The 144,179-nt window shown below is 37.1% G+C and overlaps 5 protein-coding genes across 6 annotated transcripts in view; 3 read left to right on the forward strand and 2 right to left on the reverse strand.

The window, feature by feature from the left end:
* Positions 1–2,507, forward strand: part of LOC578429 (ileal sodium/bile acid cotransporter-like) — a 15,268-nt gene extending 12,761 nt beyond the window's left edge. The window contains exon 4 of the mRNA XM_778598.4: positions 1,142–2,507. Coding sequence (XP_783691.3) covers positions 1,142–1,630 — 489 coding nt within the window. The 3' untranslated portion in view covers positions 1,631–2,507. The remainder of the gene's footprint in view (positions 1–1,141) is intronic.
* Positions 2,508–20,252: 17,745 nt separating this feature from the next.
* Positions 20,253–38,769, forward strand: LOC752871 (heparan-alpha-glucosaminide N-acetyltransferase). Its single transcript, XM_030987276.1, has 17 exons — positions 20,253–20,682; positions 23,525–23,736; positions 24,354–24,496; positions 27,248–27,366; positions 28,295–28,352; positions 28,622–28,685; positions 29,133–29,227; positions 29,928–30,004; positions 30,922–30,952; positions 31,576–31,712; positions 32,633–32,757; positions 33,847–33,965; positions 34,459–34,678; positions 35,363–35,437; positions 35,891–35,961; positions 36,715–36,827; positions 37,441–38,769. The coding sequence occupies exons 1-17, from the start codon at positions 20,604–20,606 to the stop codon at positions 37,617–37,619; spliced, it is 1,917 nt and encodes a 638-aa protein (XP_030843136.1). The 5' UTR covers positions 20,253–20,603; the 3' UTR covers positions 37,620–38,769.
* A 3,902-nt stretch (positions 38,770–42,671) lies between these two features.
* LOC105440335 lies at positions 42,672–56,963 on the reverse strand. 2 transcript variants are annotated; one of them, XM_030987277.1, is made up of 7 exons: positions 56,678–56,963; positions 55,541–55,705; positions 53,909–54,073; positions 51,574–51,705; positions 50,072–50,448; positions 49,079–49,173; positions 42,672–46,626 (listed from the first exon to the last, which is right to left on the reverse strand). In XM_030987277.1, exons 1-6 carry the CDS (start codon positions 56,927–56,929, stop codon positions 49,083–49,085), a joined length of 1,182 nt encoding a protein of 393 aa, XP_030843137.1. In that variant the 5' UTR covers positions 56,930–56,963; the 3' UTR covers positions 42,672–46,626; positions 49,079–49,082. The 2 variants fall into 2 exon arrangements, with proteins under 2 accessions (XP_030843137.1, XP_030843138.1); XM_030987278.1 differs by lacking the exon at positions 53,909–54,073 and having other exon boundaries at positions 56,678–56,961.
* A 7,023-nt stretch (positions 56,964–63,986) lies between these two features.
* On the reverse strand, positions 63,987–73,082 carry LOC105440336. Its single transcript, XM_011670341.2, has 3 exons — positions 73,012–73,082; positions 66,023–66,327; positions 63,987–64,297 (listed from the first exon to the last, which is right to left on the reverse strand). Exons 1-3 carry the CDS (start codon positions 73,080–73,082, stop codon positions 63,987–63,989), a joined length of 687 nt encoding a protein of 228 aa, XP_011668643.1.
* A 26,707-nt stretch (positions 73,083–99,789) lies between these two features.
* On the forward strand, positions 99,790–100,635 carry LOC115924741 (protein ALP1-like). The gene has a single exon (XM_030987525.1). The coding sequence runs from the start codon at positions 99,790–99,792 to the stop codon at positions 100,633–100,635; it is 846 nt and encodes a 281-aa protein (XP_030843385.1).
* Positions 100,636–144,179: the final 43,544 nt, after the last annotated feature.

The following is a 144,179-nucleotide window of genomic DNA, read 5'->3' on the forward strand; positions in this document are numbered from 1 at the left end:
CCTCTAGGACGACTACCCCCTAGGAAAACTACCCCCGGACAACTACCCCCAAGGAAAACTACCCGAAGGACAACTACCCCCAGGACAACTACACCCAAGGACAACTACCCCCAGGACAACTACACCCAAGGAAAACTACCCCAAGGACAACTACCCCCAGGACAACTACCGCCAGACAACTACCCCCTACGACAACCATCCTCTAGGACAACTACCCCCGGTCAACTATCCTAGGGGGTAGTTGTCTGGGGTTAGTTGTCCGGGGTAGTTGTCCGGGGGTAGTTGTCCGGGGGTAGTTGACCCGGGAGGTAGTCTTCCTAGAGGGTGGTTGCCTTTGTCCTTTGTTGCTCGTATATGCAATTCATGTTACGTTAACAGAAAATCAGCGCCGTTTTTTTTTGTTTGTTGTTGTGGCAGTTTACCTCACCACATCTGAACAAACCTTAAAGGGATAGTTGAGTTCTGTTGCAGAGGGCGCTACACAAAATATTTTTTTTGTGAGATAATGAAAAACTGAGTGTCAAATTTGAAAGAACATCTAAATGACGAAATCATGTTTGTTTGATCAAAATCGGTTCAGAGATGGCTAAAATATAACGATTTCTAATACTTGTGTACCACCACAAATATTAGATATTTTGACAAATTTGAAGAAAAAAAAACCGTTGAAAAAACGAAATAAAGCCTTTTACGTCGTATTTTAGCCAATGCCGATGTTGGCTTTTTTGTTGGCATTTTCGTGTTGCTTATATTACCCACAATTAGCCGGCTCATGTATTGTTATTTTTAATTAAATAATTAATTAACGGTCACCGTATTTTTTGTTAAGTGGAGCTGAATTGGTATGATCGTATTGGCTAAATTTCACACATTTTGGGGTCTAAAATTACCTTCATAGCAATTTTAGGTTCTAAAGGGCACTAGAAATGTCTTAGATAAGAATAAGAGCAATAACTATTCACTTTGAAGGCATTTGCGGTCTGAGAACAGAACTCAATTATCTCTTTAAGGGGGTTTTGAGATGCTTGTTGAAGACATCTATAGATTGTAGGTTGATGTGGATATTTTGAGGTAGTTGATTCTACATTCCTACATTACTAGGTCTATATTGTTGTTGTTGTTATTGTTATCTCCTACATAGCCTTGCAGTTGGATTGGATTCATCGGAGTGGTATGCAGCATTATCTTCGTCAGCATCATGAACCCTCGTCTCTACAGCTCACATTGGACCATCTGGGTAGGGGCGCTCACCCTCTGCTGGTTCGGCTTCGCTCTTGGCTACCTTCTCGCTTTCATCTGCCGTCAGACGCACTCACAGTGCCGCACCATCAGCTTCGAGACAGGTATCCAGAACGTCGGTCTCGCATTCGCCATCATCGCCTTCTCGTTCGCCGGAAACCCAAATATGGTGCAGATGATGACGTTCCCGGCGCTGTTTGGACCTATGAGTGTAGTGTCCGGGTTCATATATACAGGAGCGTATAAACTGCATCAGAAGTTCCGCGGTTCAGACCAGGCTGAGAAGAAGCCGGATGGAGGACCGGAAGAAGGAGTGGGTGACGGAAAGAAGAGCAATGAAGGCACGATGAAGACGACGGAAGCCGAAGGGAAGAAACTAGCAACGGCTTAGAAAACAATAATGACATCAGTCACACCGCCAAACCGACTCTTAAAGGCAGGTTATCCTACTGACCCTTCTTCAGATTTACGTATATTTGCCATCTACTGCCCACAATGTCCGCATGTTTCGACAGCCATGTCCCACAATGCATTACCACCTGCATGATGCGCGGGTAGGGTACATGAACCGGAAATTGTTAAATGTACGCCTTCACCAAAAGATGGCGCGTTTTAAAATACGGTACAGCAGTGGAAGCGATGTCGGTGAATTACCCTACCTTTAAGTTAAAAGTATTCCGAAACTGAACGATTGTTGTCTATGGTGTATGTTTGTTTGTTTGTTTGCTTGGTATGTTGTTTGTCTGATGTAATTCTTGTCGGTGTGACTGGTTTATAAAGATGATTAACATAATTTATGTTTTGTTCGAAAGCAGCTGGAGAGGTGTAATAAGTCTATCCATTTAATTATAATGAAATTCATTTCCACATGTTTATTTCGGTCTCTTACCTGTAAATAATCAATACGGTTGAAACGAGAAATAAATAATAAAGTTAGAACTAGAACTAGAACTCCTTTGCACATTACGTAAATACTGCTTTACTATTTAACTACATGTATTTTGGCTACAACAGGTTTTATCACAAATAGCAGAATCATTTTGTGCCAATGTCCCACATTAAATACAGACATAGTCCCTCTCCCCAATATACACGTACATCGTCTGCCACCACCCCTCCCCCTAATTGGGGGCAGTGCAAATCTAACAAAATATATTTTACACCTGCCTTAATTTGCCTGTTATTGCCTTAGTCATATTGGTTATGAATTTTGTTATGAATTGTGTTATATACTGTATATTATACTTTGTGAGAATGTCAAACCACATTTGTATGTATTATTGCCAATGTAAATTGTTCATAATTCAGCCATCTGGCTGCGAAGTGCAATTATAATAAAACCTTTTCAATCAGTAAAGGGACATATTAGAGTTTCTATCTCTCAAGACGGCTATCTTGATGATTCTGAATTTCCCGGGTGAATTTCCCCGCCTCCTAGATCCATTGCAGAGCCAGACTCCTGCAACCTGACAGGGGCCCTAAGGCGTGGCCCGGGACCCTTTCCGCTCTGAATTGCTACAAATCGAGGTAGACCCCTGGATTTCACTCAGAAAGGCTGACGCGTTGGCATTCTCCTATTTTTTCTTGTTATCGTCAATTCGTATGTAATATTGAATTGTTGGCAAGATCCCCTTTTTAGCCCGTATCAGTATTAGTATGATCCAATACAAAGCTATTATTCTTTATTTAATTCAGTATAATGCTTTTCCTCAAAAATAGTTTTGCTATTTTTTTAGGGTTGAGACGCTAAGAAATATTTTCAAATGTACATTACACGAACCCTGAACCATTGCAAAATGATGGTGGTTTTCTCTCTCTCTCTTTATTTTAATCATGCATTATCAACTACATATAAAGCAGCAACCAAAAACTTAGGGTTATCTGAGATAGGTGAAAGTAAGAGTTAAAAAGAAAGTCATGCTAAAACGGCGCTTCACTTCCCCCCGCCCCCTGAAAAAAATTAAATAGATTAGTAGTCCTCCTCTCCAGCATCCCCCTCCCCCCCGCTTTAATATCACATTTTCACTTGGCAGCACAAGGGGGACGGGGGGGGGGGGTGGGAGGAGTGGGTTAAACCCCCTAACCCCCTAATTTTGTTACGCTTAGGAAATATCTGGATTTACAATAGAAAATCTCCTTTATACCACATATTATTTGAAATATATCGTGAACACCCACATCGCAAGAAGGAATCACAAAGGTAAGCAGACATTTTGTGGGCAAATTGTTTATACTAATACTGTTAAAAACTATCAAATCTTTTTGAAATTCCCGCCTTTCTGTAGTGGCGCCACGTCACTGCAACCATGGCGGCCTCCGCTCCGGAGCAAGGCAACGAAACGGAAGATGATTTTATGACTGTTAGTCCAGGGAAAAAACAAGCAACGAAAAGACGAAGAAAAGAAAGTAGAGAAGTGGAAACACTTAAAATGCACGACACTTCGAACTCGGATAATGAAAATCATACTTTTGCAAACCCAAAACCATCTGACTTAAAATGCTTTCTAGTCCCAATAGACAAAACCAAAAATCTAAATATCCTAGTAATAGCTAAAGCCATACATGCAGTGGTGGGTAATAATCCAGTGGAATTCGTCAAACATGTAAGGAATGGAATCATGGTAAAGTGTAAAAACACTAAGCAACTGAGAAGTGTGAAAGAAATTGAAAACATCGGAAATATCCCCGTGAAGGCGGAAGAGATGAGAAATTGGGTGAAAGGAGTGATATATGGTATCCCCATCGAAATGACAGAACGAGAAATTCAAAATGAACTGACTAAACAGAAAGTCGTAGGGGTAAAAAGAATGATGAGTAGAAGAAAGGACAAAAAGGAAAATGGTTCTCAAGAAAGAGAAGACAAAATAAAAGAACCAATTCCCACTAGGAATATCATTCTATCATTTGACCGCAGCAACCTCCCCTCTGAAATAACGTTTTGTTACCAATTATTTAAGGTCAAACAATTTATTCCACCTACTCTCAGATGTTTCAAATGCCAACGTTTCGGCCATGGAATAGCACAATGTCAAGCCAAGCCCAGATGTGTTGGCTGTGGGGAGACGCACTCCTTCGACGAATGTCCCCACAAAGAAACGCCAAAATGTATTAATTGAGGAGGCGAACACTCTGCGGCATATTTGGGATGCCAAGAAGCTCAAAAAGCAAAAGAAGTGCAGAGAATCAAAATAGAAAAAAAGTAAGCTATGCTCAAGCTGCCAAAGTTTGGAAGAATGATCAAGATCAAGCAATGGATACAAACCAAATCCGAAACGCACCTCTTTCACAAGAAAGACAAGCGGTAGACTTTCCGGTACAGATAAACAAACAAACACCCCAGATAAAAGAATCCGAGAAGAAAATGAAAACTTATCCCAAACAAATAAAACAAAACGAAGGCAGACAACAAAACAGAAATACGAAAGAAAATACTTCACACGAAGATTATTCTGGAACCACGCAGTATGTTCATGAAGGAGGAGAAGTTAGTAAAAATGAGAAAAACTTAATTGTCAATGCCAGTAATGAAGAAATAATATCATTCATTGTATATATTCTTGCAAACTTTAATCAAGAGAAAGATAATCCAATAAGCCTGATTGTAGGAGCAGCTCTCAAATTTTTCAATCTCACTAAATAATGTTAAATGAACAAAATGTTATTGGCCTGGTATTTTAGTCTGTTCGCCTCCGTGACCCTAAATATACTGCAATGGAATGCGCAGGGCATAAATGGTCACGGAGACGAACTGAGACTTCACATTAATAATAGACAAGAAATAATTCATTTAATTTGTGTGCAAGAAACTTGGCTATTAGAAAACGAACGTTTTGATATAAATAATTATGAAGGAGTTTATAGAAATAGAAAAACAGGCATACGAGGTGGATGTGCTATATACTTCCATAATTCGTTAGGACATAGCAAAGTTACAGAACATGAAGACATAGAATGCCAAAAGGTGAATATATATTTCAATCAATGTATATACACAGTGGTGAACTTTTATAACCCATGTAAAAAGATTACACCACAGATATTGGATAATATAACAAAAAATGCAAAAGAAGCTAAAAGAACAATTATATTAGGAGACTTTAACGCACATAATACTTTATGGGGTAGTGACAAGACCGACGGAAATGGAAAAATTATCGAAAAATACATGTTGAAACATGGTTTTACGATTTGTAATCTTGGGGAAGGTACAAGAATTGACCACAGAACGACAAAGCGTTCAGCATTAGATTTATGCTTTTCATCTCCAAATATTTCCCATAAGATTTCTTGGAGCGTAGAATCTACCACTTTAGGAAGTGATCATTTTCCTATATAATTTGATAGAAATAGGAAATCAAAATAATCTTCCAAAGATTGATCCGGAAGAAATAAATTGGTCACTTGCTAATATTAATTGGGAAACATTCCAACAAGCATGTGAAGAAGAGATGATAAATATAGACGAACATAATGTAGAAGAAGCTTACATTATATTTGTAGAAACTTTGAATAAAATAATGATACGTCTAGGAAAAGTGAAAGCAAAAAGAAGACAAAATCCTGTTCCCTGGTGGAACAAGGAATGTTCACAAAGTATAAAAGAAAGGAATCACCTAAGATATTTAGCAGAGAAAAGAAAAACTGGAGAGTATGTAGAAGATTACCTGGCAAAGAAAGCAGAAGCACAAAAGATCAAAAGACAAGCAAAACGAGACTATTGGATCACCTATTGTAAGGAAATGACTCGTTTCACATCAATGACAGATATTTGGAATATGATACGTAAAATAGAAAATAGTAAGACTAATAAGAAAAATGAAAATATTAAATCGTTAATATATGAAGAGAAAGAAATAATAAATCCTCAAGAGGTTGTAGATGTGATGGCTAATCATTTTGAAAATATTAGTGAGAGTACAATAATAAACAAGCAAGCCGAAAATATAGTAAAAGAACATTTGCAAGAAAATGTAAATGATCAGGAACTACGTAGAAATCAGTCTTTGAATCAAACATGTACTATGCAAGAATTCAACCAAGTCCTGAAAAATCAAAAAGATACAGCACCAGGAAAAGATAAAATTGGATATGAAATCTACAAGAAATTATCAGTACAGATTAGAAATAAAATGTTAAAAATTATGAATAAGATTTGGGAAAGTGGAAACATCCCCCAACAGTGTAAACACGGAATCTTGATACCGATACTAAAAGCAGGTAAAGATCCACAAAAACCATCATCGTATAGACCAATAACATTAACTCCCATCTTTATAAAGATATTGGAAAAGATGGTTTATAGAAGACTAGATTGATATTTAGAAAATAAAAGTATTTTTCCGAGCATACAGAGCGGATTCAGAAAAGGAAGAAGCTCTACAGATAATATTATACTACTTGAAAATATTATTCAGCAAAGCTTAGGGAATCATGAACATACATTAGTCTGCTTTTTAGATGTAACCAAGGCATATGATAAGTTGTGGTACAATGGTTTATTATATAAATTACTCAAACTAGGAGTGAAAGGAAATATGTATACATTTATTCAGAACTTACTACAGAAAAGAACCTTCCAAGTGAGGAATGGACAGACAATATCTAAAATATCTACCCTAGTCAATGGATTACCACAAGGAAGTGCCCTTAGCCCAATTTTATTCAACATTATGATGCATGATATACCACTGGAAAAGGAAGTGAATATATCATTATTTGCAGATGACTGTGCTATATGGAAATCAGGTAAAAATGAAAAGTTTGTGCAAAACAAAGTACAAACATACTTAAATCGGTTAAATGAATGGTTTAAATACTGGGGAATTTCAATATCTAATGAAAAAACAGTTTCGCTTCTATTTACAAACAGTAATAAAAAATGTGAACTGAAACTTGAAGGAGTACCCTTACCTTCTGTACAGGAGCACAAATTCCTAGGCTTAATGTTTGATACAAAATTAAGTTAGAGACCACATATTCAGGATATAGTAAAAAGATGTAAAATAAAATTGAATATATTGAAGAAAATAACTGGTATATCATGGGGAAATGACTCCCACTCTATGCTTATTGTATATAAAGCATTAATACGTTCACTGTTTGACTATGGATGTGAAGCATATGATTCGGCTTCAAACTTAGTGAAGAATACGTTGAACTCAGTACAATATCAGTCTTTAAAAATTATAACTGGTGGCCCTATTGGAACTTCATTACAATCCCTGCTTAAAGAAACAGGAGAAGAACCACTAGACATAAGGAGAAAAATGCTGACGAATAGATATTATTTTAAAGTGAAATCTACTCCCCAACACCCAGTCCAAAAATGTACAATCAAGTGTTGGCATTATGAAAATCTCAAAAAAAAGAAAGTTAAAAAGCCCTTTGGTTTTAGAATTCTAAATGAGAAAATAGTTCAAGAATCGGATGAGGTTGAAGAAAATAGACCAATACCATTTCCACCATGGCATTACATACCACCCACCATCTCCACTGAATTACATACTTTAATCAGCAAGAATGACAACCCACACTATCAAAAAGCCATATCTTTAGAAGTAATAAACACTAGATATAAAACACACCTACATATATACACAGACGGATCTAAAGACCCTAAGGGAGGCAATGCGGCAGCAGGCTTCTACGTTCCAGCGATGAAAATTCATGAACAGAAGAGATTACACAATGACACATAATCATACAGGGCAGAACAAGTAGCCATTATTATGGCATTAGTTTGGATTGAAACCTTGAATATTTATGTTGGTATTGTTATTCTTTCAAACTCTCTGAGTACTCTAAATGCAATAGAATCTCAGATAAAAGAAAATTTCGTAAGTAGAAATACTGATAAAAATTACTCATCTTCATTATAGAGGTATAAACATAACGCTAGAATGGATCCCATCTCACTGTGGACTAGTAGGGAATGAAGTAGTAGATAGTTTTGCGCGATCTCAAAATTATTACCAAAATGAATTGGCATCCCCAGGTTAGTTGAAAATGACACCTTAAACGTTTTTCTGGACTATTTGGTTCATGAGTTAAGCGTGTTTGTACAATTATTAGACCATGCGGCGGACTGGCGGCCATTTTGGATTTGACCTCTCAGGGTCATCAGAGGTCAAATCAAAATGTGAAATAAACTCACTGAAAGGGATTAAGGTGCGTAAATTCCTAAAGAAATTTGAGAACATAGGAGAGAACAAATGACAAATTAATGGGTAAACTTTTTGTAACCATTCAAAACTTGCTATTTTTTAGTCAATTTTGACCATGACCTTGACCTAAATGCAAAATCCCAAATTCAAGCGATCTCAAAAGTATTACCAAATGAATTGGCATCCCCAAGTTAGTTGGAAATGACACCTTAAATGTTTTTCTGGACTATTTGGTTCAAAAGTTAGGTATTTGTACATTAGACCATGCGGACTAGCGGCCATTTTGGATTTGACCTCTCAGGGTCATCAGAGGTCAAATCTGACTTAATAATAATAATAATGTAACTTATATCGCGCCAAATCCACTCTGTGGAGTGCTCAAGGCACGTGTAAACAGGAAAAAAGATCAAGACTTGAAAAGAAATGTTTTGAGATGAGTTTTGAAAGAATCAGAGGATAAACATTCCCTCCACATCTGAAAATAAATCTTATGGTGAAAGCAAACTATGCTGGAAGTTTCATGCTCTTTTATTACTGACGGTTGGCTCTTTTTTATACAAATATCCATTGAATTGGTACCTATGATACTCCTCAATTATTTGCTATTTTGTCATTATCATTTCAATCAGCATTTTCCCTCTTACAAATTTACTAACTACATAGCTGTTACTGGCCTGTGTATATAATATATACGCATACAACACTGATCTTTATGATGTCTTTAACGTGACATATCTTCTTCTCCCCTTGCAAACGAAAAAGAAAACAAGGTCAGTAAAAGGGATTAAGCGACAAATAATGATTGTGATTCAAATTGATGCGAATATTTGTTTGAATAAGCACTGCTATTCACCCGAACCTTCTTTGTAAAAACAACTTTTACAAATCTCAGCCATGCCTACTGAGTTGAGACGTTCCATTCAATTTAAAATACCCATTACATAATACACTTCTCCTAATCTCAAAGTGATCTTACAGCACAGTGGCAGAATTGCATGGCTGAGATTTGTAAAAGTCGATTTTACAAAGAAGATTCTGGTGAAAAGCATTGCTTATTCAAAAAACATCCTTGCATCCATTTGAATCACAATGATTATTTGTCGCATGGTCCTTTTATTAAATAACCTTGTTTTCGGTTTTGTTTGCAGAGGGAGAAGAAGCTATGTCACGTTAAGAAATCATAAAGATCAGTTGTATTATGCGTATATACATATGATACCAGGAAAAATGTTGATTATCAGAATGTCATTTTGGAATACCTCTATACAATTACCACATTGTCTTTAGCCCGTATCAGTATTAGTATGATCCAATATAAAGCTATTATTCTTTATTTAATTCAGTATAATGCTTTTCCTCAAAAATAGTTTTGCTATTTTTGTAGGGTTAAGACGCTTAAAAATGGTTTCAAATGTACATTACACGAACCCTGAACCATTGCAAAATGATGGTGGTTCTCTCTCTCTCTCTCTCTCTTTATTTTAATCATGCATTATCAACTACATATAAAGCAGCAACCAAAGGGGGCCGGGGGGGGGGAGGGGGTGGGAGGAGGGGGTTAAACCCCCTAACCCCCCGTAGATCTGCCCATGTCACCATATCATTCCACGACATTTTGGTCTTCCTCTTCTCCTCAAAAGGGACTTTTAGATTTGCGTGGACGTGGACGTGTTACGTCCTTTTAAGGCACTGACAGTCACATGTGACGTCCTTCTAAGCACTGGCAGATCACACGTTGCAGTCCACGTTCTCATCGTGCAAATCTAAAATTCCCTAATATTGATTTACTGGTCGAGGTTCATTATTTGCTGACAACGAAAAACTTCTCCAGGTCATGACCATGTTTCTGCCCTTGCGCGATCGCCTCCAGCTCCAGCAGACACGGCGCGGCAGCGTGCACACGCACCGCTACTAACGGCGCAGTAGGCCTATAACCACTGCTGACGGCGGCACTGCACTGCGAGCTGAATCGGTAATAATAGGCCTACTCATAAAACGAGAAATCTTGCATGCTAATCTTAGTTCCATTTCATTGGTTTAAGGTTTGAAAATTGAAACTCAATATTGTGTTAAAGTTATAACAGAAAAGATAATCTTTATTTCATAATTCCACCGGGGCGAATTTTAATTTTGCAATCGCCCCCGTGAGTAACCTGACGGGGCGATTATGTAGCTCACGGGGGCGAATCGCCCACCGCCCCCGTGTATTTTGAGCACTGCTAGCTGCCCAATGACCATGCTATATGCAAATGATCAGTTACAAGACAAATAATGGTTTGGTGCTATAATTAGTGAAATAAACTAACTGATTACGATGGAGACTATGCAGGGGAACCACTCCTAAAGAAATTTGAGAACATAAGGGGACAAAAAAATGGGAAAACTTTTTGTAAACATTCAAAACTTGCTATTTTTTAGTCAATTTTGACCTTGACCTTGACTTAATGCAAAAGCCCTGAGTTCTGGCGTACTAAAAAGTATTACCAATTGAATTGGCATCCCAAAGTTAGTGGGAAATGACACCTTAAACGTTTTGCTGGACTATTTGGTTCAAGAGTTAAGCGTGTTTGTACAATTATTAGACCATGCCGCGGACTGGCGCCATTTCTTATTTGACCTCTCAGGGTTATCAGATGTCAAATCGAAATGTGAAATAAACTAACTGAAAGGGATTAAGGTGGGGGACTATGCAGGGGAACCACTCCTAAAGAAATTTGAGAACATAAGGGGACAAAAAAATGGGAAAACATTTTGTAACTATTCAAAACTTGCTATGTTTTAATCAATTTTGACCTTGACCTTGACCAAAATGTAAAGCCCTGAGTTCTGGCGATCTCAAAATTATTACCAAAATGAATTGGCATCCCCAGGTTAGTTGAAAATGACACCTCAAACATTTTTCTGGACTATTTGGTTCAAAAGTTAGGTGTTTGTACATTAGACCATGAGGAATAGCGGCCATTTTGGATTTGACCACTCAGGGTCAGAGGTCAAATCTGACTTCCCTCCACATCTGAAAATAAATCTTATGGTCTAAACTAACTATGCTAGAAGTTTCATGCTTTTCTCAAAAAGTGCACAATTTTCATTATATTGGGAGCTTATCCGCTGTACTATTATAATTCTTCCTTTTTTTGTTCTCTCTTTTTTATTATTTACTATGCATTTTTTTTAATCTCTATTTGTCTATCATCTTCACTTTCTATCTTTCCTTTTTATCATTCTTTCCATTTGTCGCTCTTTCTTTTTTTTTCACTGTTATTCTTAATGTAGGGTAGGTGTAGGGAATTGGAGACCACCAAGCTTGAGCCCATCACTGTCTGTCCGTGTTGGCTCCATTATTGTTATAGCGTCATTAATTTGTGGCCTTTAACAACACTACTGCATATATCCGATTCATTTCGGAGAGTACAATGCGCTCTGTCTACGAGAAAATTTGCAAAATTGACCAAGGTAACCAATTTTTATCGTAAATTTTTGCTCTGATATAAAAACACAATTTTCACTGAATGTTGTGGTGTATGCAGATATTTAGGGGTGGCTCTTAAAAATTAGTTTTAAAATGAAGTTTATGACATGTGCCAACCATCACAGAAAACATATGGCCATTGTATGTTGTGAATGGGTGTTGCACAGCACATTATGAATGGTGTCTGATCAGAATGTGTGCAGGCAATGGGGGACACCAGGTCCAAGATTAATTAAAGCACCTTGAAAAGAACAGAAGTCTGTTTTGTTGTTATACAGACTTCGAGAAGGCATTCGATTCAATATGGCAGGAAGGACTTTGGAAAGCTATGAGATTCTTTGGCTTCTCCAAAAAGCACATCTGTCTCCTAAAAAGCACTATATAAAATCTCAGCTAGTGCAGTCAGGGTAAATGGCGAACTTACAAACTGGTTCCCAACAACTTTGGGTGTACGCCAGGGCTGTGTATTATCACCACAGCTATTCAACATCATCCTAGAAATGGTTATGTTACATGCCACCTATGACACCCCTATTGGAATAAACATCGAAGGCCATCTGATCAACAACCTCCGCTTCGCAGACGACATAGTTCTTCTTGCATGCAACGAAATAGATATCCAGTCCATTGTAGATTGTGTACACCAGTGGAGCTCAAACTTTGGTCTCAAAATCAATATTGCCAAGACAGAGGTCCAGGTCATTAGTAAACAGCAGCAAAACATTAACATCAGCATATGTGGAACCAAGCTACTACAGGTGGAAAAGTTTGTTTACCTGGGAGGTACCATCACTCAATCAGGAAAATGTACAGAGGACATAAAGACTAGAATTGGTAAAGCCCTGGGTGCTGTTTAAAGTCTTCACAGCATATTGACAGCCAAAGACATTAGAGATGTTACAAAACTTCAACTATATAAGGTACTCATCCTATCCATCCTTATGTATGGATCAGAAACATGGACCCTGAAAAAAGAAGACGAGAACAGGCTCCTTACCTTCGAAATGATCTGCCTCCGAAAAATCTTGGGGGTAACCAGACTAGACAGAATAAGGAATACAACAATTCGGAAGACTCTAGGACTGGATGAAACCATTCTGGACAAAATAGCCAAAAAACGGCTACGATTCTTTGGCCACGTTAACAGGATGAGACCATCACGATACCCAAAGATACTCCTAACTTCTAATATCCATGGTGATAGACCCCAGGGCAGACCAGCCAAGAAATGGATAGATTGTGTAAAGGCCGGTTGTGCTACTAGATGTCTGGGATCCCTCACAGAAGCGACCAGAAAGTCACAAGATAGGAAGATCTGGCTTGACGTCATGAAGCAGAAGCCATCACACATGTCACAGATGGTGTGGAAGGCTTAGGTCAAGGTAGGTCAAGGTATATAATGATCGACCAGCAGCACAAGGCTGAAAGGGTCAATTTAGAAAGGTTCAGTGATGTAAATTATATACATGTACAATAGCATTACGAAACAGAGTAAATAAATCTGTAACATAATGACAATACAGCAGAATGATATTGCGTTCGTTTGTGTACATTAAGTGAAAGGATGTACTAGCAGAAGGTATACAAGAGCAGAGGAAGGTATATGGTTCATGAAAGTGAGAGTGATAAAGCGAATGGAGTAGAGAGAGAGAGAGAGAATGGGAGAAAAGGGGAGGTACAAAGTGAGAAAGGAAGAGAGAGAAAGAGAGAGAGAGAGAGAGAGAGCAGGGAATGGAATTATCATAATTAAATAAACATATTATTCCTAATTACATGTAATACATTAATGAAAATTAAGAGAGTCTTATTTCGGCGAGACAACGATAATCATCACACAAGTACATGCTAGAAGAGAGAAAAGGGAAGATTAAACGAAAAAAAAGGAGAGAAGTTTGAAGAGAGAGAAAGAGGGAGAGAGAGAGATGGGGTCGTTTCTTGTGAATGTCGAGTATGCCGAGGACAGTCAATGACCCGATGCTGGTTGGTTAATTGTCCATGTACAAAAATATTTTGGGCCACATTGTTTTAAAATCGTTTCAAAATTACAGTAAGTTCATTGGCTGCCTATATCTCTTTCAAAAAGTGTTTGAACTAACCATAACAATCCCATTTTCATTCAAATTGTATTTACAATGTCTTGATTTGTAACTGTCCCTAATTACCTTCACATGTAGGTAATGAGAGACCTTTGGTGATGAAGTCATCAATCATTGTTATCTTATTAATCAGTTACATCATGACCACAATTTTGTTACCAAAAAAAGAGAAGAAGTTACTGAAGAGAATACAAAAACTTCTGTATGTGTAACATTTTTCGTGTTTATGTAAATTATGCAAATGTGCTAAAGGGTCTCCAATTCCCTACATCTACACTATTTCTTTTTTGTAATTCTTCTTCTCTATCTTGCCTTTTCTCCTTCTTTCTTCTTTTCTATTATTCTTTATGTAGAGAGTGAACATTTGTTTTTTCCAAGAGGAAAGGATGTTTTTGAGAAGAAGAATGAATAACGAGTATGGATTGCCATACATATAATTTTTTTAAAGAGGAAAATTTATTTTCTCGTTGAAATAAAAGCGGTTCTTAAGGGAGATATATTTTGTATTTCAAAAGAGGAAAAACAAATTGTAAGTGGAATGAATCTTTTGATTTAGAGTAAGATATAATTTTAAAGAGTGAATTGAATATTTTCAAAGAGTGAAATGAATATTTAAAAAGAGTGAAATTAATATATTTAATGAGTGAAATTAATATATTTGAGGAGTGAAATGAATATCGTTAAAGAGTGAAATGAATATTTTTTAAAGATAGTGTAAAGAATATTTTTAAAGAGGAAAAGAATATTTTTAAAGATTGAAAAGGAAATTTTTAAAGTGTGAAATGAATTTTTCTAAAGAGTGAAAATAATATTTTCAAAGAGTAAAATGAATATTTTTAAAGAGAGAAAAGAATATTTTTAAAGAGTGAAATGAATATTTTTAAAGAGTGAAATGAATATTTTTAAAGAGTGAAATGAATATTTTTAAAGAGTGAAATAAATATTTTCAAAGTGTAAAATGGATATTTTTAGAGAGTGAAATGATTTTCTTTCTTCAAAGAGAGAAATGGGGACTTTTATTTTCGAGAAGAAGAATGAATAACGAGTATGGATTGCCATCAATTTTTTTTCAAAGAGGAAAACAATTTTGTGGATGAACTAAAAGCGGTTTTTTAGGGGAGATGTATTTTTAAAAGATATTTTTAAAGAGTGAAATGAATATTTTTAGATAGTGAAATCAATATTTGTAATGAGTAAGAGGAGTTTATTTCAGAGATAGAAATATATATATATATATTTTTCTTAATTGTTGTTAAATAATTGTATTTGTTTCCCTAGATGCGTGGCAAAGGCAGGACCCAACAGCAGAATTTGTTTTCTGTCATGATGAGTTCCTCAGTCTGTAAGAATCAACCCGCTATTCAAAAATCGGTTTGAGTCATACCTAAAATAGGCCTATTTAACTTTGGTCAATGCTGTGATAATTGGCCATTAAGCCATATTTTATGGCGCCTTGCAGGTAACCCGACACATGCTCCGCCGACGATTGCTCATCGACATTTACTCCGCAAAACGCGACAATTGCTCCGCGACATTTGCTCCACGACATTTGCTCCGCCGACAATTGCTCCGCCGACATTTGCTCCGCCGACATATGCTCCGCCGACATTTGCTCCGCCGACATTTGCTCTGCCGACAATTACTCCGCCGACAATTGCTCCGCCGACATTTGCTCCGCCGACAATTGCTCCGCCGACAATTGCTCCGCAAAACGCGACAATTGCTCCGGTGACAAATGCTCCTCGAACGACAGTTGCTCCGCCGACATTTGCTCCGCCGACAATTGCTCCGCCGACAATTGCTCCGCAAAACGCGATAATTGCTCCGGTGACATTTGCTCCGCCGACAATTGCTCCGCCAACAGTTGCTCCGCCTGAAGCGACACTTGCTCCGGTGACAATGTTGATGATAATAATAATAACTAGATTTGTAATACTTGTTTTTAACAAGTATAGGTGGGCTGGTCTAACTAAAATTTGAGACAAAATAAAGGGCAAATTTAAGATAGCTTATTGTCTCAGCTACAACATACTCGAAGTTCAGCGTAAACGAAGCTAAAACGACGGAGATATTGCTCGCGAAAGACGGGAATGTAGAATCCAGCTTTGAAAAAAGTCATGTCCCATAGAGACTACAGGCAAAAAGTGAAAAATTGATATTCCTCCTTTAATCGCAAAAATACGTCATGATTCCTTTGTCGAAATGAAAAATCATGTCGATTGCATTTGTAGTGAATTATCTCAGCTAGAACATATCGAAAGTTGGAAGAAAATCAATCAATATTTACAGAGATACAATCAATTTTCCAAAAATATGCTGATGTCATAATATGCAAATTGGAATTTTGAGTTTGGAGGCCATTATGATGACGTCATGAGTTAATTGAGGGTCAAATGAGACAAGAAATCATATTTCCAATTCATACTCTACAAAATATGAAACAAAATTTGGGGTCACCTTTTTTTTTTTAAATCAGACAATAAATTATCTTGAATCTTGAATCCTAAAGAGCTACAATGGATTTTGTATAGGCATGTTTTTGCCCATATATGCTATGTATTACAAGAGCTCGCACGCACGGACGTGTATCTTAAACGGACGCTCACTCCGTTATTAATGGTCAGAAATATGTTAACAAGGTATCAAAATTCAAAATGATTGAGAAAATGTGCCAAATATGATGACAAAGAAAAATTGGCGATTCTTTGTTGCAAAATGCCAGGACGCGCGAAAACACGCGCGCATGCGCGTGTGCGAGCCCACCTAATAATAAAGGCAATTTTAACAAAATTATAAGATGGTCTGTATTAGATACAGCCCACCTGATAAATAAATAAAGGCAATTTTAACAAAATTATAAGGTGGTCTGTATTAGATACAGCCCACCTGATAAATAAATAAAAGCAATTCTAACGAAATGATAAGGTGGTCTGTACGATATACAGCCCACCTGATAAATAAATAAAGGTTATTCTAACGAAATTATAAGGTGGTCTGTACGATACACAGCCCACCTGATAATAAATAAATAAATAAACAAAGGCAATTCTAACGAAATTATAAGGTGGTCTGTACGGTATACAGCCCACCTGATAATTACAAAAATAACATTAGTAACACCACCAACCATAATAATCATTGTTGTCATTATTATTGTGATACTGCTTCTAATACTACTCTTATACATGTACTAGGAAGGAGGGGAAGAGGAAGAATCTTATTGTTTGTTTTTTGTATTATCGAGGTATACAAATCCACAGGGAGGTAAAAGAGGGAAAAGTAAGGCGACGAAGAGGGAGAAAGAGGGAGAGAGAACGAGAGGGGATAGCCTATGGCCCGGGTTCAAATTCAGTTCTCTTTAATTTATTTGACCCAGTACTGATGATCATAATTTTATCTACCATGTGATTGCCATGTGTACATTTGTACGCCACACCGAATAGCACTAGCTCACATTTTGTTATTGTTGTCAAGAACTTATTGGCATGCAGCCAGTAGATTTTCATCATGTGTTTGATCTTGTATTGAAAAAAGATCAAACACATCATCATAATCTACAGAGTGCAACTAAAAATTTCTTAACAACAATTGAAATTTCTTTCAGGAAGCTATAACACTAAAAGGTGTTTTTGATTCAAAGAGCATCGTAGAGACGATGAACAAATAAGAATAATAATACATTCACTTCTATTTTCCCCGCCAAATAATCCGAACAAAAGAATCAACCGAGGGTAATCAACTGTTAAACGAATTTATTATGAGTCCTTGAAAAATGAATTAATACTGCTTGTCAAATATTATTGAAGAACAGCAAAGGCGAACGATAAAGTCGCTACAATTCAGAAATCATTGCTTGCATTGCTTTTCTCTCAAAATTACCGTGAGATATCAAGCTACATAGAACTATGATCGACACAAAAGATATTGTCTTGAAAACAGTCAGAAACATTAGAACTTGAATGAATAAAACATAATGCAAATGAAAAGGACTAGAATGAATAGGACACAAGTTAATTTCTACCATTTAAATCATCCAGTACCAAATACCTGAGCAAAATTCGAACCAGATGCATTTAATGGTAAACTTAAAGACAATGATTCATGACAATTGTCAATTGTCATGAGTTTATCGTCTAGACGTATTGCAAAAGATAATCAGAATAATAATGATCAGAATGATACCTCTACTATAAGGCCTAATTCTACATGTACTATACTACACTACTGCCATTGTAGATTATGCTGATAATACAGATGATAATAATGATATGATAACAATTATAATAATACTATATACTTATACTAATTGTCATCAAAATCATCATGTTCATATTCATCATAATAATAACAATAATAATGATTATAATAATTACAATAATAACTTATCTTAACGATAATAATCATGATAAGGATAATAATCACAATAACAAACATAATAATTACAAAAATAACATTAGTAACACCACCAACCATAATAATCATTGTTGTCATTATTATTGTGATACTGCTTCTATTACTACTCCTACTACATGTACTAGGAAGAAGGAGGGGAAGAGGAAGAATCTTATTGTTTATTTTTTGTATTATCGAGGCATACAAATGCACAGGGAGGTAAGAGAGGGAAAAGTAAGGCGACGAAGAGGGAGAGAGAGGGAGAGAGAACGAGAGGGGGTAGCCTATGGCCCGGGTTCAATTTTAGTTCTCTTTAATTTATTCGACCCAGTACTGATGATCATAATTTTATCTACCATGTGATTGCCATGTGTACGCCACACCGAATAGCACTAGCCCAAAAGATTTTACACACTAATATATATATATAGTAAAGCTACATACACTTAACTGAAGGAAAGAAACCTATAGAAAACGGACTGGATATTATTGAAAATACTATTCTAAACAAGAATGTACTACATGTACTACATTACGTTACAATTTCACGAGAGAAATAGAACTCGAGAGGAGAAGAAAAGAAGAAGTGATGAAAATGAAAGAAGACTAATAGCATTAGAGGAAAGAAAAGAGCTAAGAAGACAAGAAAAGGGTGTAAAAAGGAAAAGGAAGAGCAAGCGAGAGAGAGAGAGAGAGAGATAGCCTTGAGCTTTTGATCGGCTAATGAGTAATAAATGAAACAGATTTTGAGCGGAGTAATTATCTTTCGCCGGAGAACTTGCATAAGGAGCTAAAACTTGATGTTTTTTAAATCAAACATTATGGGGAATAGCAAAAAACGGCTGAGCATTAATTGCACTAATTGCCAGAGGAGCATTCATGTCTTCCACGAGGCCGCACTTTTGGATCAGAGGGCAATTTAATTGTCGGTGGAGCATTGTCTTTTGCGGGGTACTTTTGGGGAGGAGCAACAATTATTGTCGTAGTAGCCTTTGTAATTTTATACGGGGCACTTTTTTTTAGCAGAGCAAATGTGGGCGGAGCAATTGTCGGTGTCACCGGAGCAAGTGTCGCTTCAGGCGGAACAAATGTCGGCGGAGCAATTGTCGGCAGAGCAAATGTCACCGGAGCAATTGTCGCGTTTTGCGGAGCAATTGTCGGCAGAGCAATTGTCGGCGGAGCAACTGTCGTTCGAGGAGCATTTGTTACCGGAGCAATTGTCGGCGGAGCAATTATTGTCGGCGGAGCAAATGTCGGCGGAGCAATTGTCGGCGGAGCAATTGTCGACGGAGCAAATGTTGGCGGAGCAACTGTCGGCGGAGCAACTGTCGCGGAGCAAATGTCGCGGAGCAATTGTCGCGTTTTGCGGAGTAAATGTCGGCGGAGCAATCGTCGGCGGAGCATGTGTCATGGAACCGCCTTGCAGGCCCTTAGCAGCAGAAAAGTTGTCTGGCACGGGCCATTAATTTGCTTCTTGGCATTCATGCATTGATAAAGTTATAATTGTTTTTCAAGTGGTACCTGGTTCTTCTTATTGAATGCATTTTTGAGCCCTCTTTAAATGGTCCAAGGGGCCACGTGCAGCAAAGGGGTCTCGGCATACATCAATGTTTGTCGGCAATTTTGAATAAACAGTCATGTATATATATATATATATATATATATATATATACTAGATTCCTCCTCCCCGAATGTTTCAATACTCAGATATTGGTACCTTGTTCGTTTGATCAAAGGACACTGGGCAACCGGCCGGCTGCCGGGCCATAAACCAAATATAAAGGGAACATCCAACTGGACAATGCCTTAAATTCCTCCCTTTACATGGCCAGTTGTATGAGGTGCAAAACCGACCTAAAAATGCGATAAATGAAAAAGCTGGCTAGCCGGGCTCTGAACGCAGCCAACCGTACTTCATGTTTTTTTCTTCGGCGCAGTCTGTTCAATTCAACTCTCATTGTTCTTGCAGAACGTTGACATAGTGTGTGTTAATATAAAGGTAGCGTGCAAGGACTGAATAAAAACAGCATTGGATCTAGCTGTTGCAGCCTCTCGTCATTTCGAGACGAAAGGCTTCGACAGATCGGACTGTCACTGCATTGACTGGAAGGATGTCTTCACAGTTTTGAGGGACAAGGAGTTTTATTAGACTGTACTCGCCCTCTCACCATTCTCAGTCTTTTCCCGTCCCCTAACTGTTCGTGCAAGCTATTACAGAATACAAGCAACAACAATTCTGTGATCATGATGTGGAAATTTTCGTCGGTCATCCTCGTCGCTATCAGTATCATCCTTGACATCGACGGGGTCATGGGCAACCTTGGTAAGTATTAAATATAGTGTTCGGAATGTATGAGCCTGTCTAACTTTTGTTACAATCTCTCTCTCTTTTTCGGTGGGCTTCTAATTTTATCTTCCGCTTCCAATACTCCATACTATGTGCACGTTTTTGAAAAATACATATGCCCAAGTAAAATTTGATGCTGAAAGCGATGGCACCGACTGATATTCTATTTACAAGAATGTTCCCAAGGTGCTCAAATTTAATGCTTGATTGTGAGGGGCCCACCATTATTTTAAGCATTCCAGAACAAATATTTTGGTTAAAATAAAAACAAAAAGAAGGAGAAAGAGAAAAAGAATGAGAAGAAGAAAAAATGAGGAGAAAGAGAAGAGGAGGAGAAGAAGGAGAAGAAGCGTCAATGAATAATGAAAATGGTCTGCATAAACCAAGCGGTTAGTAAGTATGTCATCTCGACAGAGTCCTCAGATCAGTTTAGACTAAACTCTTTGATGGGTTGGTAAAGTCTGGGATTGGTAACATATACTACGAGTTTCACGGCCAATAGAAAAGGTCCGGTCAAATTGTATAAGCTTATTAAAGATAGAGTTTTAGTTATGGTCATGCGATTGCGTTATGAAAGAAATTCTCTGGAAGTGATTGGAAAAAAGTTGACAGCATGCCATGAGGCTGCATGCACGCTACCGTTATAGTGCTTTGTACATGCCAGCTAACCATTGATTCATTTACTATAAATATTTAATTAGAAAAAACGACACTGGACGATGTGTAGAATGCCAAACGATAGAAACAATTGAGCACTTTTTATTATCATGTCCAAAATATGTTAGACAACGAAGGAGAATGTACAGAGCACTAAAGACCCAAAATCCAAATCTAGGTCACTTACTAGGAAAATGAGGAATATATAGGAAAGGTGGTAGTTTTTTTAAAAGGCAGTGGAAGGTAAAATAAACCTTACAGTACACACCAGTACATATCAGGTCCTGGTTAAAGTAAAAAGCACTGTACGCAGCAAGATGTATATGCGACATGGTAAACTTAAACTGATCTATACCATACCGTGGTATAAAGGTTTGGTCCAAACACGTCACCTACATCTTGACATATTTCGAATATGAGGCCATTTACAGATCAATGCCCTTTTTTGGAAGGACATTTTTGCAATGATATTCTTCCACACTATTCTAAAAAGAATGGAAAAGCTCACCCATTATGTGTCACTTCTCCCGGAGCTCAACCTTCTCTTTAAGTCTTGCACAAGAGAGCATCGGATTTTTAAAAAATTCGTACAATATCATTTCTGATATCATAGTGAATTAAGTAGCTTTAAAGGCACACTGTCCTACTTGTAGCTACTTGCTCCCTCTATATAGAAAACTTCCCAAATCGGTGCCTGTTGGTCCCCCATGATCCTCTTTTTCTTATGTTAAATGAGAGCTGAGTTAATGAGATAGCCACCTGTGACATTGACCTCGATGGCTCGCTGTGCGGTCTAATCCCTTCTTGCTGAAGTAGTAAAACCTCCCTTTAAGTCTTTACACCCAGGTAAACCCACGTAGAGTAAATCTCATCTGATTAAGCTCATCTGTGCGACATTGGAGAGCAATAGCATTATAATAATGATAATAATAATAATAATAATAATAATAATAATAATAATAGATTTGTATAGCGCAGCTTTTATACAAAATATATTCAGCTGCGCTGGTTAAGAGCTCCTTTTTTACTAAATTCTAAGTTCGGACACATCAAAAGTTTTTATTATAAACCCCTATAAATAATGGTATCGTCCGTTTTTAGGGGAGATTATAGCATTATAATGTATGGTGGAACTGGTCCAGGGATAATATAATCTTACATTGTATATCAAACCCAATGGCCCGAATTCAGAAAGGAGGTTTGTAGAAAACCCTAGGTTCATGTGCGTCATAATTGTGACGCGTTTCGAAGCGTTTCAGACCAAGGTTTGTCTGAACCTTGTGGTCTGAAACGCATCGAAATCCGTCATATGACGCACATAAACCTAGGTTTGTCTACAAACCTCCTTTGTGAATTCGGGCCTATATTCATGATAACACTAAACTAGTAGAATAATACAAGTATACTTTTACTCCTTAAAGAAAGGCTTGATATTGAGACACTACACTGCCAGCAACGACTCAAGTATACACTACAAAGTCAACAGTGGCGTATATCGAAATTCACAAGGGGAAGGGGGGGGGGGGTCGCTGAACCGCCCGTGTACATCACTTCATCCAATATTATGGTTCTCCAAATGTGTGTGTGTGTGTGGGGGGGGGGTGTACATCGTGACAATTCTTGTGCTGAATTGGCCGCCTTACCTTTTGAGGCAGTTAACGCACAGCCTAAGAGGCACATTGATTCCACGATTATTTAGAAATGTCTCCCTAATTAAGGCCAAATAAAAATAAAAAACATGTTCAGCGTCCTATTTTTTCGAAAAAATAGGAAGGAGGAGGCCCTTTTTTTTGTTCTTTCAAAATGGCCGCTCGGTACATTTTCCCTGACAGTCGGGATATTTTTCAAAATGGCCGCCGACATTTTTTTTTTTTTTTTTAAAATCAGAAATAGATCCATTTTAGCAGTGTTTTTCATGATTTTTCTATAAAAAAAAATAAAAAAAGGAAAAAAAAAAGGAAACAAAAAAAAATAGGAGGCGGCCCCCCCCCCCAAAGGAAGCGTGCGGGGAAGCTAAACATGTAAATATTTTTTAATGGCCTAATCAACTGTTTTCATCCGTCCAATTTCCCTCGAACGAATCCTACACTTAACTATTTCTCTTCCTGTCTCTCCCTCTCTCTCCCTCTCACACTCCCATACTCTCCCTCTCTTGCCATAGTTGAAAGTGACTGCGACTCCATAATCGATTTTGGAAACTCAGTGGACGTGGGTGATCCTTCACCGTATGTAGAAGATGGATTCAAGCATTCTTTTGACGCACTCGGTATTCATCCCAGCACCTACGGTGTCGCTCTCGTTCAGTTCAACCTCGGTGAAGTTGATATGAAAAAGAGATTCCGAGTTTGGATGCAAACTGATATCTGTATCGGGGTAAGATTCGAGTTCTATCCCCTCCCTCTTTACAGACATAATCGTTAATATTCTACTATCGTTTAAACCCGATGCTGCGTGTAATCTCCATCTTAAGTTGGGTTTGTATAACAAAGAAAATTAGACGGAGGTCTAAGGTTTTTCCCATTATGCAATAAGACTTAATTCCTCGCATCGGATTTAGTTAATCAGTAGAATACTGGTCACTGAATGGCGTTCGTTTTTGGGGTGGGGTGGGGGTGTTGGTGTTTCTAGGATACATGCCGTTAAACGCATAATTTTGATTTAATCCGATACGATTTTTCATGAAGGCATTTTGTATAGTATGAACAAACGAACGAACTAACGAACAAACAAACACAAATCAAATTCATTACTATAAAAGCCTAGCTGTTGTCACAGCTTTTTTTTTTGTCAATGTTTTTGAAAGATATCGCAAAAAACAAATTAATCAAATAACATCACTGCCACTCGTGGAAGGGCAGAATATTAACTTGATACTCTATCAAATATATTGGTACAAAATCAAACGCTTCGACGATACAATTTTAAAAACAGTTTAAAGAGAAGTATACCATTATAAATGTAATAACAACCATTGGTCTGGGTTTCTGTAGTGTAAATTGGTGGTAGTTGCCAATTTGACGAGGGAGACCCGTACGAAACGGAAGATTGCTACAATAGATACAACCTACCGGACCCGTATCAAAATTACTACAGATGACACCGCCTACCCCAGTACGGATGACACCTATTGCGAGTATGTATTCTTTGCCATTTTTTAATGAATATCTTATTCATTCAGTTTTTTAATTTTTTCAATTATTTCCCCCAGTTATATTGAAGTTGGTCGTCTCACACAATACCAGGGGCGGATCCAGGTGTTTTAAACAAAGGGGGGGGGGATTAAATGTACGGAATTGCGAGCGCGAACCACGCCTTTACGGGAGTGGAGTCGGCCCCTCTTAAAAATAAACGACCAACAGAATGTGCTACTAATCATATAGCTCCGTTTAGTCTCATTTTACAACGCCCCCTATCGTCAGAGTCAGCAGCCTAACATGTTAGCCTATGGAGTTTTACCCCCCCCCCCCCAAATCGTTAAAAATTCATTTTTTTTTGTTTAAACGAAAAGCACATCCAACCCAACGTACGTTATCACTAGCTCTTTCATTGGAACCCTCATGTCCTATTGACTTTTGAAAGTTCACCCACCGTAATTCGATCAAAATAGGTTGCAAGCTCGCCATTGCCTATAATACACATGTGAAACAAGTCGAACTTTGAACTCAGTTTGCCAAGTGATTTTAAGATTATAGGTCAAGCACACGAAGGATAAGAAGCATGAATTATCATAGATCACTTCTGCTTGGTTCATTATGTCCATTTCACCCAATCCCCTACCGTAATTTTTCCAATTAGTAAAAGCAAACATTTTGCCGAGGTAAGCAAAAACATAAATATTCATGAACGGTCAGACCAGGGAGGTGAGACTAGCCCTGGTCAGACAATACAGCCTTTTAGTACGTAACGTATAGTGAATGGGAATGGGTGATGATCCGTCCAGGAGGTAGAGGTCAGTGGTTTGTGCTGGCAATATTCCAGCGAGCGAAAATGAGACACCGGAGCACTATGCCTAGCAGGCTACGGTCTGACTATTAATCTTGTCTCTCTCTCTTTTTTTTCCTTCTCTTTTTGAGTCTCTTTCTCCCTCTAGCTCTCCATCCAGCTTTTTTTTTCGAAAGGAAAAAGGGGGTGGGAGGCGTGCGCCCCCACGCCCCCTGGATCCGCCCCTGAATACATTGGTGTAAGGTTTCACCTTGTCGCTTTAGGCCATTAGTAGGATCAGCTGCAGATTAAGGAATGAACAAATGGAGAAGGCCGTCAATCTTGAGGTCCCCATCCCCCCCCCCACAAAAAAAATCTGCTACAAGCCCAAAAGAAGAAAAAAATGTCATTACAATTAAGGAATGCCATTGCAAATCTAAGATTACTGTGAGGGAGGGGAAGGTGAAGGGGGGGGGAACACATTATTTTCATATTTGATAAGATATGCCGGGTTGAACATCGCCAGCAACATGCTTTCTCTGCCCTGAATCCACCAATGATTGGGGTTAGGGAGGGAGGGGGGGGGGGGTAAGGGAGTTAGAGCAAATCTACTGACAGGATAGACCCTCCCCTCCAAATTACTTAAACAAGTATGATAAATAGGTCATAAGGTTTCTGTATATATGCCATATTGCCAACAAATGTAGAAGAAAAGTGCGCATATTATCAAAGAGCCAATAATATTCAAAATCGCAGACAGCAAATACAGATTTTCTGGACAGGATTTTGAAAGGGTTGTACCCAACCCCTCCCCCGCATTAAGCGATGCGCGTATACCCTCATTATATCCCTTATCTATAGTATCACCAAACAGAACAAATTTTAGACAATATTCATATTTTATGGGTTTGCAAAAATAATCCAAAAGTTATTGACTCTCATATACCTGTATAATTATTTTCAGTCACCTCATTTGTAGGGTTACTGGGTTTTTCTTCTCGGCTAAAAATTATCAAGAGGGAGATTGAACCTGCATTGCCCCCTTAAAGTGACTTGGTAATATTGCCTCAGATTCTGAAACAAAATCCTGGATTTAGCTCATGCTGCAATCATAATTATAAACCTTTAGGTCAGTCAGGAATCCTATGACTTTTACAAGCCGATCGCCTGTCTGATTATCAAGATATTTATGATTGGAGCAAATTTTGCGTTTTCCTAACGGTTTTTATTACAGTACAGTCCATTGGGGAAATGAGTATGCTAAAACCGGTCTCTCAAAGATTTTTACTTTTTTGAGGCACTTCATGATCATTTTGATTAGCAATTTTTTTAGGGCTTCAATATTTTACCACATCACAGACACGGTTCTAGTAAACCTACCCCCTGGACATCCACCTCGGATAACCACCCCAGGCAACTACCCCCTGCACAACTACCCCCGGAAAACTACCCCCAGACAACTACCCCTACGACAACCATCCTCTAGGACAACTTACCCCGGATAACTATCCTAGGGGGTAGTTGTCCGGGGTTAGTTGTCCGGGGGTAGTTGTCCTAAGGGGTAGTTGTACGGGGGGTAGTTGTCCTAGGGGTTAGTTGTCCTAGGGAGTTGTTGTCTTGGGGTAGTTGTCCTGGGGTGTAGTCATCTAGATGGGTGGTTGCCCTATGGGGTAGTTGACTGGGGGTGTTTATCTGGGGGTGGATGTCCAGGGGGTAGGTGTCCGGATACGCACAGACACTGATATCACATAGGGCTATGCATCTCAGATTTAAAATTGTTAAACGATGCCTACAATATACGCCACTGGTCATTATTTCTGATTTTTTTTTTTTTTTTTTTAACTTCAGAAAATCTATGCTGCATGTTTGCAAACCCCTTTTTATTTTCATATACGTATACAACACCGATATAGGTTTTTATTCGTCTTACGTATCTGAACTACCCTTTGTTGTTCTTGTGCAGGCTTTGGTATCATTTCGGGCTCATCGGAGAATATAATTTGACCATAACAAGCACCCTACACAACAGGACTGAAGAGTGCAACTTGCAAATATGGAAGAAACCCTTTTATGAAAATACAGGTATAGTCGAACCACTAAGTCCCTCACACATTATGTATTATTTTGATTACCTGTGGTAATCAAGTCTGTGAAGACGATTAATCCATACCCAAATAATTAAAAGAAGACGTTAGCAACATTTGTTTCGTATTCTCTTTTTATTACAATATCCCTCTCTCATGACACGTTTCCTCATACAAAATGACCCCTCTTGTGCAACGGTCGTTAACTTTTCGCGGAAAAAAAGACAGAAAGTAAGATGTCGCCTTTTTGGCGCTGCACGTGGGACGTCACTCCGATTGCCAGTTCATAATTGTATTCGTATTCTCGAACGTTTAGTTTCGTTTCGCATAATTCAGTGAACGCATAATCCTTTACATTGGTTCTAGAACACCTACCCCCTGGACATCCATCCCTGGATAACCACCCCCAGTTAACTACCCCCTAGGACAACTACCACCCTAGGACAACTAGCCCCTAAGGCAACCACCCTCTAGGAGGACTACCCCCTAGGACAACTACCCCCTGGCAACTACCCCCCCCCAGTAAACTACCCCCTAGGACAACTACCACCCGGACAACTACCCCCACACAACTAGCCCCTACGACAAACATCCTCTAGGACAACTACCCCCGGACAAATATCCTGGGGATAGTTGTCCTAGGGGGTAGTTGTCTGGGGGTAGTTGTCCGGGGTAGTTGTCCCGGGGGTAGTCGTCCCAGAGGGTGGTCGCCCTAGGGGGTAGTTGTCCTAGGGGATAGTTGACTGGGGGTGGTTATCCGGGGGTGGATGTCCAGGGGGTAGGTGTCCGAATATGCTTTACATTATCAGAATGTTAACAGTTTGTTAAAGTCTATAGTTTTAGAATCAATGAAGTAAACTTTGCAAATTCATTCTATACTATTCATATGTTTCTATCTTGGTATATTTTTTTACACTACATTGCAGCTTCATTGGTCTTCTTTGGCACAATTTTCTTGGGATTTTTCATTGCTGCCGTCTGGTTGTAAGTATAGCAGTGATCAAAATAATATTGGAATTGTGTAGACTGACCTAGATTAACAGATATCACCTGTCTTTAGCTCCATAGTTGCACAATCGACAATTCATAGAGCAAATGCTAATGCCCCCTCCCCCTCTCTCTATCTTATGCCCGTCTGTCTTTCACTCCAATCCCATCCAAAAAGTGTTTGATAAGCTCTGTTTCTCACCATCTAATACACTCTATGACCATCTATTCCATCCTTTCATTCACTCTATTTGTTCCTCTTGCAGTCATTGTATAAAAGGGCGTGTCACGAAGAGCTGGACGATTAATCATAATGGAAGTACACTTCCAGTGAGTATGAATAATTTAATAAGCGCGTTGTACTCAAGACTATAAAGCACAATTGTCGGTAATTCAGAGTAATATATTCGTCTGTTTAGAGCCAGAAGAAATTAAGTCATATACTTTAACACAAATTGGACTCTCTTCTCCCTCTGAACAGACGTTTTGCACTGCACATCGTTGTTTGTACAATGGATTTCACTCTCTATTGGCGCGTCAAATCCGCATATGTCACTGACGCAGTCCTACGTCAGGCAAATGTCGAAATGCTGCGTCAGGCAAATGACTTCATGTCTTTAACTAGCATTACAATATCAACTCGAGATGATTTGATTGAGACAAAAGTTTAGTCAATTTTCTTCACCGTCTGATAGAAAACAACAGTAGGAATAAAAGTAAGCCATCAAACTTCTTTGGCCCTTTTTTCATTTCCTTTGACCGTCAACTACGGTCTAGATCGTCGAAGACCAAACACCTCTCACCGTCCAGGAAAGGAACGACAAACCGACTCCGACCTCAACTCGACTCAAGTCTGTGGATACGTTCAGAGGGTAAGAATTTTGTGAACAAGTCTTAATTCGGTAAATTGGGTTATTCAATCTTTCAACGTGAACAAGTCGTAAATCGCAATCCCTAGTAATAGTTGGTTGTTCTATTTTCTGGAATGAACGAGTCTAAAATAGTAATTTTTATTTGGTTATTCTATTTTCTGCAATAAACGAGTCTAAAATAGTAATATTTGGTTGTTATGTCTTTTTTAAAGTGTGAACTAGAATCCAATCACAATTTGGTTTTCTATCTTCTAGTGTGAATTAGGCTTTAAATTGTATCCAGTTCCTCGTTTAAAACGAACGAGTCTAAATTCGTAATAAATGTTTGTTTTAATCTTTAATCATGTCATGCTATTAAAAAGAGTTACTGTGGTATATTAGATAAGGCTCTTGGCTCTCGTTCGAGAGATTATGGGTTCGATCATTGTTCGGTGCTTACATCCTTCAATGGGGCAAGGTGTTTTGGCCACATTTCCTCTCCGAACTGGGCCCCGTTGCATTTAAGTTACCACTGATGTTAATGTTGCCATCGATGTTAACTACCATGGCAACCTATCAAATCAAGGTTTCCATGGAAGATACAATTGATAGCAAACTTTCATTTTCATTTTCTTTTTCACTTTCATTTTCATTTTCATTTCCATTTTCGTTATTATTATCATTATTATCGTTAATATTATTATTATTATTACATCTAAAGGGTTGCGATAATGCTACTAGCGGGTGGAGCCTATGGAGACGGTCACTATTGGTTCGTATCGCATGCCATTTGGTCCGGTATGTATCAATATTATGTTTCCCCTGTTGAACACAAGCTGCCATGATAATTGTGCTATAATCCTCTTTGTAGAGGTGTTGTGGTCTAGTGGATTAGTCTCATGGCTGTGAACAACAAGGTACGGAATTCGAATCCCTACCGCAGCCACACTCGACCCAGATGCAGCACATGGGTACCTGGTAGGATGTATTCCTCCAATGCAATTAGTGCTTCGGTTGCCGGGGTAATAATATTCAAAGTCTGTTGGAACAAAACGAGACGGTTTATCCCAATATCCTAATATGATATACGCTATACAAGAACGGCATTGATGATAATGATAACGATACTTATAATAATAGTAACAATAATATTATTATCATTATCATTATTATCATCAGTAGGAATAGTATTAGTAGAAGTTGTACACTGTATTAGTAGTAGTAGAAGTAGTAATAGTACTACTACTAGTAGTATAATGAGTACTAATATAATCATAAAATCGATAGCCCCCAACACACCCATACTATATTAGGGCATTAATTAGACCTATAGGTTTGTCGAGAAACCTTGGTTTTCGTACGTCATATGACGCGTTTTACACGGTTTTTACAAACCTGGTTTGTAAAGAACAAAAGGAGGTTTGAGCTCAAACATTGGTCTGAGCTCAAACCTTGCTTTGTGAATTCGGGCCATAATGTTGTTGTGAATATTACATCCCTCCAATTTTTTTTTGAAGAGGCAGCATTATTCCTGTGACGGATTGTAATAACAGAGGGGGGGGGGGGGTGTGTGTGAGAGAGAGGGAGTTTGCTTGCTCTTTTGGTGGGAGTGGAGGGAGGGCAGTCCTCCTTGTAACACTGTCTCTAAGTCATCAATATAATACCGTATTAGTAAACATTATGTATTTGACATGGACTTTTTTTCTCCATTATAGGAATTACTGTGGCAGATTTCATGTTTCCATGGTAAATACAAATTATGTTTAGATTACATTTTAAGTGTGTGCGTGTCTGTGCGTGTGTGGGTGGGCCTGTGTTTGTGTGGATATGTTTTGATGTAGGTGTGTGGGTATGTGAATAGCCCGTCTATTTCTTATGTATGTAAAAAGTGTAAAGAGAAATAGATGTCAATAGAGGACATTGATCTTCGTTGTTGATACAATGTGAAATGTGAAATCCATTGTTAATTGTTTCGTGTTGAAATTTTGTTGCTTTTTTGGTTGTTTAATTACAAGTTTTTTTTAATACGAGCACCTGTATTATTTTGTCAATATGTAAAATGGTGACATCGTCGGTCTGGTAAACCCTCAAGAAGGTTGTCATCAGGAGGCAGACGATGTCGTGGGCTGTCGATCTTGTGGGCTGTCGATCTTGTGGGCTGTCGCTTGTCGGTCTCATATGCCGTCGCCTACACAATCAGATATGTGGATCAATATCCAATGATAACAAACATAAACCCAATATTGATTATTGACCATTATTAAATCAAATCAGAATTCCTTTAGAATCACATTACATTGATCAACACTTTGCCCACAGGCCCCATAAGATTAATAAACTCACTTTAGCCTTACGTGCTTTTGTTTAAGGTTTGTGTTCATCATGGGAACCTCGATCCATCTCTCGATCAACATCCTCCTATCAAAAGGTCAAAGTTATCCTTCTATCTACAAGAAACTGGTTTCCCGCAGCATCACTCTTTTTATCATGGGAGTCTGCATTCAGCGTGAGTATTGCCAATTTAATGAAGCCATGCGTGCTCTGTATTGTATTTATCGTGTATGGACGTCTACGCTAGCAGGGTGGATTTTAGCGCCAGTATTATTTGGTAATTCTGTAAAGCCTCAACATTTCTACTTTACATGTATGCTCTTTGTCTGTACATTTACCGGATGTTCACCAATGCAGTAATGTTGTGTCATGTAACTATTTACCTATCTTACTTTTGATTCCTTTTTTGTTGTTATGTTTTCGTTTTTTTGCTCCGCTTTGGAATTCACTATTATCATCATAATATTTATTCGAAATATCAGCTTTTAATTTCTAATATCTCTCAAGAGAGACATGTATTAGAAATTTTAAATCCATTAATTAAATAAAATCAAAATACAATGCAACGTCCCTTTGCCTCAATCATGTCCGGTCAAAGATGGTTACAAATTGGCCACGATCACATTGATACATTCTTGCAGGTCGACATCCCATGAGACCGGCATTTTCGGTCTCGAGAACCCTCGGGAAATTTTATTTTAAACATCGGTGACGGATAGATCGGTTCCGTTCTTCGGTCTGTCTCATGGACCCTTTACAAACTGCTCAGAAGGTTCACAAGACCAACATAAACGGTCTGCCGCGTTTGCCGGTCTAATTGGATGTCGGTCCCTTGGGCTAACAGTCTCGTAGGCTGTCTGTCTCATGGGGTATCTGTATTGTGGGCTGTCAGTCTCATGGGATATCGGTCTAGTTGGCTGTCGGTATCGTAGGCTTTCGGTCTCACAGGGTATCTGTCTCGTTGGCTGTTGGCCTCGTAGGCTGTCAGTCTCAAGAAGTATCAGTCTCGTAGGCTGTCGGTGTCTTGAACTGTCCCATGTGGCTGATGATAGTGATTATCATTATAACCCTAGCTGTTTTCTTTTCTGTTTCTAGCTCATAATGATTTTCGTACTCTTCGCATCCCCGGTGTCCTACAACGTTTTGGTATCACGTATTTCATCGTCTCCTCATCCTACCTTCTCTCGAGACGTCTTCAAGCACGTAGGACAGAAAGAACGGTGAGATCAATCATCAAGTCCTCCTTAACTTCACACTTTATCGATAGTTTGGTGCTTCTTACAAGTATTAGCTCTTCTCAAAATACTTTTAAAACCCTTTCACAACTTCGGAGAACGTTTACAAGTTGGCAATCTCTTTCGAATCGTTATCAGGATCCTCCCTCTTTCAATTTGACTGCCACTCCATAGCCTTTTTTGTTTACTTGTCACTATTATATACAGTGCGTCCCAGAAAAAACGAAACCGAGAATTATCGATGTTTTATCATAACGTAGTCACATTTATAATTACTAAATGGCACATATTTGGAAAGCTTAGATCCTCCTCTTTCATTTGCTGCAACTCATATGATGCATATTTCACGCATGAGTGATTAAAATGAATTTGAAGAGAGGAAACCAAAAAGTCATTTGGCTGACGGTATCTGAATTTCAGGGAGAAAATCACATTTCTAGAAAGTTGAGTTTCTGCCCTTTCATATGACACCTCAATCAGGAAAAATGAGCAAGGAATGAGAAAGTTCTGTTTGTTAAAAGTAGTGCTTGCATTTCCATAATTTTATCAAACGAATTCGTTTTCACTGGGTGCCTGCCGTAGCAACAAACAGAGTTAACAAAAGACTTAACTTCATTTCGTTAACATTCAGCCATAGACGAAAGACTTCATGCATGGCTGATTGTCAACGAAACGGAGTTAAGTCTTAAACATACATCATTATCTTTATAAGTTTAACTTCTTGTATTTTGTATGCAAAATATTATATATTTTCAATTAGATGTTTAAAGAGATCTTTATAATTTCCATGTTTTCAAAAGAAATTGAAATAATCTATGCGCAATTAAAGTTTATTTTATTTCTTGATAAATGGAGGCACGTCCAACTTATCTTAATACTACATGTATAATCTTGTTTTCCATTGTACCTTTCTTTGTCAAATGTATGTATCCATCACTTTGTACATTTGCTTATATTGTTTTATGCTTTGAGAAAAATTGAATAAAGACTTTATTCGAAGAAAAAAAAAGAAAAAATTTCAACTTCTCATAGTGAAAACTAATGTACCTGTTTGATTCATTTTCACTGACGCAGGGTCAATATTACATGATGTTTCGTGACGTCATAGACTACCTTGAACTACCCCTGGCTGTCTGTTGTATGGGTATTCAAGTGCTGGTGACCTTTATACTACCAGTACCCGGATGTCCACTGTGAGTTCAGAGCCATTAAAAAAAAAATCACAAGATTTACATTTCAATCTTGTTAGGCATAAGATCGAGGAATTGCATGATACCATCATTATTTTACTAATAACATTGTGCATTTTGAAAGTTCCTTTTCATGTTTTCATAGTCTTATGATGTTATACTTTCCGGGGCATGATTTTATTCTTGTTTTGTACTCGTTAGGCAAAAATATTGTTATGTTCAGAAAAATGATATCTTTTTCTATTTATCGTTTAGATTAGAAATAAAATTTTATGATTAATACATATATATATATATGACAACCTAGTTTTACAAATCACAAATGGGTTAAATTCATGGAATCTAGCAAAATAGAAAGATTATTTCAAGTTCTATTTCAATTCTAAAATCAACATCTAAATCCTCTTCTACTCGTTACAACGTAATGCCGTGATCAGATTTGTTTGTCCAAATATTGCTTTTACTTTATAGTTCACTTTGTTTCCATTTTGTTCAGCGGTTATCAGGGACCTGGTGGTCCGCTGGTTGGAGAAAACGGTGAGCTTACGAATTGCACCGGTGGAGCCTCGGGCTACATCGACCGTCTGTTCTTCACAGAAGCCCACATCATACCTAAACCTAGATGCGCTAGGATATATCATTCGACCCTATCGGTTGACCCGGAAGGAATACTCGGAACTTTTAATTCTATTGCGCTTTGTGTGTTTGGTCTACAGGTAAACGACATTTGACTGCATTATTATTTCCCTGTTGTAGGCTACGTTACGTTTTTTTATTTTTTCAGTTATGCAGCCGATTGACAATTGACTAGCTGTGAGACCAACGTTAGATCGATGTTTTCGGTCTCGCAAGCCTGCAAGAATGACGGTCAATGAATCCGACAGGCCACATGACAACAATTCTAATCTGAAGGATCTTTTGACTACTGTTTGTGAAAATTCATGAGATCGACAACCTGCTGTGAGATTTCATGAGATCGACAACCTGTTGTAAGGTTTAATGTGATCGACAGCCTGTAAAATCACATGATCAAACGTCAAAATTCCTTTTCATTACAACGTTATGTCGGTCTCACGGCGGGTCATCGGTCAATCGGTGATAAGGAAACTCAATCAATTGCAAATTATAAAAGTTTTTTAACAACGTTAAATCTGAATGAATGTTTCTCTGAATCAAGCCATGCTCCATAAACATCTATGTATAAGTAAGTGATCTTTTTCCTCCCGTTATCAAAGGATTAGAGCTTATTATTGATACATCTTTGTTCTGATAAACATGTACCGTAAAAGCTTATTCATCTTGAACAACTTGAATTATTGATACAGTGCTACTGAAATAAAGGGATTGTACAATGTTGTTTCTACATTAGTTGTTCATATTTTGTTAAAATTTTCTGTCAGGCTGGCAAGATTCTACATCTCCATTCAACCGTGAGAGGGCGCATGGTCAGACTTCTCCTATGGGGTTCACTGTTGGTAAGAGATTCTTCAGCTTTTTTCGACGCCATGATGTTCATTGTTGAAAAGTTTGCCATTACAATCTTGTTCGGATGCTCTATTTTGAGCCTTCTTCCTAACTGTGTCAGTGAGAGAAAGGTGGACGAATGAGGAACTGGTAGGATAACCAAAACAAAATTGTGTCAATCATTGCCATATACCCTCACGGTGACTATTTAGTAGGAATCCTGCCCAGGAGTGGAGATGGTGCACACTCTGTTCACGAACGAATCCGATGGCCGGGTTAATGATGATAAATGTAAAGCGCTTTGATAGGGACGATATACCGTGTTACGCAGAGCGCTAAATAAATCCAGCTTTGATATCATTATTCACTCAGACTCTTCAGGACTTTTTAATTATTTACAAAACAGATAAATATATCAACCATAGAGCAGTTGTTAATTGCGTAATGTTGTTCCTTATTTCCAGATATCCTGCAGTGCTGTTTTGAGCAAATGCCACATGGCTGATGGATGGATACCCATAAATAAAACCTTATGGTAAGGAACAATTGTACTCCTTTACAACTTCAGCGAAGTAAAATAGGCCTATGTTTAATTTAAAAACAACTATATCAACATTTGAAAGGGCCCATGCCATTCAAATACAAGGGTATTCCTGTTGGTGTTTAGTCCTGCATACATCTCATATTTTGATATGTAAACTTCTGAATGATTTTATAGATTTTTATATATTTTTTGAAATATTTTGTCTTCAAACTTGCTAAGCTCCGCCCTAAAAATCCTCCAAATCTCATTCCCCTTTTGACATCATCTGTCAGTCATCAATGAGCTAACTTGAGAAAGTGGCATGTAACTTTGCCAAAGTTTTCCACCTATTACAATACTACAAACAATAGCAACATATAAGTTGCTATGTCAGACATGTCAGACTAAACTAATATTCTAGAATATACAAAGGTATGTAATTTCCCCCTGCTCAGCACACGTTTATAATATCATTGCATGCTTTCATACATTATGTACAATACATCATCATTGTCTTTATCTTCCTGATGATGCTAAAAACACGTTAATTTTACCTTTTTTGGAGATCCCCCCCCCCCCCCTGGCGCTCAAAGGGGGGGGGGGGGGTGCGAAATTTTTCAAATTTTCGAGCGCCAAAACAAAAATGTGCGCACTACTAAATGTGCACACTAGGTCCCCAGGAAAGAAACATCCATACATTTGCCATATGTAAGTAAAACAGTCTATTGTCATCCCTTCATGTTGTCGACATTTTCTTCCTTGAAGGTCCGTTTCATATATCTTCCTCACCGGTGGATTAGCCTTCATGATTCAGGCCTTGTTCCACATTCTTATTGACGTAACGAATTTTTGGAACGGAGCTCCGCTAATCTTCGCAGGTAAAAATACAAATCATTGAAAACAATATTTTATTTGACAGCGCAGTGTCATTGATGCTCGTTTTTTCGCATCACGGTTAAAACAATGGCCCTTGGTGATCTCGCAACTACGCTATGCCTCTCAACTGTAGTCTCGAGGCATAGCACAGTTGCGAGCTTACCTCGGGCCATAGTTTTCACCGTGCTCCTCAAAGAAGTAAACATTTGTATTATAAAACACGGGGGGGGGGAATTGTCATCAATTCATTGTCACGATTATTATCTTTTTTATTATTATCATAATTATTGTTATATATCATTGTCACCATTATTAATTGTTGTTATTGTCTCAGGCATTATGATCACTAGTATCATAATCATGATCAACGTCATTGTCAATATCATGACTATCATCATCAATTTCATCATCCTCACCACTCTTCTCCTTCTCCTCCCCATCATCATTATTAATCATCATCGCCATGATAATCATCACAATCACCACCATCATCATTATCATCATCATCATTGTCATGTCAATGCAGGCATGTATTCTTTCCCTTAAATATATTACTAATCTATCGGTGGATCTATCGAGTTCATCTATATTTTTCGTCATCTTTTTATTTCTTAGGAATGAATTCCATCCTCATTTACATCGGAGTGGACATAATGAGTCCCTACCTCCCGTTCTCATGGACACCTCTGGTTGGTAATCACACGGAGTATGCCATCCTCGGTGCTTGGTCCCTCGTGCTCTGGCTTGTCATCGCCTACATCTTCTACCGAAAGAAAATATTCCTCAGGCTCTGATCACTATCACCCCTCCCTGTTCCGACTTGCAAAATATGTAGTACAGCAATTCAAAGTCGATACAATAATGTTTACCCTGTAGTCTGAACGTCGTATTAAGAGAAACGAAGTTAAAGACATGATAAAGATGTTAATTCGCTAATCATTTCCAATGGATTGTAATTCTTTCTCATTTCTCTGTGTCAGGAATATCCTACGTTTTAATGCTCTTTTCATCTTCAAATTGTCCTTACTGTCTCTCTCAGTGTATGTTCGTTGATGGGACGTCCCACTAAACGGACAGCCATCGGTCTCGAGAGCTTGTAGACCTATCCGTACATTAGGGTCATGGGGATTCACAACCCAAGTTATTTGTTTCGTTCGTTACAAGTCTATATTTATTCTCTTTCCTTCGTTTGCGGCTTTTTCTTTAATATTCATTTTTAATCATTATTAACAACGCAAATTTATTTTCGAAGAGTGGTATAAATTTGTAAACACTTTCAAATAGTTTGCATTAATAACTCATGAATTTTGACCCGAATACACGAAGGAGTTTTATCTTATACCCAAAGTTAACTTTCAAAGTCATAGTCATGGTAGTAGTTATGTATCCTCATGTTTTTATTGCTTTAGTTTTAAAGGCGTGTATCATTCAGTTTTTAATATTTTATGCCCAAATGGACATGATTATACCCATGTTTTAGGCTACGACGGAGATTTTTTTAAATCTTAAATCTCGTGGCCAACTCCTGGTTGGGAACCATACTGAGTATACCATCCTCGCGTGGTGGTCGTCCATTGTCTGGTTTGTCATTGCATATGTCTTCCAACGAAAAAAAATATTCTTAAAGCTGTGATGACGATGGCAGAGATGATTGCATTGACACTCGGTCATAATGATGGCATAAATTCGATGTAGCTTTACAGAGAAGGTTGGGTCAGGGGAAAAGTCAAAAATATAATTTGTGATTTTGTTTTTCTTCTCATTCTTTTTAATGTAAGAAAACAAATGTCCCATGAAAAGGATGGCTCTTCAAATGCCCTCGTAATCGAAATATGACAAGTAACAGCTAAAGGTTGTTCCATGCGACATGTTTGTGTAGTCCCATATACTCATATCTGTGTACGATGCATGTGACTTTTTAGCAAGTTTGGGCAATTTTCTCATTATTTTGATGATTCCTAAACCTCATAGCATATTGTGCTCGGTTCTAGGCCCAGCCCCCCTCAATGTTATTTAGGGTACGCATATGCTCGTTCCCTCTTTTTGAAAGCACCCCCTATCTGAGGACTGCCAATATTTCCGAACCCCCCTTTCGCGGGCATTTCGCGGGCTTTTCCTACTTTGGAGACCCCCCTAAATCAGGAAAAATGTTCAATGTACCCCCCTAAATTCGAAATAATTTCTCAGGAGTCCAAAGAGATGAGAGAACAAAGAAAAAGCATCCCCTTTTTAAAGAAATCTCCGGTGAAAAGTCAAATACACCCCTTTTTTTTTTACATTTTGGCAACACGCATGCGGTCATTTCGACTTCTGAGTGGGGGGGGGGGGGGGGGGGGGTTCTAGGACAACTACCCCCTGGCCAATCACCCCCGGAAAATTGCCCCCGGAAACTACCCCCAAAGGACAATTACCCCCTGGAATATTACCCCCCGGAGAATCACCCCCCGAGGACAACTACCCCCCAAGGACAACTACCCCCCAAGGACACTTACCCCCCCCCCGGAAAATTATCCCCCCCCGGAGAGTTATCCCCCGAGGACAATTACCCCCCCCCAGGACAACTACCCCCCGAGGACAATTACCTCGTAGGACAATTACCCCCACCCGATGACATTACCCGCGATGACAATTACCCCCGAGGACAGTTACCCCCGAGGACAATTCCCCGCCCCCCCCCCCCCCCCGAGGACAATCAGGATTCAATAGCGAAAGACGATCTGACTCATTGAGAGATGGCTACGAGCCCATAAGATCCCCTGCATGAACCCATATTCGTTCAAATACTATAGCACGTTGTCTTCCTCATTACTACACATTTCCCTGTTATTATAATTTATGCAACGCCAGTGCGGTTGCTGATTTCCACGAAGGATGTAAGTTTTAGGTAATTGTCCAGCGCTTTTCAAAATGCATAGAAATACATTTCTCTGGAGCAGCGTTATTTTAACTTTTTGTTAGTCACGGTACCCTGTTAAGAAATGAAAAGTTTCTCCCAAATCCCAAGTCTTTACAGACTATTAATTTTGCATGACTCTGGAACTCGTCAAGTGCTATGCAAACACGTATAGGCACATTTAAGAATAAAAAGGAGAAGACATTTTCTAACTGGTAAAAAGACCTACTAACAAAGTAGTTTGTAATCCATACACTAGAAACGATTTAAAGTACTGTATGCGGGCACCTTGCCGCCGAATGTACATATATAAAAAGTGATATATTCGGTCATGACCTTGCTACACGAATATGAGGATATTCGGGCCTCTCGTTGCCCTTATTTGCCTCGCTGTCAATATATTGTTAGCGAGCGAGGAAGGAAGATACTTTAGTATTTTCAAAATTTTATTTTCTCATGTAATTACATATTTTAACCGTTTCTGATATTTGATTTTTTACAAAATCAACGTTTTTCAAATCATTCTCTTGCAGCACCCCGGTTGAAAATGCTGTGCTAGAGTTACAAAATCAAATGAGATGAATTACCAGAGAGCGGATATTTATTTTCTTTTGACATGGCACCGTACATATAACTTGAAGGCAATTTCTATTTCAAAATAATTTAACGTACAAGAAAACACATAATACACAAATAAATAGATAACGTGAAGAAAACCTTAATTTTCGGATCATTTCATATTCATATTTATTTCATTTCCAACAGAAAGGTAAACAAAGATATTAAATAATCTGGATGAGGGCCCATTATACATACAAAGACGATCAGCTGATTAAAAAAACAACAGAGGATGCATAAAGGAAATCTTACATCCTAATTTCTTTGTTGTTCCATTGTTAGTGAGAGAGGCTGTAACGCGTACTCATCTGCGCTCATTGTATTGTTCAATTCTAAGAAATTTAATTTCTTAGCTCACGATTCATTTTTCTACTTTGTCCAGAACTAAACCTTCTCATTGTCGTCTAGTGGCTGTGCGCGCGCGCGCCTGTGGGGGGTGTGTATGTATTAATTTTGTGTTAAAATTTACATGTATTAACATATGTCAATTATTCTAATTTTATTTTAACTTGCCCTAATTAACTTATGTCATTATTATCATTACCATATGTTATTATGTATCAATGTCTTAATTAAAATTCATTAACTTATTTCTGTGTCTGTATTATCATGTTACATAATTCGCATATTCAAGTGGTATATAAGTGATGTTGAATAGAACCGAATGAAGATTACGGGGGGGGGGGGGGGGTTATGAGAGAGAGAGAAGGGATGATCAGAAGATTATATCCACCCTAGGTAATGATGCCTGATATATCAGTGGTTTATCTACTGGGGACATGGGGCACCCACTCCCCTTCGAATGGAGAAAAAGGAAGGAAACAGAAAGTTAGAAAAGAAAGAGCACTAAGGAAGAGGAATGGGAGAGGGGGAATGAACATGAGAAGAAAGGATTCGACCCATCCCACACCTTCCTTTCATCCTATGGCATTATTCTTTCGCATTGCATTCATCTGATATTTTGGTAATTACCCCCAACGACACCCCCCCCCCCCCATGTTGGAATCACGATACACCGCTGTCAGAATAAAATCTTATAACTTTCTCTTCAGTATTTGAATATAACGAAATGCATGTCATAAAAGATAGGAACTATATTTCGCTCTAGCACAGATGTAACTTCAAAAAATATATTATCGAGATGTAATTGGTTGCTCTGAGTACTCAGATGAGATTTAATAACCCGCCATAAAAGGGCAATCCACGAAGAAAAATCATGGTGTCATCAAACTGGGAGAGTAGTGATTTCCTATCAAATAAAAAAAGAGAGAAAAGTAAATTACTATTCTGAACATAAATATACAAAATTATTCTGACCGAAAAAACGTGATTACAACTTTTGTTTTTGCACGGATTGAAAGCATCTGGATCTACGAGCAAGGAAGTTTACTATTATTTGTTTATTTTTAAAACAAATAATTGATGATTGGCATGAATTATGCAGCGGCGCAGATATTGGAGAAAGAGAGGCACGAGCGCCCTCCCCAAAAAGAACAAAATAAATTAGGAGAGCGGCAGAGAGAGGAAGAGAGGAGAAGAAAGAGACGGGAAGAGGAAGAGAAAGGAAGAGGAAGAGAAACAAGAAAAGATGATGAGCGTTACAAAGTTTGAGCCATTAAGCAGGGGGGGGGGGTATCATGTGGGTGGGATGCGAGATAACAGAGCCATAGACAGATAAAGAGAGGGTCAAATTATGTTCTTTTCATCTTGCCTTTCCCTCTCTTCCCTTCTCCCCCTCCCTCCATCCCATCTTCCTCTCTCTCTATCTCTCTCTCTCTCCCCCTCTCTCTTTGCTGTTAGCGTAAATCTTATGTATATCTTCATAACCAGTCATCAAAACTTAACCAAATTTGGTACACATAAACTTCAGGTCAAGGGTCAATATCTGGGCATAGTAATGTACGCGCGCGCGTCAAAATTAAAAAAATACTCCAAATAACTTTTTAAAGTACGTTATTCTATTCTGAAAGAGTACGAATTTGACGATAATTTATATTGTAACGTCATCGTATAGCCCCCCCCCCTCTCTCTCTCTCTCTCTCTCTCTCTATTTCTCTCTCTGTCGCTATTCCCCTGCCTTTCTTTTCTTCATCCTCCCCATCTCAATCTCTCTTTTTTTTTTCTCTCTCTCTCTTTTTCTCTCTCTCACTTTCTCTTGGTCCGTCTCCATCTTTCAGCGTCTACTTACACCACGCCTGTTCTCTCTTTCATACACTCTCCAATCCAATCCTTTCTTCTCGTCTGTGAAAAGCGCTTTACCCTCTTTCTTTCTTCATGTTGCCCACCTCTTATCCGACTTATTCCAGTTTACGTAAATGAAGCTCTGAGGCGATAATTTAAAATGTACATGGCTTTCATAATTATTTTATTCAATTTCTTACGATATATCTCCTTCTACCATCTCTCAACAACAAGAAATGTTTGAATCCCATGAGTTCAATCAGTTATAGATCAAACTTTCTCTTGTATACATTATGTACAAAGACACATTATCTATTATTACATTATTACATATTATCTGTTTGTAATTCTCTGTAAGTGCGTATATTTCTGATAATGTACACAGTCACGTACAATAACTCTGATACACAGTCAGTTGGTAAAGGTCGAAGGTATTATATTGTCTTCAATTGACAACTTCCTAGGCTTGTGAGAAAAAAGAAACAAGTAGTCATATATTTTGTCGAAATGTCTGCATTTTTGGGAAATCTCACTATGAGTGATTTGTTGTAAATAGATATTATTTGTTACCATTTAATATCTTGGTTCAAGTTGGTTCACTGAATAATTGATATTTCAACACTGTGAAACTTACTATGGTCAGTCTAGATGAAAGTCTATTCATGCTGATAAATCTCACAATATACAGAAATAGGAATATGAATAATAACAATGTATTTGGATTAACAATACAGATCTTTCTTGCCGGACAAATAAAACCAACGTAAGTGTTGTCCTCCTGGAGCTGGCAATCGATTAAATCGACACAAAAACACACACACACGCACACGCACACATACAAACACACACACACAATCAAAATATTTTTACAAAATGACCGTAACAATAATTCTTAATATGAACAAAACATGACAACTGCACAAACATATAAATCACATTTAGCAACGGATCTATTAGGTCTACGACATAACCAAATAAGTTGCTTATCACATGATAAAACAATCATTTAAAGCAAATGACAGTCTTACTGCTTAGATAAATACATGGAATTGTTGTCTCTACAATAACTGATGAGATAGTCACAAACATTTGTTGTTCTTACAACAAATTCCATATTCTGCAAGTCCTAGATACTGTTAAGTTAGTCATACGTATTCTATGTTTCCACTATTAACATGCAATTATGTACAATCTCAGGTGTATTAGTAAAATAAATTTAGATATAAAAAAGACGTGAATGAATGAATGCAAAGTGATTCCCTTTCTGAGAACATTATACATGCATATTATATATATACATATATTTACACATCCAATACATTTCGGATATCAATAACACATTTAAGCAGTCCAGCAATTCAATGAACATGGGAAATATATCAAAGATAATTTCTCAAGGCAATCAAAGAGCCTGTAAGAAGAGCTATATCTATTTTTTCCCAATGTAGCTCGAACGAAGAGAATACACCTCTCACAACGTAACGTACATAGCAAGACTCTACTTCACTTTCCATTATTCAGGTGTACTGCACACTAACCGTGACAAAAATCATTACATTATTGGAAACGATCATTACACCATAGACATAAGTGGAAAGAAATTTATAATAGAGTATAAATTGATAAAATGTAATAGTGACAACACTGTACAGGAGCATTGGATGTTTGAAATATTATATAACTTGAAATTAAATGTGACTGTAGATAAGAATAAACCTTTGACAATTTATAAGATTTCACATCATAGGAAAAACATGAACATAACTTACATTGCATAATTGTGATGGGAAATAGAAACGTATTCTCATGCTACTAAATAAAACGACAATAATCCTGTGAATCGAGATATTTGTTCCATCAAACGCCATTTTGTCAAACCATTTAATGAAGATTTCTCTCTGTCTTACTACCCCCTGTCATACTTCTCTTTGTATTACTCTCTGTCTTACTACAACGACCGTTGTATGCATGTCTCAAAGAGGTCTAGATTGTAGGTATACACCATTTGATCTTGATTAGGTTTAATACAACAATATTATTACGAGATCGAAATTACTACTTCCTCTCTCTTACTGCCTAAAGGATTTTGACATGAAATGCCACAAATATGACCATGATTATAGTTGAATACATGAATATTAAAACGAGATAGGGTAGACTCTCTCTAAATGCAGCAATGGCAGTTGCATGCATGTCACAAGATTTGACTTAATTCAATAGAAAATATTATCATGATTAGTTGAATACAAGAATATTTAAACGAGATAAGGTTACTAATCTCTCATATTACATTATTATATTACATTATATTACATTACACGACTGTAACAAACATGTCACTAGATGGTATGTATGCACGATCTGATCACTTGTCACAGTTTAACCATGTACATACTCTGCAAAATATAATCATACTTTATAACATTGTATTGTCGTCAAACTTATAATGTTCAAGAAGCACGACAGACTCTCAGGCTAACAACCATGAACAATACTTCAATGAAGTATTGGCCATACATGACAAGTAGTTCAAGATATAGAAATTGATAATGATTAATTTAAATTATGTCAACTTGAATCCAATGTGTATGGACGTTCTATTTCCATTTGACTGAAGAGCAAACCAAAACATAAAATATACTTCTAAAAAAAATATATAATATAATGATTATGACATATTTACACACATGTACGCATCCCACATGTTATCATGTTTTGGTACATCTTATCAAGAAATGAGAATGTTCACTTTTTGACTATAACGATAACATTTTGAGAGAAAAAAATACGTTTAATTCTTTAATGTCTAAAACAAGAATTTATTGGATAGGACATAAATAAGACTAAAGCTCGTCTTGATCGAGTATATTCATTCTACACACGGTATTTCCAACAATATTTCTTGATAATGAATGAATTGTCGGTTTAATAAACAGGGAAAAGTTTATATCAATTACTTTACCTGTAGTTCATGAAACAAATCCTGGTTCACCGGAAATTCTTACAGAATACAATATCACCGTGATGAATGATATATCAACAGATCCTTACGGATTAGATTCCTGATGACATTGTTATAATAGTACAATGCAACAGTATGTTATCCTCATTACATAATAGCCAATATGAGTACACAGAATCCGGTTGGAATTGTATTAAACAATCAATAGAGAGTTTAGATTTGTTCAAATTCGGTTCGGTCCATTTCATATTTCACATTTGACGTTCCACATTGTTAGTTTTATTTACCAGAAATGTAAAGATTGTACAGTACAATTTCTTTTTGGATTAAAAATAAGTTCACAATTATATCAAATCACTTTTATTTGTTTGAAGTTACTTGTAAATTAAGGACTTAAGGACTGAATTACAAAAGAGGAAATGAAGAAGCCTTAGGTAAAAAAAAAAACACAACTTGTACGTTGTAGCCTGTTTATCGTAGGCTCTAGGTTGTATTGCATAGATTGTTTTAACATTTTATGGTTATCCTATTGACACCTCCAGGATCCCCCTTTATAAGATGAAGTAAAATTCTAAGGGTTCACAAGCCGTCAAACTTTAATATCTTGAAGCTTCAAGTGTGATTGAAATAAGATTCTGGTTTAATATATGTAAACTGATGGTATACTAAGTACATGCACTTCTATCTAGAATTGATTAAATGCCATTAAATGACATCTAAATAAAAGACAAATAAATTGCTGCCCTTAGCCATTTGATATTTTAGTCGTCCAGTCGTTTTGATATATTATGATATGATATGTGCTTGCAGTAAGAACAAATGCTTTGCTTAACCTTAAAAATTCGCTCCGAAAATAAATCAACCTTCTTCAAATGCTTCAACATAATTATAAAGTTATTAATTAAAAGTATCAAGACAGGACATATTCAGTAATATGTTTATAATAATATCTTCCATGCATTTTAACTTTACATATCCTTCAATTAGTATCATTAGTTATTATTCGGGTAGCCCGGTTACCGCAACACTCGACAAGTTTCATTTTGAAGTCCGTAGTTGTCTGCTGCCATCATGTGGTCTGATAAGGGTGATCTTCCAACGTCCATACGTTGTTGCTTGACGGCCAACCCACAAATTAGAACCTCCGCTATGATTATGGGAACATAAGAATTCCAGAAACAATATATATATAATGATGGTTTTCTGAAAATAAGTACCTTTCAAATAAGCAATGAATCTTTGCAGTTGAATTTGAGAAAGGTAATTTCTAAATTATCTAATTAGATATTTATTTCATATGGTGTTTATTTATTCCATATACATCAAAATATTTGCATTTACAATCTTATAACTTTAGATGTATGATAATGACATGGTATATACAGAAAAAGGGTTAAGCATAAGCTTGAAGTGACGTCCTCTCAAAAATGAAAAACATATGCATACAATATGAAGCGATGCAGGAAAATTAGGTTAGGATGGAAGCAAGATTTAAACAAAAATAGCATGGATAGAAAAGGGACAGAAAGGAGCGGGGAGGAAGAGAAAGTTACATTTATGATATTATTGGGATGAGTACATATATATATCAATTCAAGTTGTGCATGTGTATATAACCACCTTTTGACAGCTATACTATTCATGACAATAGGGACATTCTTAAAATAAATTATAAGTCAACAATAATTTAAAAATAAGTTATGAATAAGCTTCCAGAGATTGAAATTCATGTAGGTCAGATATCTAACGAGTAAAACACAATATTTTAATATATAGTAACTATTTGTTTCGTGTACATCTAAATTCCAATCAGAAAGGCGATGGATTCATTTACGTGTCTGCATTCGAAGAAGAGAGAAACTGATGTAAAATGCTAGGATATCATTTAGTAAACCCAAAATTATATTTGAATTTAACTACTATTTGCAAGCAATTTGATATCGATAAATAATTTTGTTCAAAAAGGTACTACAAGTATTCAGGCAGGGAAGATTTTATTACAAATATGATGTCACTATCATGACCATGTAGCAGGCAGAGGAAGAGGAGACACATACGCTGTTGGTCATAATGGTGGAATAATTATTTTTACCCCAATTTATTGAATGATTTTGACAATGATTTATTCCTAATAGATCTAGATAATTGTATACATTCTCACATTTTATTGAATGACATTTTCAATAATTCATTGCATTTTCCCCCAGTTCCCAACAGGAAAAATTCCTCCTTTGGGTCATGCATTATGGTTCAAGGCATGCCCACATAGAAGATTTTGTTTATGTTGGGGGTCGGGGCAAAATGCAATGAATTATTGACAATTTATTGCATTTTCTTCGTTTTTTGTGTTTTTGTGAGGGCGTCGACGTACCCCTAGCGCCCGCTGCGTACAGTCATGATTCATTGGTTAAGCAATGGCCTAGTTACTGTGAGCCCACAGGATAAAAACCGTGTCGATGTGCTATATAAGTGCCCTTTTATGATGCATTAATCCCCATTACTGTCAGTTATGACTTAAGGACGTAGGTCCCCAAGTTGATTAGCATAGTAGCACACACATTCTTTAGCAGTCACGCAAAACAAACATTCCCCAATTGTCATTCAATAAAATCTGAGAATGTATACTATTATCTAGATCTATTTAATAGGAATAAATCATTGTCAAAATCATTCAATAAATTGGGGTGAAAATAATTATTCCACCATTATGACCAACAGTGTATATGCATATACCCCGTACCTATCACACATCTTAATGACACCATTTCTTCATGAAATTTTATTTGTTGTTGTTTTGATAACAGAATTAAGAATACACAGGCAGTTTGATTGAAACACATGTCCTGAAAAATGCAGTGTGATTCGTAGGAATTTCTTTCCAATATACACTCATATATTCAAACTCATGGGTATTGCTATATTTTAAGAAGCATGTTTTTATGTTTCTACATCTTGCCAAGGTGTTAAGTGTAGTTTATGTTTGCTAAGATAGAGCAGTGTAATTTGTTGGAATTTCTTTCCAATTTACACTCGTATATTCAACTTCATGGATATTGCAACATTTGAAGAAGCATGTGAAGATTGAAGAACCAACGGTTCTAAATAGAGTTTTTCTTGCTGAGATGCATACTACATGATCATTTGACACATTTCTATAAGTCGAGCAATAAATAAGATAAAGTATTTTTTTTCCTTTTTTTCATCAGATATGAAGGTGATATCGCTTATTAAAAGAAGAGGACGATGTACAATGAGCGTTTTTACCGTATACATCATGTACATGAAGGAATAGTACTTTTTCACTAAAAATGTTCATATAGTTGTGCAGAGTCTTTTTCTCGATATTTGTTATGTTTCAGTTTCCGGATATCATTACACAGATCTAGAACAAAACTATTGATATACGTGATCATATTAATCAGGCAAGAACAAACACATTAAAGACAGCTTAAATTATGTGCATTGTTTATTCTTGAGTATCGATTGGGCGGAGTTAAATATGGATAATAAAAAATAGCCTACTTTGAATCGATGAAATGCCAGAAAGAGGGAGAAGAATCTATCGAAGGATGGGCATGTAATATATTGTCATATCTTACCCCACTATTGCTTCACGGTGACAGTCAACTTGCCTTCACTGTTTACCTCAGAAATCAGTGGATCAAGATCCGCGTTAGTTCCACACGAATCCAAACTATATTAATAAAAGAGTACATTTTGGGGACACAATACATTATCTTCTGAACTAATCTGACGTACAATACTCTATTTAAAGGCCATCAGAGATGTATGCTTTATGGTGTAAGAACATATGACTATTTTAGTACACATCAGACCTTGCATAATTTTGCTCTGTATTTATATTGCATGACTACAAACCATGGTATCATAACTGTGAATATAGGATGCAGCAAGTCTTTGAACATCATGCTGAATGTAGAGGTGTTGTGTTCTAGTCGATAAGTCACCTGACTGCAGATCCCAAGGTACGGGGTTCAAGTCTCGCCGCGGCACTAATGACCTTTGGCAAGACGTTAATCTACATTTGCCAATCTCCACCCAGGTGATGGAAACGGGTAGGAAATAGGAATTTTCATCTCTCTAATGTTGTCTTTAAAAATGTTGTCATTGTGTTCACTATGATCAAAAACACCATTTTAAGAGCTAAAACCCTTTGAATTTAGTATTTAAATGCATAATGTCATGTAAGACAATAATAAATGTTTCATATTACGGAATATTAACTGCTTTGCCTTATTTGGTTTTTCACAAACTTATAGTTTGTTGTTTAAAGTATTACAAGCATTCCTAGTTGGGATACATTATTTTGCAATTTGTTTGGGTAAATTACTATTTTGACTGTACTTGAGTACAAAAAAGTAATTTTAGTAAAGATAAAGACAATTAATTAAGAGAGAAGGAATGAGGGAGAGAGAGAGAGAGAGAGAGAGGTAAAGAAAAGAAGAGAGAAAATAATCACAATAAAAAGGTAAGCCAAATGTGTCGTACCACAATGTGTTGAACATGTACATTTCTAAGATTTTGATTATAATGTGGCAATCATTACCCTGGTGAATCAAAATTAGACTCACTCTATGTTTGTCAGGTGTGGATGAGTCTTCATGAGTTGGATGATCTCAGCTGCCTTCTTGGTGTACAGGTTGATGCGGGTAATGGACAGCTTGGTGAGTCGGGGACATGATGTTTCAACCGCCTTGCAAAATGACACGGTATCATTCAGTGCAGTAGACGATGTACCAAGCCAATTTCCCTGAATGTGAAGTCGGGTTAGATGATGGAATGGACAGCAAGCCAATGTGATGATATCTGATGACTCGTTTTCGTGCTTTGACCAGTTCAGTTGGAGTTGTTTCACTCGGGGACATGATGTATGAAGTCCAAGATTCCACAGACTGGCCACAAGCCTACCATCCATAGATATCTCATCTACTGAGGTTATTTGACGAGTCTACATGAAACAGTGATACATAATGTCTCACTACATATGATTTCAATGGAAACCATCGCTAATGTTAGAAATTATATTAGAAAACCTGACTCATTACTGTTTTAATGTATTACTTTTACTGTTCATATCATGTTTAGTAAATAGTTCACAAATATACAATAATAAAACCTAAAGGGTTTTTGTCAGTTTAAAATAAGAGGAAATAAACAAACGAGTAGTTTTGTGGAAAACGGGACAAAGAATACAAAATTTGTAAACTTTTGGATGCCAAGATTTTAAATCATATAGAGAATCTTCCATTGACATTACAAATTATATTCGATGCCGTTCCGGATGAACTATAACCGATTTCTTTTTCCAAAATATTAAAAATACCTCTCTGTTTTCCATTTTAGTGATCCAGCAGATTATGTTCCATTAGGCCTAAACGTGTATTACTCTCCCCCCCCCCCCACCCTCTTTTAAAAAAAAGGGTTTGTATATCATAAGACTCTAAAAAAAAAAAAATTGAGGATTACCCCCTGTATGCCATAACATTTTTTATTATTTCTTCGCTTTTTCTGAGACCTCCGTTAAAATGTTTCTTTTTCGTCTGTTTTCACCAACATGACCAAAGCCAACTAACTATTAAACTAACGAGGATTAATCATCCTTTTTCAGTGGAAGATGACGGGATTGTAGTATTCATTATCATCTTTTTGATTGTGATATTCGTTCAGCCAGACTAAAAAAAAAAATTAAATGATTTCACATTACTGAAAGTTACACATTTGATGATGAAAAAATATGCAACAAAAATCTCTATAAGAAATAGCAAACGGCAATCATTCATCAATCGATATTTAACGAACTTAAACAAAATATGCATGTTTAAACTTCATTCCAAATTGAAAAAAATTATAACCGTGCATGTATAGATAATTGACATATAAAACCATCAGTAGATTGACCTAACAGCCCGTAGTATGCCGTCTTTACTTGTTTTTAAGACAAAATACATTATTCTTTTCGGCAATTTCTTTATCATTCGTATTAAGTCAGTCTAGTTTTTCTGAACCCCTTCCTTTTGAGATTGGAACAAAAAGAGGATTTTGACTTCGATCTTGGAATAGCAAAGATACATACCAGTGTCTCTTCATCGTCCATGTCAACTCGTTTGATATCCGTTAAGCTGAGTGACTGGAGGCGTGGTAGCGAGAGAATGGAGTGTAGTCGACATGGAGTTATGGAAATATCCCGCATAATCAGCGTCTGGATCTAGTGTGCAAAGACAATTTTCAGTTCACACCAAAGTGAAATTTGCGATGCGATCCAATTATTGTTTTTACTATCATAAACACCTTTTAAAATCACAGCTAATATCAGATGAATCTGCATCTCAGTAACTTTATCATTCACTAAGTCTGATTATTTTGTTTCTATTTATGCTTTAATAATTTAAATGAATCAACATATTATAATAAACAAAAAAGCATTTCAATATGCATGGCATGATGTATTTAAATAAAGGTACTTAAGGTATTGTATCTGTGGGATGACATTACATCAAAAGGATATCTTCAAGAGAGTATGTTATACTTTTCCCCCTTTGCTTTCAGTAGACTTATTTCATCTGTTTCCTTTAACGTGGATTAGTAAGCATTTTATTAGTTCTTTTAAATTCACTAAATACAACAGGACACTCGCATGAATACATATTGCTTCAGATATGTGATACATCTGTCAATGGGCAGGCACGCGAGTTGACATTGTGCCCCCCCCCCCCCACACACACACTCAGTGTTATTTAGGGTACGCGTATGCATGTTCCCAATTTTTGTGCAATAAGAGCAGAACTTTGTTGCATGAAAAGTACCCCTTTACCGGAGTGGGGGGGGGGGGGGGTGGGCATTGTGCGTGCCAAATTGTTGATATTAGGTATATTTTACAAGGAAATTGTGAGAACAGTCTTAGGCGAAAGTTGTTACCTGATAACTCGGTCATGTGGACTACGGCTAAAATCAGATAAAATCATTAAAGGTATTACAAAGTTTTGGTATGGGGTCATGAATTTGGTTCAAATTAACATATTGGAAGCATATGCGGTCCTACAATATTCAGTGATCGTTGTCGCGGTTGAAATCGAGTCTGAAGTTATGAAATTATAAATAATAAACTCTTTATGCTGTATAGCTCCCTCTTAAGGTCAAGATATTAATTTAGCTCTGAAACAATGTTTCTTGACTAAAATCGACCGATTAGTTATTCCCGTTTGGAAATTATATATCACAACTACATATTCTGAGATGTTCATGGTCGCAGCTACCATTGTAAGGCCATAGGCGCTATTTGAAATTTATCAAAATTTACCGGGAGCACCGGTAAATTTTTATATTCAACTTTTCTCGAAAACAGAAGTGTTTTAGGGGCTAATTTGTTTAGTGCTTATAATTCACCCACAGGGGCATCCAAATATATCAAAATTGTAAAGATTCACTATCCACTCAATTTTCAAAATTCCCAAAACCTTGTATTACCTTTAAGTTATCACATTAATTGGTTCCTAATGCGTTTTTAACGAAAAAAACATTATAATCCAAATATTCATGGTAACAGAAATTACTATGTACTGTAAAAAAACTATTAGTTGAGTAATACATTAGAAATATTTTGTATTTGATTACTGTTGCTAATTATTTTTTATAGATTAATTACCTTTATCTATAAATTGAAGAAATAAAGACTTGAGATATTGTTTTTAGTTATTCGTAGTAGGCCTATTAGAATCTAACATTTCTACAGGGGCTGGCATCAAGCATCCCACACGAAAGACATAGCTGGCTTGATTATATTTGTTGAGAAACTTTAATGACAAAATGCAGAACACAGAGCAGACATACAGACCTACTGAAAAGGCATTTTTTTTTGTTAATCCTTTTTTTCTTCTTTAGTTTTGTTCTTTGTTGTTATTGTTTCTGTTAAGGGTATTTTATATCTTTATTTATTTATTTATTTATTTTGTTTTATTTACCCAGGGTAACCCCATCAGTGATTAAAACACTGTTGTACTTGGGGGACCTGCAAATAGTACAAACAAAATTACAAACATATACATGAATTCAAAACAACAACAAATATTTGTTGTGCATGTGATATCTTATTGGGGCAATAAATAATCCAAGAAAAAACAACGCGGAATACTAAGCCTGTCTACATGATATGCGCTTAAAAACATGTGTTTATAGATGCATCTACAAGAATGTCATTATGACACTAATTATATTCACATGATAAATTTTCCCAGTTGTCAGCAAAGCCAAACTATTTATAATATTGATTTAAGAGTGCTCGTTACTGATGAAGATAAATTATTTCTTTTTTAGAAAGTGTGAAAATACAGTTACCCCATATGTTTAATTTGAAGAATGCAAAAAATATTTCGATACAAATCGTTTCCAATTGAAATCATGTTTGGGTATACCTTTGATTTTGATGCCTCAGTGACCATCGTTGAGTAGAACTCATCACTCAGCTTTACATCGTCTAGATACAGTGATCGAAGATTTGGCATGAAGCAGAGACCTCTCGCGTAGTGAGAGGATGCAGCAGAACCCAGATCTGCCGTATCGTGCTTTAGCTCCTCAATCTTGCGATGTGATATGACAGGTTGAATAGAGTGAATAGTTTTATCAAGTATATACGACATGTCTGATTTAAATATTCTTACTGCCATTAAAGTACCATTATTACCCTCTACTTAGAAATGTAAAGCAAGAGGAAAGACACAGAGAGATAGAGAGAAAAAGGCCCAAAGGGAAAAGGGTGTGGTAAGAAGAGACAGAAGGGATAAAGAAAGAGAAACGAATAATATCATTTATAGATGGTTGGAAAAGAGAGACCGTGTCTGTTCAAGCAAAATAAAAGTGTAATATCCGTCTATTTACAATACACATGTTAAATATATTTCCTGCGACTATTGACCAACTTAAAATAATTTCTAAATATAGAATGTAAACTACCATGTGTAGGATACGTGCTTTTAAAACACACTTTTATATGACTCTATATCATTATGACTCCAAAGTTCATTATATTCAGATGATTTGTTTCTATTTCAGCATAGCCAAACTATTTATAATATTGATAGCTAATGAAAATAAATAATTTCTTTTTAAAAAGTGTGAACAAACAGTTACCCCATATGTTGAATTTGAAGAATACAATATTATTTTCGAAACAAAATGTTCCCAATTGAAATCATGTTTGGGTATACCTTTGATTTTGATGCCTCAGTGGCCATCGTTGAGTAGAACTCATGTCTCAGCTTAACATCGTCCAGATCCAGTGATCGAAGATTTGGCATGAAGCAGAGACCTCTCGCGTAGTGAGAGGATGCGGCAGAACCCAGATCTGCCGTGTCGTGCTCTAGCTTCTCAATCTGGTGATGTGCCAAGACAGATTGAATAGAGTAAATAGTATTATCAAGTATAGACGACATTTATACTTTTAATATTTTCTATTGTGATTAATATAACATGATTAACCTCTACTTAGCCTTTTAGAGGAAAGGAAAGAGAAGGGAGAGAGAAGGGAAAGAGAAGGGGGAGAGAGAGAGAGAGACCTTGACAGAGACAGAGAAATATAAGGACAAAAAAGGCCCGAGGGCAACGGGTTTGGTTAGATAAAAGAATGACGAGATGAAGAAAGACAAACAAATGTGATTAATTATAGATAGTAAGAAGAGAGAGTCCGTGTCTGTTCAAGCATATGTTATTTTGTTTATTTACAATGCTATGTAAACTTAATTTCCGGGCAAACTATAACTTTTTATTTAATTCGACATTCTATTTATAGAATATGTACTTTTATACACGCTTTTTTTTAAAGGAATCTACATCATTTACCAAAGTTCATTCTATTCACATGATTTATTTCCTTTTCAACATGGCCAAACTAATAATCATATTGATTTGAGCGTGCTCGTAACTAATGAAAATAAATTATTCTTTTAAAAAGTGTAAAAATATAGTTACCCCATATTTATGTTGAATTTGAAGAATGCAAAAAAAATTCGAAACAAATCGTTTCCAATTGAAATCATGTTTGGGTATACCTTTGATTTTGATGCCTCAGTGGCCATCGTTGAGTAGAACTCATCACTCAGCTTCACATCGTACAGATCCAGTGACCGAAGATTCGGCATGAAGCAGAGACCTCTCGCGTAGTGAGAGGATGCAGCAGAACCCAGATCTGCGTTCCAGTGCTTTAGCTTCTCAATCTGGTGATGTGCCAAGACAGATTGAATAGAGTGAGTAGTATTATCAAGTATAGACGAAGGAACGACGAGACGAAGAATGACGAACAAATGTGATTAATTATAGATAGTAAGAAAAGAGAGACCGTGTCTCTTCAAGCAGAATTAAAATGTCATATCGGTATACTTACAATCGCATATAAATTGATTTCCGGGGACTATTGGCAAACTAATAGTTTTCTCTTTTTTTAAAGTCACATACTATTTATAGAATACGTACTTTTATACATGTTTTTTTATGAATCTATATCATTATGACACCAAAATTCATTCTATTCACATGATTTATTTCATTTTCAGCTTGGCCAAACTAATAATAATAATAATATGAGCGTGGTCGTAACTAATACAAATAAATGATTTCTTTTTTAAAAGTTTGAAAATACAGTGACCCCATATGTTTAATTTGAAGAATGCAAAAAAATTTTCGAAACAAATCGTTTCCAATTGAAATAATGTTCGGGTATACCTTTGATTTTTATGCCTCAGTTACCATCGTTGAGTAGAACTCATCACTCAGCTTTACATCGTACAGAACCAGTGATCACAGAATAAAAAGCTGTTATCTGTTTACCTACAGTTTTCATTTGATATCTAATTGAGACTTTTTGTTGTTGTTGATTTTATTTATACACCGTAAAAACACACTTTCAGCCCAAAAGGTTGTTTTACAGTATTTACAATACAAAACTAATTTCTTTTTAAAAATGCAATTTTGTTGTTATAGTATACGTGCTTTTAAAACACACTTTTATATGGATCTATTTCATTCTGCCACCAAAGTCCATTTTATTCACATGATTTATTTCCTTGTCAGCTCGGCCAAACGGTTAATTATATTGATACGAGAGCACTTGTGACTAATGAAAATAATCCACATGTTCAGTTTGAAGAATGCAAAACTATTGGGGAAAAACAAATTTTGTTGGGGTTTACCTTTGATTTTGATGCCTCAAAGGCCATCGTTGAGTAAAACTCATCACTCAGCTTCACACTGTACAGATCCAGTGATCGAATATTTGGCATGGAGCAGAGACCTCTCGCGTAATGAGAGGATGCTGTAGAACCCAGATCTGCGTCCCAGTGCTTTAGCTTCTCAATCTGGTGATGTGACATGATATGTTGAATAGAGTGAATAGTATTATCAAGTATAGACGACACGTCTGATATAATTATTCTTACCGTCATTAATGTAACATCATTAAAGGTAAAGACCAGTTTTGGAAACGCCCCCCCCCCCCTCTCAAAAAATGAAATGGAAGTTCTTAATACCAATCATGTGTGAAAAAATATGTTTTGACGTGATGATACAAATTTTCCCGAGAAACCGCCTACTAATTGATATATGTGCTAAATTATTATATCTATTTGGACCTGATAGATATCGCGCACGTGCCACGTAGTCCCATAAACATCTTTCTGTGTGCAGTGCTTGTAACTTTACCAAGACTGGGTCAAATTTCTTATCATTTTGATGATTCCAGAACCTAGCAGAGTGTTCAAGCAGAATACAAATGTTATATTTGTGTATTTACAATGAACATATAAACAAATTTCTTGAGACTATTGACAAAATGTTATAAATTTCTAAAAATTAAAATGCGAGCTACTATTAATAGGATGCGATTTTTTAAAACACACTTTCATATGAATATATATCTTTATCACACTTAAGTCCAGTCTTTTTACATTATTAATGCTTCTTCATGTCGGCGTGGTCAGAATATTATATTGATATGAGCGTGAATTTGACTCTTGACAATAAATGATTTCTAAAAAACCTTCGAAATACTATTTATATGATAAGTGCTTTTAAACATGCTTATAGATCCGAGAGGTAGTTCGTTGGCTTCTTATCTGGTGACGTGGCAGGACAAATTGAATAAAGTGAATATTGATATCAACATCTTTAATTGAAGTATTACTTATGTTCAGTTCTGTAACATCATGATGGTATGTCATCGATAAATATATACTACGACTATGATTGGCTTTCTTTTAGCTAGATTGAAAGAAACACACAGATTGAGTAAACCGAATATCTTGTAGAAGAATGGCGTGGTGTACAGGGAAAACTGATCATATATTCTAATTAATTTCCTTCAATAAAAAGGTTACTTATTGCACGCTATTTGAATTTTCTTTTACCTTTTTCAAAAAGATAGCTAAAACAATGTTCTTCCATTCAAGTATAACAACCCACACTATGAACATGATGGACAAAGAAAGAGGAAAAAATATACAGTTCCTCAGGTAAACAAAGGACCATTCTTTTACTGCTATTATGTAAAAATGTGTAGAACGGGTGTCACATTCATATTCACCAGCTAATGGAGATCTTTATATTTCAGCTGGAAATTCACTTTTTGGACCGTTATTTACATCGCCGCGGGTGGGGTAAAACTGTTTTACCTTCTCTCCCTTGTTGATTTAGTTACAGTTAGAGTTATATGATTCCGATATGATATTACTAGTTCAACGTGTTCAATAATGTAATAACCCTACTACAGCTGTAAATGATGGATAACTATGTTCAATCATCATCATAATTAAAGACCGACTTTCCAGTCTAACACAAGAACGGCGTCTCGCGTTATCTATTGGGCTTTATATACGTGTATTACAAGAGATGTAAATCCAGTTGCCCCTTCTCTTTATTTTTGAAGTTTGGCTTCACATCACCAGAAAATTTGTGAAAAAAATATTCAAAATTCAATAATTTGACTACCTTTAATAATTCCTAACTAAACAGAAAAGGCAATTCATTTTTTCTCGGTTAGAAATTCTCGGTGGATGGGGGGGGGGGGGGACTTCCCCCTCGCCTTCTTAAAGGCCCGGTCACACAGAGGGGACGCATGGGGAACGCACGGCCAGCGCATTGGAAATTTGCAATTTTGGCCAGTGCGTTGTCGTGCGCCCAACTTTTGTCGTAGCTACAGCGAGCTGACACCAAATGCATAGCGTGTTGCTAGCGCGGTGAGCGCATACAGGGCGCATACAGTGCGCACACAGACCGTAATCAGAGCGCACATGGTAACAACTTCCACAAATGCACAGCGTGTTGCTAGCGCGCTGGACGAATGGTCCACGCATGCACCGCGTTCTACGACGCACGGCACGCGCATTGCAAATCGGAAAAGGCCGTGTGCCTAAGTTTTGTCATAATTTTGGAAAAGCTAGCGAGCTGACACAAAAAGCACAGCGTGTAGCTAGCGCGCTGTGCGCATACAGGGCGTGTGCTCCGCGTATGTCTGGCGCTGGTCTAGCGCGCTCCACGCATGTCTGGCGTGCCTTTGGCGTGTACACTCATGCGTCCAGCTCCGCGCACACTTTTGAGCATGCTCAAAAAATCCCTACGCACACAGCGAATGACGACGAATGCATAGCGTGGGTCCAGCGCACTCGACGAACGAGTAACGAATGATGACGCACGCCTAGCGAACGACAACACACTGGCCCAAAATTCAAATTTCCAATGCGCTGGCCGTGCGCCCCCATGCGTCCCCTCTGTGTGACCGGGCCTTTACATATACATTCGCTAGCGCAAAGACGCTACTTAAAGATAAAGGAGAGTTCTGGTAATGCGATTGCATTGTGAAAGAAAAGGTGTGGAATGGATCAGAAACAGTTGATCATGTAGCATGTAAGTATTGGTGTGCACTGCAAGGTTCTGGAGTAATCAAAATCATAATACATTTTGCCGAGTCTTGGTAAAGTAACAAGCACTGTTCACAGAAAGCTATATATGGGACAACACACGTGGTGTCGGGGCTAGTACTACCTTGATTTCCTTGTCTTTCTAAGCTCATTACTCGGCCAGTATACATTTTCTTCCAAAATTGTTTGGCACATGTCATTTGTTTGAAATCTTGAACATTCAGTGTAAGTTTGATTCTGTGAGAATTAATTTTTTTTTTTTTTAACCAGAACTGGAGTTTATCTTTAATATGCAATTTTACTCGAATGATTGGTCTCTTGTAGACACTGGCGTACTGGTGTGGTGGGGGATCGGCGCTGCTTCCCCTGTACGTGTATACAATGTTTAGGCGGAGACGTGCATTCCTCCGAAATCGATTTGAATACCTATTTGGTAAATAATGCTGACTATCGCCATGAGAGAGGAGAGAAGGTGAGAATATTGAGGTCAGACTTTGAATAATTATCCTTGTGGTCAAAACTTCAAAAGTGTCCTTAATGCACAGTTCCAAATTAGAAGGGGGGGCAGATGGTATTATCCCCTACACACACCCCCCCTCCCCCCTCTCTTTCTCTCTCTCTCTCTCTTGCCCTCTCTATCCCTGCGGCAATAGGCCAGTTTGCGGGATGTTGGTCTCGTCCGGTAAATATATAAAAGACAACTCTTTTAGGTTCAGTGTGCAGGTCACACCGGATTCCCCAAATGAAGATCACTCCCAGACTTGGGACTGGGACGGGGGGGGGAGATCTGCACTTTCCCTTCCAAAAGCGTTTTGAGAAAAAAAGGAGAGAAAAAGAAGAAGTATAAAGGAGAAAGAAAAAGACATAATTTCTACGCTTTTTGGGATTAACCCCTGCAACTTTCTTTGATAATGAAACGCCTGGTACTATGACGCAACTATATATACCGTCAAACCATTATCCAGCTACTTTGCAAGTCCTATTTTGTAATGTACAGGGGATCTAGAAAGTGTTTCCTGAAACATGTAAATGGCTGAATTTTCTTGGTAAATCTCCTCCCCTAGCTACGTCTTCTGACTGTAAGTCTTTGCTTTCAATTATCAACATTTCCTTAAAAGAAAAGGCGAGCTCCTCTCATACCCCACCAAGCCTCCTTTACTATAGGTTTATACAATATCATGATTTTTCTTTCTAAACTGAGGGAAGATGGGTGAAAATATTACTGCAAAAGAGATGCGGCAATTCCGGATAGACTACGGGACATATCCACAAGAAGTTTTTGTAAGTGATCTCCCTACCTATAAATAATTATTTAAAAAACCCATTAAAATGTGAATTATATGTATAATGAATAATGAGTTAAAGTACTTCAAAACAATGTGACACACTATTCAGATTCTGAGATCGTTTAGAATGCAAAGTTTTACTATTGATATGCTTTCTCGCATAATAATTTGTCTTTAAAATTACATGATTAGAGAGAAATGAGTCTCCTTCCCCGAAAGTGGAAGGTCGCCCAAAGTAAATGATATTTATCACCGCCTATCCAATATGAATAGAGAAGAAAAAAAGGTGCCATATTAAGTCCCGACCTAAATATATCTGTAGTTCAAAATTTTGACAGCATTTTGAAAAATAAAATATGTAATTAACCCATGGAGTTGCTATACTATGAAATGTTAATGTAATAGAATAGCTGCATAGACTTCTAATTTCAGGAAAGGGCGGACGTAACCCCCCTCCCCCCCCACACACACACACACCTCCCCGCCAACCAACGGATTGATACCGGAGCCGTTTCTGGCTTGGCTACCTCAAAATGTTTGGCTCATTACGCCACTGAGCGTATGTGTGTATCAACAATCGCGGCAGGAGAATCGTAAAAGTGTAGGGGCTCACTGGCGGCAAGGAAAAGCATCAAGGAAACATTTTCCCATCCCGAATGGAAAATGACCTGCGTCATATACTGTGTGAAGTGCAAATATAATCTTCTATCCCTTTGACTGGGGGTCAGATTTTTTCTTGATGTCCCAGGCGCCGCCACGTAGAGACAAAAAGAAAAATACAGAGTAAGATAGATATCAATGATAAGTTAAAAAGAGAAGGTGGGTGGAGCTAATGGAAGAGGAGAGCAAGACCCTTTTAACAAGCCTTTCATGATGCTTACACTTCTCACCTTTGTGAAAAGAATTGACCGAAATCATGAGTGTAAATAACTAAATTTTGTTGATGAATTTAACATTTTTTTCTTAACCTTATTAAGCAACACATATCATGCATCGATTAAGAAATAATGATAATTATGATTTAGGATTTATCAACGTTAATATAATAATAAAAAACCATGGACTGTGGAGCTGCAGCAGACATTCCTGTGTAGAATTTGTCATCCAGACGCTCGGTATGAATGGTCAACTCTCGTAAGTTCTGCAATGTGAAGAGTCCTACTGCTGCTGCTACATCAGACGATGATGCGTTAGCTTCGAAGGACTCGCTGACACCCAATGTTTCACGAATCGAGGTACTTCTTCTTACCTGTACAACAAATTAATTATAGCATTCGATCTTTAAATAATAATTTCAATAATTATAATCAAACATACCATGATAATGGTTTAATTTGTGTAAAAATATCTTATAGTATGCATTCGTTTGTAAAAGGAAAAAAGAAATACCAAGTTATTTTCTTGATGTCTTCACCATTAGGCTATATTCTGATAGCATGTATTACTTAAATAGCATGGACACAAACACACACATTCTTATCATCACGAATTATGGAAGGTTATATGAAGAGGACAAATCAGATTTAGACGTATCGTTTGTTTTAGTTATCTGTAATAAGTATACTTGAAAAGTGAATAGCTATTAAGGTAGTTATCGAGGGCATGTTGAATATAGAATGACCTATATTTTCTATAATTCGTCTGGTTGGCTCAGCTTTTTCTCTTTGTTTAATCCTGAAAGAGCCGTACATTATTACTCTCTTCCTTTCTTAGTAAGTCCTTTAAATGTATAAGGAAGAAGCAAACGGTGACATGATTCTTGTTCTCATGTGAGACTGTTTACACATTGGAATACAGCCCACTATAGTACGTAAATAATAACAACATGGCAGTTCTAAATGATTTTGGGTCAGAAGGCCGGAAAAAATAACAGACGGTATAATGTGTAGTTGTCCTTTTGTTTGTAGCCAAATCTGCATATGCAATTTACAAACGCTCAACTGATGACAGTATTCCCTCACTATAATAAAATTTACAATTAGATGAATAAAAATGAGGCACGTCTATAATTCTATTCACGAAACTTACTACTTCCTTCCCTAATGGTTCCATTGTGAAGAGAAATGCGGCGATTGAAAGAATAGAAGGTAACGTAAGATCTATCTCCGTCTTCAACAGGTTCCTGACGGGTTCAATGGCTTCTGAATCGTGACATTCAAATGCACACTGGATGATGAACCCAATGTCATCGACTTCATTGCATAGAGCTTCAAGGACCGACTTTCCTACTTCACCTCCATGAGCTGCAGTGAAGTACAAGACATACCTGAATTCCTTGTAGTCTTCTAAAAGGGTGTCTGCCAGGATTCTGTTGAATTCTAGACGATCTTCGTGGAACAGCGATGCAAGGTAGAAACTCGCTATGTACTCCTGCAGTAACTTATGAGGGAAAGAAAATTCTTGGATGAATTGCTTTCGCTGAATTTCTCTGATTTGCACGGGTGCTGACCTTATTTCCTTGCTAAGAATCCCGACCTCGCATGCAGTCATTGCAGCCTCTGTGCATGAGTCGAGCGCCTTTTCATCGAAGATGAGCTGTTTAACCAACAGCCCTTGAAATGCGATACAACCAATATCTTTCATACTTTCACTAGCTTTCTTCATGCGCCTTTCATAGCCCTCTTCTAATCCATTTGATTTGGAAAAATATTGCTCTTGAAGTGAAAAGACGAGACGCTTCAAGAGTTGGGAGAATGTTTCCATTGTCTGAGTATTTTCCCGTTCACTTGGCGTTTTCCACAGGCTACATAGCATACTGCAGAATATCGGGAAGGGTGCCATGTACTCAGAAACCACTTGGTTTGTATCAATGAAGTTAATGAGGGACGAAGCAGAATCAGAATCATCTTTGAAATAGTTTTTGATATATGTTGCCATGCTGTCCTTTGTGAAGCCCTTAACCTTACCAAACGTGTAATGGTCATTAATCGTCATGATGCTCTTGATCTGATCAGCTCCAAAAGGACGGGTTGTGATGACGACTGGAGTATCAATGAATCGCTCTCCTCTTACGATCGATACGATAGCGTCATTGCGTTTTGGCTTTTTGATGTTGATTTGTGCCTCGTCCAGTCCGTCCAATAAGATAAGGACCTTTCTCTGATTTTTCCTGATATATTCATCAACCCATTCCCCCTTTACTTCTGAATCATCTGGGAAATGGCCCATGACAGTATCCCCAAAGAATGCGCTCTCTGTGATCTCTCGAAATGATTCAAGAAAAAGCAGATTGATATCTTGAAGAACTTTACCCTCAGCCCAATCAAGAGCTATCTTAAATAATAAATAAATAATAATATTGCTTATATAGCGCTTAATACGTCGGGAATGTACGATTTCCCTACACCAGCTTCTCCAATAAATGCTAATCGTGTTACAAAACCTTTCGGTGTGTCAGTTTTGATGAATTTAAACAACTCGTCATACTCTATTGGCTCCTCGTTTTCCCCTTCAAATCCTAACATCAGGACGAGACTGACATAGATGTGCTGAAGCCATGTTCGTGACTGAGGGTCCACAGGCGATGTTTTGATCTGACCAAATTTTCTGCGATATCTACTTTTCAGTTGTTCTCTTAACTTCATTATGTCACTTGGCATTGCATTATCGTCACCTGAGGAAAAAGAGAAGAGCATTATTTAAAAATAATAATGTAAGTAAGAAAATTAGATACCAACTTGGTTCAAAATCACTGCCGAGGAAGTTGAAAAAGTATTGTTGTTTCTGTTTAAAAAGGTTCTGCTGATAATGAGTATTCGGCAAAGGATAAACCCGGCATACGGACGCGGATCCGTGCATTTGAACCCCCTCCCATTAAAATTAATGACATGAAATTTGCAGTGGTTATGCCGGGCTGTCTTCGGCAGCCGTAGTTTTTGCTTTTTTTCAGTCGGGAGGGATTCCTCCCTTGGTTTATCTATTCTAGGTGGATATGCCACTGGCTTAGATTTATATGCGTATAAACCGATGAAACGCTATCAGATAAGTTAAAGTTAATGATCGTAAGACTTGGCTTTTCAAGGCGCAATTTCTCTGACGGGTAAATTGAACCTGTGGATCACATGACGCTATTGAAAATAAAGTCTTCCAGGCAATTTCTATGTAGTTATCACGTGTTATTTGATTTGATTTTGATTTATTGGTTTCTGCATCTTTTTTTTTCTTTTTTCATCATACATTTTCATGAACATAATATGGTTTGATACAATATTTTAAGTGTATATAATTTTATACAGATAATGAACGAATTTAAACAAATATATTGAATGCATAATTAACATACATTAGATGCAGGAGGGCTACAGAAATAAGCGAAGTAGCTTGACGTGCCCGCAGCCCTCAACTTAGATACAACAACAATAACAAATACAAATAGAAAAGACTGACTTGCAGAGAAGAAAAGGAAAGGGGAGAGAAGGAGCGTTGGTAATAACACAATAAATCTCGTACATCTGCTGATTAAATGCAGGTTCATTCATAAAATGGCTAAACGATGTTATGTACCATGATGAATGCTGCCACAACGCAACATTTTGAGGGAAACTAAAATATCTTGCCACAATTTAATTTTAACTATTTTCCAGTGGTATGAAAGAAATTTTAAGTGTTTTATCGAAATATAATAGATCTTTCAGAAAAATACTGAATCACTGATGAACGTGATCTATAATATTTAATTCTGTGTAACATCTTATTTCACGTGTATAAGATTGCCACACTGTAATATCTTGTTAACCCCTATTACGTGATTCTCTGTGTATTACATTTTCAACATCAAGTATTTCAGGGAAAGAAAAACAATTTCGTATCATTTTATAAATAGGATGAAATTACAGCAGAAAAATGAACTTTAATGACACGTGAAAGGAATTTAGCTCTAATGTTTATTACGTGTAACAATTTCTTTCACATGTTCTAGTATAATATATATGTGCATAAGATTACCATGCTGTAATATCATGTTAACCCCTATTTCATGATTCTCTGTGTATTAAATTGTCAACAACAAGTATATCAGCGAAAGAAAACATTTTTCGTATCATTTCATAAATAGTATGAAAATGACAGCACAGAATTAAACTTTTTGAACAATTTAGTTCATGTTCTCGTAATTATGTGTGCATAAGATTTTCTCTTCAACATACATGTATCAGGGGATACCAATGCAACACTTCTTGAAGTAATTTATAATGGAAACTGCTTCGGGGTGTGAATATACGATGTAGTTTGTAGAGGAAAATTTTACTCAAACTAAGGACGTGGTTTTCATATACGAGAAGTAATCAAGTTGCTTTATAAGTAATTTCATATACAATATCATTTATATAGGGAAGCTTACCGCTGCAGCTGCTTGTGAAACATGTCTCTTCCACCTCTAGTAAATCCACCTTTTTGAGAGCTGCTCTGAGAGTTTGAAATTGATTGGATGGTTTGACCGTCTTTGCCCAGTTCTGAAGCATCATCACGTTGCCATTACTTGTCTTTCTTCCTCCAGCCCAATTCGTCTCCAATGCCCTATTGATATTAGATGTCTGGACTCCCAACTCAAGACCAAGTCTCCTTAAATCACTATCTTCTGATATGGCGTCTGCTACTTTGATGATGACGTCATCGAATCCATTTGTTTGACTCGATGTTTGACAACTAGAATATAAGAAGCATACACTGTAAAAACCAGGGTGTAGAAATTCTTACACCAGTATGGTATTGATGATAGTTTTTCCCAGTATTTCCCCGTTTTCGTCAAAATTTGCTTTCCGGCATTTCCCGTCCCGGTATTTATCGGCCAACCCTGAAAATGGAATCCATTCTAAATCTTTCGCAAAAATTCTAAGAAATCATGATGATAGCATGTTAATACGTAAAACCTGTGGCAAACGTATATACCTCTATTCCACTGTAATGACGGTCGAGGATTGTGAAAATGGGTCGCATACACAAAACTGTCAACTGTTTTTGTTTTCTAATGTTCTGCTTACATCTTCATACATCCCAATAAACAAAATCACGTGAAAATCACGTCAATATCAAGGCATCGACTTGAGGAGAGTTACGTTCTTCAAACACCTGACATTTACGTAAATGTGTTAATACGTTTATTGCACTAGGTAACTTAAAACACACCTACACTAAATCACGCAATTGTCACTGCAATATCACCATTGTAATAACGTGATTATCCCTACCTTGGAGACCATGGTTTGTAAACCTAATACTCCCGTGTTTGTTTGGTTATGAAATTACATCTTCATAAACGAAATTATCGCGTCACAGAAACACGTGAAGCGTTAGTGATAGTTTTAGTCAAAATATCTGCGTGAAATTCACGTGAATATTACGAGGCTGACTTGAGATGAATCATGTTCTTCATTCACGTGAAATGTACGTCGAAGAGGAAGTATGTTACTGTAACCCGCGTTCAACCCAATAATTGCGCAAATGTTACACAATAAATGAACCAAAATAATGACGTTCTCATCCCGTTTCTGAACATCATGTCTTGGATCTTCCATAATTACGTCCAGGCGCGCCGGAAGCAGTTTGGGATTACAGGGAGTTGGGGGGGGGGTGCAAACATCCCAGAAGAGAAAGCTTGTTGCAACTGGTCCAGTTGATGAACCAGTTAATGCCAACTGGTAACCCTGGAAATTGAAATGGGCTAAATGATCCAGTTGATCCAGGCCAGTTATAATTCAACTGGTCTAGCTGAGCCAAGAACCATTTGGTAAAACTTCCAACCAGTTGAACAGCAACAATACTTCAATACCGGTACGTCTGTATTTCCAATGCAAAGGCATTGGCAATAAGTAGACTTACATAATTAAATTTATCGAAAGTTTTTCGTATACTTGTACTTTATTGAAATTATTTAGTTCATAGTTAATGTTTCCCTTATTCATGTTTAACTAAATGTAATTTATACGAAGTAGCGTAATGTCCTAATAACTGATAATTTATATTCGTAGTATTTTCGAAATGAATTGCATATAACTAAATCATCAGTAATTAAGAAATATGCTGTAAATTCAGATAAATTGTTTAAAAAACATAGATCTGCACGCACCCCATATTCAATATGCAAATTAATTGGTGTCAGCTGGTTCAACTCGAAATATGCCAACAGTCACGGGATTATCACCACGGAACTTAAATGGTAACTGTGAAACCACCAAGACACCCAAGAATAACTCATTTTCACACCTGAAAAACACGGAATACCCAGCTTATTTTAATAATCCGTTTGAGTCATGAGATCATCACCGCGGAACTGCTGGCAACGTTGACTACCATTTAAATAGGTGTTTTAAGACACCTAATAATTACTAATTTTTCAGACCTAAAAGTCACGTATGCCCAGCTTAGATTAATAATCCGTTTGAGTCACGAGATCATCACCGCGGAACTGCTGGCAACGTTGACTACCATTTAAATAGGTGTTTTAAGACACCTAATAATTACTAATTTTTCACACCTAAATATCACGGATTCACAGCTTAGATTAGTAATCAGTTTTAACTACGTGATCATCACCAGGAAAGTTATGGTAACTTTGAAACCATTTAAAAAGGTGTTTTAAGGCACCTAATAATTACTAATTTTTCACACCTAAAAGTCACGTATGCCCAGCTTTAATTAATAATCCATTTGAGTCACGAGATCATCACCGCGGAACTTATGGCAACTTTAACTACCATTTAAAAAGGTGTTTTAAAACACTTAATAATTAATAATTTCCACACCTACATATCACGTATTCACAGCTTAGATTAGTAATCAGCTTGAGCCACGTGATCATAACCAAGAAATTTATGGTAACTTTGAAACCATTTAAAGAGGTGTGTAAGACACCTCACAATTACTAATTTAATATAACCAGAGATTCACGGACAGAACAATAAGACGATTAGCCGGTGTAAGTAACGTGATTATTACCATCAACCTTGGATAACCTGTGGAACCAATCGATAAAGGTGCTTACAAGACCAAATAATTACGTATTTATCGCCACCATCGGTAAACGGACAAAAACTCGTTGCTTGGTCAAGTGGTTATTTGGTCATAAACACTTGATTTACAGAGGTAAATGGAATCACGTTACTCCAGTCGCGTGATAAACTGGTGGTTTTTAGGTTAGATGAAAACGTGAACAGGAGTACCTTTTTCGTTTAAATGAAGGCACGTGTCGATAACGTTTAAATCTAGTTCAAAAGGCACTATACTTTAAAATCACTTAATTACACTCCCAAAAGAGGTTACTTTTTAGTGTTCTGTTTATTGGGATGTACATGTATTTAATGATGTAGAAAAAAGAGCCATGTACTGTCTGGTTTTTAAAATACAGTGCGTCCCAGAAATAGAAAAACCACACATCAAACGTTTATTGTGAACGTATCATTTGGATGTGTGAATATAATTCCTTAATTATCATAACGTAGAAGTAATATCCTTTCAAATGATGATTTGTTTAAATTGATCCACAGACACATTTTAATATAACTCGAGGAGTATTATACCAAACGTTATCATCTAAAAAATTTTTTTTTCTCTATTTATCCTCTTTTGAGGGACTTTATTTGTTCATATCATAAAATAACAGCTTTTTACAACAATTTGTATATACAGAATTTATGTAAATGTAACATACATAAAATATGGTACAAAACATGAAACTAATGTGACATAAGCACTAACTAAAATATTGAAAATATGTTGTTTTTTTTACTTCGTTTGTATCGAATTTCTACCTTTAAATCTTTCATCAAATATACTGCATGTATCCTGTGCTTTTCACTTTTAAAACATTCTATAATATAGTTTATATAGATAATAAAGTGAGCAAAGTTTAAAAAAAGATTGACAAGATGATTTCTCTTTTCTCTATGTCATAACCTATTAAAATAATTTTGTCGTTAAAAAAATTGTATTAGATTAAACAAAGCATCAATTAATTTGGATACAATCTTCCAAAAAAGCGCAACCTTCTAACAAGCCAGGAGAAGGTGGTTAGTTATATCTAGGATCTCAAAGATATCGCATAGATTATTATTTTTAATCGTCCATTTACATAAATTCTCTTTACTGGTTAATATTCTATGAATGAATTAAAAATTAAACTGCTTAATTCTGTTTTCATTTATAAAGTAAAAATTATAATGAAGCACCGTCTTCTAGTCAAATTCATTATGTAAATCAAAATAAGCGTTCCAATTTTTTTTCTTCTTTCTAACATAACATTATAATAGTGTTTGGCTCTCATGCCCGCTACATCAATGGAGTCGCCTGTTACCATTCACTTTCGGAAATGCACTGTTTAACTTTGGCAATTTGAAGGCGGAAAGTAATTCATTTTCTTGAAAATTAATACTGGAATCAACTTCTTTCCAGATACTGATTACTAAGACTTGTTTAACTTTGAGAATATTGTTTCTTATCCATGCAATAACTCATTCATATTTTTAATATCGCTATTATACCAAATCATTTCATTTTTAATATGTGTTACTTTTTCTACAAATACGATACATATCACAACTTAATGTAAGTTTCCTTATTTTCTATCAATCCAAGGTATTCTTTATTTTCTCTACTTAAAGCCTCGGTCACAAATGCCATTACGAACTGCTACGAATGCCGTACGAACGATTTTCAGACAATGGAAATTCGGGAAGACAATGGAAAAACAGGGAGATTCGTACGAAATTATCGTTCGTACGAACCTTTGTGACCGTAGCCTTACTTTCCTAGTTTAAATTTTGAACGTCAAAAAAAGATGTACCTACATAATATACCAAGACATTTTATAGGGTCTTCGGTAACATATAAATCTTCAACTTCATCGTCATTTATATGAAGTTTCATAAGATTTGATTTGGTCCAGTTAATATTTGGTGCCGCATGTTCTCCAAACATTTCTACTTCTTATATTATTTCTTTAAAAATTGAACAGAATTAGTAATATTCGTCGTATCGTCTGCATACTGAACGATACGTATATCTTTAAAATCACATTTGTCGTCATTGAAGTATGGGACTTGGATTCCCTCTATTTTTGGCGTTTTGTTTAATTTTAATAGCTTAAACCTCTGCAATGATTATAAATAAAAGAGGAAAAAGTGGGCAGCCTTGCCTATTAAACGCCTCTTTCTATTTCGAATTACTCAGATATCCAGCCAAAATTTAAAACACCACCATGAGCACCATTATATAAAGTTTGAATCCATCTTAAGAACGAATCTTTAAATTTAAGCTCCCGTAACAAGGACAATAAAAAGATCATGACTAACAGTATCGAACGCTTTTTTGAAATCCAAGAACATCATAACAACTGGTTTGTTTGCAAAAAGACAATAATCAATGGTATCCTGAATAAGTCTGGTACATTCAGAGGCAGAGCGGTTTTTGTAACAACCAGCCTGATCCTGAGATACAAGTTTGTAGATTACTTTCTGTGATCTAATTGAAAGAATACGAGCTGCACGTTTATAAGCAATGTTTAAAGGTACTATGTCCCATTTTCGTACGTTTTATGCTGCGCAAAGATTCAATCAGTTTAATTTTGGCCATTACAAGAAGTGGGTTATTGATGTAGACAATTGCTCATGTACCCTTTACAGCTCATTTTATGTATATTATTACCAAAGATGAAAAATGCCAGCCAGTCACTTAATAGTGTCTGATAGTGAAGTCTAGCAAGTGAACGGGTTTCCTTGCATAATTTGAATATTAGGACTCTGCTAACGTTTAAATTTCACAGATCGGACATACATGACATATTCATAATTCCTGCAAAGTTTTACAGAATTTGATGTTGGCTTCAAAAGAGACATAGTATCTTTAACAGCGAAATAGGTAGCCAATTATCTAAAACATTTGTGTTACCTTTCTTATATAATAAAGTAAGAATAGCTTGACTTTGTGTGCAAGACAACTGTTTGTTGTCGTAACCCTCCTCATTCAGACTGTCAATTACCATTTGTTTGATACCCCCCCCCCAGAAACATTTATACAATTCAACACTGAGTCCATCGCCTCCAGGTGATTTGTTCACCTTCACTAACTTCAATGCTTCCCAGCATTCATTCTCTGTAATTTTTCCCTCACATAAATTTACATCTTCTTCATTCAAAACATTTAAGTTGAAATATTCAGTATTAACCTTACGAATAATGCGTGTAACATTTTCTTTAAACACTTCATCTTTCGGGATAGAATTATTCAGTTTCCAACAACCATTTCCCCTACTTTGTGCTAATATTTTAATTGTTATGGATACCCCGTTATGATCACACTTAAACACTGGTTTTATGTCGATTGAATAAATATTTGAAAAGCGCTCTCTCGACATGAGCCAATAATCTAGTCTTGAATAAATGTTTACTGGCAGCTGCCTCCACGTAAACTGTTTCCTCTTTGTGAACATTTTCCTCCACACATCTACTAAGTTATTATTTTTTTCTGAAATTTAACAATATTCTGTTTTGGTAAGTATGCATTTGAGACTCCACTTGTGTCTACTTTTTTTTATGTTTTGTACACAATTCCAGTCTCCACCTGCGATTAAAACTTCATTTTGTATTCTAATCTTTTTCACCCATATACATAAAAATGAATAGAAATGTTCCTTCAGTTAATTTTTTGCTGGAGCATACACATTTAAACATAAATACATTTGATCTTGATACGAAAACCTTAGTGCAATAGCCCTACCATCACTTTTGAAATGTTTGTCGATGACATTAAAAGGAGGACTTTCCCTGACTAAAATTGCTACACCTTTGGAATGGTTTGTACCATGATCAAACAAGCAAAGTCCTTCCATTCTTTTGATACAATATTTTACAATATATAAGTCTCGTGCAAAAATGCTATGTCACACTTTTGGCGATGGAGCCAATAGAATATAATTATTTTCTTTCGCTTCAGCACTTTACGTTTCCTTCGCATATTTAACGTCATAAAGAGAACATTGTTATCATTCTTATTTTGTTTACAGTTTCACAGTTGCTTTGTCCTTCGTTTATGTTTGCTTCAATATTAATGTTCAGACTTTTGTAGTCACATTATACTGGTTTTAATTTCTTTCTTTTTTATGTAAATTTCTTCTTTCGTTTCAGAGGCATTCTTCCTTTAGTGGTCGAAGTTTTCGAAGGAGACTCAGGTGATAGAGATGAGTCATCCTCACCACTTTCGCTTTGTTGATCCTCGAGGTCGCTGAAACTCAAAGCCATCCAATATTATATAATTACTCAGTCATTGGCATTCTGTAACCAGTGCAGATTTAACAGGTATACATGTATCACAGTTGACTTAAGCTTAACATATCTGTACCTTGCACTTGGTCTGTCATCCCCCAGAGGTTCGGTCATCTCCTCGGTTCTTTTACAAAGCCTCTTTCTCATCGTGATGGGATCCAGGCTGAGAAGAAATGTCAACATATAAATATAAATACTTATATAATGAATAATCACAAACATTGGGTCCATCGTATGACGGTTCAAAGTGTGCCTTGTGCATATTAGTCCTAAGAATTGAGCGGTTCACTATGTTATAGATGTTTCTTTTCTGGGGACTTAGTGATGAGTTATTCCTGTAACCAGTTATTAATTAATGAACTACAATACTTAGAATCATGTCTGCTTAAATTACGTGTTGCTATGTCGGGCCAGCTTTGGACAAGATATCAGGTAGTCAAGAACAATCTTTGTTTACAAAGTATAAATAACATTTGAAGAATAAACTGGTCTATTCCGGACAAATTTAATTTCCAAAGACTTTTTAACTCTCACTGCGCAGCTTGCATACACTTGACAAACAAACGATGTCGTTTCAAACACACATTGCTTCACCAAGAAAAACGTTTATGGTGGTCAATTAATATCACTGTCTAGAGCATGAGTCAAGTATGCTAGATATTTATGAGAAACTTGCAAATTATTTACATGATCATGGACAATAGTAAACGAATGAGGAATGATTCTTGTTTGGGAAATTAGAGGTATCTGGTTCAAATCCCGGATAAGCCTCCATAAAGGCGATAAGGGTTTAATGATTTTAGTGATCATTTATCATCTCAGGCTGATATTTGCAAGGCTAAATTCTACTTGACCGACAATGTCGGTACTGTGTGCCATGTTTCCTGCAATTCCTTATGTTTTTATTTGTTGTGTTGCTCTTTTGCACTGTCAGTCTATATACTGGGATGACACATTTTACCAAGGATATTTATGCGCATGTAAAAAATTGAACGTGCTTTTTCATATATGTCTATAATAATAATAATAATAATAATAGTGGGTTCTTGTTTAGCGCTCAGGTCAGTCAGATTTGACCCTCCTGGCGCTCCCGAATATTACCCTGACTTTAGCATGGCTGCCATACGGCGCTCTAGCCTTTCAAGGAACAAATTCCTACCAGGTACCCATTTACTTCACCTGGGTGGATTGTGGCAAATGTAGATCAATGTCTTATCAAAGGACATTAGTGCGGGGGCGGGAAATGAAGTACCTTATATGCAATCTACTCGGTCGACTGGTCAGAAATATATACGTCAAGGATGATGTAATAATTTGATGAAATTTTGGAAATACTACTGCACTACTCTATTATTCCAAGTCGTCAACATAATCGTTGAATTTTGAAAAAGCTCAGTTTCCATGCATATCAGAATCTTTATTAAAGCATATTAACAGAAGAAAAGAAATCACAAATAGGAAACCAAGCCAAACGGTTTTGTAATTAATTATAAATACTCTCGCTGAAAATACGTCTACAAAGACCGAAACAAATTGCTTTTAGGGAGCTTGTGATCTTCCATATCACATGAAAACCAAATACCTTACACTTGTTAAGTTATATAAAAAAATTGTATCACTCTCTCATTAATGATAAGTTTTATTGAAATTAACTATGAGAGTTAGTCAGGATCAGGGTTTCTTAAAGATTGTATGTCATTTCATGACGATTCGCTTTTATTTTATTTGGGTGACTATTGCTTTGATCAAGGGAAATTAAAAGGTAATGATAAATTATTGGGAGGGGGAGGTACAACTAGCTAGTGCCTCCCCACCCCTCTTTCCCTCCTTCAACACAAATGACATACCTTAGGTACACAATCACCAAAAATAGGATGTCCCTATTAAACTCAATTAAATAGAGAAGAATGTCCAGTCACATAGAATGTTACTATAGAGAAAAGTATGTTAAAGTCCGTAGTCTATTTAAGAACTGAGACTCCCAAGGTCTTGCGCAAGGTGAACAAAAAGGAAAATTAAAATTCTAACGAAAAACCTGTGAAGGGATAATCAGATTTTGCTGACATTTAGCAGACTAATTACGCCATGCATGCTCTTAAATTTCAGAGGAATCAATGCATTAGCTTACTCAGGTTTAAATTGACTGGAGATCAAAATGAGACCAGTAGCAATGGTCGTAAATTATTCACAACTACTGAAACACACTTAAAATTACAAAAAAATATTGGTCTACAAAATACTGTCTAAATACAACTTTTAATTCGACTCGTCTAATATTTTCAAAGCTCGAGCAATACATTTTTGTATCACACGTAAGGCCATCTAATATTATATAATTACTCAGTCATTGGCATTCTATGACCAGTGCAGATTTAAAAGGTATACATGTATCACAGTGGGCTTAAGCTTAAAATATCTGTACCTTGCACTTGGCCTGTCATCCCTCGGGGGTTCAGTCATCTCTTCGGTTCTTTTAAAAAGCCCCTTTCTCATCGTGATGGGATCCAGGCTGAGAAGAAATGTCAAAATATAAATAGAGATACTTGTATAATAAATAATCACAAACATGGGGTCCACCGTATGACGGTTCAAAGTGTGCCTTGGGCATACGTCCTAAGAAATGACCGGTTTACTATGTTATACATGTAGATGTTTCTTCTCCGGGGACCTAGTGATGAGTTATTACTGTGACCAGTTATTAATTAATGAATTACAATACTTAGAATCAAGTCTGCTTAAATTACGTGTTGCTATGTCGGGCCAGCTTTGGACAAGATATCAGGTAGTCAAGAACAATCTTTGTTTACAAAGTATGCATAACATTTGAATACGTTAGTAAACTGGTCTATTCCGGACAAATTTAATTTTCAAAGACTTTTTAACTCTCACTGCGCAGCTTGCATACACTTGACAAACAAACGAGGTCGTTTCAAACACACATTGCTTCACTAAGAAAAACGTTTATGGTGGTCAATTAATATCACTGTCTAGAGCATGGGTCAAGTATGCTAGATATTTATGAGAAAGTTGCAAATTATTTACATGATCATGGACGATGGTAAACGAATGAGGAATGATTCTTGTTTGGGAAATTAGAGGTATCTGGTTCAAATCCCTATAGGCCTCGATAATTAAGGCGATAGGGATGTAATGATTTTAGTGATCATTTATCACTGAATTTTAACACTTACAATTATGTTTTACACGTATATATAATATTTATATATATATATATATATGTATATATATATATATATATATAAACACAATTATATACAGTCATATATGTGCCACGATTTTTCTTTATTAATTATATCCGTTTCACCAAAATGTGTGCATGCGTACACAATCAGCATAATCATCATAAAAAAAGGAAATTTTTAATATGGTTATCTACAACTATAGACGTTGAGAGAAATTTACATTTTGTACAGGATTTTTTTCTAATTATAGCATTAAACAATGGTAAACAATAATGAAAAGAAACAGAAAGGGTTAAGTGGAAACTCATCTATATTTTACAAATAACTTTCATTCGTAAAACTGATTCTTGGTATCATTAGAAAACGCCATACGTTCCTATAAAATTTGCACACAACATTGCTTGTGTTTGGATTGACACATTTTACCAAAGATATTTATGCGCATGTATATGAATTGAACGTGCTTTTTCATAAATGTGTATAGATATGAAGTACCTTATATGCACTCATCTATATTTTACAAATAACTTTCATTCGTAAAACTGATTCTTGGTATCATTAGAAAACGCCATACGTTCCTATAAAATTTGCACACAACATTGCTTGTGTTTGGATTGACACATTTTACCAAAGATATTTATGCGCATGTATATGAATTGGACGTGCTTTTTCATAAATGTGTATAGATATGAAGTACCTTATATGCACTTTTCTCGGCCGACTTGTCAGAAATATACACCACGAGGATGATGTAAACTAATTCTTTGATGCATTTTTGGAAATACTACTGCATTACTATAATTTTATTGTTGCAATTCGTCAACATAATCATACAAAATACTCTAGCTTTCAATGGATATCAAAATATTTATTGAAGTGTATTAACAAAAGAAATAAATATAATCCACAAGTATGAAAACAAGCCAAACAGTTCTTGATTAATTGTAAATACTCTCGCTAAAAACAAGTTTACATAGACCGAATTAAATTGCTTTTAGGGAGCTTGTGATCTTCCATATCACATGAAAACCAAATACCTTACACTTGTTAAGTTATATACAAAATTGTATCACTCTCCCATTAATGATGAGTTTTATTGAAATTAATTATGAGAGTTTATTAGTCAGGATCAGGGTTTCTTAAAGATTGTATGTCATTTCATGACGATTCGCTTTTATTTTATTTGGGTGACTATTGCTTTGATCAAGGGAAATTAAAAGGTAATGATAAATTATTGGGAGGGGGAGGTACAACTAGCTAGTGCCTCCCCACCCCTCTCTCCCTCCTTCAACACAAATGACATACCTTAAGTACACAATCACCCACAATAGGATGTCCCTACCTAAATGAAAAAGAGAAGAATGTCCAGTCACATAGAAATGTTACTAAAGAGAAAAGGGTGTTTTAAGTCTGCAGTCTATTTAAGCACTGAGACTCCCAAGGTCTTGCGCAAGGTGAACAAATGAAAATTAAACTTCTATAGAAATATCTGTAAAGGGATAATCAGATTATGCAAACATTTAGCAGACTAATTACGCCATCCATGCTCTCAATCTGTTTTAGGAATCAATGCACTAGCTTAAATAGGTCTAAATAGATTGGAGATCAAAATGAGACCAGTATAGCAATGGTCGTAAATCATTCACAACTACTACAATAAACACAAAATCACACACAAATCATTAGTCTACAAAATACTGCCTAAATATCACTTTTGAATTTTGTTATGCTTCAAAGATTTTGAAATCACATAGAAAAAAGGTATACTTTTTAAAGGAAATTCTAATTCAAATTTCTTAATTTGTAGTACTTTGTATGTGTGCAAAGTAGTAACTGGTTAAAATTAAACTAAACGACATAAAGAAAGCTTGCTGAAATAAAGTGTGTTCTCTTTGGGTTTTTTTAATTCGAGACTCTCTGACTGTCTCATGTACAGGACAATGCTTGCATGTTGCTTTATTCATACAAGCAAATCTGGTTATCAATGAACATCCCATGTACAGTTGTGTACTTGTTAAAAACAGATGTGAATGCATACTTTTTGGTGACTGCATACATAACAAGGCAAGATAAACGTTACGTAGTATTTATTTCAGATCAAGGCTAAGATCTCTCTGACGCTTTAGATTGATCAATTATAATGTCCTAAGAATATATAAATGTTATCTATCAAGAACAAAGTATATTGTCACAATCATTCCAAGAAAACAGGTAAAAACAAAATTGTCCAAACTCTATGTACAACAGTATATGGTGATAACATAATAAAATGATAATTAATCTTGCTGCTAATTACATAACAAAAATGTTAATGTTGACGGTCCAGCCTATTCTTCTACAATATACTAACACTAGGCCCACTTTTTGTTCACAAACACCCTAGAGCATATAGGGTAGCCTATTCGTAATATCAAGTCAATGATCTTACCAGGCTGCCTATCCTCTCTAAACAAAATTCCATCATTTGAGTCTTTAAGGAACAATCCAAGTGTCTGATCTTTCACTTTAACCCTTTATGGTATTTTATTCTTCTAATGTTTTAACGTACATTCCCAGCTTAATTGTATATTTTAGTCGTTATCAAAATCCACTACCATTTTCCAATTTTAATCTATATTTTGTTCTTGTTTTGTTTTGTAACGAATTCAACTAGTTGGCTTTTCTTGAATGTTTATCTTTTTTACATGGTATATTAATAGACCAGTTCACCGTTAGCACATTACTGCAATGACCCCGAATATCCACAGATCTTCAAAACATGAAGAGGTCCCACTTTGTACATTTTGAAATAATCACTCCTACAGCGATGGAGGTGCTATATAAATAACCTTTGTTTCCCCTTTTCAAAGAATACTTCCACCTGTGTATCATGGAGTGCACTAAATGTGCATGAATGAATAATGATTATATAACTTTCATGAGCACGTATCTAGTATTTCGTCTCCGTGTTTTTCAAAATTGGTTCTGCAATGACCTTTATCTGCTCATGCTCAGACTGCAACCGTGAACTGGCTTATTGTATTGTGTAATGCGGGTCTCTCTTGTACTGATGAGACCACCCTGTATTATGGAGCACCTAATCAAAAAACGAATGAACAAATAAAAATATATATTTCTAGGTGTAACAATATCCATTGTCAATATTCGATGATGACTATTCCGATCTTTACTTGACCTTTAGTACAAAAACATGACCCTAAATTACAAAATAAACAATAAAAGTGAATCCAACAACACAACAAAGAGATAAAGAGACAGAGAGACATAAGAGTGACTCTGCCTGGAAACCACACACATCTATGCCCAACGGCTGGGGTAAAAGAAGAAAGAAAAACACACTTGAAAGGAAAATTCTGAAAGGAACCGTACCTTGATTGAAATCATTTGTAATGATATTCATGCTGGTAGGTTTTACATACAATAAATTATAGTCACTGATTGTAACCTGTGGAGAATGGGTGCTTGGAAGTTCAAAAACATGTTTGTTGAATAGATTCTAAAGAGTAAAATTACAATGGAAAACTGTTTTGGAACTTTCCTGGTTGGGTAGTAAGGGAAGGGTTTTCATTTTATTTCATATTTTAACTGAATTCATTCCCCCCAAAAAAAATCGATCATAATTTATGAATTGAACATGTATTAAATTAATCGAATAATGTTATTGTGATGAAAAATAATTATATTTAGAAGAATTATTTGTATAGTTTTAGTATTAAATAAATATAAAAAAATAATCCCCCCCCCTGATATTTATACAGGGTGGCACATATTACCAATTTAGTGGTCTTCCATGAGGCCCTGTTTGGTAAGAATAAAACAAATAACAGCAGCAAAAACAAAATAGATAAATACACAAGCATTTAAACTGGTATTATACAAATGAATTAGTATCCCCATGAAATAACTGATCATTCAAGAATTATACTTGAACATTTAAAGAGAAGGTTGAGTTTTGGGAAGAGGTGAAAAATAATTTGTGAGCGTTATCATTGCATTATGCAAGTGTAGAAGAACATCAGAAAAAAAAAGCATGGCTTTCAAATGATTTAATTTTCTAAATATGGCATATAATATCATAAAAGACGGGACGGATTTTTATGTCACATGTTCATGTAGTCCCATATACATCTTTTTGTGTACAATGCTTGTAACTTTACCAAGACTGGGCCAAATTTCTTATCCTTTTGATGATTCCAGGACTTTGCAGTACACACCAATACTTATACGCTCGATGATCAACCTTTTTCTGATTGATTCCAAAACGTTTCTTTCACAATTCAATCGCATTACCAGAAGTCAACTTTTTTGAAAGTGTAGGTGACGTTTATAGAACTTTCAAGTTGGTTCCATACTCTAATTCCAGAAATTAGAGAACTATTTGTGTATGTGTCCGTCCTAAATTTAGGTACAAGTAATGCATCCCTTAGAGCATGTCCTGTGTTGTAATCATGTTGTGAACTGACCTGACGTAAATCTATTATTAAGTATGTTGGTGCCATGTCATGCATTGATTTACATCATCACTGCACGTCCAAACTGGAAACGTGTCTGAATAGGCATCCATCCTAAGCGACTAAACATATCATTTGAACATACTTCAAATCCTTCTCCCAGCAATACACGTGCAGCGCGTTTTTGAACCTTTTGTAATTTAATCGTTTGTCTTTGAAATCGCTCAGACCAAACCGAGAAACAATAATCGAAATGAGGAAGAACGATGGCATACTGATCTTGTTGGAACATAACTTTTGGCTCGCTTAATTACACTTATATTTTTTGAGCAGTTTTAATAACTTTTTCCTCATGTTCCGTCCGACGTAACTCCTCGTCAATCATGACACCCATGCATTTTGCCACATATACTTTTTTTAAACAGGTGCCGTTTAGTGTGACAGAATAATAATTTACTCCGTTAAGAACTGATCGTGGTCCAATAAGCATCACATTTGTCTTATCCGAATTAAGAACTAGACGGTTTGTTGTTATACGTGACAATTTATTTTCCATACCTTTGGTTAGCTTTTGTTCTACTTCTGTTACATTACTTCCGCTGACTGTTAGAGTCATGTCGTCAGCATACATATCAACAATACAATCATGATGCAATGTACATGTTACAGGGATGAGATTCCTCCGCCGATTAGCAGATTTCTACTGGTTTCAAGATTTCAAGACGGAAAACGAAAAGGGGGAAAAGAACTTTCAGATTATCGTCAATTGTACATCTAGCATTGACCTCACTACCTTAGCAGCATTTTTCTCTCAACTGAACAATGTAATGGTCTCCCAATTTATAAGCAAGATGGGGGAAACAAATTTTCTCAAAGTTTAAATTTTAAATGCAAGGAAAACATCTCCTTTCACGTAACTATATCCTTAAGTTTTCTGCGTAAAGGGGGTACAGCCCCCTTTTACCCCCTTGAGTAGGTCCTTAGACCCCCGCCAGGGGCATTGCCCTCGTACCCCAATTTAATCTTCCTCCTTTGGGGGAATTTCCCTGTCACATCCCTGATGTAAGGCACTCTGGCACTGTTAAGAAACATTTGCAAATTTAACCTTCAATGCTTTTTTTTTCATTTGTTTGCTAAAGTCAGAAGTATGTTGACTCTTTTTTAAAGAATACTGTTCCAAAAATTGTGCACCCTTGTAGAAACTGAAATGAAGTGTTCAATGGGCATAGTAAAGAAAGGAGTTACCTGTACTAGGATGTGGGTGAGATGCCATCAAACTATATTGGAATACATGTGTATGTGCAGATGTTGTGGTGTTAAAGATGAAGTTGAGTTCTGGTCACGCGATTGCATTGTGAAAGAAACGGTGTGGAATCGATCAAAAGGTTGATCATCTAGCATATGAGAATTTGTGTGTATTGCAAGGTTCTGGAATCATCAAAATGATAAGAAATTTGGCCAAGTCACTGTACACAGAAAGATCTATATGGGACTACACGAACACGTGGCGTAAAAAGCCGGCCCCCGACTTTTACGATGTTACATGCATATTTAGAATATGAAGGCATTTGAAGAGCCACGCTTTTCAGGGAACATGTCTTATCTGATGTTCTTCCACACTTGCATAATAAAAATGAGTAACGCTCACAAATAATTTTTCACCTCTTCCCAGAACTCAACCTTCTCTTTAAGGTCCATTTACTTAACTCTAAATCCAAAGGTTGACGGTTTGAATCCCAGCATGATACTAATGTCCTTTGGCAAGACATTAATCACATTTGCCACTCTAGTGGGTACCCGGTAGGATGTGAAAAATCTTTGCTATAGGTTGCTCAGCATTATGAGTGTCTGTAAAATATTGCGCCCATGGCTAGACCACGCTATCTCTCGTGGACCACCCTAAGAGGTGCTCCAGTGGCACGCCGTTTTGGCTCGCCGTGGCTCGCTGTTGGGCGGACCGAAACGACGTTGTACCTTCCACACCGCAGAGATAGCGCGATAGCGCGGTGTGAACAGCCTCTCTGCCGGTGTGAAGCCGAGCTACGATAGCACGCTGGAAGTCATCGTTCTACACGCGGGGAATTTTATACTCATTCTACTTTTTCAACACAAAGGAAAGAGAGAGACGGAAAATAACTCTACCTGGAATCACAAAAATGTATGCCCAACGGCTGGGGTAAAAGAAAAAAGAAAAACTCATTTGAAAGGAACTTTCTGAAAGGAACCGTACCTTGATTGAAATCATTTGTAATGATATTCATGCTGGTAGGTTTTACATAAAAGAAATTATAATCACTGATTGTAACCTATGGATGATAGGTGCTTGGAAGCTCAAAAATATCTGTTGAATAGATTATAAAGAGTAAAACTACAATAGAACACTGTTTGGGAACTTGCATGTTTTTTTGTTTTTTTTTTGCGTCCAAAAATTTGAAAATCGCGTCGGCCGAAAATTCGCTCAGTTGGGGGGGGGGGGGGGGGAAATGGGCATATTTTTGTTGGCCCTCGAAAATTTGATAATTTTGACCCCCGCCCCCTTTGAGCGCCAGGGGGGGGGGACCATCCCCCACCCCCCCCCAAAAAAAAGCTAAAAATCACGTGTTTTTACACGTTTTTTTCCAAGGCGGGGGGGGGGGGGGAGGGGCCGGGCCCTGCCACTGGCAGTGTTCCACATTAGTATATGAATATTTAAACTGAAAAAGTACATATAGGCCTCTATATCATGCGTATAGTTTTAAAAAAAACATGAATCTGTATTTTTATAAACTGTTGGTCATAAAGGTGGAAAAAAATTATCCCAATTTATGGAATGATTTTGGCAATGATTTATTCCTAATAGATCTAGATAATATTAAACATTCTCAGATTTGTTTGAATAATAATTTGCGAGCGTTTGTTTTGCGTGATTGCTAAAGCAACTTTGCTTAAAAACTAGGGGACCCATAATTGACAGTAAAGAAGTAATAAATGCCTCACAAAAGGGCACAAAAAAGGCACATCGACACGGTTTTTATCCTGGGGCCTCACAGTTACGAGGCTATCGCTTTGCCACACAGATATGTGTATTTATTACTAAGTTTTTACGGCCGATTTTATACTCCTAACTCGTTGCCAATTCGGCATTTTTGGTTTGAGGAAACATAAAAATGTGTTTATTTTGAAATCCTAAAATTATAACAAATTACTAGATACCGCTTTATACCACAAATATTTTCGATGAGTGCCAAAATAGTGCGCCCCCAAAAAAGGCTTGGCCCCAGCCTACATACCAAGGGCTTTCAGGAAATACTGATTGAAAAAAGGCTAGGGGAACCTTCTAGCCTAATATGGATGTTATGATGCCCCTCGAACCTAACACATACATACATATTGATATTTATATAGCGCCTTTACATAAACATGCTCAAAGCGCTTTACATTAGTATATAAAATAGAATAATTATTTTGCTCTCCAAGTACACAGACTTTCAAGTTGTCTATTTGATCATAAACTCTATTTCTGAGTTATCAGTACTTAGCATACTTGCGTACATGATTTATGGGTAAAAATGTGATTTTATGACCCTATTTGCATAAATTACCATAAATATGCAAATAAGTGAATTTTTCAAAAATATTGAAATTATCATATTATTCTATACACTTCACTTGACATGCGTGCAAATTGTCGCGGAGATCGGCCGCTTCACGGCCGAGATCTTAAGGGGGGCCATAATGCCCCCACCCCCGGCCGTACTAAAACCTCAAATAGCCCGGCCCTTTTAGGGTTAACGTAAGTAACTTTGAAAATCACAAGACAAATTGGCAACCCACTCATGAGTCTAAGGGGCAAGGGGTATATCCCCTCCCGGCCTAGTCAAGCTTCCCCCTCTAATTTGGATCAGCTAGTACAGCGTTTTTCAATCGGGGTGCCACGAGAGTATTTTAGTTACATCAAAAATATATTTTTGAAAAACGTCAACTTCATAACAGAAAGGTATCAGCAACCGCAAGTTGCCTAAATATATAACACTTTGTGTATTCTGATGAGGAAATATATTTTAGAGAAAGTGACGTGTATTTCTCATCGCTCGCTTCCCTCGATTGTAAAACTTAAAAAGAAGGATAGTTTCAGGCAGCGAGGTCCATGAATTCCCCCCTAATGATGATATGACGATGTTTACGCACCTGGCTGCCCGAATATCATAGTTCGGGTAGTATTCCGACGAATTTATATCATCATTACTCGTATCTTTATATCGAAATAATAATAACGAAAAAAATAACAATAATAATAATAGTAATAACAATAATTATAATATATGAGATTCATAAGGCCACTCGAAATCAAATCGTCAAGGCGTACTTGTTAACATTATTTTTCTAAAGACATCACATAAAAGCATCTGCATTATAAACCAAGAAACATAAAGATTATACAAAAATGACAGAACGATAAATTATATGACGAATTAAACATTATACGTTTTAAGATTGTTTTTCAACACTTTTACGAATCTCTTGAGGGCATGCATTCCACAGTAAAGGCCCTGGACGAGCAAAATTTCTTTCTCCACTTAGTATTATGCTTAGGAAATGTAAGGGTCAAGATATGGACGGACTGTAATGATATATCAGAGTAGTATTGTACTATGGTACAGAGCCATGGACACAACAAAATAAAATCAAAATTATACTTAAATGAAATTTATCCAGCAACAAAGTTCGCTTTACTTCACGCACAAATGATACATCAGGATGATTTCCAATAACGAGGTGACCGAATACTTAATTTTACGTAGTGTATATTGATGAAATAACATTATGCCGTAATAAAAGCGATTTATTTTAGATCCGGATAGTATATTTTTGGGAAAGAGGTCCTTAGGCGAAATTCTCTATCCTCTATGAAGACTTTGGATTGGGATGACGCGAAATTTTTAATTTCTAAAAGGGTGTCGTGACTTGAAGAAAAGGTTGAAAAACGCTGATCTAGTAGACTAAAGACTGTTGCCCACCCACCCCCCCCCCCCCCGAATGACCGAGCCCATGCCCCGCCACTGACTCGAGTTAAATGACTTCTCATCGCCAATTTATAGATTTGAGTACCTTAAAACATTCTAATGTGGCTATAGTCCATGTTGTCATCATTCTCACAATGCTAACAACATTTAGTCAAATTTATATAATAGTTAGGATTAGGGTTTGTGTAGTGCATGGATTGTATGTCGTTCTATTACGATTGACTTATATTAGATGGCTACTGCTGGTAACGAGTAAAAATATCATTTATACTCACTGTTTGCTTAGATCCTGCTTTTTGCCAAATAAGTCGTGAAATGAGGCCACGAGTCCTCTCCTCAGAAATATTAGGGACTTTTAGATTTGCGTGGACTGATACGTGTGACGTCCATTCAAGGCAGTGCATTAAAAATACGTCGATCGTAGCAATCCACGTTGTCGTTGTGCAAATTTAAAAGTCCCTATTTATCCAATGGTAGCCGAGCTAAAAGGATTCTAATAACATCTTGCACAGGTCGAATAAAAGAAACAGGCAACAAGTAACATGACAGATCTATTCTGGAACGTTTCATTTACAAAATAGGCGTTTACTGTATATCTTTCTCAAGATAAAAGGAGAGTTTAACACTGGGTCGTGAATCCGATATTGACACGATAAAATGATCTAGAAATCAGTCTTATGTAGATTCCCTTCGTACAAAATATGTCCTTGGTTCCATCAGAATATCATGTAGAAGTGACGGATAACCCGTATCAAATGGAAAGCATAGGCTGCGTGAGTCTGAATTTCACAGTCGTGTGGCATTGAGCAGGTACCTGATGCACATCAGTCGAGTATTATGTGGTAAAACGAAGTAAAACGAAACCAGAGGGAAATACACATAGAAGAACCAAACAAAGTTATTCATATCTCTCGCTCAATGAGTGGGTATTGTGATGCAAATCAAATCACGTGAAATAGCGGTCTGGGCATTCGCCCAGCAAGTGGAAACCTTAGTCTTCTCCCCAGGCAGAACAGAAAATGGGGGGGGGGGGGGGGGGGGGGCTCCAATTGATATCAACCGATATCGCCTTTGAGTATTATTCCCACAATTCAGTAAATAAAATCTGGTATACTAACGAATCTAGATCATTCCAAATCTTTGGTTTGCGAGTGTAAACATGTTATTTTCTGTTTTGTTAAGGTATAGGTCATGCTTTGATTTTCCAATCAGTATTTCATTATGTTTTTAATTTGAACATACGATTTTCGATTCATTTTAATTTGTATACATGTGTTGATTTATTTCATTTAAATCTAAGGAAATTTACAATAAAATTAGGAATTACAACTCAACGATACTTGTGTGTTTGTGTGTACACCCATGTGTGTAATTGTTATTAATATACACAGTTCAGCATACTCCCACTACAGTTACGAATTTCGAACTTCTCGAAACTATTCTCCTACGCCTTATACTGTATGATATTAAACCACAGTCATGAACATATACAATATAATTCACATTTATGAACAACTTTTTTACAATAATCAATCAATAATATCAAACTATATAGCAAGTTCACTGCAAATTTGTGACTTTGTCACTTGAGTATATATATATATATATACATAACAAAAACTCTGTGAACACATAGAGTGCACTGACTGCTGGATATACAGAGATGTAACTTTTGCAATATTAAAACTTGTATCCCTTTTGGGCTTAAATATGTTACAAACTCCAAAGTGTGAAGACTGGTAATACGTGTAATCAATAATATTTTAACTCACCAACTGTACGACTTCCTGGTTTCCACAATTTTCAGTAACTTTTCGATCCAAATGTGAAAGTGAAACTTCGATCCAAAAGCGAAACTTTCTTCTTCCTTCCTGGTGCAAGCTAGTCTTTAAACAAGGCCACATGTCTGATAGAAGCCGAGCGACTAAAAAGAGACTAATCGCGAAACCAGAGTGAACGACAGAGCGAGTAGCCACGGGTCTCTAGATTCATCTCAGCCGCTGATTGGGGTGGAAAATAGCCAGAGTCACGAGGCCTTGTCAAAAGGCTAGTTGCAAGCAGGATTGGTGCTTGGCACATCAATATACTTCTCAGAATTAGTATCATTGGAATTCAATTTACATGCATGCCCCAAGTCGTATCCAATGGGATTATTGTTATTATGTACCAGTGGGCTGGCCGGGTGCGAATGACCAACCAGAGATTGACTTATCATTAAACACATTGTTGCTATAAAGGCAGATAGTGTATCTGCTGACCAATTAACAATAATTATACCTTTTTTGTGTGCAACTAATTCATTAATAATTCCTATTTGGCCTAAAAGTTTTCAACTTCAGACTTTTGTACAATTTTGGTTTCATGCCGCTACAATTACTATAGCCATTAAAATAATTATGTCATAATTACATTATGTAGGAAGGAGGCTCTCTACATTAAGTTAAAGACAAAATCCTCACCCGACATTTTACGATTCTCCTGAGGTTACCTTGCTCCTAGCCTAAATAATTTTCTTCTGTAAATTAAAACAATTTTTTCATGGAACTTATTATGTGTGGGGTGTTTTTCCTTTCTTCTTCTTTGTTTAGAGTATACAACCGATATGGGTTAACTCATGGACCCTGGAGTTTTATACAAAAAGAGAAAGAGAGAGAGAGGGAGAGAGAGAGAGACAAAAGAGTGTCTTTGCCTGGGAAACCACACAAATCTATGTCCGATCCCATTAGTCATACCATATTATACGGACTGGCACACTCTTTATATCATGTCACAGTATCGTAGGTAAATAAGATATTCATACATATATATATATGTATCATAATGTAATTCAGGAAATAAGTGAAAACCCTAAAACGTAAATACCGAACTACATTAATGCATTTAGCTATAGTGTGCTTTACCTAAACCGAAGAGGGATTTTTACCGTTAAACTGATGTTGAATGTATTGAGAAAACCAGAATTTTACAGAAACCATTTAGGTTTGCTGTGTTCTACATTACTAAAAGAATATCAGAACTAGGCAAAGTATATCTAGGCATAAGTTCCATCTAGTTTTAACCATGCATTTAAGGTTATTTTGATAGTTTTCTCCTTCGTAGGCATGGTAGAGATGTCATTGAGAAATTTATCAGGTGGGCTGTATAACGTACAGACCACCTTATAATTTCGTTAGAATTGCCTTTACTTATATATTTATTTATTATTTATTTATCAGGTGGGTTGTATAACGTACAGACCACCTTATAATTTCGTTAGAATTGCCTTTATTTATTTATTTATTTATTATTTATTTATCAGGTGGGCTGTATAACGTACAGACACCTTATAATTTCGTTAGAATTGCCTTTATTTATTTATTTATTTATTTATTTATTTTTCTTACATCTAACCACTTTTTTGTAAGCACGATGACTTGAAAATGGCTCAATCAAATGCCTTCAAATTTGGCACACATATGTATACCGGTAGGCATATGTACACAGCACAATAACGTTTTTAACATTGACCTTCACTGATGACGTCATCTAGGCGCCATTTTGTAAAATTTTACGAAAATCAACTCATGATCAAATCTTCATAACCAAAAGTTTTTTCTCATTCATATTTATCATGATCAAGGTCAATATCCGTCCAGTCAATTTCAGGTCAAAGAAAGCGCGCGTACGCGTACGTCCGCGCGTCAATGCGCGCGTCAAATTTTAAAATGCTCAAAATCGTCTAAAAAAAATTTTGCATACGTTTTAGGCCATTTTAAGCATTTTATAAAAAATCGCCCACGCGCGCATGTGCGCGCGTTTTCGCGCGTAAAACTATTACACAACATAGAATCGCCATTTTTTTTTCTTTCATAATATTGCACCTATTTTTACAAACGAATTGATACCATGTTTATTTCTTTATGACTATTAATAACGGAATGATCAACCGTTTAACATAAATTTCTGTGCGCGCGAGCTCTTGTAATACATATCATATATGGGCAAAAGATGCCTATACAAAATCCATTGTAGCTCTTTAGGATGCAAGGTGACCCCAATTTTTTTCTTCTTATTGTGATAGAATATGAATTGGAGATATAATTTCAAGTCTCATTTGACCATTTCTTTTCTCATGACGTCATCGTAATGGCCTCCGAACTCATTTCAATTTGCATATTATGATGTCAGCATATTTTTCGAAAATTGATTGCATCTCTGTAAATATTGATCGATTTTCTTCCAAATTTCGATATGTTCTAGCTGAGACAATTCATTACAAATGGAGTTAACAAATTGACGAAGGAATCATGGCATATTTTTGCGATTAAAGGAGGCATGTCAATTGTTCAATTTTGCGTGTATTCTCTATGGGACATGACTTTTTCTCAAAACTTGATTCTACATTCCCGTCTTTCGCGAGCAATATCTCCGTCGTTTTAGCTTTGTTTACGCTGAACTTTGAGTATGATGTAGCTAAGACAATTAGCTATCTCAAATGTGCCCTTCATTTTGTCTAAAATTTTAGTTCGACCAGCCCACCTATACTTGTTCCAAACAAGTATTACAAATCTAGTTTATTTCTTTATTTTTCTTAATTCTTACCACTTTTTTTGTTGGCAGGATAACTTGAAAATGGATCAATAAAAAAACTTGAAATTTGGCACACATATGTATAGGCATGTAGAAAAATGACAATAAGGTTTTCAACCTGGACCTTGACTGATGACATCATCTAGGCGCCATTTTGTGAAATTAGCTCATGATCATATCTTCATAACCAAAAGTGATTTCTCATTCATATTTATCATGATCAAGGTCAATATCAGTCCGGTCAATTTCATATCAAAAAACGCGCGCGTGTACGTACGTAAATTTTTAAATGCTCAAAATCGTCTCAAATTTTGTTTGCATACGTTTCAGGCCATTTTAAGCATTTAATACAAAAATCGCGCACACGCGCATCCGCGCGTAACACCATTACAAAACATAGAATCGCCATTTTTTTTCTATCATGATATTTCTCATATTTTTTCGAACAATTTGATACCATTTTTATCTCTTTATGACTATCAATAAAAAGATGAGCGTTCATTCAAGATAAATGTCCGTGCGCGCGGGCTCTTTTAATACATAGCACATATTGGCAAAAACATGCCTATACAAAATACATTATAGCTCATTGGAATGCACCGGGACCCTCAATATTTTTCATATTTAGATTAAGAATGAGTCGGAAATATGATTTAATGTCTCATTTGGCTATTAAAAATATTTTGACATCATCATAATGACCTTCGAACTAAAAATACGAATTTGCATATTATGACGTCATCATATTTATAGAAAATTGATTGTATCTCTGTAAATATTGATCGATTTTCTTCCAAATTTCAATATGTTGTAGCTAAATTAATTCTCTACAAGCTAAATTATCATCATTTTTCATTTTGACAAAGGCATCATGCCGTATTTTAGCGATTGAAGGAGGCATGTCAATTTTTCACATATTGCGTGTATTCTCTATGGGACATGACTTTTTCTCAAAACTGGATTCTACATTCCCGTCTTTCGCGAGCAATATCTCCGTCGTTTTAGTTTCATTTTTGCTGAGCTTTGAGTATGTTGTAGCTAAGACAATAAGCTATCATAAATGTGCCCTTTATTTTTCGATCAGATGCCAGGATCATACTCATCTTTCACTTGCAAAGTGGGATTTCAGAATTCCATTTTTCGTTTACATGTAATCGCTATGGGAAATGTTTTGGTATATCGGTAACGCATTTGACTTCCTACCTCGAGATCCCTGGTTCGAGTCCGGGCGTCTCCAAGCATTTGTTTCTTCTTTTTTTTTTATTTGTTAAGCAAATTATGACATTGCACATCAATTTTGTGATTTCTATTTTCCTTCGGCAATTATTAACCAATAGATTATTTTGTCTGATCATGTTACAATTACATTCACGTTTTAGCAATAAATATAGTGATTATATGATTACTAACCAAGAAACAACATGCATATTTATTTCATATTGTGTACGAGCCTGTGTCGCACTAAATGTAACTCTTGAATTCACTTCAAATGATCTATGTGATGAAGTTAATGCAAATGAGATTGGAATATACCGAGTTGGTGGACATTTGCCATTATCGATTATGAAGTATCAGTAATTTATCACTGGTTCTTCTAACTGGATCGATTTACCAATGGAATCCCCATTGAATGCCCCCATTGAATGCCCCCATTGAATCCCAGTTCAATACCAATTGGCAATTTGGAGAACATGGAAAGTGAAACAATGGGTACCCATTGAAACCAATTGGCAATTGGTCACCATGTCCCCATTAAAACCAATAGCCAGTTGGTTTCAATTGGTACCCATTGTTTCACTTTCCATTTACTCCAAATTGCCAATTGGGATTCAATGGGGACATTCAATGGGGATTCAATTGGATTTTCGTCTTGGGAATATTCCACATATTTTTACAAATTGAAAGCATGTTTGTCTCTTTATGACTATTAACAACGGAATGATCGACCGTTTAACATAAATTTCTGTGAGCGCGAGCTTTTGTAATACATAGCATAATTATAATGGGCAAAAACATGCTTATACAAAATCCATTGTAGCTCTTTGGGATGCAACTGGAACCCCAATTTTTTTTCTTCATATTTTGAAAGACTATGAGTCGGAGATATGATTTCATGTCTCATTTGGCCATTAAGTGTATCGTGACATCATCATTATGGGTTTCATGACACATGCTCCGCCGACGATTGCTCCGCCGACATTTACTCCGCAAAACGCGACAATTGCTCCGCGACAGTTGCTCTGCCGACAGTTGCTCCGCCGACATGTGCTCCGCGACAGTTGCTCCGCCGACAGTTGTTCCGCCGACATGTGCTCCGCCAACATGTCGTCGCCGTTTTCACGAACCGGCACAAGCCACCGAAATCCCTTCAAAATGTAGTTTTAATTTTTTTTTGGCATTTTTAGCATAAGTTATCAACAATCCTTCATCTCACCAAATTTCAGCATCCAAAACGCTTTAGTTTTTGAGATATCCATGGTTACACAAATGACAAAAACGACACACGAGCCAAAAAGCACGATTCATATTTTCACGAACCGGCACGCGCCGTTATAAGTCAATGGGCTGTGCCGGTTCGTGAAAATATCTTTGCGCTTACAAGACCTAGACGACGCGACACAGGCGGTTGTGCCGGTTCGTGAAAATAAAATACGCGCTAAGACAGCGCGAGCGCTTTTGTCTTGCGCGTAAAGTTACATAGGAAAAACGACACAGTGGCTTGTGCCGGTTCGTGAAAATATTTTTGCTACGTAAACAGCAAAATAATATTTTCACGAACCGGCACGAGAGTCCAAAGCTTCGTAATATTAATAGTAATTGTCATTATGCTTAACAAATGGAATGTATAGAAAATACAGAATATTTTCCTTTCATTGATATGTATTTTGTGATATAAAATTTGACATAAGGCATGTTTCTGGCGAATTCAAAACGGGCTAAACGTAAAACGCGTTTTTCTCAGAATGTACTTATTTCGTTGCGCGTTGGGCTGTGCCGGTTCGTGAAAACGGCGACGATGTGCTCAGCCGACAATTGCTCCGCCGACATTTGCTCCGCCGACAATTGCTCCTCCAACAATTGCTACGCCGACATTTGCTCCGCCGACAATTGCTCCGCCGACAATTGCTCCGCAAAACGCGACAATTGCTCAGGTGACAAATGCTCCTCGAACGACAGTTGCTCCGCCGACAGTTGCTCCGCCGACAATTGCTCCGCCGACAATTGCTCCGCAAAACGCGACAATTGCTCCGGTGACATTTGCTCCGCCGACAATTGCTCCGCTAAAAAAGGGCCCCGTAAAATACAAAGGCTACTACGACAATAATGGTTGCTCCTCCCCAAAAGTACCCCGCAAAAGACAATGCTCCGCCGACAATTAAATTGCTCTCCGATCCAAAAGTGCGGCCTCGTGGAAGACATGAATGCTCCTCTGGCAATTAGTGCAATAAATGCTCAGCCGTTTTTTTGCTATTCCCCATAATGTTTGAATTAAAAAAACATCAAGTTTTAGCTCCTTATGCAAGTTCTCCAGCAAGAGATAATTACTCCGCTCAAAATCTGTTTCATTTATTACTCATTAGCCGATCCAAAGCTCAAGGATATCTCTCTCTCTCTCTTGCTCTTCCTTTTCCTTTTTACACCCTTTTCTTGTCTTCTTAGCTCTTTTCTTTCCTCTCATGCTATTAGTCTTCTTTCATTTTCATCACTTTTTTTCTTCCCCTCTCGAGTTCTAGTTCTCTCGTGAAATTGTAACGTAATGTAGTACATGTAGTACATTCTTGTTTAGAATAGTATTTTGAATAATATCCAGTCCGTCTTCTATAGGTTTCTTTCCTTCAGTTAAGTGTATGTAGCTTTACTATATATATATTAGTGTGTAAAACACCCCGTCTCATTCGAGTACTTTGTTTTCACTGACTTTAAGGGACTCACGGAACCACCGAAAGAAGAGCAATTGGCTTATCGTGAAGAACTGACATCAAACTGCAACAAAATGATTTGTATAAATGGGAATAAGCAGAAAGGCTGCCATCTAATTTTCCCGTCTGAATGGGTTCTCTTCTTTACGTATAAGTGGCCTTCAAAGCTTATTTTGATCCCTCCCCTGTTGCTTTCTAGAACTTCCACGATGACCTAATATATTGTATCAGGGGCGTCGGTAGACCTTTTTCAGTGGGGGGGGGGGGGGGGGGGGGGGGGGGTGGGGTTGGGGTTGGTGTAGAGGCCAACGATTACCGACAAAACTAGCCACCAATTACCGACAGAATTAAGTGTCTCAATATCTACAAATAACCCTATAAACCCGGGGCCAAAGGCTAAATTGTTTTTCCTATGGACTATCTATAGTACTTGCGTATGCGCAAATGATCAATTTCCTCGACGACATAAATATACGAATTATTTTGTCCACTTAGTCAACTTCATAGCTATATATTTTAATGCAGGCGCGGAGCTAGGATCTTATTTTAGGGAGGGGCGGTAGTGAGCAAGCGAAGCGCGCTCGTTAGGGGGTGTCGGTGTTAGGCTTCCCGCGCGAAGCGCGGAAGCTTAGACGTTTCCCTAAATTATTATTAGGAAAAGAAGACGATTTATTGTACCGTTCTCGACTCGTCTAAATGAAGTTTTCCCCTCCCGCGCGAAGCGCTGAAATTTTGGCGTTTCATCAAAATATAGAGAAAGGAAGACGATTCGTCGTATCGTTGTTTGAATTTAGTTTCCCTGAAAATGTTAAATCTCTGATTTCTTTAGCTGATATTATAGGAAAGTGAAACTTCGAGAAAATACAAGTATTGTAGTTGTAGTCACTCTCGAAGTCGTCACAGTGGATACAAAGTCACAGTTCGTAGGGAAAAAAACTTGTTGGTCGACCGACAATATACATCTCACCGACTTCAAACTTCTGCATTGATATAGTACACGAGTATCGAGCAAAAATACCGACACAGCTGACCCGACACAGCAACATATTTACTCGTGTCTTTTCTGCTTCCTTGACGAGACGACTCCACCCAACGACCCCCCCCTTTCTTTTACCCCCACTCCTGCTTTCTCAGGCTCTTACCTCCCCCTCCTCTCTTTCACACCCCCCCCCCGTTTCTTTTGTTTCCCTTTTCTCTTTTTTCTTTTTTTTCCCCTTTGTTTTCTTTCTTTTCCTTTCTTTCCTCTCCTCCCTCTTTTTTTTTCTTCTCCTTCTTTCTTCTCTTTTCTTTTCTTTCTTTTCCTTTCTGTCCTTTCTTTTCCTTACTTTCTTTTTTTTTCTTTTCTTTTTTCTTTTTTTTTCCCTTGCCCTCTCTTTTTTTCCCTCCCCCTTTTTTCTTTTTTCCCGACGGCAGCGCAATCCTGAGAGGTGGGGGGGGGGATGTCGCACCCCCACACCCCCCCTTTGGTTACGCCCCTGTAATGCTTTACTTGCAGATGGTTTGTGCTTGCTTGCATTGAGGTCATTTCAGGTCTTATATATTGATGAGCTGTTTGAAATTAACTAGGAGGTATGCGCGTATTGGGGAATGTGGCTTGCTGCTCTACCTTTAAAAAAAAAACTTCCCACGACATGAAATGAGTGTTCAGTGTACATCATATGGGACGTACAGTGATAGATGGAAAGTTATTTCAGTATATTCGAAATGACTTCTAGGTAAGTCCTTTTTCCTCCCACATCCTCATCCTTTCTTCTTTCTCTTGCGTTTAGAAACATTGTATGAAGCGCATTATAAATGTAATGTATTATCAGGTGGGCTGTATATAATACAGATCACCTTATGTTTTCGTTAGAATATTTGTCTTATTTCTAACCACTTTTTTGTTAGCACGATAACTTGAAAATGGCTCAATCAAATGCCTTGAAATTTGGCACACAAAATATAGGCATGAGGAAAGAGCACAATAAGGTTTTCAACCTTGACCTTGATTGATAACGTCATCCAGGCACCATTTTGTAAAAATCAAATATGATCATATCTTCATAACGAAAAGACCTTTCTCATTCATATTTACCAGGATCAAGGTCAATATCAGTCCGGTCAATTTCACGTCAAAAAACGCGAGCGTACGCCATTATTAGCAAAAGCATTTCATAAAGAATCGCGCGCGCGTTTTCGTTTGTCACGGCCGAACGCAAAATAATTCATCCTAGATTATTTGACACAGTATTCCTCATATTTTCCCGAACAATTTGATACCATGTTTATCTCTTTATGACCATTAATAAGGGAATGAGCGTCCGTTCAAGATAAACGTCCGTGCGCGCGTGCTCATGTAATACATAGCATATATGGGCAACAATATGCCTACACAAAACCCTTATGACTCTTTAGAATGGACGGGAACCCTCAATTTTTTTTCATATTCGGATAGAGTATGAGTCGGAGATGTGATTTTATGTCTCATTTGGCCATTAAGTATATCGTGTCATCATCATATTGACCTTGGAACTCAAAACACGAATATGCATATTATGACGTCAGCATATTTATGGAAAATTGATTGTATCTCTGTAAATATTGATTGATTCTCTTCTTAATGTTGATATATTGTAGTTGAGGCAATTGTCTACAAGTTAACTGCATATTATTTTTCATTTTGATGACATCATCATAGTGAAAATTGCGATTAAAGGTAACTTGACAGATTTTCTTAATTTGCGTGTTAAGCCTGTGGAAGGTGCCAATTTAGTTCAAATCATGAATCTACATGACATTAATCTTTGAGCACTATCTAGCTTATTTTGTGCTCTGTGTTCTCCCAAATTTTGGTATGTTATAGCTGAGACTGTGGGCTATAAAAGTTGTGTCTTTTTTTTTTGATCAGATGGTGAAAGTTAAATTCGCAAATGTTGTAGAACATTGTAGGAATTATTCATATGTCACGTTTGTCCTATTTGTGAAATATAAACGTTAGCATTTTTCTAGTATTCAAATTAAACAAGGAAACCCCTTTACTTTCTATTCTTTACTGTCATACACTATTGAGTGACTGACCAATTTTTTTTCCTCTGGTAATAAAATACATGATATGAGCTTAAAGGGTACATGAGCATTTGTCCACATTAATAACCCACTTCTTGTAATGGCCCAAAATAATCCGATTGAATCTATGCGCAGCACAATCTAGGTAAACATGGCGGGTAGAGCATTTCATGGAAGAAGATGAAATTGTGAAAATGCATTCTTCGTTATGTCAATTAGGGTCAAAGGTGTAACTGCTTATTGTATGGGGTCAATTGTCATATATCGTCTCAATCTATCTTCCATAGATCCATAATGGTTAATATACTACACAGTTGAAACTTTTCATATGGATAGACCTTCAAGGTAAAGACCAGTTATGGTCATGCGATTGCATTGTGAAAGAAACGTGGAATCGATCAGAAAAGGTTGATCATCTAGCATTTAAGTATTGGTGTGTACTGCAAGGTTTTGGAATCATCAAAATGATAAGAAATGTGGCCCAGTCTTCGTAAAGTTACAAGCACTGTACACTGAAAGATGTATATGAGACTATACGCACACGTGCGCGACACGTGTGTTTATCTCTCACAGACCATGTAGATAAACCAATTTACCAAACATATCAATTAGTAGGCGGTTTCCCGGCAAAATTGTTATCATCATGTATTAGTCAAAACATATTCTTTCACATGATTGGTAATAAGAGCTGCCATTTCATTTTTTTGAAATTGGGGCGTTTCCAATACTGGTTTTTACCTTTAATAGAAAGCATTTTAGAAGATAATATAAATCGTGAAAATACATTCTTCACTATTTAAAACATTAGCATACGTATAATCTAATTGTCAAAGTGACAAATTCAAGTTATTATTATTCCCATTCATTATTCTGCCATTAATTTGTTCGCAGGATATCTCATCAGGGCCTATCTCATTGAGCGGCGAATGCTTGCGAACGTAGCGAATTTGGGATTCGCCAACTTTTCTAACGAATGTTGGCGAAAATCAGGGTTCGCCTCTGCCATTAGCGATATTTAGCGACTTTTAGCGATGTTTAGCGACAATTAGCAACATTTGAGCGAATGTTTGCGAAAGTGATGCGAAAGGCAGTTGGCGACTATTAGCGACTGTAAGCAAATGTTAGCGACAGTTTTTGCGAAGATTAGCAACTATTTGCGAATCCTTTGCCACTATTTGTGAATGTTTGGGACCTTTTGCCAACTCCTGGTAAAGTACAAGGCGAATCTATGGACCCAATCCTATAAAATTGGTGAGCAACCTTCCCCAGCATTCAGATTTCTTGTGGCCGCAGTCGAGTAATTTTTTCAAGATGGATTTTCAGAATGTGGAAATGAATTTCTGCCAGGAAGAGGCCCAACGTGCTGCTAAAATTGAAGAACTGCTTTGCCTGGCTGCTGCTACAGCTATCGTGCAACTTAAGAGAAAGAAAGAAGATGAAGAAAAAAAAGAAAGGAAGAAGAAAACAAAGACTGTTTGGGTCAGAGAGTGGTTGCTGCAGAGAAGAGACTTCGGTTAATATGAAAAGCTTTTGCAGCAATTACATGATGGAGATGTCAATAGCTTCAATAACTTTCTCAGAGTGGAAACTGACCTGTTTCACGAGCTTGTTGAGAGGTTAACCCCTCGCATCCAGAAGAAGGACACCAACCTAAGACGAGCTCTGGAGCCTGGTCTGAAGCTGGCCATTGCATTGAGATACATGGCCAGTGGCAGTGGCGGATCCAGGGGTGGGGGGGCCCGGGGGCCCGGGTCCCCCCCACCCTTGAGAAAAAATCATGTAAAATCACGTGATTTTTACGATTTTTTGGGGTTGGGCCCCCCCCCCCCCTGGCGCTCAAGGGGGGGGGGGATTGCAAATTGAAATTTTTTTTGAGGATCAAAAAAAAAAAAATGTGCTTGTTGAGAGGTTAACCCCTCGCATCCAGAAGAAGGACACCAACCTAAGACGAGCTCTGGAGCCTGGTCTGAAGCTGGCCATTGCATTGAGATACATGGCCAGTGGCAGTGGCGGATCCAGGGGTGGGGGGGCCCGGGGGCCCGGGTCCCCCCCACCCTTGAGAAAACAATCATGTAAAATCACGTGATTTTTACGATTTTTTGGGGTTGGGCCCCCCCCCCCCCCCCTGGCGCTCAAGGGGGGGGGGGGTGCAAATTGAAATTTTTTTTGAGGATCAAAAAAAAAAAAATGTGCTTGTTGAGAGGTTAACCCCTCGCATCCAGAAGAAGGACACCAACCTAAGAAGAGCTCTGGAGCCTGGTCTGAAGCTGGCCATTGCATTGAGATACATGGCCAGTGGCAGTGGCGGATCCAGGGGTGGGGGGCCCGGGGGGCCCGGGTCCCCCCCACCCTTGAGAAAAAAATCATGTAAAATCACGTGATTTTTACGATTTTTTGGGGTTGGGCCCCCCCCCCCCCCCTGGCGCTCAAGGGGGGGGGGGGGGTGCAAATTGAAATTTTTTTTGAGGATCAAAAAAAAAAAATGTGCTCACTACTCCCCCCCCCCCCCCCCCCCCCCCCCCCCCCCCCCCCCCCCCCCCCCCCCCCACTGAGCGACTTTTCGGCCGGCGCGATTTTCAAATTTTCGGGAGCAAAAAAAAAAAAAGTTGGGCCCCCTCCCCTAAGAAATCCTGGATCCGCGCCTGGCCAGTGGTGAAAGTTATATGTCCCTGTCCTATAGATTTCGTGTTGCACCCAACACCATAGTGACCATTGTGTCAGAAGTCTGCCAGGCCATCTACGAGGAACTTCATGAAGAGTTCATCAAGCTTCTTACAACCGAGGAAGAATGGAAACAAGTTGCTCAAGGCTTCTCAGACAGATGGAACTTCCACCACACGCTGGGAGCCTTTGACGGCAAGCATGTGGCCATCCGGGCTCCATCTCACTCAGGATCCGCCTACCACAACTATAAGGGATATTTTTCAATTGTAATGTTGGCAGTAGTGGATTCCCAGTATAACTTCATGTACTTAGATGTTGGTTCCAATGGCAGCTGCTCAGACGCTGGTATCTTCAAAGATAGCGAGTTCTACTCCGTTTTGGAAGAGGGAGCAGCAGCACTACCTCCACCAGAACCCCTGCCTGACGATGATCACTCAATCCCCTACTTCTTTGTAGGGGATGATGCTTTTGCCCTCAAAGACTGGATGATGAAGCCCTATGCCACCAGGAACATGACCAAGCCAGAGAGGTTGTTCAACTATCGACTCTCCAGGGCCAGAAGAATTGTTGAAAATTCATTTGGCATACTAGCACACAGATTCAGATGTCTGTTAACTACAATGCTCCAGAAGCCTGGAAATGTGGAGACGATTGTACTGGCTTGTTGCTGTCTCCACAACTTGTTAGCCGCTAGAAAACCACAGAAGATCACCAGAAGAGCTGACAGAGGAGAGACTGATGCAGACCATTACTGGTGGGCAGATGGAAGCTGGAGGTCAGAAGATACTCTTGACTCTTTGCAAGTTGTTGGAGGAAATGTTGGAACCAGAAGTGCTAGAGCCTAGAGAGACTATCTTAGAGACTATTATACCACCATCGACAAGGTTTCATGGCAGGACAAGGCTGTAGATGTGAACAAGTACAGAAAGTGGTCTACCTGATTTCCAACTGTGTTCAGCACTACCAAAGGCTGCTGATCGGACGCTATGACGTCATCATTATGCCATAAACTTTGATTTTTCATGATCATTTTTGTAATATTTGTCATAGTCTTACTGACCTTTTCCCATTTTTCGGAAGCTATATGTTGCTTAGCTTTGGTCATAGTTCTCTCAAATTGTTATGTTGAAGCTGAGAGTGTACTCTTTAAAGGATAGTGCCTCAATATTTCAATTTGCTACCGACATGGTGACGTAAGTTTTGATTTTCTGTGACATTAAAAAATCGGCCCTATCGCCATCGTGTCAGATATGTGTTTTATACCTATGGAAGATGAGAGAATATGTTTAGCCTGAGAAGGAGTTGAGATATTTTTACAGCCCCAAAATGCTTTTTAATTAATACATGTGTTTTGCCAAGAGTACATTCCAAGTACCGATTACTCCAAATTTTGTATGCAGGTAGTCTATAATATAATCATATTTTGTAATAATGCTAAAATACCACAATCTTAGTAATGCAAAGGAGGGTCAAAAGTGTTTTTTTAATATCCTGAGTTTTCACGTTTAAAGAATATTTAAATGTTATTGTTATTATTATTATGCTGAAACCCTAGTCATTCATCAATTTTGCTGATGATGCCGTTGCTTTTTTGCAAAGTTTGATCTAAGTACGACAAATTTCGGTTAGTTTACCTTTATTATTAGGCACATTATGATTGTGAAAAATGTAATAAAGTCTTTGCGAATAAATAATTTGTACGACTTGGTTTCTGTAAAATTGTTATCGATCAAATACTGTGAATTCATTTTGTTGCGTGGGTACCAAATTTCGTGGATTGAACAAATAACCATTTCGCGGACATCCAAAATTATTAGCATTTCTAATTATTGAAGGAGATCTCACTGTGGTTCGTCTGTTCGTTGTAATTTTAATTTCGCGTATTGACCAGATTACGAAATCCACGTTATTTGGTACCCCACAAATAATAATGAATTCAAAGTAGCATAAAAATTCCTTTTTAGGGGTTCAATGTGATATGTAAATAAAAGTTTTCACAATTTTACTTGCAATTTGCATGCAAAGTTCACTCCATATTTGTAAACTGAAATGATGTTAAACTTATAATTAATTGGTAATGAATAAAGGAAAAAATACAGAGATAAAAGGTGTTTTATTAACTCTCAAAATCAACACAGGAAATAACAACATGAAATAAGAAAATTACATAAACTACAATGTAAAAAACTTTCCTGTCTATCTACGTTTTTTTCTGTAGGGTTTCAATGTGAAATGTAAATAAAAGTTTGCAAACCTTTTCTGGAAATTGTACATGCAAAGTTAACTCCATACTTATGAACCGTAATATTATCATACTTATTACTTTATTGGTAATACGATAGAAACATAAATACTGAAATGAAAAAAAGGTGTTTTAACTCTTAAAATCACCAATACAGGAAATGACAACTTGAAATAATAAAATTACATAAACTACAATGTAAAAATCTATTCAAACTCTTTAACCGGATTAAGTGGTGTTGGTGGGTGTGCTGGTCTTGCTGGCCAGGAATTCACTTCCTGGGAAGTTCAGCAGTGGACCTAGACTGGAGTTTAAGCCAGCACTGACTGTGGTCACAGGAGTCAAGGTGGTGGTGGTACTGGTGGCGCTCTGTTCTGACTGCAGCGTAACTGGCTGGCGGGTGTACTGTAGCAGCTGCGGAGGGAATTGCTGTTGCTGCTGTTGAAAGTACTGCTGTGGCTGATAAAAGTACTGCTGCTGCTGACTGTATTGCTGCTGCTGAAGGCAGCGTCTACTGCTACATTCCATAGTAAGGGCCAGCACCTGCTGGCTGTAGTCAATCCATTTCTGGCCTTCTGGAATCTTAGTCATAAGAGTGGTACGATACTGGGCGAAGCTCTTGACTTCTGCCTCGTGGCTCGAGAGGGATACGTTCTGTCCTAGTCTTTGCTGCATTGCTTGATCTGCTCTGGCCAAAATCTGGAACACAGGAAAAACAATTAGCATCAATTTTTGATCATAATTGATGACATGTGACCCCAAGACGAATCTTGGAATCAGTTGTGAACAATGATTAATGCAGAGGAAGGTGCTGGAAGTAAGGGGCTACCAGAGCACTATACATTGACTTCTCACAGACGTGCAATATATGTATATATATGTACAGGAAACTCGACAATTATACAAGAATACCCAGAAAGCACTTGAAAGCACATGATTAAATCCATATTATTCATACAGCACTACATATAATATTTTGGATGTGAGTGATTGATAGACAAATGCAGCTTTGAAGAAACTGCACTGCAGAAATAGAAAATTAAAAATGGAACAAGTGTGTTACCTGTGAAAGCAGTTCATCGGTGTTTTCATGGATGGTCGAGGAATCCCGGCTGGACTTTCTGCTGGCAGTAGCACTCTGCCTGCTGGCCTCCTTTTCCACTACCTTGTGCCCAGAAACAGTGCTGGTGGATGGGGCGGATGGGATGGGATCTTCCTCATCACTGTAAGAGGCAATTGATGGCGGTTGTGATGTTGGGTTGGAGGAAGCCTTGGAAGAAGGAAACTGCAACAGAAAAATATAAACGCATGTTATGCATATAGTACAATAAACAATGTTTTGAAAAAAAGAACAGTAAATCACTATAATATTCTTTTTTATTATTTGTTTTATTATTATTATTTTTTTTTTTTATTTTTTTTTTTTTTTTGGGGGGGGGGGGAACTCTCACCTGGTGTGTTACCTTGCCACGTCTCTTCTTGATATGTGGGCGGAGGGAGGCAAAGTTGGTCATAATCCACTGGTCCGTAGCTGTGAACTGCTCATCTGCCTGTCCAGACTTCTTGGAGTTAACCTTGACGAACCTGGTCCTGTCATTTTTCAGGAAACCCATGACATGACTGCTTCACCACCTCTCTCTTGGCAGTCGTGTCCTTAAATTCATCTAAATATGAGTTGTAGAACATGGGGTACTTCTCAAAAAAGGCTGCCAACAATTCTCTGTCTGCTGATGTCCAAGCATAGGCAACACTTGACTTCTTCTTCTTCCGTTTTGTCTCACCATCATTAGAGGGTGATGGGGAAGAGGACTCATCATCTTCTACAACATCAGGAGGTTCAGCAGCAGCAGAGGGGTTAGCAGCACCCTCCTGGACTGAGGGGAGTTCTTCCTCGGCCGGGGCTCTCCTTTTAGTACCTTGTTTCTTCGGCATGACGACCTATATGGCAAATTTATCTCAATGGGTCGATTTTATATAGGAAACATGTGATCACGTGGTCGCTATAGCATTGGCGAAACAAAAAGAACTTCAGCGACCCCGTCTTACAACCGTTTGCAAAGGCTTACGACTGTTTTGCAAACGCTTGCAACTGTTTTGCAAACGCTTACAACTGTTTGCGGAAAAATAAATTCGCAAAGAAATTTTGAACATGTTCAAAATTTCTTTGCGACAAGAAAAACTGTTTGCGATCTTTCTTGCAACCTTTTACAACATTTTACAAACTATGGCAATACCCCTAATTCGCTACGTTCGCAAGCATTCACCGCTCAGTGAGATAGGCCCTGAATTAATAAAGCCATTATCATGAAACTGCTCTACAATCAGGCGAAAATTTGAGCTTGTTTAGTAAATTAATCATATAACAATTGTCTATCGAATATCTGAAGGGGGCGCTAAACCACTTTTAATCATTGTCATCGTCATTTAAAACAAATAAATCATCATCATCAATATCTTTATTATCGTATTTATGAATATTATCATTAGATCATGATCGGCACACTTTCATGATACAAAAATAGCATACGTATCACCTAATTCGTCAAAGTGACGAATTAAAGTCTAGTTATAATTGTTAATCATATCATTATTATCATCTGTATTATAAGCATATTCTACAATGGCAGTAGTATAGTATAGTCATGTAGAAGTAGGCTAGTAGTAGAGGTATCATTCTGATCCTTATTATCCTGGTTATCTTTTGCAATACGTCTACATAGACGATAAACTCACGACAATTTACAATTGTCATGAATCATTGTCTTTAAGTTTACCATTAAATGCATCTGGTTCGAATTTTGCTCAGGTATTTGGTACTGGATGATTTAAATGGTAGAAATGAAATCGTGTCCTATTCATTCTAGTCTTCTTCATTTGCATTATGTTTTATTCATTCAAGTTCTAATGTTTCTGACTGTTTTCAAGACAATATCTTTTTGTCGATCTTAGTTCTATGTAGCTTGATATCGCACGGTAATTTTGAGAGAAAAGCAATGCAAGCAATGATTTCTGAATTGTAGCGACAATCGCGTTCGCCTTTGCTGTTCTTCAATAATATTTGACAAGCAGTATTAATTAATTTTTCAAGGACTCATCATAAATTCGTTTAACAGTTGATTACCCTCCGTTGATTATTTTGTTCGGATTATTTGGCGGGGTAAATAGAAGTGAATGTATTATTATTCTTATTTGTTTATTGTCTCTACGATGCTCTTTGAATCAAAAACAGCTTTTAGTGTTAGGCTTCCTGAAAGAAATTTCAATTGTTGTTAAGAATTTTTTTTGTTGCACTCTGTAGATTATGATGATGTGTTTGATCTTTTTTTCAATACAAGATCAAACACATGATGAAAATCTACTGGCTGCATGCCAATAAGTTCTTGACAATAATAACAAAATGTGAGCTAGTGCTATTCGGTGGGCGTTCACATGGCAATCACATGGTAGATAAAATTATGATCATCAGTACTGGGTCAAATAAATTAAAGAGAACTGAATTTGAACCCGGGCCATAGGCTACCCCCTCTCGTTCTCTCTCCCTCTCTCTCCCTCTTCGTCTCCTTACTTTTCCATCTCTTACCTCCCTGTGCATTTGTATGCCTCGATAATACAAAAAATAAACAATAAGATTCTTTCTCTTCCCCTCCTTCTTCCTAGTACATGTAGTAGGATTAGTACTAGAAGCAGTATCACAATAATAATGACAACAATGATTATTATGGTTGGTGGTGTTACTAATGTTATTTTTGTAATTATTATGTTTGTTATTGTGATTATTATCCTTATCATGATTATTATCGTTAAAATAAGTTATAATTGTAATTATTATAATCATTATTATTGTAATCATTATGATGAATATGAACATGATGATTTTGATGACGATTAGTATAAGTATATAGTATTATTATAATTGTTATCATATCATTATTATTATCTGTATTATCAGCATAATCTACAATGGCAGTAGTGTAGTATAGTACATGTAGAAGTAGGCCTTATAGTAGAGGTATCATTCTGATCATTATTATTCTGATTATCTTTTGCAATACGTCTAGGCGATAAACTCATGACAATTGACAATTGTCATGAATCGTTGTCTTTAAGTTTACCATTAAATGCATCTGGTTCGAATTTTGCTCAGGTATTTGGTACTGGATGATTTAAATGGTAGAAATGAACTCGTGTCCTATTCATTCTAGTCTTATTCATTTGCATTATGTTTTATTCATTCAAGTTCTAATGTTTCTGACTGTTTTCAAGACAATATCTTTTTTGTCGATCATAGTTCTATGTAGCTTGATATCGCACGGTAATTTTGAGAGAAAAGCAATGCAAGCAATGATTACTGAATTGTAGGGACAATCGCGTTCGCCTTTGCTGTTCTTCAATAATATTTGACAAGCAGTATTAATTAATTTTTCAAGGACTCATCATAAATTCGTTTAACAGTTGATTACCCTCTGTTGATTCTTTTGTTCGGATTATTTGGCGGGGTAAATAGAAGTGAATGTATTATTATTCTTATTTGTTCATTGTCTCTACGATGCTCTTTGAATCAAAAACAGCTTTTAGTGTTAGGCTTCCTGAAAGAAATTTCAATTGTTGTTAAGAATTTTGTGGTTGCACTCTGTAGATTATGATGATGTGTTTGATCTTTTTTTCAATACAAGATCAAACACATGATGAAAATCTACTGGCTGCATGCCAACAAGTTCTTGACAACAATAACAAAATGTGAGCTAGTGCTATTCGGTGTGGCGTACACTTGGCAATCACATGGTAGATAAAATTATGATCATCAGTACTGGTTCAAATAAATTAAAGAGAACTGAATTTGAACCCGGGCCATAGGCTATCCCCTCTCGTTCTCTCTCCCTCTCTCTCCCTCTTCGTCTCCTTACTTTTACCTCTTTTACCTCCCTGTGCATTTGTATGCCTCGATTATACAAAAAATAAACAACATTCTTCCTCTTCCCCTCCTTCTTCCTAGTACATGTATTAGGAGTAGTATTAAAAGCAGTATCACACTAATAATGACAACAATGATTATTATAGTTGGTAGTGTTACTAATGTTATTTTTGTAATTATCAGGTGGGCTGTATATTGTACAGACCACCTTATAATTTTGTTAGAATTGCCTTTGTTTAATTATTTATTATCAGGTGGGCTGTAGATCGTACAGACCACCTTATAATTTCGTTAGATTTGCCTTTATTATCAGGTGAGCTGTATCTTATACAGACCACCTTATAATTTTGTTAAAATCGCCTTTATTATTCTTTATTGTTAGGTGGGCTGTATATTGTACAGACCACCTAATAATTTCGTTAAAATTGCCTTTATTATTAGGTGGGCTGTATCTTATACAGACCACCTTATAATTTTGTTAGAATTACCTTTATTTATTTATCAGGTGGGCTGTATCTAATACAGACCACCTTATAATTTTGTAAAAATTGCCTTTATTATTAGGTGGGCTGTATCTTATACAGACCACCTTATAATTTTGTTAAAATTGCCGTTATTATCAGGTGGGCTGTATATCGTACAGACCACCTTATAATTTCGTTAGAATTACCTTTATTTATTTATCAGGTGGGCTGTATATCGTACAGACCACCTTATAATTTCGTTAGAATTGCCTTTATTTATTTATCAGGTGGACTGTATCTAATACAGACCACCTTATAATTTTGTTAAAATTGCCTTTATTATTAGGTAGGCTGTTTCTAATACAGACCACCTTATAATTTTGTTAAAATTGCCTTTATTATTAGGTGGGCTGTATCTAATACAGACCACCTTATAATTTTGTTAAAATTGCCGTTATCATCAGGTGGGCTGTATATCGTACAGGCCACCTTATAATTTCGTTAGAATTGCCTTTATTATTTATTTTACTTATTTCAAACCACTTTTTTGTAAGCACGATTACTTGAAATGGCTCAATCAAATGCCTTCAAATTTGGCACACATATATGTATAGGCATATGTACAAAACACAATAACGTTTTCAACTATGACCTTCACTGATGACGTCATCTAGGCGCCATTTTGTAAATTTTTCGGAAAATCAACTCATGATCATATCTTCATAACCAAAAGCCATTTTTGATTTATATTTATCATGATTAAGGTCAATATTCGTCCGGTTAATTTCAGGTCAAAAAACGCGCGCGTGCGCGTACGTCCGCGCGTCAGTGCGCGCGCAAAATATCAAAATGATCAAAATAGTCTCAAAATAATTTTACATACGTTTTAGGCCATTTTAAGCATTTCATAAAAAATCTCGCACACGCGCATGCGCGCGTGTTTTCGCGCGTTCTGGCATTTTGCAACAAAGAATCGCCAATTTTTCTTTGTCATCATATTTGGCACATTTTCCCTAGCATTTTGATACCTTGTTAACATATTTCTCACCATTAATAACGGAGTGAGGGTCCGTTTAAGATACATGTTCGTGCGTGCGAGCTCTTAAATACATAGCATATATGGGAAAAAATCATGCCCATACAAAATCCATTGTAGCTCTTTAGAATGTAAGGTGACCCCTATTTTTTTCATATGTTGATAGAGTATGAATCGGAGATATGATTTCATGTCTCATTTGACCCTCAATTAACTCACGACGTCATCATAATGGCCTCCGAACTCATAATTTCAATTTGCATATTATGACGTCAGCATATTTTTTGAAAAATCATTGTATCTCTGTAAATATTGATCGATTTTCTTCCAAATTTTGATATGTTCTAGCTGGGACAATCTTCTACAATTTTTTGTTTTGACAAAAGCATCATGGCGTATTTTTGCGATTAAAGGAGGAATATCAATTTTTCACTTTTTGCGTGTATTCTCTATAGGACATGACTTTTTTCAAAACTGGATTTCAAAACGAGCAATATCTCCGTCGTTTTAGCTTCGTTTACGCTGAACTTCGAGTATGTTGTAGCTGAGACAAAAAGCTATCTTAAATCTGCCCTTTATTTTGTCTCAAATTTTAGTTAGACCAGCCCACCTATACTTGTTCAAAACAAGTATAACAAATCTAGTTTATTTTTCCTATTTCAAACCACTTTTTTGTAAGCACGATTACTTGAAAATGGCTCAATCAAATGCTTTCAAATTTGGCACACATATTTATAGGCATATGTACAAAGCACAATACCGTTTTTAACATTGACCTTCACTGATGACGTCATCTAGGCGCCATTTTGTAAAATTTTCGGAAAATCAACACATGATCATATCTTCATAACCAAAAGGTATTTCTCATTCATATTTATCATGATCAAGGTCAATATCCGTCCGGTCAATTTCAGGTCAAAAAAGCGCGCGTGCGCGTACGTCCGCGCGCAAAATTTTAAAAATGCTCAAAATAGTCTCAAAATAATTTTGCGTACGTTTAAGGCCATTTTAAGCATTTTATAAAAAATCGCGCTCACGTGCGTGCGCGCGCGTTTTCGCGCGTAAAACATTTACACAACATAGAATCATCTTTTTTTTTTCTGTCATCATATTTGGCACATTTTTCCAAGCATTTTGATACCTTGTTCACCTTTTTCTGACCATTATTAATGGAATGAACGTCCGTTTGAGATACACGTCCGTGCGTGCGAGCTCTTGTAATGCATAGCATATACGGGCAAAAACATGCCTATATAAAATCCATTGTAGCTCTTTAGGATGCAAGGTGACCCCAATTTTTTCTCCATATTTTGATATGGAATTCTATATGAATGAATTCTATAGAATTCTATAAAAAAAAAAGTATGAATCGAAAATATTATTTCATGTCTCATTTGACCCTCAATTAACTCATGACGTCATCATAATGGCCTCCGAACTCAAAATTCCAATTTGCATCTTATGACGTCAGCATATTTACGGAAAATTGATTGTAGCTCTGTAAATATTGATCGATTTTCTTCCAAATTTTGATATGTTCTAGCTGAGACAATTTTCTACAAATGCAGAAACTATTATTCTTCATTTTGACAAAGTCATCATGGCGTTTTTTTTGCGATTAATGGAGGCATGTCAATTTTTCACATTTTGCGTGTATTCTCTATGGGACATGACTTTTTCTCAAAACTGGATTCTACATTCCCGTCTTTCGCGAGCAATATCTACGTCGTTTTAGCTTCGATTACGCTGAACTTCGAGTATGTTGTAGCTGAGACAATAAGATATCTCAAATGTGCCCTTTATTTTGTCTCAATTTTTTGTTGGATCAGCCCACCTATACTTGTTCGAAACAAGTATTACAAATCTAGTTTGAAATTTATTCTTCTGTGAAGTTTTGATGAGGAGGTAATAGAGCTGTTGTACACAGAGGTTACATGTAAAATATTTGGAGTGATTACTATCGAGGGTGCATTTAAAATGGAATACAAATATTCTTTTCAGTTAAAATTTGATATTTTGCATACTTTCTTTTCTATTCCATTGTATGGGAGGTCGCAGAAAACGTCACAGATTTCCTGATTTTCTTGATCGATTATAATTTGTTGAAAACTTTAAAAATTGATACCTTACCTATTTCTTATTCCTCAAACTTTTACCAATCAGATTTTCTTATGTGTCTACTTTTATTAAGAACAAGTTATCTTTTAGGGTGGACTTCCCCTTTAATCATACAAGGTTTACAGACCTGTAAATTCCTCTATTTCAACGTTTGACATTGTATCTGAGCCAAACAAAAGTTGTGGACGATTTCTACAGCCTGGATGCATTAGGATACATGCAGAAGATGCACATTTGGTTAGGAAAAGATATTTAGCGCTAATATTACTGAAGGAGTCATATGAGCAGTTGAATTGGCAGAAAGGGATGGAACAAACTTAATGAACATAGTATACTTGTCTAATTTTCTAACCAGAATGTTAGAATGATACGAATTCCCATTGTTTCTTTTTCATATGTCATGTGCCTAAAAGATTTGTTATATCATGTTCAGGAATTCCTGTGTCTTATGTTTATTTCTTGTGATATACAGGTATATTTGATAAGTGCAACTGAAACAATTAATTCATGATTGGTCAGGGAATAGTTTTGAAAATAACATTGAAACTGGTAGGAACATATTGATTACCTGCTTCTGTTGGTGTTCTTACAACAAAAAAATCAATGTTCATCATTTTATTGCATCGACCTACTCTAAGGTTGTTGGGCATTGAAGGGAGGGAGTAGGAATATAATAACAGTCGCAATGCTTATTTAAACTGATGATGGGGATGATGATGATGCTGAAAAATATGTAAGAGATTTGATGAAGTTGTTGTTGATGGACTGGTGATACAAAGAAAGTATTGATAGTGGTGGTGATACAGTGACAGTAATGATAGTGGTGGTGATAAGAGGATAGATTGTGGTGATATGATGATAGGAATGATAATCATGGTGGTGATGATAAGATGATAGTTGTGAAATGATGATCATGGTCGTGCATGGTAATCTAATAAAAGTAATGATGTTAGTGATGATTGGTTGATATTAGTTGTGATAATGGTGGTGGTACGTGATGAGGAAGACATATATATGGCTGGCAATAAAGTGAACATCCTGTTTTAAAAATAAATCAATTACAATACTAAAACAATTTTGTACATGCATGGATCGACTGGGAGATCGAATTGCTGTTTGTTTGATAGCACATCTTTCTTTTTTTAAATGGCATTTCGAAATTCCCTTATAAAGCTAATTAAATCAACCTAGGCCTAATCTAAAGTATATAGAGATATAATTATCGATCAAAATCGATTACTCTCCCCTCCCCCTCTCTCTCCTCCCCTTCTCTCTCCCTTCCATCTCTCTCTCTCTCTCTCTCTCTCTCTTTATGGATTTAGGCTTACACTATTATTCATTTGCATTTGATGAGCTGTTTCATATTGCCAAATCCTTATTATTTGTTATAAATATAGGCCCATTTTAGCCAGTGGCTGCAATCGACAGTGTTAAATAAATAAATTAGTACATCAATATCTCAGATAAATTAAGAGTACATACATGTATGTATATTAAGATAACATCTGGATTCTTTCTTCATCTTGGATGTTAGTGCATAAGAATATATTCATAGATCTTGATCTACGTGAACTTGAACTAAAAAGAAGCCCATAATACGACTTTCTGAATCGTTTTTTAAATCCAATATTAAGTCCATAAGGCCCAGGCACAGTCATTGTGAAGTTGGGGAAGGATTAACCCAAATTAACCTAGCAGTGTATCCATATTACCCAATAAACAATATTTTAATTTCAGTTGTCGACTTGGAATCTGATTTTGTGTTAGCTGACGACCATGCCACTGTACTATAAGTTGTGTACATTTTGCTAAACGATGCGCGATGCCGATGGCAAAAATTACTCGTGAAATATGCAGTATGAAATAAACCGTATTGAACTGAACTAAACAAACGAACTATTCGGATGACGGCCTATTCAACTTGATATATTTGTTTTAATCCCACGCTAAGCCTCCCTCATATTAGTGGGAAAAAATTTGGCTTTCCCCCTTTATTGATTCGACTCTTTTAGTTGTTATTCTATTATTCCTCTTCTGTGGAAGGAAAGCATTGGGTCATGCATAATTGTTCTCCTGGCTTGAAAGAGAAAACTGTTAAACATTCAATTGCTAGGCTTTTAATTTTGTTTGGCTACGTGGGCAGCCAGTGCGTCAGAAAACGATTGTGCACTGAAAGGGAATTCTTTTCAAATGAAACTCCCTGATATTCTAAATAATTAAATGAAATAGCTCGAAAAACCCTCCTATGACAATTACACCATGGACAATAACTGCCTTAGAATAATCCCCCCCCCCCCCCTTGACAATCCACCCAGGATAAGTATCCCCTTAGGACATTTACCCCCTGGATAATATTATTATTACCCCTAGGACAACTGTCCAGGGTAAGTTGTCTTAGGGAGTAATTTTCCGGGGGTTATTGTCCTATTGGTAAAATTCCGGGGGGTTCATGTCCCGCTGCTAATTTGCGGGGTTGGATTGTCCAGGGGGTATTGTCCTGATACGCATTGATAGTGGTGGAAGTAGTCATTTTCACATGTGTTTAGAATAAATAGAGTATATATAAATATGCTGGAACATATTCAACGCGAGTGATACTTAGACAGCGACGACAAGAGATAATAATAATAATATTAATAATGGGTTCTTGTATAGCGCTCATGTCAGTCAGATTTGACCCTCCTGGCGCTCCCGATTATTACCCTGGCTTTAGCACGGCTGCCATACGGCGCTCTAGCATTTCAAGGAATAAACTCCTACCAGGTACCTATTTACTTCACCTGGGTGGAGTGTGGGATATGTAGATCAATGTCAAATGTAGATCAATGTCTTGCCCAAGGACATTAGTGCGGCGGGGGGGGGGGACTCGAACCATGGACCTTGTGATCGACAGGCCGGCGACGTATCCACTCGACCACAACACCTCTACGTGCCATATAACCAGCGTCTTGACCATTTGAAATGGTACACTTTGAAATCTAGGAGGATTTTCTCGATGGTTTCATTCTTTGTTAAATTCTTGTATGGCTTGATAAGCTGCGAAGCAGTTGGAGATAAAAGGGACTTTTAGATTTGCGTGGACTGATACGTGTGACGTCCATTCAAGGCAGTGCATTAAAAGGACGTCGATCGTAGCAATCCACATTGTCTTCGTGCAAATCTAAAAGTCCCTAGTATTGTAATACGTGTCCGGCACTCAGAGGAGGATGTTAGATTTGTTTATGTGAAGGCAAGAACGGAGAGATTCCATCAGACTACGGCTCATGGGTTTCCAATAGTCTGGGAAGGCTTGCCTTCTCAATCCAGGATTGAGCTTGTCTCAGGAAATATTGAACATTTTCTACGTATCCTCAAGAAAGAAATTCTGAAAATAACTTCAAGCCTTCTAGGACCCGAAGAACTTAGAGAAATATGTTTTAAAATGATTACTTTATACACCTATATTAAGTTTGCTATTCGTGAAATTGATTATAATCAATATCTGTGCACACGTATACATTGATATATTGTATGGCTTTATTTTGTATTGATTACTGACAACTCAAGTGCCGTAATTCAGCAAATTTTAAATGCTAATATATAGTATTTTTAACCTACAACACAATTGTATGCACATAACATCACAGTCATGATCCGGAACTTTTTTGTTTGCAGTCTCCCTATTCTCCCCTCTCTCTCTCTCTCTCTCCTGTTTTCCCTCCCCTACTCTTTGTCTGGTATTACTTATCTAATTTCTCTTCTGTCTTCTCTTTATTTTCCATCTATCTATCTGGCATTATTTTATGCTGCAGTGAAGCTGTTTGTACTTCTGTCACATTTTTAAAAATAAATGTGTGATTTTATTCTATGTTGTATTCACACTTTATGTCAAGATGTGTGTGCACCTAATCGGGTGTGGGAAGGAATGCCTGTGAGGCATGGACATTAAGTTGACCTGTTCCTTACCCTGGCCACCTGGTCGGATGCGCAAGTCTCAAATTATTGTATGTATTCATTATGACCTATGTACATGTACATTGAATATTGTTTCCTGATTTTTTTTTTTTTTTTAAAGTGCCAAATAAATAATAATGATAATAATTATAATAATAATAAAAGTAATAATCGTAAGGGTTGCAACAAGAGACAGGTAGTGGGTCATATAAGAACATAATCATACTGTATTACACTGTCGCTCATAAAGGTGGAATATTATAGTTTTACCCCAATTTATGGAATTATTTTTAAAATAATTTAAAAATAATAGATCTAGATAATAGTATACATTCTCAGATTTTATTGAATAATAATTTGCCAATGTGTGTTTTGCGTGACTGCTAAAGCATGTGTATGCTACTATGCTTATCAACTAGGGGACATACGCCCTCAAGTCATAAATGACAGTTATGACGATTAATGCCCCACAAAAGGGCACTAATATAGCGCATCGACACGGTTTTGATCATGGGGCCTCACAGTTATGAGGCTATTGCTATGTCACTGAACCATGACTGTACGCAGCGGGGGCTAGGGTAGGGGGCAGTTTCCATAAATAAAAAAACAGAAAATGCAATAATTTTTTAATAATTTATTACATTTTACCCCGGTCCCCAACGTAAAAAAAAATCCTCTGGACGGCCATGACTGTAAATGTTATGCAATTGCTTTACATTAATTTCCACTTCTCCTCCTTACTCTTCCTCTTTCCCCTCCTATTTTTAATCAGTCTTTTCCGTCATTTTCATTTCCTTGTGTGTTTTCTTTCAATTTCCCTGTTAATGTAGCCCTTAATCAGTGTGGCCTTGCTACTCTGTCGATGCCATAGTTGATCCTCGAAACGCACGGAAATAGTCCTCTTACCGCGGGAAGTCCACACATGCCTACAGCTCGATCACCCATGGACATGGGACCGATAGAGCAGCAAACCCGCAGTAATTATAGGCTATTATTGACGTTGTTATTAACCAAAACATATATTTGTATATTCATGACTGGACGCAGCGGAGGCTAGGGTACGTCGCCGCCCCAACAAATACAAACAAGAGAAAAAAATGCAATCAATTATCAATAACCCATTGCATTTTCCCCCGATCCCCAACAGGAAAAAATCCTCTATAGGGCCATGCATTATAATTTAAGGCATGCCCACATGGAGGATGTGTTTATGTTGGGGGTCCGGGCAAATTGCAATGAATTATTGATAATGTATTGCATTTTCTTTGGTTTTTTTGTATTTGTGGGGGCGGCGACGTACCCTAGCCCCCGCTGCGTCCAGTCATGATTGCCAGGAAGAGGAACGAGGATGAGGATTCCCCTCACAAGCTCTACACCCTCGTCACATACGTAGCTGTCCCATCATTCAAGGGTCTGCAGACTGTCAACGTGGACAACCAAGATTAAATATTAAGATCAATGAATAAAGAAGTCATCCGCACGTGTATGATTCATTGGTTAATCAATGACCTCGTTACTGTGAGCCCCCAGGATCAAAACCGAGTCGATGTGCTATATTAATGCCCTTTTATGAGGCATTAATCCTCATTACTGTCAGTAATGACTTAAGGACCTAGGTCCCCTAGTTGATTAGCATAGTAGCACACACATGCTTTAGCAGTCACGTAAAACAAACACTCACAGATTATTATTCAATACAATCTGAGAATGTATTCTATTTTCTAGATCTATTAGGGATAAATCATTGTCAAAATCATTCCATAAATTGGCATAGAAATAATTATTCCACCATTATGACCAACAGTGTATATAAATATGTACATGCAATAATATTTCCTCTCCGATATTCATTGATGATTGTTATTAGGTCGTGTTTATTTCTAACCAGACCGGCTATTGAAATAGTTGCAATAGATTGTAAAAGTGAATAATTGCGTGATTTTAACAGATTAAAAAGATCCGTAAAAAACAGTGATACATTCGAAATTTACTTCAATTTGACAGAAAATAATTTAAGATTTAAAATAGCAAAATATACACATACTTTTAATATACATGGGTTTTATACGGATCATGTGCTGATCGGTTTGTAAACAGGGCCAGCTATTTCAAATTGTTACAATAGAGACAAATAGAGAGTGACGGATACAATAAGGGAGAATAGGAGAGAAGGGGAAATTGAGGGGGCGCAAAAGCTCAGTCGGGAGAGCAGTGGTCTCGCAATCCGATGACCCAGGTTCGAAACGAAGGCGATGCGATAGTGCCCTTTGGTGAGGCATTAACCCTCATTACCAGGTTCCTCGGAGAGGATCTAAAGCCGTCGGCCATCTGGTTGATTACTTACAAGCATTTATGCTTTCTTAGCAGTCAGGTAAAATAACCACCACCATCTTCAAAAAGAAAGATAGAGAATAGGAGAGAGAGGAGGAGAGAGAGAGAGAGAGAGGGAGAGCTAGAAACAGAAGAGAGAATAGAAGAGGAGAAGAAGTTAAGCAGTCACGACTGATACAGCAATAATTTGTCAATTAACTGGACAGAGTTCATTAAAAAGGGTAATATCATTTTACAAACTGGTAAAAATTCAAATATATTAAGAAGTGAAAAGCCGAAAGTGTAACTATGTCTGATAATCATATAGTTACATATCATTCAATAGATCGACCAAGAATGGAATTGGGCTTCTTTTGTACCTTATTCGATAAGTTTCCTCTGTTTGAACGCCGTAGTACATGTGCTAAGATGTTTTGAGCTTGTGCACCATGCGTGCAAACCATACATCTAAGCAAAGCGTTGACACCTACATATCACTCTCCTCGTCGCCTGATTCGAGAACAGTTCGGTCGTGTTTTCAGAACTGCGCTTGCTGTATAAGTTACTATCTGCCATATAGAAACATGATGGATAGCTGCGTGGAAGTTTAGTTTACATCATTTATAAGCTGCTTTTCCTTCACAGAGTAAAGGTAAGATATCACAACTGAGTTCAAGTCACCATGATAATTTCATGCATATGGAAACTTTTGGTTCAGCCTAAAAGGAATACGTGCGCATTTGTTTTCATCCTCAGCGGGCCTGAGTCCTCTTGCTATAACATCAACCATCCTGTATCCAATTGTTTTAGAACGAACGAAGGGTAATGGTTAAATACTATTTCATCATCCAGATGTACTAGACAGGATACAAGAATCATACATTCGGGTATTTTTCTACCCGAATATGACGATATTCAGGCAATTAGCCCACTTTCAAAGTATGAGGATACTTCACATTGTATGTTACTGAGCGGCAAAAGATTGGCGATAGCGGGATTAGCGGCGAACCGCGATTTGTCACAAATACTTTTTTGACGACCCTACACTATCTGAAAGGTATTTGCAATTCAATGAGAGTCCAAATTATTATAATTTATATAAAGTTGCATTTTTAGTAGCGACATTTTTATGAACATCAGGCGAAAAACTGAAGCAAAATTAAAGAAAAACACAATTAAATAACAGCCAGCGACATTACGCCGAATGTGGCAAATGTGTAGCAACCATTACACTGTCTGGTGAAAAATTGACAATAAACTAAAGAATAGCTCTAGAACAGTCTGTAAATAGTCCAAGATAAATATTCTCGTGAGATCTAATCCCTTCATTGGAGCCTACCCTATTTGGTCCGAATTTGTGGAACATTCTACCGTTAGCTTGCAGAAGTCGCCTACTATGTAAAGTTATTTTTCGAAAGAAAAAAATGTGTTTAACTACCCGCTTATCCCCTTACTCGTATTTACGTTTTGCATTTGGCGCTGTTACCTTTTTGCAGAAGATTATACTACATATCATTCAATGTCAGTTACCTTTCTGAAGAAGAAACCATGTTGCGTATATTGAACATTTTCAGGTAGGGCCTATTATATACTCCTCGGGACAGTTTTTTGTTGCTTAATATATGTTGCTTATTGTTAATAACATTCTAGTACACTGTTTGGTGCCATTGCAAACACCTCTTAGTATAGAAGGTTCGAAGCAATGGACGCAATAACATGTAATTCAACTGAACCTAACCTGGTATTCATAACTCTCTTCTCAGTTTCTACAATAACTTGTCCATACGTGTAATCGGCGTTTTTTAACAAAAGCATAAATTATACTTTCTGTGTTTTTCGACTCCTTATGCTTTTGAATTTATGTACTGATTCCTGTATACTGTTCTTTTTGTTTATTATTTGTCACATTGTCAGTGAGAAATAAGTAAATGTGAATTTCAATCATCTATACAAAAAAGAAAAGAAAGAGAGGGCAGTACCCTGCTACATTTGAAAGTGGATTTCCAGAATTAAGAAATTGATTACACAATTCCTCAACTAATGTGTAACTATTCTGCTAGTTTTGCCCAACCGTTTGGTGAGTTCGCAAACTACTCTATAATTATTCTCCGACTATTCATTACGTTCTGGAGATGGGAGTGGGGCGGTTGGAGGGGGAATAATTGGATAATAGTTGTCGAATAAAAAGACCGTCTGCAGTCCAGTTAAATAAGGAATAGCTAATGACAGTGGTGTATATTTGCAGACCATTTTTTAGGAAAAGTCATGTTTGCCTAAGGTTTTTGAACAATCTAATATTTTCACAGTTTTTTGGATAGCTGGCGAACGTTTGGTGATCAAGGCGAACACTGTATTTACAGAATACTGCAGCCCCTAGTCCCCCGCCTTGTATACGAATATGGTTAAACCCTATAATATATTTATCTGCTGTTACATCAAGTTTGGTAAATAGATTAACAAGAGCGTCTCCTAAATGCCTCCAGCCTCAATTCAGTATACGAAATGGATAGAATTACTCGTGACGGTTCTAGGACACCAACCCCCTGGACATCCACCCCCGAATAACCATCCCCAGTCAACTACCCCCCAGGACAACTACCCCCTAGGGCAACCACCCTCTAGGACGACTACCCCCCTGGAACAACTGCCCCCCCGGACAACTCCCCCCCCCCCCCCAGTAAGCTACCCCCAACGACAACCATCCAGGTTCGAGGCTTATACCTCTAATAGTTCCTTTGATGAAGAGGTGTAGTGGTCTAGTGGATAAGTCACCCGATTGCAGATCACGATGTATGGGGCTCAAATCCCAGCCCGGCACTATACGCCCTTTGGCAAGACGTTAATCTACATTTGCCACTCTCCACCCAGGTGTTATTATGTTGATTAGCATGTGCGGGCCCGTTAAAAGGTGACTAGCTGGAATGCTCCACAGGGAGTGGATGATGTGCATACATTGTGTGCGGACCAGCCTTAATCCGATGACCAGGGTAATAATATTTATGTAAAGTGCTTAGAGACTTTAATAGTCGATGTATTAAGCGCTATACAAAAGCGGAATATTATAATATTATCGCGATAACAAGGATTAAACATGCAATTTTAGAAATTCAATTTAATTCAAATCATCATATTTGCACATTTGATAAAAATCACAATTACAAACATTCACAATACAAAGTAAAACTGAGTAATTACATATATTTTAAGTGGTACAACAGGAAAAATAGAGAAAACAAGGCAAACGTACCGCTTAAAGACTCAGATTGTGTATGATTTGATAAGATTAGATTTATATATTTTTTTAGACTGGATAAGGAAGGGCGATTCTTTATTTCGGATCCAAGACTATTCCACAATTTTGGACCACTAAATGTTATTGTGGTACGGGAAAACTCATACTTATATTTTGGAATTCGAATTGACCTCTATGACCTTTAAACATTGACCTACTTACCAAAAATCTAATCAGATTGTCTTCCAATGATGAATCATACTATCGCCAACATCGAATCCCATACCTCTGGTGTTTCTTGAGACTTTGCGATAACGAGGATAATAGTTGGAATTTCATAAGTTGACCTCTATGGCCCTTTATCTTTGAACTATTAAACCTAAAAATGTCATCAGATCGTCTTTCTATGATGATACATATTATCAAAAAGTTTCAGACTCATTTCTCTATTGGTTATTGAGATATCACGAAAATGAGGCCTTTTCCTCAAATATCATCAATTGACCTTTGTGACCTTTGACGTAGTTACCCTTAAACCTAGTCAGATTGTCTTCCTATGGTAATATACAAATATTCACTGTCTTGAGAGGTTCTGGTTAAAATTATGGGCAAGAGGTGACTCCAATAGTTCTATTTGAGTCACCGAGGCCCAGTTTTGACCAGTTCCTCGAAAAGAAGGCATGGCATAATTGTTTTGTATCCTGCATCCAACAAAATATTATCAAAAAATTGAATTTTATCTAATTACAACAAAAAAAGTTAGAATATTTTAATAAATAAATGTATGGAATTAAATTAAATTTTAAAATTGAAACGAAAACTATCGATTTTTCTTTTCAACTCCCAAAAAATCCTTTTTCAGAGCAACTTAAAATGGTTAAAATATTTCTGGTCACATGAAGAGCTCTCAACCAATCAAAAACCAATACATTTTGTATGCATAATATAATACATACCAGCATCAAGTTCGAAGTTCATATGTCAAGCTGTTCGTGAGATATCGCGATAACGGAGAAAGTGGGACGGACGGACGGACAACCAGAAAACATAATATCTTCGGTGGGCGGAGGCATAAAACCAAATCACAAAAGAATGATTCCAAAGATGTTTCGTTTTTCTGAAAATTAAGTTGGCTTAAGGGGCGGTATATCTGAGAAATATCGACAACATCATTTTTATCTATTTTGAAACTAATACATTTTATACGTAGCTTATACATATAAACTTGTGTGAGGGATGTCGTCTGCTTGGGCAGTGTTGGTCCATATAGTGACGTCATTAAAACATCGTTTGTTTTTTCCGGCGAATCTCTCATATATCCCAGCTGCTATGGAGGTGGTTGTATTTGTATTTTTATAAATCACCCGATATGTAGTTGACCTAAAGCTTATCCGATGGCCGTCTGTTAGCTTACCATTTTCTAGTGATACATTAGTTGACATATTTGTGATCTTCTTAGAGTTTCACCTTTAAGGACGGCATTTGTTCCCTCTTGAAACGCCGAACATACACCGGTGTGTGCAGCTGAATATACAATGGCGTCTTATTTTGTTTACAAGCGACAGATTCCTTTATTTTTGTATCGCTGCATTTGTCATCAAAATAAAACCAAGTGCGGGGTTTAGAGTGAGGCAATAGATTATACATTTAGCCTGATGGTAGTGAAGTAAGAGGAAAAACTCAAGAGAAGATGAAAACACTGGCACTGTAAATGTGTGAAATGTCATGGGACATCGTCTGCTTGTGCAAGTCATGTCCATACTGTGATCTCACACATCTCAGCAGCGTTCGGAGAGTTCTTCAGGTGCTATGCCGGGGCTGTATTTAAGCGTTTTGTAATTTATAATAATCATTACTTCGAATGTTTCCAAGCTTTGAATTTGGATAACCTTGTCGAATCAAAGCTTTAACTTTGCAGTAATGAAAATAAAGTTAGTTTTTAAAATCAATGAATATCTACTTTAAAAGGAACTCGAGGTGGAAATGAGGACTGTTTTTATGTTGTCCTCTTCCTCTTTTCCAAACGTGCTTGAAAAGCAGTATAGAGGTTTTCACGGTTCATTCCCACAAGGTAAAATGAAGTAAAAAGAAGAGGAACTATGAAACGTCAAGGTGATTGATCTTGACACATGTCTCATAAAGAAAACAAATTCCAGTTTCGATGCTCTCAAAGTAGTTTTTGTATGAAAATCTGTATTGCCATCTAGGCTGTTATCGTTTGTCGTGCTTGTGTGTGTTGGAAGAGATGTGGGTAGGCCCGTTTCACATCATGAAACAAAAAAAAAACACTAAGAGGGTGAAGTATTCAAGTGCGATGGTGTTTGTTTTTGTGTGTGTGTTTGTTTATGTGTGGGCTATATTTAAAATATTGATATTTAAACGAAATGCTCTCAATTGTCTCCACCTGAATTTGCCATCAAAATGTATAATGCCTGGGTGTAGGAAAACCCCCAGACATGTCAGAAAATACATCCTCAGAAATGCAGGGTAAAATACAGTCTGATCAAAAGTAGCACAATTTCTTCAGAGTAGCTCATTGAATTAGAAGCTGACTACTCGAGAAATATATATTTTATATTATATCGACTAAGAACGTTATAAAGAGGATAGCTAGGGGTGGGAAAACATTAATCAAATCAGCAATGACATTTAAAAGACATTTTAGTCGGTCCGTATTCATCTTGTTTGAACTTTCTCCACCGTTGATTAAAGGTAATACAAGTTTTGGTATGGGGTCATGAATTGTTGGAACCATATGCGATCCTTTAATATTCAACGATCGTTGTCGCGGTTGAAATCGAGTCTAAAGTGATAAAATTGTAAATAATAAACTCTTTATGTTGTTTAGCTGCCTCTCAATATTGATATTACTTTAGCTTCAAAACAATGTTTCCTGACTAAAATCGACCGATTTTCTGATCTATTACCGTGTCGAAATTATACATGTGCATAGTTGCGATTGATATAAATCGCAAATAATTTGCGATTGATATGTAAAGACGGGGCCCAGAACTGGATATTCCGAGATTTTCATGGTCGCAGCTACAATTTCATGGCCGTAGAAGCTATTTGAAATCTATCGGGAGCACCGATAAATTTGATATTTTAATTTCTCGAAATCCTTATCGTTTTAGAGCCCAAATTGTTCTAGGTTGCTTATTGTAACACTAGGTGTCACAATGGTAATGCAATTTTTTTTAAATCCTATCCTGTTGAAATATTATCATAACCTTGTATTACCCTTAATGGAGCGCGTAACTTCAACTTTTTTTATTTTTATTTTTTTATTCCTGAAGATTTATTTTCATTCTGTACAAAAATCATTTAACAAAAATAATCAATTCTTACAGTCAAAGTAATCAACTGACTTTAAAATGACAAGATTTTGGTTTGTTACAGAATTGTGACTTCTTTCCACAGAACGAAGAAGATGACATTTGGTTCCTCAAATGTGCGCTATCTATACCTAGTTAGTTCACGGTGGTATAGCTAAGCCTAAACCCTGATAAAGGTTACATGTATATCTGCCACTTGAAAATACATGTACTTATTAATACACTAATAATGCTCTTTGCCCCCAACAGGAGTACATGTAGACCAAGTTGCTCATTGTCTGGGCTGTAACTCCGGGCAACAGTGATGAACTTCACTTTTGTGCACCCTGACCCACATGCTGCTCTCTTATCTCTTTGTTTGTTAATCCTTATTATGTACTTGTCTCTTGCTATGCTGTATTGTATTTGTGCTTTTTATATATGAATGGTCGAATAAATAATAATAATAATAATAATAATAAACTATCAAGTGCTAAATAAGATAGCTTGCCTAATTTATCCGTATTATGTTTATGAATCTTTTCTCCATAGAGTAACGTGTATACTGTATACATCCAAGTTTATTACAATATAACAATTTTACCTTGTAAGAAAAGCAAAAAATCAAATCCCCATATATGGTAGAAAATTACCCATTTCGAAACCAGGCTTTCAATTCTAGCGTAGTGCAAACATTACCAATGATATGTACATATTTAGAAGTGATTTATGCAACTGTGCGTCACGATATTTTTGTTATTACATACATTTGGCATCCACTGTTAATGTGCACTGGTTGGTCTGCATAGCTGATCAATTTGGATCCGAAAAGAAAGGGTATCTCACAAGGCACTCAGATTGAGGAGTGAGGCTTATCCATAAATTGTGTTGAATATTGAAAGCAGTGGGAAATGAAGACGGCAGCAAAAGAGATGTGATTCGGTCTAACGGTACTTAGTTCGTCAGCTATGTGTGTTCGCATGATGATTTAGACGGACCCCGATTCGAAACATTACATACTTACATCTAAAGTTAAATGAAATCAATTATGATAATTGGGTCTTAAGTATACATGGTAGCCATATCAGTATTTTAAACATGGATTCCTCATGGTCATGCAATAACAGGATTTAGAAACGGACGAACTTTGGCAAACCATCTTGTCGAAGGATGTAGGCACCTAGCGAGCATCGAACCCAGAACCTCTCATATGAGAGTCAAGAACCTTCTCCAATATACCTCAGTGCTCCCATATCGTTTTCAAATCGAACAAAAATCCCAATAATAAGTGTTGGATTAGACAGTCTGGTTTATTGCTTTATTATTTATATATCATTGTACACACATTCGCTTCCATAAGCCTAGGTGATTCCCAATGTGCTTGGGTAAATAAAATGTTCGACTAAGTAAACTGCTTGTTTGTCCAAAACGTTTGTTTCTACAATAATCCATTAAACCAAATTACTTGTCCCCTTATCTGCATCCTGTTATGGTTTTTGAATTGAAATAAAGAAGAAAAAACAGAGGTCCCATATTGTTTCATGGGTAGGCATGCTGTACCTTTTGTGATAATATTATTTGATCTACACATGTATATAATGACTTATTTGTTATTCGTGGCATTAAGTGTTAACGATATTACTATAAATGAATTCGGTTTGGTTGTATCTTAATTATATTCTTTTTCGTCAATTAGATTACATGTTTAATATTCCCCTAATCTAGTGTATATACAGTGAAGAGTTTTATAGACGCGAAGAGTCTTTTAATTGTACTTGTCATGAATGGTTGCTTTCATTGTATGTGCGCACGTCATTACAAGCGTCGATAAATGAAAATGTTCACACATAATTGTAGTTGTTTTAAACTTATCCGTTTTAGAAACCATCAAGTTTAAAAGAGCGAACTAATATCAAATTCGCGGGCTAACATGGAACCAAAACATAGAGTGTTAGACGTTTTAATCTACGAGCTCAGCAAGGACTTTCTAAGGACAAGGAAACGGAATCTTGAGACTAACTGCGTCCTCACGGCACGCAATTGAGAACCAACGACAGCCCGTGTTGATCTAAAGTCACCTTAAACATTTCTTAACTGTTAGTTTGTTGAAAGTAAATACCAACGATGCCCTGAGCATGTCAAAATATTTTATTTTCTTATTTAATGTGTAAAAAATTAAAATAAACGAAATGGATTGAAATTTAATCATAAGATCGATCGGCCGTGTTTGAAAACTTCGAGTAAACTTTAGGCTTGTCAACCACGAAAGCATTTGCACAGTCCTCCACTTCCAAAACATAATAGTTTAAACCATTAAACCATTTCATTTTACAGACTATCATTTGAACCTAGCTGTCAAATTGATTTTTGTTTGTTAAGCAGCATCATTTTTTTTCTTCAATATACGTTCTGTAACAATCGCTTATTTTTGTTCACTGGCGTTCTGCGGAGAGGGGGGGGGGGCTTGAGGCTGCTCCCCCTAATCTTTTCCACCACCAAAGAAAAAGAAAATAAGAAAAAAGGAAAGGGGAACATACAAAAAGGAAGAAAATAAAGAGAAGAGAAAGATAAAGCATGATTTGTGTTTACCACCGCCACTTTCTTCCGTATTAATTGCATTGTTCCATCAGGTATATCTTCAAAGAACCATTAAGGTACATTGTTTATGGCCTATTATGTTTTGTCTTCATGGGTCTATTCTCTTACCAAATTTAGAATTTAAAATTTAGAATTTAATTGAAAATCCAGGAGTGGGGATAGTGAGGGGGTGAAATGCTGAGTGTGGAAAGACAGGTTATAAAACTATATTTTTGGTTTAAGTGTTTAAACAAAATGTTTCTATTTTTAGTTAACACTGGACAGCCCTCTCAGAATGTTAAAGGAGAAATGGTTTAAAAAAAGGGGAAATCCACCTTGATTTGAACTGTTTCAATAACAACGGAAAATGAGAGTAAAAGATCAGGTAAGGTTTGAGCAAAATCCGATCAAACCAAAAAGTCTTTAATTGGCAACTTGTTGACTTACCATTTTGAGGTCCTCTCCCATTTGCTTCATTCTGAAATTTCAATTTCATTGTTTCATACAGAATCGTCAAAGCACATTATGTGCAATGATTATATCTCGGGAGCATGTATGATTACAACTCTTTTTAGAAATGAGTGAATGTTATGAAGTTTTCAGTATACAACTAGCAAATAGGAGGGAAACTTGCAAGGTACGTCGCAGAGTTGCCTATTTTTATTTAATCGATCCCATTATTAGAATGGCATAACTTAAAACAGACTTTAATCGGAATTTGCTCAATCTTTCACCAGAGACATGTTATACGTCTCTGCTTTCATTATGAGAACACGTCGATTTCTGCTCGAAACTCTCTATTTTTAGTGACATCAGGCCAATCTTCCCCTTTAAGTTTAAGAAAATCTTCCCATATGAAATCATTATTTGCTGCTGATGTTCTAATTAAATACTAGACAGGCTAGATTCAAAGCTTTTCTATCCGTTGCCCTACGCCTATGGAATAAAATCGCTGCGTTTCTAAGAATTAACACTTCACTAGATTTCTACACAAAACGTTTGAAAATATTATACCTCTACAACGTATTCTCCTTATTTTTTTGAGTGACTAAGGAACAGTGCCTTATATCCTCTGGGAAATGTGCTATATAACTCTGATTTTTATTAATATTATAATCCTTATTATTATCATAATCATTATTTTAATAATTATAAATAGTTGTATCGTATTACATCATCGTTTTTCTTTTCATTTGAACCCCAGTGGCACGAACGGAAAGAAAATGAAGAAGTGTTTCGGAAAAACCCACTCAGTTGCCCAGCTTCTCCTCATTCTTTGGATGACATCCCTCATCCACATTGCAGTTGGGGGTAAGTAACATGGAACAAACGTACACCGGTTACGAATTTATCTGTTTATCAATGTTTATAGGCCGAGATTTTCGGGGAAATTTAAATGTTGATCTATCACTGTCTACTATGTATTCTATGTGCACATGAATGACATGTACAACAAAAGAAATATCCTACATTAGTAAAAAAAAAAAAAAAAAAAAAAGTAGTTTTCGACAAAAATCCGGCATTGTCTGAAAACAGATTATGTTTTCGTGATTGTTTGTTCATTATCCTGTAATTATCCTGTAATTGGTCTTGTAGGGCTAGGGTATGGGCACAAGGTTTACACTGGATATGATATCAATTTACAGTACGTTAATTTCATTTTCGAGCACGTGAGAGTAGGCCTATGTATCAATACTTGTCAATTTTGATGAAATGCGTAATTTGTGTTCACTAATTATTAATTAACCAAGCTTGTTATTAATAACAGATTCTAAAATTCTCTGACAAACTGGCTCTAAGCCAACCAAATGCCACGATTTCAGTAGTTTATAACATTTATTGTGACTTGTTATTGAACAGATTTTATGAAACCTGGCCCAGGTATACAAAAATAAAATTATTTGAATACGGGTGCGGAAATATGAAGCCATAATATTTCGTATTCTCTCACACTCTTCTTCATAATTGTCCTCATTATTCGTCACCTAAGCTCGTCTACTCTGAATCAAAGTGCAGGGGGTGCAAAATGGTCTGCACGTCGAGGCCTTTTTGTGCATAATCTTCAAGACAAGACAATGTTTATTTTCAAATTGGGGAGAAGCACACCTTTAATACCTGTCATGGTATTATTTTGGGGCCATAGATTTACTGTATGCACGTTCCTTCAAGAAAGAAGTTATAATGCAATCTGATCAACATCTTTCCTTTAGGTTTTCAGTAGCCTTTCATTTCCTCGAATAGTAATAATGTTGTCTTGCATTAAGCCTATAAGATCTTGGGGAGGGGGTAGATATTGGATTCCTCGGTGCGCAGCCGCCAAGGCAATAGACATTTGTTTCCATTTTCGATCAGCTCGATAGTACCTTAATATTGAAGGTGGCCATGGCGAGCTTTAAATAGACTCATGAACCTGGTGACTATTGAAACAATATTCATTTAATTCACACGCTAGCAGGGGCGGCGAAGTGTCTTTCAAAGTGGGAATGCACCAGCAAAAGAGACCATTTTCTGGAAGGAAAAAAAGGGGGCAACTACAAAGGGTAACCGCAAAGCGAAAAATTACAATCTCTAGATATGTCTATATACCCCTACATTATAAATTGATGTATTATCAAGGATGATCTTCAAGAATTTCTCTTTACGTGGTCTGATATACCGCTTCAGCACAATACTTTGCTATTGTATGCGATGGTCTGAATACATTAATTTGTAAGCGAACGAAGAGAGCGATCTTAAAACTTCAAGATATGTTAGGTCACCTTGCGACCGCTTATTTCTCATTATCAGATGCAATAACCGAACCTGACGGGGTTTTAAGCCAAATGTCATAATGAAAAAAAAAAGAAATTTTAATATTACTAAATAAGAGTAACTATAAATGCAGAACAGTTAGTTACCTTGATATTGTATAAAGTTCAAAAGTGCCCGAGGTTTAACAGTACTATGTCCAATTTGCAAGCCCAAAAATGAAAAGGTTAAGTTCCAACGGCATTTGAAAGATAATACTACTTTAGAACTTCCCTAAAAAAAGGGGGTGGGCTTGAAAACGTCTTTAAGTGGGAAAGTAAGGACTATTAGTTGTCGAATCGACTTAAGTAATAGCAATACAGTAATCTGATTGTACCGAATTGTCGTACGTTTTGTGCTGCGCAAAGATTCTATCAGTTTAATTTTGGCCATTACAAGAAGTGGGTTATTAATGTAGACAAATGCTCATGTACCCTTTACGGCTCATTTTATGTTATTACCAAAGAAGAAAATAGCTATTCAGTCACTCAATACAGAGTGAGTCAGAAAAAAATGTCCCACTTTTTAAAAGTTGTATTGTTTGAAGTTTGAACATTTAATCATGGGATTTATGATATGTCTTGATAGAGTTATCCTCCCAGTACATTAAAGGGATAGTTGAGTTTTGTTGCAGAGGGCGCTACACAAAATATTTGTTTGTGAGATAATGAAAAACTGAGTGTCAAATTTGAAAGAACGTAATATTTCAATGACAAAATCATCTTTGTTTGATCAAAATCGGTTCAGAGACGGCAGAAATATAACGATTTCTAATACTTGTGTACCACCACAAATATTAGATATTTTGAAAAATTTGAAAAAACTGTTGAAAAAAAAACGAAATAACGCCTTTTACGTCGTTAATTCAGCCAATGCCGAAGTTGACTTTTTTGTTGGCATTTTCGTGTTGCTTATATTACCCACAATTAGCCGGCTCATGTATTGTTATTTTTAATTAAACAATTAATTAACGGTCACCGTGTTTTATTGAAAGTGGAACTGAATCGGTATGATCGTATTGGCTAAATTTCACACATTTTGGGGTCTAAAATTACCTTCATAGCAATTTTAGGTTCTAAAAGGGCACTTTAAATGTCATAGATAAGAATAAGAGCAATAACCATGCACTTTGTAGGCATTTGCGGTCTGAAAACAAAACTCAACTATCCCTTTAAGGTATCATTTTCATTTGAATCTCTGCATGCATGACTGAACATCAGACAATCTTTAGAAGACTGCCAGATCTCACTTGCGCCAAGTTACTGGGTGAGGAATAAATTAGTGTTTTGAACAAAGAACCATAATTTGTGTACTTTTACTAATATAAAAAGGCTCAAGTGACTGCTGCCAAATCAGGCAAGCCCTTTTGTAGGCAAGTGCAACCAAAGCACAGACATTCATTTTAAATTTGCATTGTTAACCAACAAAAGACATAGCCAACTATTGTTAATGTACCTACGTATTGAGATAGCACATTGGATTCATGTGCACTTCATGATGATAATAATGATGATGAAGATTAAGATGATGACAATGATGATAACGATGGTATGATGGTGGTAGTAAATGTGTACTAAAGGAAAAAATTGTCAGGGAAATGCCACTTAAACATTTAGCGATCTTGATAAAAGTCAATGCTTAATCAGAAAAGGGGAAATTATGAAACAATTGTTACCGTCGTGTGTGGGTGCGTGTGTGTGTGCATTTGTGTGGTGTGTGCGTGTGTGTGTACGTGTACGTGTGTGTCTGTGTGTGTGTGTGTGTGTGTGTGTGTCTGTCTGTCTGACTGTCTTTGTTCAATATGCACTGTTTTATTCCTCACCCATTAACTTGGCGCAAGTGAGATCTAGCACTCTTGTAAAGATTGTCTGATGTTCAGTCATGCATGTAGAGATTCAAATGAAAATGGTACCTAAATGTACTGGGAGAATAACTCTATGAAGACATATTATGAAACCCATGATTAAATATTCATACTTCAAACAATCTGACTCACTCTGTAGTGTCTGAGAGTGAATTCTAGCAAGTAAACGGGTTTCCTTGCATAGTTTGAATATTAGGACACTGTTAACGTTTACATTTCACAGATAGGACATTTAAGACATATTCATAATTCCTGCAAAGTTCTACAAAATTTGATGTTGGCTGCAAAAGGGACATAGAATCTTTAAGGGATGAAAAATGCGTTTATTAGCAGTTGAATAGAAATTGTTCTTGTAGTTTAAAAGTGCAATGTTTTTGTGTACAAAAGGCACATTTGTTTACATGTCTAGAGTAGAGACATCTGATAGCTTTGAAAACGAGCACGATTATATTTCTAAATAGGGCATAGTTCGTTCTCCTGAAATTTGGGGCAAAGTACCCCTGCTTCCCCCGGCTTTGATGCTTTATATCTGCCTATGGCAAGTCAGAGAAGGCAAGTTTTTTTTTTTTTTTTTTTAATGAACAGACCATTTTCTGTCTTCAAAACAATGTGTCAATTTTAATTTAAGAGAAAAAAGTCCCTCATTTTCTCAGGGGCATCTGATATTAACCAATCCCGAATTTAATTGAATTGAATTGACAGCAACTCTCAGCTTGCCTCACTTTTCATCAATGACTTTAAGGGGTCAAATCTTATGAGTAAATGGATGACAATTTCAGGACAAGTCCCTGACCACAACCAAGTTGTGAAAAGTCGTTGGAAAAAGAGGGGAAGCCATGATAGGCCGTAAGCACAAAAGCCATGACCCAAGTAACTAAAATATCCAACGAAGGTCCACGAAACAGACAAAACAATTCTGTTTTCCAAATGATGAAGAAAGTTCACCGTAAAAATGCACAAAACAGAAAGTCTGTGTCAACAGTTATTTGTACAAATTTTAGTAAAGCTTTTGATCGCTTAGATCACAATATTCTTATAAGAAAAATGGTTCATATGGATATAAGGCCTTGGATAATGGATTGGATTTCCATTTTTTTAGAATCTCGTAAACAAAATAAAAAATATAACGGTGTTTTATCAAATGTTGAATCCAATCATGCTGGTGTTCCCCAAAGTACACGTATTGGGCCAATTCTCTTTTTAATTATGGTTAACGATTTATGTGAGCAACTTCCTATACCGTATTTCAAATATGTCGACCACCTCCGTTAGTACAATGTCGGAAAACTACATGTCTAGCAATTACAAGCAGTACATTTTTCTGTGCAATCTTGGTCTATTATAAATAATATGTCACTAAATCCTTCAAAGTGTTTTACCTTCCAAATTAGTGTCATGAAAAATCCACCAGACCCAGATATTCTCTTTAGTAGCAATACCGAGTTGTGTCATAGGCATAGTGCTAAAATTCTTGGAGAGATCTTCCAGTCTTATCTGAAGTGGAATATGTATATTGATGAGCTAATGAAAAGATGTAATAGAAAAATGTATATGTTGAGGAAACTTAAGCAGTTTAATTTACCTTTAAATGATTTAGTATTAATCTACACATGTTAAATACGACCAGTATTTGAATTTTGCGCACCAGTGTTTCATAGTGGTCTCACATCTGAACAAAAAAACAGTCTCGAACGAATACAACGAAGGGTTTGCAAAATTAATTTAGGCTCTAACTTTATGTCATATTCACATGCATGTCAAGTATGCAGTTTAAGTACACCTGAGGAAAAAAGACTAGTACGGTGTAGAAAATTTGCAAAATCTTTAGCAATTCATCCAGCATGCCAGAACTGGCTACCTCCCCCCCCCCCCCCCTCCCCAAACAAATTATAATATCATTACGTCAGGCTCCTACATATCATAATTTCAAATGCAAAACCAATCGCTTCAAAAACAGCCCTTTACCATATTTGACCAATCTGATTAACCATAATTAAATGCTTTTTTAACTACATGTTAAATTTCAAACACAGTACTGGTCTTCACCTCAGTCGTCTCCAGTCTTAAAATCCAATGTATTCATTCTTAACAAAAGTATACAAATTCATTTTGTCATTCTTTATGTGTAATGTAATTTTAAATGTATTTTTAACAATCTTTTTAACGTGTCAATATTTAAAAATGCGAGTTATCACTTTATTATGTCAACATGTAAACATGAACAATCCAGCAATCTGCTGCTTTTCATGTAAAATGACAATTACGATGCATGTATTTTGAAATTGCATAATAAACCATTAATGAATTGAATTGAATTGACAGTGTAGTAGGTTTGTAATATCCAGTCATAATTTCTACCAACGAAATGTCATGCATGAGGTAGATGGGTTGACAGATACGGTCAGGTCGACAAACTTTGTTTAGAATGGCCTAAATGGTATAAGTAACTTAAAGTAGATATTCATTGATTTTAAAAACTAACTTTATTTTCATTATTGCAAAGTTTAAAAACTTTGATTCGACAAGGTTATCAAAATTCAATGCTTGGAAACATTCGAAGTAGTGATTGTTATAAATTACAAAACTCTTAAATACGGCCCCGGCATAGCACCTAAAGAGCTCTCCGAACGCTGCTGAGAAATGTGAGATCACAGTATGGACATGATTTGCACAAGCAGACGATGTCCCATGACATCTTACACATTTTCAGTGCCTGTGTTTTCATCTTATCTTGAGTTCTTTCTCTTACTTCACTACCGGCTAAATGTATAATCTATTGCCTCACTCTAAACCCCGCGCATGGTTTTATTTTGATGACAAATGCAGCGATACAAAAATAAAGGAATCTTTCGCTTGTAAACAAAATAAGACGCCATTGTATCTTCAGCTGCACACACCGCGGTATGTTCGGCGTTTCAAGAGGGAACAAATGCCGTCTTTAATATCATTCCGGGGGGTTTTCAATTTGAAAATCTGATTCCTCTAATTGTTAATTAACCCCTATCCAGTGTATTTACAAGCAAAAGATTTTAGTTATCAGAATTGGGTCATATCCCCTTTTGAATGCCATTACATTTATATACACTAAACTCATTATAATTTGACAAATAATAGCTTTGCAATTATGTTCATTCTTAATGGGATGTCGTCTGCTTGGACAGTATTGGTCCGTATAGTGACGTCATTAAAACATCGTTATGTTTCCGGCGAATCTCTCGTATATCCCAGCTGCTATGGAGGTGGTTGTATCTGTATTTGTATAAATCACCCGATATGTAGTTGACCTAAAACTTGTACGATGGCCATCTGTTAGCTTACCCGTTTCTAGTGATACATTAGTTGACAGTAATTTTTCGGCAGAGGTTCCCAGACTAGTCAGTGCAAGGTGATGATGATTATCTTCCCATCTTTAGTTGGAGAACTGGTACAAATCATCAACAGATGTGAAAGTTACTTGTTTTATTTTGTATTTCTTTCTTTCTTTTTTCTCCTTTTTTCCTTACAGATTATTCAGTAACTTATCTTGAGGAAGGCGAATTACATTTGATCTCTTTACGGACCACCACAGGACGATTGAATAACGCAAGCATTCTACAAACAAACATAACGAACGGATTTCGAGTTGTCTTCCAATATTTTAATATCGAAAGTAGTTTTGAAGTCCAAATAGGAACTGGTAACGATCCATCTGACATACAGTCTGTCATCACAACTATCCATGGATACGTACGCTACCCTCCTGATGATATCTATGTAGATACCAATGATATGTGGTTTGCTGTCAAAGGAAGATACGGTTTCATCGGGCTTGGAATGGATGTCGAGATCATTTCCATTGCCTTATCAAGTGAGTGTTTGATTATTCTGGGTTCGTCTTCTTCGAATATAATTGTTGTTGGATATTATCACTGCATCTCTTAATGAATTTCATAATCTAATGACACTAACATAAAGGTCGACCCCAGTCCTACTATATAATTACGTCGTCATGATTATCCCCGATGGCCGATGAAATCGGTGGTATGGAGTCGGTTTGAGGAGAATACGACAAACATGTGACATGACGATACACTATGTCCCCTGTTCAAGCAATAGTCAAAGATAACCTAGTGTAATCAATGATGACAATTGTAAGCATTGTGAGCAACCAATATTTTACATTTTCTCTCTGTTACCAGCCTTATTTGATTGTTTGAGCTCTAGCATGAGCGTGTCACCGACTGTCATGTGCGATGGATTTTACCACTGCGATCATTATGAGGATGAATCAGCATGTAGTAAGTCAAAGAACAACTGATAATATCTTTTTTTTTGTCCAAAACATATTTTTCTTCTGAGTCGGTTTTATTATTGCTCACACGATTACCTTAAATCAACTATTGTATTTTTCATTTGGTAAGGCTTTTTCTCATGGAAAAAAATGAAACGATTGCCTTTGCATGAGCGTTTCTTTAAAGGTACTATGTCCCTTTTGCAGCAAACCTCAAATGCTGTAGAACTTTGCAGGAATTATGAATATGTCATGTATGTCCTATCTGTAAAATTTAAACGTTAGCAGTGTCCTCATATTCAAATTATGCAAGGAAAACCGTTTACTTGCTAGACTTCACTGTCAGACACTATTGAGTGACTGACTGGCTTTTTTTAATAACATATATGAAAAGAGTTGTAAAGGGTACATGAGTATTTGTCTACATCAATAACCCACTTCTTGTGATGGCCAAGATTAAACTGATTGAATCTTTGCGCAGCATAAAATGTATGACCATTCGGTACAATTGTCTGAAAATCAAGACTATTACTTTTGGGCTCTATAGCCCTAAAGTCGATTTGACAACTAATAGTCGTTATTTTCCCACTTGAAGACATTTTCAAGCCCCACCTTTTTTAGGGAAGTTCTAAATTAGTATTATCTTTCAAATGCAGTTGTAATTTAACTTTTTCATGTTTTTGGCCTGCAAATGGGACATAGTCCCTTTAATAGGCACGTCATGAGTATGTAGGAATTAGAGTATGGGAGTAAAAATAATGTTCTTACATTAATGCACAGGATTCCACGACAAGCCGCCAAACAAATCGAAACAAATACATGATTTTGTTTTGATTTTTTCTTTAAAAAAAAAAAAAAAAACTACTCAGTTTTAACAAAAGTGTACATTTTGGTAGAATTCATGAATATCTTTAAATGTTGTTTTTCATTTCCCCCTCAGTTTATATATTTTTGTCTGAAGGCCCCGTGAAATCGGTCCTAGCACCAAATGTTGTCAATAGCAAATCGTATGTCTGCATATTAGGATAGGCCAGTCTTTATATTTGGTAAAGAATAGACTCTGCGTCCCCCCCCCCCCCCACCAAAAAAATTATAATAAGAATAATAATAAGAATAATAGTAATGATAAGAATTATAATACTAATAATAATATTAAGAATCAGTTGCCCCCCCCCCCCCCTCCAATCGTATGGTTAGAACGTGGGGAGAGATGAGGGAAAAGGAAAAATAACAAGAGATATTCATATGGGGATAGATTGCTCGAAAATGCTCGTCAAAGATTAAACAAGATGTATAATGTGAAACAGTAAAGTGGAGACAACTTTAATGAAATCTGTTTTAAGAGGTGCATTACACGCTCATCGTAAAATGCTTTGGGGTGATCAGAGCTGCATTCTCGATGTAGTGTACAGGAGAGATGATAGCAGATGTAGTTTGCATGTGTGTCCGTTTGACTTTTGAATACAAAATCTTCCCATTCTAAAGGTGCAAGAGATATAGTCCTTCCAGGCCTGGTCAATCTGCCCCCTCAAATTTTAACCATTCAGTACCGCGTTTTTCAACCAGGGTGTCGCGGCACCCTATGATGACTTAAGAGAATTTTAGTGAAATTAAAGATATATTTGGGAATAACGTCAACCAGTGGCGCCCCCACATTTTTTCAAGCACTCGAAAAGTGCCCCTTTTTAATAACAATAGTGCCCCTTCTACTTTGACAAGTGCCCCTTTTATTTGGGCACGTCCCCCTTTTCCTTCGACAAGTTCCCATTTTCCTTTGCAATAAGTGTCCATTTTCCATTCTTATAAGTGCCCTTTTTAATCTTTAGTAAGTGCCCCTTTTCATTAACGGGAAGTGCCTCTTTTCACTTTTGAAAAGTGCCCCCTTCGCCTGTGATAATTGCCCTATTCAAATCTGAGAGGTGCCTCTTCTTCTTTGACAAATACCCCTTTTCCTTCCCATTTTAATAACTACCCCCATTTTAACTCGGATGAGCGCACCTTATATTTACCCATGTGCCCCTTTTCTTTTCTAATAAGTGCCCCTTTTCCAAATGATAAGTGCCCCATTAAAAAAGAACCCCTTCTTCTTCTCATAAGTCCCCCTTCTCTGGTAAATGATCCTTTTCAGGTACGTGAAGTTACTCCTTTTTACCTCAGATAAGTGCCCTTTCACCTCTGGTAAATGGCACTTTAATATCTGATCGGTGCCCATTATCTTTTAACTATAAATGCACATTTCCCTTTAAGTACCCATTTTTCATTCACATAAGTGCCCCTTTTCATATTTGGTCATTGCCCTTTTTCAGGTGCGATAAGTGGCTCTTTTTACCTCTGATATCATTTTTCTTTTAACAATGATACGTGCCCCTTTTCGTTTCTAATAAGGAACCTATCCCCTTTTCATAAATGCCCCTTTTCACCTCTTATACCTGATGGGAGCCCCTTTTCCGTCGACAAATGCCCATTTCTTTTTTATCATGACTGACCTTCTATTCATCCCTTGTGAGTGCCTTTTTTGAGGGTGTAAGAAATGTCCCATTTTCACCTCTGATAATTACTCTTTGTACATTGACACATGCTCCTTTTCTTTTCTGATATGTGTCCCCTTTTCCTCTCATCATTAAACGCGCCCCTAATTTCAAGCGACTAAGAGCAATTTCCCCCAAAGCTCGCTCGCTACGCTCGCACGAATATATAGATGATATACTTATGTTACTTCTCAAAGGCCTTTTCAGTCTTCCGTTATGGGAATGTGATTATAACCCCATCGGGATTGGGTTTTTCGTCTTTATAAGATTTAAATTTTTTGCACTGCGACCTCACAAATCTTAACATTTTTCCTCGCTCGCTTCGCTCTCCGCAAATAAATTTCCAGACCATCACACCTAACTGCAAAGCTTGATGCTAAAAGCAATATCTTGTATGGTGTATAAAGTGAAAAAAATATTGAAATCATCCTTTATAATGTAATCCAATGTAGGGTAAAATACCAATGTTTAAAAAAATGTATATTTTCGCCTCGAGATTTCCCTTTGTAGGTGCCATTTTTTCTGGTGCCCCCCCCCCCACTTTTGAGGTCGCTCGGCCGCCCCTGATCTCAATTCCATGAAAACACAGTTTCAGAAAAGGCAAATTGCTTGAATATATATCACCTTTGGTATTCTGATGAGAAAATAACATTTCAGAGATTGTAGAGTGTATTTTTTCCTTGCTCGCTCCCCTTGGTCGCAAAATTTAGAAACGGCATAGTGTCAGGCTGTGATTGTATCCCCATATGATGATATGACGATATTCGGGCACCTCGTGTTTTTTGTTTTTTTTTCGTATTAATTTTGTTTTCTTCTTGTGTTTTAAACATCTTTTCCTGTAGATCTTTCAGCAACATATCTTCAGGAAGGCGAATCACATTTCATCTCCTTACCATACACCAATACAAAACGATTGTATAACACAACCTTGCTACAAACACACGCTACGAATGGATTTCGAGTGGTGTTTCAATATGTGTATCTCTTTTATGGTGCTAAAGTCCAAATAGGGACAGGTAACGATCCGTCTGATCTACAGTCTGTCATCACAACTATCCATGGATACACAAGCTACCCTCCTGATGATATCTATGTAGATACCAATGAGATGTGGCTTGCTGCCATAGGAGCAAAGGGTTACACCAGGCTTGAAATGGATGTTGAGATCATTTCCATAGACCTATCCAGTGAGTGTGTGATTATTCTGGATTCATCTTATGTAAATATTTGTTATGTTGAATATTATCACTGCATCTCTCAATGTATTCCATACTCTAATGACACTAGCAAAAAGACCAACTCCAGGCCGACTATGGACCAAAAAATAACTACATCGTCATGATTATCCCTGATGGCCGATGAAATCGGTGGTATGGAGTCGGTTTGAGGAGAATACGACAAACTTGTGACATGACGATATACTATGTTCCCTGTTGAAGCAGTAGTCAAAGATAACCTAGCCTTCAATATTTACCTTTTCTATCTTCTACTAGCCCTTTTCGATTGTTCGAGCTCCAACATGAGCGTGTCACCGACTGTCCTGTGCGATGGACTTTACCACTGCGATTATTTCGAGGATGAATCAGTATGCGGTAAGTTAAAGAACAAATTTTCCTCTTATTCGGTTTTATTATTGCTCACACGATTACATTACAGCAACTATTGTATTTTTTTCTTTCGGTAAGGCCTTTGACGTGGAAAAATTAAACTTTTGCCTTGCATGTGCGGTTCTTTAATAGGCACGCCATGAATATGTAGGAATTAGAGTATGTTAGTAAAAATTTCTTCTTTTATTAAAAAGGAACAAAAGGTGATTTCCACAGGAGTTCTGTCAGATAAATTACTTTTTTTTCTCGCGGGAGGGGGCTTTTTGGGAAAAATTATCTGCAAAAAATGCACAGGATTACACGACAAGCCGCAAAAAAAAAAAAAAGATTTTCTTTTATCTTTTATAGAAAAAAAATATCCTAACTACTGAGTTTTAACAAAAATATACATTTTAGTAGAATTCATGATTATCTTTGATTTTTTTAATTCATTTCCCTCTCAGCTTATGTCCTTTTTGATTTGATTTGATTTGATTTGATTTGATTTATTTATTTCTGTTTGATTTTCTTTTTCTTTTGCATTTTTACAAATATATAACAAACAAACATTTCAAATGTACACATGACAAAAGAATATATGTAGAATAAAGTAACTAATCGTGGGTCTAGCCCACTTGAAGACCTCATAAAGTCCGTCCTAATCACCAAATGTTGTCAAAAGGGAATCATATGTCTGCATATAAGGATAGGCCAGTCTATATGTTTGGTAACAGACATTGTTCCCCCTCAAAAAATAATAATAACAGAAGAAGAATGGTAATAATAACAATAATAATAACTAGAAATTTAATTCGTCATGGGGACGATTTAGGTGGTCTGTCTTCACTTCTTATGATATATTTGAGAATGGGAGAAATTATATAGACATGTAAACAATGATGATCATGATGAACATGATGATGATCATGATAGTAATGGTGATGATGATGATAATGATAATGTTAGATGATGATAACGATAATGTTAATGATATTGATGATAATGTTCATGATCATGATGATATTGTTCGCGAAAGACGGGAATGTGGAATCCAGTTTTGAAAAAAAGTCATGTCCCACAGAGAATACACGCAAAATGTGAAAAATTGACATGCCTCCTTTAATCTCAAAAATAAGCCACGATTCCTTTGTCAAAATGAAACATTTTGATAACTGTACTCGTAGAAAATTGTCTCAGCTAGAACATGTCAAAATTTGGAGTAAAATCGATCAATATTAACAGAGATATAATCAATTTTCTAAAAGTATGATAACCTCATAATAAGCAAATTAAAATTTTGAGTTCAGAGGCCATTATGATGACGTCATGAGTTCATAGAAGGTCAAATGAGACATGAAATCATATCACCAATTCATACTCTATCGTTCGTTCGTGCAAAGAATATCAGGGAGTACATCATCTAGATAGGAAGATCCTTATTAAGCCAACATATTGTCTCATCATCGAGCTCGCGAAGTCCGGAAGCGCCGTGGGGGGATTTGTAGATCGGACAAACATCGATGACATGGTCCATAGTTTGGATCTCTCCACATGCGCAGTTTGGTGATGATTCAGCTCCAATTTTATGTAGGAAATGTTGTGTACGGCCAACTCCAGTTCTGATACGGTTTAGGTTGACCCAGGCTTTTCTTGGGAGGTCGCAGCCACTTGGTTTGGCACAGGGCTTTGGGATGAACTCCTTCAGGTTGGTAGTGGACGAATTCCACTGGTCTGACCAGCGTTTTGCTATCCAAGTGGCTAAGGTGGAGGGAGGCTTCTCAGGCAGCAGCTCAGCAGCCTGAGTTGCAAAGTGTCGTCTAGGGAGATGCTGTCCTTCAAAGGCAGAGGGGGCAGGAACAAGGCATTTATCTCTGTCATGCTTTTGGGCAAGCTTAGTGTACTGCGCATCTCGTCTGAACTGAGCTGGTGGTGTGCCAGATAATATTGGTAGGTTGCTGACGGGTGTTGCAGTGAGTGTTCCGCTGATTAGTCTCATAGCATCATTGAGGACAGCATCAACCTTGTGTACATGGGTGCTGTGGCTCCATACAGGTGCAGCATACTCGGCAGTGGAGAAGGCAAGAGCTAGAGTGGAGGTGCGAAGGGTGGTGAAATTGGCTCCCCAACCGGTCCCTGCAAGCTTCTTTAGGAGAGACACTCTGGCTTGGGTCTTTTGAGCTGTGGCTTTGGCATGCTCGTGGAAGGTGAGGCTTCGGTCAAGAGTGACACCTAGGTACTTTGGTGTCGAGACGAAGTTCAGCCTAGACCCATCTAGTGAGATATTCAGCTCTCGGTTGGCGCATCGGTTAGCCAGGTGGAAGACGGAGGATACAGTCTTTGGTATGCTCATATTGAGATGCCATCTGTTGAAGAACTCGGCTAGCATCTTCAGGTCCTTCTCCAGTGATGATTCTATTGCCTCGAAGGAGTGGTTGTTGAACCCCAGTGCGGTGTCATCTGCGTAGGAATACTGCATGCATTCCCCCTTGGGCATATAAGAGACATAGATGTTGAAAAGTATCGGAGCGAGGACAGAGCCTTGCGGCACACCATTGCGGAGTTTCCTCTTCCTGCTGCATTCGCCGTTTGATGTTTCAAGGACAAATGACCGGTCTTGTACAAGCAGCATGATAAATTTCACAATTCTTACATCTGGAATGGTCTGCAGGGTCTTGAGGTATAGGCCACGGTGCCATACTGTGTCAAATGCCGCAGTAAGGTCGACAAAAACTGCACCAAACTTCTGCTTCTTCTGGAAGGCTGTCTCTATGTCGTTAACAAGCCTGACTACTTGGTCGGTGGTTGATTTTCCTTTCCTGAAGCCTGCCTGTGTAGTAGGTAGCTTTACTTCGACAGTGTCAACAATTCTGGCATGTAGCAGCCTTTCAAGTAGCTTGTAGATGTGTGATAGCAGGCTGATTGGACGGTAGCTCTTGGGTTCGTCTGCAGGCTTCTTGGGCTTCAGAATGGCAATAACTTTAGCGGTCTTCCATTTTGATGGAATAGTGAATGTTATCATGCAGGTAGAGAGAAAGGCTTGTAGCCAGGAAGTAGCTTTGCGACTCATGTTCTTGAGGAACTCTGTGTGGATGTTATCGTTGCCTGGTGCTTTGCCGGACTTTATTGATTTCAGTGCAGTTTCAACCTCGTCCAAGGTGAAAGCTTCAGACAAGGAGGTTGACTCTGGAGTGGATTTGAGGAGGTTCTTTATCTCAGAGTTCACCGAGCGAGAGTGGACTTTGGCCTCAGTGGTTTTACCTTGCCACTTTCCATTGTTAACTAGGACTGAAGCGATGGAGTTTGCAGTAACAGGACACTGTTTTGGAGCGTTGCTTCGACCTGTGAGTTTGTTGATGGTAGTCCAGGCCTTGCGATTAGAGTGAGTAAAGTTGATCTCAGAGACTTCTTCTTCCCATCTAATCTTCCTCTTTTCTCCTAGTGATATCAGCAGGTCGTTCCCTACAGCTTCTCTTTCTTCAATGGTCTTGGACTTAGTGTAGGATTCGTACAGACGGTCGCATTCTTCGTCCCAGCATGGAATATACGGGTGTCTCCTGCCCCTGGGGATGGAGAGTTTTGCCGCCTGATGTAACATGGAGCAGAAAGCAGAGTAGGATTCATTCACATTGCTGGTGGAGGGGTCTGGCAGCCGTGATGTTAGCTTGTTTGTGAGTTCCTGGAACTTGGGCCAGTCAGCTTTTCTGAAATTCCATCTCTTCTTTGGTAGGTTGGAGAGTTGAAGCTTGATGTCGCTTGAGATGATGATTGGACAGTGGCCAGACCTCGGGAAATTTGGAAGGACAGTTCTTGAGCAGGTGTGTCTGATGTTTGATTAAACCAGTGACAGGTCGGGGCAGGTCCATGATTTGTGGCTCCCTGAGTAGAATGTGGGGTTGTCCTTGCTGTTATAACGTATCACTAGCTCCTGAGATTCAAGCCATTCAAAAATGAGCTTTCCATTCTTGTTTGTGTTAGGGTATCCCCAGGCAGTGCTGCGACTGTTGAAATCTCCGCAGACAAAGGAGTTCCGGGGCATCTTTGGGAAGAGCATGATTTCAACGGTGGTGGCTTGTACAAGTTGCAGAAGTGGGTTCCCATAGCTTCAAAGGTGCTCCACTGTAGAGCTGAGTTCGCAGGAGATCGCCCAGTGGTGGATGCTTTAATGCCTTGTTTGACATAGGATGCAATACCATGCTTCTTGTGTGGTATGAAGCAGATCAGATCAAAGCCTTCGATGTGAAGCTGTTCTTCTGTCTCACAGTGTGTTTCTTGGAGACAGATAACATTGACACAATTTTCCTTTGCAATATGGGGAATCAGATCTGGCTTTGAGCGGGTAAGGCCTTCAGCGTTGAGTTGGAGTACGCAGGTCGAGGTGTCAGCCATCATCTTGATGGCTTGTCCTGAAAAGGACACGTGCTTCCAGGAACTGCGTAGGGAGCTCTTCTGATGATAGAGGGCTAGAGATATACTGGCGATAAGATCGCGATGATAGACTTCAAAGTGTTGCTTTAGTTGACAGATGTCGTTTTTGTTGGCAAGTGTCGTAACAGGGTCGCCATACGGGTAGGCAGCAACATGACTCTATCCAAATATGAAAATAAAATTAGGGGTCAACCGGCATCTTAAAGAGCTACAATGGATTTTGTATAGGCATGTTTTTGCCCATATATGCTATGTATTAGAAGAGCTCACGGGCATGTATCTTAAACGGACGCTCATTCCGTTATTAATGTTCACAAAAAGGTAAACAAGGTATCAAAATGCTTGGAAAAATTTGCCAAACATGATGACCAAGAAAATTCGGCGATTCTAAGTTGCAAAATGCTAGGACGCGCGAAAACGAGCGCGCATGCGCGTGTGCGCGTCTTTTTGCGAAATGCTTAAAATGACCTGATTCGTACTTTCGTTTAATAGTTAAGTGACTTTGAGCATTTTAAAATTTTAACGTACGCGCGCGTCAAGACCTTTATGTGACCTTTGATGACATGACCTGTTGACCCTTGACCTAAAATATATGTGATATGAATATCAATGACCTTTGATGACGCATCATGTAGATATGATTGATAATGTGATTTCACAAAATGGCGCCTCGATGACGTCACGATGACCTGATCACCTTGAAACTGTTTCTGACATGTCTTATGACGATGACCTATGCCTGAGCCAAAGTTAAAAGAAATTGACAAAACCAATCTCGTGTTATCCGACAC

Source organism: Strongylocentrotus purpuratus, unplaced genomic scaffold, assembly GCF_000002235.5.
Source record: "Strongylocentrotus purpuratus isolate Spur 01 unplaced genomic scaffold, Spur_5.0 spur5_scaffold_16, whole genome shotgun sequence".
NCBI lineage: Eukaryota > Metazoa > Echinodermata > Echinoidea > Camarodonta > Strongylocentrotidae > Strongylocentrotus > Strongylocentrotus purpuratus.

Bases quoted from the DNA above. Each gene is read 5' to 3' on its own strand.
- LOC115924741 (XM_030987525.1), top strand. From the start codon at position 99,790: ATGTCCCTGTCCTATAGATTTCGTGTTGCACCCAACACCATAGTGACC.
- LOC752871 (XM_030987276.1), top strand. From the start codon at position 20,604: ATGATGTGGAAATTTTCGTCGGTCATCCTCGTCGCTATCAGTATCATC. The intron at 28,353-28,621 runs GTAAGTATAGCA...TTCCTCTTGCAG, and splicing joins TTCATTGCTGCCGTCTGGTT to TCATTGTATAAAAGGGCGTG. The intron at 28,686-29,132 runs GTGAGTATGAAT...ACTACGGTCTAG, and splicing joins ATAATGGAAGTACACTTCCA to ATCGTCGAAGACCAAACACC.
- LOC105440336 (XM_011670341.2), bottom strand. From the start codon at position 73,082: ATGAGAAAGAGGCTTTGTAAAAGAACCGAGGAGATGACCGAACCTCTG. The intron at 66,328-73,011 runs GTACAGATATGT...CTTATATTCTAG, and splicing joins GATGACAGACCAAGTGCAAG to TTGTCAAACATCGAGTCAAA. The intron at 64,298-66,022 runs GTAAGCTTCCCT...CTTTTTCCTCAG, and splicing joins TTTCACAAGCAGCTGCAGCG to GTGACGATAATGCAATGCCA.
- LOC105440335 (XM_030987277.1), bottom strand. From the start codon at position 56,929: ATGACGGTAAGAATAATTATATCAGACGTGTCGTCTATACTTGATAAT. The intron at 54,074-55,540 runs GTATACCCAAAC...TCACATCGCAAG, and splicing joins CTGAGGCATCAAAATCAAAG to ATTGAGGAGCTAAAGCACGA. The intron at 50,449-51,573 runs GTATGTATCTTT...TGTTTCATGTAG, and splicing joins TGGACGATGAAGAGACACTG to ACTCGTCAAATAACCTCAGT.